We start from the raw sequence: 144,179 nt of genomic DNA, 5'->3' as shown, positions 1-144,179 counted from the left end.
TCTGGTGGGCACAGGGCACCCGCTCATGCCTGGGACATCCACTGAGCACCTACAATACACCCAGTACTGTCCCAGGCTCCGGAATGCAGCTATGAATGAGGTCATGCCTTCCTTGGGGTTCTGCTCTAGTAGAGCAATCCAAACGTTACCTCATGAGGGCTGAAGATTAAACTAGGGGTGAGGGTGGCGGTGAGGTCTGGAAGGTGAACTAGGATGTTCTCCTTTTCTCCCCAAATCTAATTTCTCCTCTGCTCCAGTCTCTGCTCGAGAGGCCTGTATAGCCATCACTTTTATTACTGCAACAGATTGCCTGAGGTTGACTAATTTATAAAGAAAAGATGTTCATTTCATTTTACAGTTGGGGAAGATGAAAGACAAAGACCTGTTGGGTAAGTTGGGTTAGCCACAAGGTCCCCATCACCACCACACTAGCCCTGAACTCATTGCATAGCTCAGACTGGTCTTGACTCACGGCAATCCTCCTGTCTCAGCCTCCCAGGCACTGGGGTTACAGTTACACACAATACCACCCAGCACTTTGTGTTATTTTTGGGCTGCTGTGTGTTGACTGGCTTTGGAGCCGGCATCCGTTCCCTTTCACAGGCCCTATCTCCGCCCACAGGCACACTGGGTGTTAAGATGTGTGCTTCTGGGAGGAGACACAGTTTATCCCACAACTGAGCCAAAGCAGCCACCGCAACCCAGTTCACACATTCCCTGCACTTTCCCACCTCTTTCAAAGAAATCTGTGTCCAAGGCAGAAAGCTGTGGCCCAGCATTTGCCTGGCATGCACGAAGCCTTTGGTTCTGTCCCCAGGACACAAAGACAGAATGCACTTGCAGGAGAATGGGCGGCGATGGCCATCTGGGTCACCCGAGCCTTTTGTTAGTAAGAATAGGCCACTTGAAGGGAAAATCAATCCTGGCAGAGCTGGGGAGCAGTAGCTCCCAGGCAGAGAGGCCCTATGCCTCTCTGCTCCTTTGCGGATGACAGCCAGCGGGAGCTTGCCATTGTTCTGCCAGGTGGCTAAGCCCAGAAGGGCCCTCAATCAGCAGGCATTGTGGCCAGCTGCACCTGTGTCCCGCCCGCTGAAGGAGCCCTGGCAGGCACCTCCAGCCTCGGCGTTCCGGAGACCAGCTCTGCAAGTGGTCATTATCACCCATGGGCCCGCCAGGCACACAGCCTTGCCCAGTGCCTGGGCCAAGAACTTTACATGGCGCCTTCTCCTAGCCCTCTGACTTGAACCTTACTGTGTGCCTCAGTGTCTCTGTGTGTAAAAACAGAGCTTTTGGTATGTCTTAGGTGACCAGTCTCCATTGCCAGGAGATGCTAGTGGCAGGAGCTTCTGTGTCCTCCCAGACGGGAAAAGGAACCACCAATGCTGGATGGCTCCAAGGAGGGACTTGAAGATGAGGTGAAGGGTGACTGAAGAGCTACGGAAGCCGTGAAGACTGGCCACTGTCAGTGGCACCAGGGGCTAGAGTCGTGGCTTGGCAGTTACGAGCATTTACTTGAAGAGGACCTGAGCTGAGTTCCCAACCCCCACATCCAAAGCCTCACAACTGCCTGTAACTGCAGCTCAGGTATACAACTCCTTCTTCTGGCCTCCATGGGTACTGCACTCACATGACATTCCCACACAGACACACACCCATACACATAAAATAAAAACAATCAATCTTTAAAACAAACAAAAAAGTGCTGCCATGCCAAAGTTGGGCAGGGAAAAGATGATATGCTGACTAGTTTTATGTCAACTTGATGCAAGTCAAAGTTATCTGAGAGGAGGGAGCCTCACTTAAGAATGTGTCTTCATAAGATCTGTCTGTAGGTGAGCTGGGTGGTGGTGGTGGCGCACACTTTTAATCCCAGCACTTGGGAGGCAGAGGCAAGAGGATCTCTATGAGTTCAAGGCCAGCCTGGTGTACAGAGCAAGTTCCAGGACAGGCTCCAAAAGCTAAGAGAGAAACCCTGTCTCAAAGGAAAGGGGGATATCTGTCTGTAGGCAACCACTTAATTAGTTATTGATTGGGGCAGGCCCAGCCCACTGTGGCTGGTGCCATCCCTGGGCTGGTGGTGCTGGGTTCAAGAAAGCAGACTGAACAAGCAATAAGAAGCAAGTTAGTGCGCAGCTCTCCTCCATGACCTCTGCATCAGCTCCTGCCTCCAGCTCTTGCCTTGCTTGAGTTTCTGTCCTGACTTCCCATGACGGTGATGTGGAAGTCTAATAAACCCTTTCCTCCCCAGCCTGCTTTGGTCATGGTGCGTTGTCATAGAAATAGTAAACCTAAGATGGTGTAGCCAGAGTCCAAAAGTTTTAGCCACGGTTCAGGACACTGGGAAGTGGGAGACTGCGCTAGAGAGGGAGGAGAGGGCATACAACCCCTCCCAGTTCCCCTGTCCCCAGCCTGCAAACTCCCTCAGCAGCCTTCCCTTGCCAGAAGCAAGCGGAAAGCCAGGGAGCAGGGGCACTTGGGAAATGGTCTACTCTACAGAGCTGCACACGAAAGAGTCTGGCGTGGGCACCAGATACGCAGCCCACACTCCTAACTGACAACCCAGATTCCTGCCCTCCACAGTTGCCCCAAGCAAGTCACCCCCTGTGGGACTTTCACACTTGTTTAGACACCTCAAACAAGATTCAAGACTTGGAAGGAAAGAAGATAATGTTCTATGTTTTTCTTCTTTTGTTTACTGTTGTTTTTGAGACAAAGTCTTTTGGTTTTGTTTTGTTTTTGTGTTTTGTTTTTCAAGACAAGGTTTCTCTGTGTAACAGCCCTGGCTGTCCTGTAACTCACTCTTGTAGACCAGGCTGTCCTCAAACTCACAGAGAACCATCTGCCTCTGCCTCCTGAGTGCTGGGATTAAAAGCATGCGCCATCACTGCCTGACTGAGACAAGGACTTTCTGTGTAGCCCTGGCTGTCCTGGAACTCACTATGTCGATCAGACTGGCCTCAAACTCAGAGATCTGCCTGCCTTTGCCTCCTGACTGCTAGGATTAAAGTTATCTGCCACCACACCCCACAGTTCAATTTTTAAAAAATACTTATTTTCTTTTTACTTATATGTATATGTGTCTGTGTAAGTGTATGTCCCATGAGCACAGGTGCCTATAGAGGTCAGAAGAGGGCATTGGATACATCAGAACTAGAGTTATAGACAGTTGTAGGTGCTGGAAACCAAACTTGGGTCCTAAGCAAGATCAGCAAGCAGTCTTAGCTGTGAACCCATCTCTGCGGGCTCCAGCCTTCTTGTCCATAGTGAAGACCGAAGCTGAAAAGCCACCACCTCTGAGAAGCCCTCCTTAATGGCCTCCTGAAAGCAGACCTTTGAAACAAAGTATTTTATTGTGATTTAATTATAGTTATTTGATTGATTGTCTTGTGCTTGAACATACACACTGCCTCTGGGTGTCACCACACATGCCTGTGGAGATCAGAAGACGATTTACAGACTTGGTTCTCTCCTTCCACCATCTTAGCGGCCCCAGACCTTCTTAGCGTCCTTCTTGCCGGCCCTTGTCATGGTGGAATCTTTATCGTCACACTTGGTGAGTGTGGGAGATGAACCATACTCTAGTTTAGATGTGGCTTCTTCCCCAAAAGTTTCTGGGTTCCCAGTATAGCGACATAAGAGGTGGGGTCCCTTAAGAGATGGGGGATAGTAAGAGGTCACGACCCAGGATATTATGGTAATTCTGGGGAGGGGTGCCCCCTCCTGTTTAGTATCCCTAGAAGGTTCTGGTAAGAGGTGATCTTAGAAGAGGTGGCTCCATGGTGGACATCTGTGTAGATGAGTGTTCACCTCAGAGTCCTCATCCGAGCTCAGCCCATACCCTTGAACTTCTTGCATTGTGACCTTTCTGTTTTATGAAGTCATTCAACCTCAGACATTTCATTACAATCATGAAAGAGTAACACAGTTAATCAGGACGGAAGTAGCTAAGGACAGGAACATCCTGTCCCCGTCACTTCCCCCATGTCTAAAACACCTCTTTAGCACCTGGTAGTGATACATAATTATCTGCACAGTATTTCCAGAAAGGGAGAACCCTGAGGCAGTGCTGATTCCTCCTATGCCAAGTGGCAGTGCACGGGGCTGGGGAACTATAGAGAGGCTGGGCTCTGCTTGCTGCCCTCCTCCCATCTAGCCTGAAACCCTCCTAGTGCACAGAACCCTTCCAAGTAAAAACGTCAGCACCTCCAGGAGCCCCCTCTCATTTCCGAGGACAGATGAGGGCATTCACCCGACTAGCTGACCATACCTGTCCAGGAATTCTACTGCCTCTACCACACCTCTGTACAAGAGCCCTCGGATTGCAGGTGTTTGTTAGTGCATTGATCTTTACGTGAGTCCAGGGATCTGAAGTCAGGACCTCCCGGCTGCGCCGCCAGTCTTCCCTTCCCCACTGAGCCACCTCTTTGCCTTGCCTTCCCACTTCCTCTCAGCCTTCATGATCTCTCCCTACCTTCTTTTATTCCTTCTCTCCTTTCTCCATCCCTCCGTCCTTCCTCACATGCTGGACAGAGCCGGCAGGCCCCAGGAGCACAAAGGAACTGAGGCATGCCTGCTTTCTAAGGTTTTCAGGGACCTTTTCTGCTCTCCTTCCACCAGTCTGTCCTGTTTTGACAACTTACTCTCTCCTCTCAGAGTGGACGCACAAACAACCCCGCCGCTGTGCTTTTTGAGATAGGATCTCACTATTATATAGCTTGGGCTGCCCTCAAACTCTCAGCGAAATGTCTGCTTCAGCCTCTGGAGTATTAAAGGCATGAGTTGCCATGCCCAGTTTTGAAAGGGTGGCTAGCTCTAAGTTAGTGCAACTTAGAAACATAAACCCCAGAGTCAGCTTACTGGAGTTCAGAACCTGGCTTCTCCACTTTCTGCTGTGTGACTTTGGGCAAGTGATTTAACCTCTCTGGGCCACACTTTTCCCACCTCCAAAGCAAGAGCAGTGGCGATGCCTCCCACTAGGGGCGAGAGAACTGACAGAGCTCTCCTTGGCTTTGTTCAAGGTGTCTCTTCCTCGAGGCTCCCCTTTGAAATCCCCAGGCAGATCAGGGAGGCAGAAGTCATCTCCTGCAGTGAGTTAATGAATCCAAAAGGGCCCCCGGCTGTGTCATGAGACTCTCAGAGCAAGTTGGCCTGATTTTCAGCCCCAGGGAACTGAGAACGGGGACTAGTGTCAGGCAACCATGCTGGGGCTGCACAAATGCTTACTGGCCCTATGACTCTCCTTGGTAGGGCCCAGGAAGTTAGGAGCTGTTCTTGGGTTTCTGCCTGAACCCCACACAGCTGTGACCTCTATATCCATGGCCTCGACTTGGGGAGCATCACTCTGGAGACGACTGGAAGACACCCCCAGCGCCCGGCAGCAGGTGACAGGTGGTCAGTGAGTTCTCACCCTTCCTACCGCTGCGGCCTCATGTTGTGGTGACCCCAAGCATAAAGTTATCTTTGCTACTACTTCATAGCTGTAATTTTGCTGCTATTATGAATTGTTATGCAAATATCTGTTTTTTCTTAGGCCACCCCTGTGAAAGGCTATGAAAAGGTTGATGGAGCAAAGGAGTTACAACCCACAGGTTGAGAACCACTGGTCCAGATGGAGGACCCTGTAATGCAGCTTGTGTTCCGAAGTCCACCCACCCACCCAGTTGTGTGTGTGTGTGTGTGTGTGAGAGAGAGAGAGAGAGAGAAAGAGAGAGAGAGAGAGAGAGAGAGAGAGAGAGAGAGAGAGAGAGAGAGAGAGAGAGACAGCGCTTGTGTGCATGGAGACCAGAGATGACATCAGATATCTTCCTCAATTGCTTCTCGGCCTTAGGATTTTTTTATTTTGAGGCAGGGTCTCTCACAGAACTTGGAGCTTGTCTCTGCCTCCCAGCCCTGGTCCTAGGCTCTAATGGACTCCAGGAGATGAAGCTCACAGGCTGTCATGGAAAGCACTCCCCACCCATGGACTTCATCTTATTCGTTTATTTTGGAACAGGGTCTCAAGAGGACCTCCAACTCTGTGAAGCTAAGACTGACCTCGAGTGTCTGAACCTCTTGCCTCCACCTCTCCTGAGATTACAGGTGTGTAACACCATGCCTTGTTTTTTGTTTCATTGGTAGTGCTAAGGATGAAACTCAGGACCTTGAGCAAAATAGGCCAGAGCTCTACCCCTGAGCCACGTCCCAGCCCCTCACTGGGGGATTCTAGGCAGGGGCTCTACCACTGAGCCACACCCCAGCCCTTCACTGGGGGATTCTAGGCAGGGGCTCTACCCTGAGCCACACCCCAGCCCCTTCACTGGGGGATTCTAGGCAGGGGCTCTACCACTGAGCCACACCCCAGCCCCTCACTGGGGGACTCTAGGCAGGGGCTCTACCACTGAGCCACACTCCAGCCCCTCACTGGGGGATTCTAGGCAAGGCTCTACCACTGAGCCACGTCCCAGACCCTCACTGGGGGATTCTAGGCAGGGGCTCTACCACTGACCCATGTTCCCAGCTTATACTGTACATATTTAAAAAATAACAAAGAGGTTGTGGGGTAGCTGAGCTAAAGACTGTTTACTTAGCGGGCAAGAGGCTCTGGTTTCCTCCCCTCATTACACACTTACACACACACACACACACACACACACACACACCCTCCAAGAACCACCTGTAAGAGATAAGACTCTCAGCATGTCTTATATGCATATGGAAAAAGTGAGGCCCAGAGGAGGGACTCTGGATTTGGGTCGTGAGTCAGGAAGGGGCTCATGAGCTGGGGTGCCTAGGGTGAGTGTGGGTGGCTGCCTTTGCCCATGTGTGAACAGAGGACACAGATTCTGGTTCACTCTCAACAGCTGGGTGTTTACATGAGTGTGTGCAAGGGAGGCAGACTCTGGTGGGCGTGAATGCATGTCTCTTTATTCATCTGAATATGAAAACGTGTATGCCATGAATAGAAGAATGCTAAACTGTGTGTCCAAGGGTCAGGGAGAAGGATCAGAGGATAAGGGCTTTTGCTGTACAAGCATAAGGACCTGAGTTCTAATCCTAAGCACCCCTGTAGAAATTGGGCATGGGTTGCTGTAACTGCAGTGCTGTGGGAAGCAGAGACGGGGGGACCTTGGGTGTACTGACTGCCAGCCTAGCCCCCGTCTCTTTCCAGGAATAGGAAAAAGAGAGTGACCGAAAGGGACCCCCAGTGTTCTTCTCTGGCCTCTGTGTGGATGTGTAAACTCCTATACACGTGTGCATACACCACATACACCTACATGCATACAGAACCGTGTATTCACAGTGGAGCTCTGTATATTTATGTACACGTGTGTTCATGGAGGGGCAGCTCTGGGAGGCGCCACTAGATCTGGTACTGAACTTGACACCCTCAGTGGGTGAGGGAGGTACCCCACCAGCCATGGGCCTGTTATTTATAGATGGATCCAGCTTCATAAATTTCAAATGTTTTTTTTTTTATCTCCCTCACTGCCAGGACCTTATAAAAATTCATGAGTTTCCTGCCTTGGAATATCTGAGTAGTTGGGAGGAGGAGGGAGATGGCAGAGAGAGGGCAAGGAGAGGGTCCCTGGTGGCATCAGGTGGGTGGGTCAGTGGGGAGAACGGGGGCCCCTTTGGGTTTTTTTTCTCGCCTTGAGGCTGTCCTTCCAAGCCACAGCTGGCAAGACCGAGAAAGCTGGTGCCAGGATGGAGTTCTTCCAGCATCTGGCTTTATTCTTCTGTGGTGACTGTGGAAAACTACCGCCCACTCGGGGCAGAGAAGGCATCCACACTGTTTTCTCAACTCGAGCTGAAGCTCCAGGTGGGAATCTTGCTACCCTGGGGTCCCTAGTTACAGACAAGCAAGGATCCACACAGGGAGGCAAATATGACTTCCAGCTTTATCCCAAGGGTGGGAAGGAAGGGGTCATATACTGAGAAGGGGTCTAGCAACATGGCCCAAGATGGGAAAAGGCACTTGGTGGAAGGGGAAAATCAACTCTCCCAAGTCATTCTCTAGCGTCCTAGGCCCTGGCGTGTGCAATCGTGCACGCATGTGCGCGCACACACACCGTGTGTGTGCAGAAACACAGAATGAATAAATAAAGCATGCATGTGGGTGGTGTGTGTAAGTGTGTGACACGAGACTGGGCAGACACCAGACTGTGGACAAACCTTCCAGCCAGCGAGATGGCTCAGGGGAAAAGGTCCCCAAGCCTGAAGACCTACCTTTTCCAGGACCCACATGGAGAAGGGAGAGAACTGACTCCCCCACGCTGTCCTCTGCCTTCCACATGCACCTCCCACGGTATGTTTGCTTCCCACAGAAGTATAAAAATTTCAAAACGAGTTGAACCCCTTTTCTCATGCCTGATAGGATACACTTGCCCACAGTGGCCATGTGCCTTCCCTCAGCCAATGCTGAGCATGTAGAAGTGAGTTGTAGGAGAAAACTTCAAACATTGGTGAGCTGGGGCTGAGTTGACTCAGTGGGTAAGTGCCTGACATGCAAGCATGAGGACCTGAGTTCAAATCCCCAGAACCCACATACAACTGGATACAGTGGTACACATCTGTAATCCCAGAGCTTCTATGATGAGGTGGGAGGTGGAGACAGGAGATCCCAGCCAGCCTGATATATAACATGAACAACCAAAGAGAGACCTTCTCAAACAGGGTGGAGCTACAGCCAATGTCGTCCTGTGCCCTCTGGTGCGCGTGTGCCATGGCCTGCATAAGAATGACAGAGCGCGTGTGCACGCACACACACACAAAGAAAACCAACTAGAGGAGAAAAGATTGTTTCGCTTCATGGCCTCAGAGATTTCAGCCCATTGCTTTGGGTCTGAGATAAGATCAGACATCAAGGCTGTGGGACTGTGTGCCATGGAGAGGTGCTCACTTCACAGCAGCCAGAAATCAGAGAAAGAGAGGAAGGCACCAGAGACAGGAGAGTCACTTCTAGGTACATCCCCAGAGACTGCTTCCTCCAAGCAGGTTCCCCTACTGGTCAGCTGTGAGCATGGCTGGGGGTGGGGAGCATTTTATATCCAAACTACAAGAGCCGGGGTGTGTGTGTTTGCATGCAGCGATGTAAATGTGCTTCCAAGCCAGACCTAGTGGCAAACACCGTCATCTCAGCATTTAGAAGATGGAGGCAGGCCAACCAATGGTGGCACACACCTTTGATCCCAGCACTTGGGAGGCAGAGGCAAATTTCTGTGAGTTCGAGGTTAGCCTGGTGTACAGAGTGAGTTCCAGGACAGCCAGACTGTTATATAGAGAAACCTTGTCTCAGGAAAACCAACAAAAGAAAGAAAGAAAGAAAGAAAGAAAGAAAGAAAGAAAGAAAGAAAGAAAGAAAAAAGGAAAATGGAGGCAGGAGGATATGGAGCTCAAGGCCAGCCTGGGCTACATAGAGAGTTTGAGGATAGACCGGGTGATGTGATTACCCTGCATCAAACAACAGTAAAAAAAAAAATCCAAACGCTCAACAGTTTGTAAGAAATGGGTCAACAAGTAGGTAGGGGAAACATGGGCATCAACTTCCCCACATAAACACATTTTCTGGTCTATCTATACGAGTTCTGCTCTGATCTAGTTTAGGATGTGGGTTAGCCCCGTGTTTTAGCTCCCTCCACTGTCAGCCTGACACAGTCACTGGAGGGGCCTCACCTAGCCTGTGGGAATGCCTGTGGGTGACTCTCTAATTGATGACTGATGTAAAAGGCCCAGCCCACTGTGGACAGTGCTATGCCTGGGCAGGTGGGCCTGAGCACCCAGCCCACTGTGGATGGTGTTGCCCTGGGCAGGTGAACCTGGGCACCCAGCCCACTGTGGGTGGCGCATCCCTGGGCAGGTGGGCCTGGGCAACAGCTTTCCCCATTGGTTTCTACCTCAAATTCCTGCTTGAATCCCTGCCCTAAGGTCTCTCAATGATGAACTGTGACCTACCTGGAAGTGTTAAGTCAAAGAGACACTCACCGCACCCGGTTCATTTGCCCAGAGTTATCACAGTAGCGGATAGGCAGCTAACTAGAAAGCTGGCACTCAGCTCCCACCCGGTCTGTGCCAAACTTACTTCAAACGCGGTCTATCTCAAGCCCCAGGTCCACCCTGGACTATGCCAGCACTCAGTTACATCCTGGTGTATCTCAGGATCTGGGTTGCCTGGTTACAGCACTGCTGTGGTCTGTGGAAACTTGGGTGTGTTTCTGGTCTAAGTTCCAAGGATCTGGGGTCTAGCTTTAGATGCATGCTCAGCCCTTATCTACCTATCCAGGGCTTGTGCTTGATCGGAATCTGGCAAAATCAACTCCGGAGCATCTTAAGACCTGAGGGTTGTAGAGGCCAGAGGTCAGCCTCAGGTGTTGTTCCTTGGGTGCCAACTACCTTGATTTTCAGGGACAGTGTCTCACAAAACAGGCTAGGCTAGTTGGCTAGCAAGCCCCAGGGATCTGCCTTACTTCCCCAGCGTGGGGACTACAAGCACAAGCTACCGCAGCTGACATTTTACATGGGTTGTGGGGACAGAACTCGGGTGCTTGTGCGTATCTGTGAAGCTTCTAGACTAAGTGAGCTATCTCCCCAGCCCAGACTTCAAGATTTTATAATGAATGTCCCCTTCCTTACTTAAGGGATTCACTCTGCTACAGCCATGTTGACCCCACCATGCGAGCTTTAGTCCCTCAAACGTGGAGCCAAAATAAGGCTTTGGGATAGCTCGTGGTCACTGCCAGTGACACAATCTAGAACCTTCTGGAGAAAAGCCTCTGGGCATATCTATGCGGGATCATCTTGATTGCATTAACTGTGGTGGGAAGCCCCCCTCCATCCACTGTGTGGGGTCACTTCCAGGCTGGGATTTGGGTTGTGAGCATGGGGAGAGTAGGAAAAGCAGCAATGCACTTCCTCACGACTCTCTGCCTCTTGACCATGGACACGTGACCAGCTGCTTCCAGCCACTGTTGCCAGGACTCCCCTGTTATGATGGATTGTGTACAGGAACCGTGCATCAAAAGAAACCCTTTCTCCATGAAGTTGCTTTTGTTAGCACATTTTATCACAGAACAGAAAAACAAAATAAGCACCTATTTCCCCAAAATTGCTTTTTTGTCAGGAATGTATTTCCTGCGAGAAGAAAAGTAACTAATGTGTGTGCTGATGTGTCCGGGTGAGGAGAGGGACTTGGGGCACAGAGTCGCGAAGGTTAAAGCTGCAGGCCCAGGGGCAAGTGCTTGCTGTGCAAGTGTGAGGTGCTGAGATCAAATCCCCAGCCCCCATGGGAAAGCCGGATGTGGAAGTGTGCCTTTATAACCTCCGTGACAGCTAGGCAGAAACAGGAGGATCCTGGGGCTCGCTAGCTGCTCAGTCTACTCAAAAGATGATCTCTAAGTTCAGTGAGAGACTGCCTCAAAAAATAAGGTGGGTCTGTCCATGGTGGCACACAACCTTTATCCCAGCACTCAGAAGGCAGAAACAGATGCATTTAAGACCAGCCTGGTCAACACAGTGAGTTCCAGGCCAGCCAGGGCCACATAGCAAAACCTTGTGTCCATGGTGATGATGATGGGGGTGGGGGTGACGATGACGGCATGGCGATGTTGATGATGTAATGATGATGATATGATATGATGGTGGCAGTGGTGGTGGTGGTGGTGATGATGCTGTAATGTGATATGATGGTCACATGATGATGACAGTGGTGTGATGATGATAATATGATATGATGATGATTAGGACGATGTGATATGATGATGACATGATGGTGATATATAGTGATGATAATGGTGTGATGATGGTAATATGATATGATGATGATTAGGACGATGTGATATGATGATGACATGATGATGATATATAATGATGATAATGGTGTGATGATGGTAATATGATATGATGATGATTAGGACGATGTGATATGATGATGACATGATGGTGATATATAATGATGATAATGGTGTGATGATGGTAATATGATATGATGATGATTAGGACGATGTGATATGATGATGACATGATGGTGATATATAGTGATGATAATGGTGTGATGATGGTAATATGATATGATGATGATTAGGACGATGTGATATGATGATGACATGATGGTGATATATAATGATGATATATAGTGATGATAATGGTGTGATGATGATAATATGATGTGATGATGATTAGGACGATGTGATATGATGATGACATGATGGTGGTATATAGTGATGATAATGGTGTGATGATGGTAATATGATATGATGATGATTAGGACGATGTGATATGATGATGACATGATGGTGATATATAGTGATGATATATAGTGATGATAATGGTGTGATGATGGTAATATGATGTGATGATGATTAGGACGATGTGATATGATGATGACATGATGGTGATATATAGTGATGATATATAGTGATGATAATGGTGTGATGATGGTAATATGATGTGATGATGATTAGGACGATGTGATATGATGATGACATGATGGTGATATGTAATGATGATAATGGTGTGATGATGGTAATATGATGTGATGATGATTAGGACGATGTGGAGACTGATAGAGGAAGACACCTGCAGTTGACCTCTGGATTTTACATGTGTGCGCCACATATCCTAGCACACACATGTAAGCTACAGAACTATGAAGCTGAAGAGCCGTATGAATTGGATCTGCAGAAATCCAGAGCTGTGGGCAGGCAACAAAAGAGGCATGAAGATGAGGGACCTGCAGAGGACGGTCGGGGAATGGGACGGGAGGAGCTGCATGGCTCCATACCCCTCCGGCCACAACTTGGATACAGCATGACTCATTCCAGACATATCTACAACAGCTGGACACACGTGTGAACAGTCGTGGGCCTGTGTACAGAGCAGTGTGACTCCACAGTGGATGTGTGTGAGGATCCTTGAAACTGTGTGTAGTTCTCTGTTCATGAGCCTTCTATTCTCAACAGACACTCCTTGACATGTGACGGAGCTGCAGTCAGATACACGCTGTTAATAGAAAATCATTGGGAAAGGGTTGAGACTGGGCCTTGAGTAGCTCCGGCTGGCCTCAAACTCATTACGTAGGAGAAGCTGATCTCGACCCCCTGATCCTCCAACATGCTTCCGTCACAAGCATATGCTGCCGGTCAGTTTATCCCACACTGAGGATGGAACTCAGAGCCACATCACCAGCCCCAGCCTTTGGAACGTGCTGTGTAGCTGAGGCTGGCCTTGAATTTGTTACCTTCCTTCCGCCACCTCCTGATGCTGAGATTACAAGGCCGTGGTGTGTCACACCCCGCTCTCCCTGCCCATGACCAGTGTTAACAAACTGACCAAGCGAACTTGGAGAGAAAGGATTTATTTGATCTATACTTCCAAGTCACAGCCCATCACTGAAAGATGGTTTCCACATCTCACACTGGGAAAATGACATCTGTAGATACGGTGTCACCTGACCTCTTGGGCTGCTAACTAGCTCATTAGCAGTGCAGTAACTCCTGGAACAGGCAGAGCACTCTCTCAGACGTCAGCTCTGCGACCATATGCCTCAGCAGGAGCTGACCGGCAGACATGATATACTACAAGAGCTGTTCAAGAGGAGGCTCAGCTGCTAAAGCCTCAGCAGCAAGTGTTAGGGCTGGAGCCAGAGCCCCAGAACGCACCTAAACACTGCGTGGGTGGCCGCCCACCTGTAATTCCAAACTTGGAAGCTAGAGGTAAGGGATCCCCAAACAGGCTGGCTAGTGAACTCTGAGTTTGATTAAGAGACCCTGCCTCAATAGATACAGTGGAATAGGGATGGAGGATGATTCTGACATCAACTCTAGGCCTGTTCATGCACTTACACCCAGGTGCACTCTCATACATACAACACACACACACGCACGCACACACACACATACACACACGCACACACACACGCACACACACGCACACACGCACACACACACCTACACACACGCGCGCACACGCACACACACATGCACACACGAGAAAAAGAAAATAGGGGTTTAAAAAGGAATGTTTATAGTTCCCAAACTGTCCAGTTACTGTGCTAATTGACACATCTTGGGATCCCTGGTGGCGCCACTGAGGTCCTGGGCCCTGTTTGTTATAGTGATGGCTGAGCGATATCTTTGGTCCTCACATGAAGGATGTGTCATCAGGTCTGACTTACCCGAAGACACAATCATTTCTTTAGTCTAATCCCAAGAGCCCTGGTCCTGAATTGGGTATTCTAAAGGCTTTATAGCTAGAAATTAAAACCAAGAAGGGTATTTACTCTCTGATCTGTTAAGTCTTGTGTGTGCAGTGCAAAGCCACGGGGAGATACTGTGTTAAGAAGTTGCCTAAAGCAGGCCAGCAGGATAAGTCAGTGAGTAAAGACACTGTCTGCCAAGCCTGATGCCCTGCGTTTACTCTACATGGTAGAAGAAGAGAGCCTGACTCCTGCAAGTTGTCCTCTGTCCGCTACATATGCAAGTGTTCGTGAATATGCCACACACACGCACAAACACATGCATATACACCACACACAAGAAACAGGAAAAACAACTGTCTCTCAACTCTCCTGGCTCCCAGTGAGGGGACAGCAGGGCACATGCTGTGGGATTTATCTAATGTGTTTAGTTGGCACCACTTGCTGGATCTTCTGGAAGCTGTCGATGGTGCCATATCTCCGCCTGATGGGAGATACTTTACCTGCAAGCACAGAAATTTGCAGCAAACTGGCGATATACCTCAGTGGAGAGGGAAGTGACCTCGCACACCAGAAGCTCTGGGCTCTACCACCATGGGAAGGTGGACACATGGCCTACTACCCAGCCACTCCAGCGGCAGACGCTGAACTCAAGCGCCTCTTTGGTTGCAGTCGCAGGGCCCCCAGGGTTACATGGGCCTCTTGTCTGAGAACAACACAGGGAACCCACAGAGCACAGCCCACATTCTCGGGGGGCTCTCTACACAGGCTGCATCCCGGCACACTGACACGCCTGGTTACGTAGACATTCCCCAAATGAGTGACAGATTCTGCGCACTCCGGCTTGTCCCAGAGCCTCCCACATAGTACATGACATCACATTTCACTTCTGAATACTCTGTGGGGTGGTGGTCAGGCATCCTCCCATGACCACTTGGCCTTTCTGTTTTGTGTTTCTGTTTTTAATTTTTAGACAGGGTCTCACTGTGTAGCCCTAGCTGACTTAGAACTCACTGTGCAGACCACGCTAGCCTGGAACTCACTGAGATCCCTCCTGCCTCTGCCTTCTGGCTGGGGGACTAAAAGCCTGTGCCTCCATGTCTTTCTGGATTGACTGATGAGGTAGCTAGGAGCAGGCTGTGATAGATCAGACATCTAGGCAGTCAGAGCTGGACTCTCTGCCAAGCCCTCACTGGCTGGTTCCTCCCAGGAGGCTGCAAGGACTGCGGGGTTGGGGAGAGGGCAGGCCAAGTGGCTCGCTTAATTAATTAGTCCTAATTGAGATATCTCTGCAAATATCCCTCTATTGAAGGTCATGGTTCATCGGTTTCCTGGGAAATCGTGCTGTCTATGTGTCTGGAGTGCTGGTGTATGGCAGAAATAAGAAAGAGGCTGCCTTGCACGTTGGCCATGCTTCTGGTTAGGACCGTGGTGTCTAGAACAAGGTGGGGGTCAGGCTCAGAGACAGAGAGAGACAGACAGAGGGGTGGCAGCAGGAAGGTGAGGACCAGTAGGAGACAGATTCCTCTTTGCATCACAGGGAGAGACACAGGCAGAGAAACTGCACAAGAGGGAGGACCAGAAGTGGGGACAGATGGACCAGCGGGCTGGGCAGACAAATGTCCCTCTGCCTTTTCCTGCCTTGCTCGCCTGGCCTCCTCATCTCCTGGGCACACGCCACCCCACCTGCTACCCTCCCTCCTGCAGCGGCAGCGGCAGTGACAATCAAGCCTGATTCCTCTTTGGCCCAGTCACCCTCCCCTCTCCTCTCCCTCCTCCCATCGTTCCCTGCAATCATCTCGCTTGTTCGAAATGAGCCTCAGCGGCTGGATCCCGACAGCTGCTCCATCCTGGAACTTGTGCTGGGCGGCACTGGAAACAATGCAGTCAAGGGTGAGGGACACAGGGTGGAGAGGAAATTGGAGGCTCAGCTTCCACCAGGCCGAGCTACCATTGCCACGGTCCTCAGGGGTCTGGACACCCTGAACCCTCGCTAGTCTTTCTTGGCTCAGGTCTGACTTCTGCTGCAGTCTTTCCCAGGGCCACATTCCATCTGCTTCTTAGGAGGCCTGGAGGCTGTGAGTTCTAATCTAATCCCACATCCTCCATTGCTATCAAGGTCCTATGGCCCTAGGGAGACACAGTCACAGACAGACAGACAGACAGACAGACAGACAGACAGACAGACAGATGGCCGCTAAAGAGATACAGAGGGACTAAGGAGGTAGAAACAGGTGGATACCTGGGGCTCACTAGCCAGCCAGGTTAGTCAAATCAGTAAGTTCAAGGTAAAAAGTGGGAGACCCTGTCTCAAAAAAAAAAAAAAATAAGCCATCAAGATGACTCAGTGGGTAGAGGCCCTTGTCATCAAGCCTAAAAACCTGAGTTTGATCCCTGGTCCCTCACAGTAGAAAGAGAGAACCATCTCCTACAAGTTGTCCTCCGACTTTCTCGTGTGTGCATTGTAGCATGAGCCCACCCTACTCCCCAATAAATAAATAAATATCGTTTTTCAAAAAGCAAACCTGAATGTTGCTCTGTGGAATGATAGTGGAGATTGAACTCAGGCCTAACACACACACACACACACACACACACACACACACACACACACAAAGAGAGGTAATATCCAGAGACAGGAATGAGAGACAGAAACCAAAGGCAGACATAAAGACAAGACAGGGACACAAACAGGACACAACAGAATTGGAGACACAGGGGAAAAGATGACAGACACAAAGAGACAAATACAAACACATGTTAGTCAACAAACACAACATACTTACAGTGGGTAGTGGGCACACAGAGTATTTACAGTGGGTAGTGGGCACACAGAGTATTTACAGTGGGTAATGGGCACACAGAGTATTTACAGTGGGGTAATGGGTACACATGGAAGACAAGGAGAAAGACAACCAAGGAGCCAGGCTTAGTGGCATGTGTAGATAGTCCCTATTTGGGAAGCCAAGGCAAGAGAATTGCTTAAGTTCAAGAGTCCAGGGCCAGAATAAGCAACACACAGACCCCTGGGGATGAAGGGAGGGAAAGAGGAAAAGAAAGACCTAAGAAAAGAGCATTTTGTGCAGTTTTAAATGCACAAGCAAGATGATTCAGTGTGGGAGAGTGCTTGCTGCTTAAACCTGATGGCTTCAGTCTGCAGGATCCACAGTAAGCAAACAAGACACTAAAAAGAAGGCTCAGAGGTGAAGAGCACTGGCTTCTCTTCTGGAGGACCCAGGTTCAATTCCCAGCACCTGCTTGGCAGCTCACAACTGTCTGTAACTCAAGTTCCAGAGGATCTGACACCCTCACACCAGGGCACATAAGATAAATAAATTATTTTTTTAAAAAAAAGCAAGCAAAACAAAACAAAACAAAAAAAACAGAAATAGAGGTGAGCAGTTTCACCTCTCCTACAGCAAGGTGAGGGGTGGGGACCGGAATCCAGGAGTTCTAGGGCCAATTGGCCTGGAATACGAAGTGCAGGAAACAAAACTCAGACTTTGCCTTAAGGCGAGGGGGAGCGGTGCAAAATTGGAGCAATGTGAAGAGCTCTGTCACTCTTTCTGGGTGTTTGTCTGTTTGGTTTCCTGAGACAGGGTCTCACTGTGTAGCCCCGACTGGCCCAGAACTCACAGAGGGCCTGCCTCTGTCTCCAAGGGCTGGCATTAAGTGGTGCACTGCCACACCTGCCTGCACATCTCTGGCAGAGGACCAGGGTTTGGTTCCAATTACCCTACCTGGCAGCCCACAATCATCTGTGATTCAGTTCCAGGGTACCCGACACCCTCTTGTGGCCTCCATGGACACTGCACATGGGTGCTGAACAAACTCATTCAGGCAAAACACCCATACTCATAAAATAATAAATGAATAAACAATCGAAAAATTTAAAACAAACAAATAAAAAACGTATTCTTTAAGAAGGAGTATGGGCAGAGAGATGCCTCCTGAAATGTCCTGGGACCACATGTGGATCATCATGGAACATGTGTGCACTCCCTCGTTTCCCACCTCAAACCATTTTTTTCGTTCTCTATTTTATGTTAAGGATTCTCACAGGTCCCAGAGTCTCTGTTTGTGATTCTCTCGGTGCACATCAGGAAGCAGGTGGCCCTCACGTCTAAGCCTTCCTTCTTGGTACCCCTTCACTCAGATAATTTCTTCCAGATTTCAAGTTTCAATTAATGGGTTAGGGATATGGATCAAGATGTTCGGTGTACAAGCATGAAGACATGAGTTCAAATCCCCAGAACACATGTAAACTTGGACATGGTAATGTCCGTTTATTTTTTGTTTTGTTTCAGTGTGTGTGTGTGCACGCGCGCTTTTACTTGTTTGCTTTTCAAAACAGGGTTGCTCTGTGTAACCCTGGCTGTCCTAGAAATCTCTCTCTCTCTCTCTCTCTCTCTCTCTCTCTCTCTCTCTCTCTCTGTCTGTCTCTCAATCTCTGTAGACCAAGCTGTCCTCAAATTCACAGAGATCTGCCTGCCTCTGGGATTAAAGGTGCAAAGTGCTCACGACTACCAACAAGCAGTAGTGCCCCTTTGTAATCTGAGTGCTCCTGTGGTGAGGGTAAAGATGGAAGAATCCCCAGAAGCCTGTGGAGCAGCCCTCTCTCTCTCTCTCTCTCTCTCTCTCTCTCTCTCTCTCTCTCGCTCTCTCGCTCTCTCGCTCTCTCTCCCTCCCTCTCTCTCTCTCTCTCTCTCTCTCTCTCTCTCTCTCTCTCTCTCACACACACACACACACACACACACACACACACACACACGCGGCTCATTTGGGGGCTGAAGCAGGAAGTTCATGGTGTAGCATTTGCCCAGCATGGAAATCAGCAAGGCAAGAACAAGAAAAACTTAATTTAGGCATTGCCACCTCCAGAAAACCCCTGTCACTCCAGGGCTGGTTTCATTACCTCTCCTCTGCCACACAACATTCCAGAAATAGTTCTGTCAGCACACATGCCTTGTCATGTCATGAGGACTGCAGATCTAATTGATAGTAGAGCCCCAGGGGAATGTGCAAACCTGCCCTCCCCTTTCCCTTCCTTTCTTTCTTTCCTCCTTCCTTCCTCTCTTGAGACAGGGTCTTGCTGTGTAGCCAGGCTGAGTCTAAACTTGCTATGCTCCACTCTCAGCTTCTCAAGAGCTAGAATTACAGAGGTGCATCATCATATGTTCATCATATGTGAAAATATATATATATTTGGGACTGGAACCCAGGCCCTCCAGCAACCTGTTCCTTTGCTCTGCTGCTGAGCCACCCCCATAGCCCTTCCCTGGGGGATTATAGCCAGGAGCTCTACCACTGAGTCATGGCCTAGCTCCTCACTGGGTGTGCTGGTTTGAATAACAAGTCCCCCAATAGGCTCATATGTTTGAATAATTGGTCCCCAGTTGATAGAACTGCTGGGGAAGGATTAGGAGGGCTTGTTCTCTCTGCCCGCAACTTGGGGATCAGATGTGAGTTCTGAACTATTGCTCCAGCGTCAGGCCTGCCGCCCCCAAGCTTCTCATCATGATGCTCACGGACTAACTCTCTGAAGCTGTAAGTAAGTCCCTAGTTAAAGGTTTTCTCTTAAAAGTTGCTTTGGTTCTAGTGTCTCTTCACAGTACCAGTATAGTTGACTAAGACACAGAGGGATTCTAGTCAGGGGCTCTATCACTGAGCCACGCCCCAGCTCCTCACTGAGGGAATCAGGCAGGGCTCTACCACTGAGCCTTGCTCTTTGCTCTTCCTCATCTTCTCTCTGGCATCCCAGCCCTTTCTGCAAAGCCTCTGGTCCCCATACCCTCTCACATTTCAGGCATCTGAGCAGACTCAAGCAGCCCAGAACCAACCTATGCTTAAAGTAGATCAACTCCACCATTTCCCTGTCTCTCCACCTCTTTGGTATTTACATTGGCTCAGCTCCCATCATCCCCCACTAGGACGGTGTAATCCCCTTTGTCCCATTCTCATGATTCCCAGCCTTGTGTCCGCAAAAGCCTCAAGAGGACACCACTCACCCTGGGTAAAGTCTCATTCCTCCCCTGCTCAGAACCCTCCACAGCCCCTCCCCAAATTCCGTCACCCATGTAGTCGCCTATCGAGTGTTTATTGAACACTTTACTATGTACTGCTAGGTTAGTCCCGGGGCTACACAGTCAACAAACAATCGTTTAAATGCCAAAAGGGTCCAGCAATGAAAAACACTTGCCACCAAGCCTGACAACTTGAGTTTAATCCTCAGGACCCACATGGTAGAGGAGAGAACCAACTCTCAAGTTATCATCCAACTCTATAGACAAAGTGCGGCACACACATACACTCAAACACAATAAATAAACTGTTTAAGAGATGGGATTTAGCTCCTGCCCCCCCCCCATGCTCACTTCCTCTCACCCTGCCCCCCACCATCCACTTTGCTCAAGTCACATTGGCCTGCTCAGTGTCTTTCTGCCTCAGGACCTTCTTGCTGCTCCTACCCTATTACCCTTTTCCTCTCAATATTCTGCCTCCAGTCCCTCTAGATTTCTGCACAATGTCATCTAATCAGAGAGGCTCCTCAAACCAAAAATTTTTTGTGCATGTCATCGTGCTCGTGTGGAGGTCAAAGGACAACTTACAGGAATAGGTTCCCTACTTCTACCATGAGGTCCTGGGGGTCATCAGGCTTGGTGGCAAACGCCTTTATTCATTGAGCTATCTCATTGGCTATGCTCTATGTTTCTTTATATATCACTTCCAGCCACCTACCACAGAGTTATCAAAATATCTTTTACCGCTCTGTTCAGGATGTCAGTCTGGCATAGGAAGAGTACATTGTCGTGTGTGAGTGTGTGTCTGTGTTGTAATACTGGGGATGGAATCGGATGTTTTCTGCATGCTAAGAAAGTGCTCTACCATTGAACCACATCCTCAGCCCAAAAACTGAGGGACTAAGTGGAGAATTTCTCCCTCCCTTCCTCCCTCCCTCATCCATCCTCCTTCCTGAGCCTGAGATGCTCAGAACTATAGTGCTGGGCTCTCTTGCAGCTATGCTCCTCTCTACTTGACTTTCTCTTCATCTCCTTTCTTCTTTTCTTCCCTCCTTCCTTTTGAACAAGGTCTCATGTAGGTCAGGCTAGTCTTAAACTTGATATATAGTGCCGGGTGGTGGTGGTGCACATCTTTAATCCCAGCACTCAGGAGGTAGAGGCAGGTGAATCTCTGTAAGTTCAATGCCAGCCTGGTCTACAAAGTGAGTTCCAGGATAGCCGGGACTGTTTCATAGAGAAACCTTGTCTCAAAAAAGAAAAAAAAATCAAAACAAAAAAATTGCTGTATAGCTGAGGGTGATCTTGAACTTCTGATCCTCTTGCCTCCACCTCTGGGTGCTGAGATTCCAGTCATGTGCTATCATGCCCATTTTAATCAGTGTGGGAGATGAAACCTGGAGTTTTGTGTGGATGAGGCAAGCATGCTACCCTAAGTCCCAGGTCCAACTGCAGCCTAAGTACTCCTAAGTACTCTCATTGGGTTGAGGGAGTGAGTCCGTAGCCGAGCCTGCATACCCCTTTGCTTCTCCCAGTCACGAGCCCTGAGACTCCCTTGGACCAGGGGACTGTGAGCAATAGCATTCTATGCCATATGAGGAAAATGCTTTAGGAGCTGTTGGGAGTCTTGCTGTGTCCCCTCTGAGTCCTGCTTCCATGGTGGTGTGACTGGAGAGCCTCCATCATTTTGGGTTCCAGGAGAACACCTGGGACAGAGACCTCCCATCACAACCAGCATAAGATGGAGACATCTCAGAAGCAAGAAATAAACCTGGTCTGTGTTCAATGGCTAAGCGCTGGGAATGCTAGTTACCATGGCATTACAGGACTTCCCTAGACTGGTTTTTGGGACTTCTTCCTCCTGTGAAACTGTCAAAAAAAAAAAACATAGGCACTGGGCATGTGCATCATTAGTACTCAAAGAACCTTCTGCTGGCCCCTGCCTAGACCCTCCCTTTTCTTAGTGAGGGTAAAGGGTCCTAACCAAATAGAACTCTTTTTTTTAAAAAAAATTATTTATTTATTTATTATGTATACAATATTCTGTCTGTGTGTATGTCTGCAGGCCAGAAGAGGGCACCAGACCTCATTCCAGATGGTTGTGAGCCACCATGTGGTTGCCGGGAATTGAACTCAGGACCCTTGGAAGAGCAAGCAATGCTCTTAACCTCTGAGCCATCTCTCCAGTTCCCCCAAATAGAACTCTTTCACTGATGCTCCTCTGTCCTTCAGCTCTTCCAAAGGGGGAACGGGACAGTGAAATGCCAGGCAAGTCTGACAAACTGAGTCCAATCCTTAGGACCCACATGGTGGAAGGAGGAAGCTGACTGCTGCAAGTTGTTCTGTGACCTCAACACATACATCATTAACATAGACAAAACAAATTAAAATGTAATAAATCAACACAACAAGGTTCATTGCACCTGAGGAATAACATCTAAGGATGACTACCCGCTTACACACACACACATGCACACACATGCATGCACGCAAGTACACACACATGCATTCACACATGCACACACTCATGCAACTCACACATACATGCATACATTCATACACAAACACTCACATATACATGCACATACACTCACATGCATGCACACTCATACACTCATGAATGCACATATGCACACACATGCATGCACGCAAGCACACACACACATGCACACACAGGGGAGGCAGGCTAGAGCAGAACATACAAGATGCAGGTAGTTCACTCCAGGTCCTTCGTGATGCCAGCCATTGACAGCAGAGATGTCAGCTTTTAGTCTGAGTCTGGATTTATGGTCCCTAGGTGAGGAGCCATTCGACTCAAGGCTCCCATCTCCTGGGGATGCTTCATGGCTGGAAGCCAGCCAGAGGAAGGAGGAGAGGCAGCTTCCCTCACAGAGGTGGTTTGTGAACACAAGGCTATGCTGCTTCTGTGCATCATGGAGAGGCGGAGCGGGGGGTAGACTCAGAGACAAGCCCATCCCGCATCACGGTTCACTGTCAACACCACGGAGGCTCTTTACTAAGGCAGGCATAGCACCCAAACTTCTGAGTCATTGCTTAGGAATTTCCACAGTGTATGATTTTACCCTCTTAACCTCCCCCTCTTTGGGGTTCTACCCCTTTCCCACAACTCATTATTGAGCACCTACTGGGAGTTTTCAGTATGTTTTCCACAACCTTTGGGGTCAATGGATGGAAAGATGACAGGATGGATAAACAGAAGAGACAAAGAATGGATAGATGGAAGGAGGAAAGACAGAGGTGTAGTGGAGGAAAAGGTAATGGTTATAAAGATGCATGGATGGATGGATGGATGGTGTATGTATGTATGTATGGGTGGGTGATGTATGTATGTATGTATGTATGTATGTATGTATGTATGTATGGGTGATGTGTGTATGTATGTATGTATGTATGTATGGATGGATGGATGGATGGATGGAGGAATGGGGGTCAGACCTCCATTGTCCACACAGTTCTGTGGGGGTAAGAATGACCTGAGCTGGCGAGAGGGCTCAGTGGGTAAAGGCACTTGCTGTCAAGCCTGACAATCTGAGCTCTTTCTCCAGAATCCACATAGTGGAAGAAGAGAACTGGTTTTGTTTTCTGACCTCCACATGTGCCCTATAGCACACAGATACCCATTCCACACGCATACAGGAACTAAATAAATGTAATTTTAAAATGTTATTCATATTTTATAGATAAAATTAACTTAAAATTTTGAAAATATATTTCCTCTTGATGTGGTTTTGTGTGTGAGTGTAAGAATGTGCATGTATGTATACTCGTGTGTGAGTAGAATGTGCATGTATGTATACTCGTGTGTGAGTAGAAGCATGCATGTCATGTTGTACGTGTGGAGTCACACCTCAAATGTCTGTTCTTACACTTCAACTTGTTTGAAACAGTTTCTCATTCACCACTGTACATGCCAGACTAGCTGGCCCCTGAGTCTTCAGGAATTTTCCAGTCTCCGTCTCTCCATAGGAGTGCTTGTACTACAGACATGTGTGGTTGCATCCAACTTTACTGGGTTTAGGAGATTCAAATTCAGGTCCTCACATTTGTAAAGCAAATGTTGTACCCACTCATCCACCTCCTCAGCCCCCAAAACATGAAAAACACTCATTCTAGATTCACTATGTGCTTGGATGTAATAGAGGCCCAAGAATATTTCGGATGTGTTTACAGATTCGGCTGCATGGCAAATATTGTGAACTGCTGCATCAGGCCACAGGAGGCAGCAATGAGCAAAACCAGTGCTTCCTTGTAGGTACTAGTAGCAGCCTTTGTGGTGTCGGGACTGAACACAAGGCTGAGCACTAGGCAAGCACTGTAGCACTGAACCTCAACACCAGTCCTTCATGGGAATTATCATCTAGTAGAGACTCTGAATTCTCCTTACCTAATAAGGAAACTGGTGTTCAGAAAGATTCAGTCAGTTCCCCCAAAGTCACATGGTTCGGTAAGTTGCAGGGCCAGAATTAAAACTTACACACATCCAACTCAAGATCCTAGCACTGACAGAGCATCTGTTCTGAAAGATCCAGGGCAGGAAGGTTTGTTTCAGTGTATACATATTTGGCATAGAAGGGGTAGTGGGTAGTTTTGCTAAGTAAATTAAATGTCTAGGAGACAAATTAATGGATGAGAATAGAGATAGAGATGTTTAAAGTACAGATTTGTGAATAGTGGACTGACAGATGGTGGGGTGGTGGATAATGGACAGAAAGAGGGATTGGTGTGTGCATGTATATATGTATGCATGGAAGGAAGGGTGAATCCATGCCAGGATGATGGATGGGTGGATGGATGGATGGGTGGGTGGGATGGATGGATGGGTAGATGGATGGGTGGATGGATGGATGGATGGATGAATGGATGGATGGGTGGATGGATGGATGGATGGGTAGATGGATGGGTGGATGGATGGATGGATGGATGGATGGGTGGATGGATGGATGGATGGGTGGGTGGATGGATGGGTGAATGGATGGATGGGTGGATGGATGGATGGATGGGTAGATGGATGGGTGGATGGATGGATGGATGGATGGATGGATGGATGGGTGGATGGATGGATGGATGGATGGGTGGATGGATGAATGGATGGATGGGTAGATGGATGGGTGGATGGATGGATGGATGGATGAATGGATGGATGGGTGGATGGATGGATGGATGAATGGATGGATGGGTGGATGGATGGATGGGTAGATGGATGGGTGGATGGATGGATGGATGGGTGGATGGATGGATGGATGGATGGATGGGTGGGTGGATGGATGGGTGAATGGATGGATGGGTGGATGGATGGATGGATGGATGGATGGATGGATGGATGGATGGGTGGATGGATGGATGGATGGGTGGATGGATGGATGGATGGGTGGATGGATGGATGGATGGATGGGTGGATGGATGGATGGATGGGTGGGTGAATGGATGGATGGGTGGATGGATGGATGGATGGGTGGATGGATGGATGGATGGATGGGTGGATGGATGGATGGATGGGTGGGTGGATGGGTGGATGGAGGCAGGTGTAAGGGTGAAGGAATGGATGGAGAAATGAAAGGATGGGTGGATGAAAAGATGAGTGAATGGACACATGGATGAAAGAAAGGAAAAGTGGGTGGATGGACAGATGGCTGTCTGAGTGAATGGAAGGAAAGATGGCAGGCTGTAGGAAAGACAGATGGAGGGATAGGAGAGTAGATGAGTGGCTAGAATAATGGGTGGGTGGATGGATGATGGATGGGGCTCTGAAGAGGGCTCTGTCGCCCATAATTCCGAGATAGGATTTATCACTGACTTTCTCAGGGGCATTAGCTTGGGATGCTGTTGCCATTGGCCAGAGTTGGAGAACAAGTTGGAGTAATCTAGATTCTACACAGACCTAAAAAAGCCCTTGTTTTTCTTCTTTCATTTTTGTATGTGTATGGACTTTTGCCTACATGTATGTCTGTGTACCACATATCTAGTGACTTCAGGGACCAGAAGCAGCCATCGGTGGTCCTGGAATTGGAATTACAGATGTGAGCCCCATGATGGGTGCTGGGAACTGGGGTCCTTTGCAAGAGCAGCCAGGGTTCTTAATGCTAAGTTAACCCTCTAACTCCTCCTTTTTTGAGGCCTGGCTGACCTGAAACTTGTGGCTACTCTCCTGCCTCACTCTCCCAGTTGCTAGGATTACAGCAGTCAGTCCCCCAGCTCCAAGACCCTTGCTGAGCATCCTCATGTCACAGCCACCTCCCAGGTGTCACCCTAACACCTTCAGCCACTCCCCCTGCAGAGCACTTTGGGAAGTCATGGGAAGACTGCAGGACAGGTGGAGAAAGGGCTGGGTGAGGATGAGAGAACTGGGGGGCCTCCGCAGATAGGCATGGGGGAACTCTACACCACGGTACTGTTAGCTACAAGGGGCCAGGTCTGTCTGGGTTCACAAACACATTCCCCCACACTTAGAGAAACATAATACACAAAAAGCAACACATGTGTATACCAGCCAGGCATCCATAAACATAAGTATATATAAACATACAAAAATTTAATGTATGAACACACAAAATCATAATTCATAATTCAAGGCTGGGTTAAGTCACTTGCCACCAAACCTGGTGACCTTAGTTTGATCCTAGGACCCAGATGGTGGAAGGAGAGAAGTGACTCCTGCAAGTTGTCCTCTGATCGTCACATGTGTACTATGGCATGCATGCATGTACAAGCACACACACTAAATGTACTAAGCATAAGCAAAAATCATAGCTCAAAGACATGGTTACACACCCTGCACATGTGCTTGTATACACACACTTTCACACAGCACACAGGCACTCACGCAGACTCCCACTCGGATGGATAGGTGAATTTGACTTATGATTTCAATGACTCCATCACTCTGATGACAACAGTCAGAAGGCTGTGTCACACCTGTGCATACAGACTCACTTCATATACACACCCACACCCATAGTCAGGGACATACAACCGCAGATGCAATGTCGGACACATGTCCATCTGAAAGCAACCACACAGGGACACACCCACCCTTGGGAGAATACATCTGCACCAGTATGTCAGAGAGACACTTAAGTTTCTCTTCACTGCCCATCCAAACCACAGGCGCAGACAGACACACCAAGATATACCCAAATAATAACACTCGATGTCACAGACAAAGAAGAAGACACCATGTTGCAAAGGACTCCGAGTCCCATGATGTCCCCTGACCCGGGGTTGGCCATGCCCTGGGCTGGGGGAACTGGTGTCCTCCCTTACATCCCACAGCTGCAGCTTTTGGGAGCAAAGTTCTTTTTTGGTGGGGAGGGGAGGAGTTATTGTGGATGCAAAAGGGACTGGCAACGACGTTGTAACAACATGAAGGGAAGAAGAGGGAGATGGGTGGGTGAAATTAAGGGGAGTCCCACAGACTAAAGATCAGAGGGGCTCCCATGGGAACAGTGAACGGGGCACGAGGGACGTTGCAATGCAAAAGCATCCTTCACTGTCAACAGGACAGAGCAACGGGGATGAACAGAACTGAGTGTACCCCTCCCCCCTAGGAAGCTACCAGGAGAAGGAAGCAGGGGGATAAAACAGAAGGGAGGCGGAGGAGTTCTACCCCAGTCTGAGCCCCCTCTTAACTCCCAGGATGAGGAGTTAGAGAGATCAATATTCAGTCCTCCGGGAAACAGATCATAGGAAGGAAGAAACTGGTGCCATGTGCAGGGGACAGAGAGCCAGACCGAGAGAGAGAGAGAGAGAGAGAGAGAGAGAGAGAGAGAGAGAGAGAGAGAGAGAGAGAGAGAGAGACTAAGTCAGAAGAAAGACAGAAATAGAAGATAGAAGGGGGAGACTCAGGAAAGGAGACAGAGAGAGAGCACTCCTCAGTGACACTTAGACACAACCAAGCAAAGTCCCAGAGGCTGAATATATATATGAAGACTCGGAGGTGTCCCCTACCCACTCCAACATAGCAGAACACCCTTCTGGCTCCCCCAAAACCGCCCAGCTCCGCCCCACTCTGCCGGGATCTGGTTCAATTCCGCAGCCCTGCCGCCTCCGCCTGGGGCTTGAGCCAGCTTGTACCCCGGTGGCACTCGTGGGTCCCTCAGAGAGGACGCTAGCCCAGCAAATGCAATCATCAAACCCAGGGCTATGCGGGGCGCGAGGTTCTCTTGTGCTTCGGGGTCCAGCTCGGGACCCCCAAGAGATCAAGTCCCCCAGAGAAGAAATCCCTGCTTTTACCCGAGATTCTGTCACTTTGGAACTGTGGGGGTCCTTTTCCCAGGAGCTGCAGTGGGGGCTACGGGCACCACGCCCCCCCTCCGGAGCGCCCCCCAGCCCGAGTAGCCACTCACGATTTTCTCCGAGGAACCCGCGCGGGACACTGTGTTGTTGAGTCCCACGAGTGAGGGCAGCGTCTGCGACATCCAGTTAGTGACCATGGCCATGGTGCTCAGCACCGCCCCGATCTTGAGCAGCGGCACCGACATCGCGCCCCTCGCCTCATGCCCCGCGCCAGCGCCTCAAAAAGCAGGTGTTCTGTCCCTTTTGCTCGGCACTCAAGCTGTCGCTTACCCACCCCAGTGGGGTGGGGGGGATGGAGGGCCGCGATGGCCGAGATGACCAGGTCCAAGGGGGCGGTGGCCGGCGGGATGGGGATGGGGTGACACTGGGGACGCGCGGCTGCGGCTCTGCGCGCCTCGCGGGCTCAGCTTTATAAGGCGCCGGCTCGGCCACCCCCTCCCGCGCCACCGCCGGGCACTTCCAGCCGCCGTGACGTCACGGCTCCGGCCCTGGAGCCAACGGGGTTGGGGAAATGATGGGGGGGTGCACCCACCCGGTCCCCCACTTCCCCAAAGAACCTCTGGGGGACCTTCCCCCATCTGCAGAAGTGTGGACATCCCCTTCCAGTGACATCCTCGCCCCTCCCCCGCCGCCGCGGCATCCCCAGCCCCGCCCCCCAGCTATACCCCCCCCCCATCCTCACTCTAGTCCCCTCTGTACCCTAGTGGCGATCCCCGGGCTCCCATGCAAGCAACACCCCTTCTCCAAAACCCCTACGTTGCAGCAGAAAGAATCCACCCCACACCTCCCTCCCAAAGCTGGCAGGGGGTGGAAGTCGGGTGTCTCCACCCACCTGCTTGGTCAGGAGCGGGGGGGGGGGGGGGGTCCGCTCCCGAGCCCGCGACGCCGTACAGAGAGCGGTGCGGGCTGGACTTCGGTGCTCTCCCGAGTGCCGGGACTCTTTTTCTCCTTGCTTTCCTGGTCCCAGATCGTTCTGAAGAGGATTCCCCTGTGGATTCGGGACCAGGGAAGCCCGGGGTGACGGGTACAGACTCTGTAGTGCGGGTCACTTGGGCAGTAGCAGGGTTTCCCTGAGCATCCGAGTTGCCACTCGGGACTGCCGCCGACCCAGACAGTTCTTTTCACAGTCGAGTCCCAGTGCAAGGTTTGACTCACAACTTGAACTTGGGGTGGAGGTGGGGAACTTATACATCGAGTCTCTTCCAGCACCTAGGGACCTGCTCTGGGCTGGTTCCCTGGTGAGGGAGGTTGGAAAGCGCAGCAGGCGGCAGGGTGGGGCGAGGAGGGCCCGCGCGGTCGCCTTTCTTCGGTTTTGCACTCACGCCCCCTCCTGGCGTCCCCGCATCACCTCCCGCAGTCGCCGCCGTCGCCCTCGGCCGGCTGCCGCCGCCGTCTGGAGGCGGCGATGACTCAGGCCTTTACCGCGCCGGCCGCTAGTGGAGCCGGAAGAGCCCAACCTCGGGGAGCTAGGGGGTCCTGAACTGTCTGACCCCTCTGAGACGCAGGGTCTGCCCCGATGTGGCATCCAGCGAGGGCTATTCCCGTTTGTCTCAGTTCCACATCTGTAAAGTGATTCTGAGACCTGATGGGTCAGGTGTGTGCTGGAGGTGGCAAGGAGCTCAACTATAGACCAAAGCCCTTGAGCATTGCATTAGGGAGACAGACAAGGACTTGAGGAAGGACTGGGGATGTGGCTCGGCGTCAGAGGCTTTCCTAACATGTCTAAAGTCCCGGACTCCATCCCCACCTCCACCAGAAAGGGTGTGGGGGTGCGTAGTTCAGTGGGTAAAACTGCTTACCATAAAGCCTGGCAACCTGAGTTGGATCTCTAAGATCCAAGTGGTGCTCCGAGGTGTTCTTCGACCTCTACTTATTCCACCCCATCAGCACATTAAATAAGTGGCATAAGAAATAAAGGAAGAAAATGAAGTACAAATAGGTATCAAAGGGAAGGGGTGGAGATGTGTGTGCAGAGGCTAGACGTATACTGGGTATGTCTTCCTCAGTGCCTCTCTCCTTGTTTTATCTGTCATCTATGTATCTATCTATCTATGTATCTATCTATCATCTATCTATCTATCATCTATCTATCTATGTATCTATGTATCTATCTATCTATCTATCTATCTATCCATCTATCTAACCTATTTAATTTGGTCTTTTTTTTTTAATCGGTTTTGGGACATAGTCTCACTGTGTAGCCCTGGCTGGCTTAGAACTCACAGAGTTCCCACTGTCTCTCAAATGCTGACAAGGTTTCTCACTGCACTTGAAAGTCCCTGATTAAGCTAAGCTGGTCAGTCTAGGAGCCCCAGAGCCACTCTGTCCCAGGATCCCCTGCAGCGGAGGGCAGGCACGGCCACATCGGACTTTTGAGTTAAGTGTCGTGATCTGTACTTGCTCTTGGATGGCATGTATTCTACTGAGCCATGTCCCCAACCCATGGGTACGCCTTTGAACACAGTGGAAGGCGAAGGAGGGAGCCATTTCAGTACCAGGAGAAGATTTGTAAACGGTGGGGAAACAGCGGTGCAAAGGACCTGGGGCAGCCTGAGCCGACTTGGGTGGGAAGGGACTGTTTAGTCAAGAAGAGAGGACCCTAAGATCCCGCAGCTCACCTTGAGTGCTAGGAAACAGACCTAGCTCACACAGCCAGGCTGTAAGGATTGAGAACACTTACAACCACGCCTCTTCTCCATGCCTTCCAAACTCCCCACTAAAGGTATTGATAGCATTCCTGGGCTGGCAAGATTGCCCAGTGGGTACAGACAGTTGCCACCAAGCCTGAAATCCCGAGTTTGATTAACAGTGCCCATATGGCGGGAGGAGAAAATCGACATCCTCAAATTATCACTAGCTCGGGTCCACACACAAAAACACGAATGTAATAACCTTCCTTTCTCCATACTCACTCCCTTCTTGAGACAACATATCCCTTCCTCATTCTATCCCTGCCCCTTCCGCCATCTCTATTCCTAAATGTCTAGATCTTTCCGCCTTCTCCTACTCCCGGTTTCTGCACACTTATTTGGTTCATCGAAACTTTTTCCTGTCTCAGGACCTTCCTAGCTGACAACATTTTACCACAGAAATCTCGGAGGCCCATTCAGGTCCTTCACTTAAGTCTCTGCCGTGGTGGGGGTAAGCAACGTGTCTTGTCCTGCAGAAAATAGTATTTCCTAGGACTTTTCCCACTGACTTCCTGTCGGACACAAACATTGGGCAGGAGTGGGTGGAGACTGGGAAGTGGAAAGGGGGGAGAAGGGAGCTATCGCTTCCCTTTCTTTCTGCTTGGAGTAGGGTGGGGCTTTCTTCTCTTTTTCAAAATTTCCAGTTACATTTTCCTATTTGATTGCAGATATGGTGGGACCCTGAGGTCAGAAGACAACTTGGGGGAATTCGTTCTCTCTTCTACCACGTGGGACCTAGTGCATGTGTGAAAACCAGGAGAGGGCTTTAACTTCTGACTCTCCATCTCTTCCTTTGAGGCAGTCTCTACCTGAACCTGGGGCTCAAGAATGGCTAACTGGAAGCCAGAAAGCCTCAGTGTTCCTTCTGCTTCTGTCCTCTCAGAGGTACAGTCCCAGGCATGTGTGGGACTCTGCATGACTTGTTACAGGAATGCTGGGATCTGAACACCATCCTCGAGGTTGTTCAGCAAAGCCTTTAACTGCCGAGCCATCTCAGGGCCAGTGGGGGAGGGGCGTTTCTTATGGGGAATGCCGTCTTCTCACATCAGAGCCCGTCCACTTCACATGCCCTTCTGCTGGGACGTGCTGCCAGGTTTCCTGAGTATCCCATCTGAACGTTCAGTTACTGCTTCCACCCGAGGAAACACGCAGATCAAACTCTGTCCCACTAGGACACCTAATGTTACTTGCTTCCCTGACTGGACCCTGACTGCCTGGGGCATCATTTTCTGTGCATGCATATGCATATGTGTGCTTGCATGTGGGAGAGAGTATGTGGGGTGGGGTGCACCTCTGTGATGTAGGGTGCACCTGCACGGTGTGTGGTGCACCTGTATGGTGTAGGATACACCTGCACATGTGGGGTATACCTGCACAATTTGGGGTGTACCTGCATGGTGTGGGGTTGTACTTGCGTGGTGTGGGGTAAACCTGCATGATGTGGGGTATAGTTGCATGGTGTGGGGTGAACCTGCGTGGTGTGGGATGCACCTGTGTAGTGTGGGGTGAACCTGCGTGGTGTGGGATGCACCTGTGTGGTGTCGGGTGTACCTGCATGGTGTGGGGTGTACTTGTGTAGTGTGGGGGTGTGGGGTGCACCTGTGTAGTGTGGGATGCACCTGTGTGGTGTCAGGTGTACCTGCATGGTGTGGGGTGTACTTGTGTAGTGTGAGGGTGTAGGGTGCACCTGCGTGGTGTGGGGTGAACCTGTGTAGTGGGTGTGGGGTGAACCTGCATGGTGTGGGGTGCACCTGCGTGGTGTGGGGTGTACCTGCGTGGTGTGGGGTGAACCTGTGTAGTGTGGGGGTGTGGGGTGAACCTGCATGGTGTGGGGTGTACCTGCGTGGTGTGGGGTGTATCTTGTGTGGTGTGGGGATGTGAGGTGCACCTGCGTGGTGTGGGGTGCACCTGCGTGGTGTGGGGTGCACCTGCCCAGATGTATGTACCTGAAGCCAGTATCAGGTATCTTCTTCCATCACTCTCCATCTTGTTTATTTAGTCAGGGTCTCTCAGTCAAACCAAGAATTTTCCAGTCTGCTAGTCTAGACACCCAGCCAGCTCCTTGTCTCTGCCTCCCAGATGTTTGGGCCACCTGCCCAGCATTAAAATGGACCCTGTGCATCTCAACTCAGGTCTTCATGCTCATGTGGCAAGCCATTTTCCCAGCCCTGAATGCCATTTTTGTTTTATTTATTTTTAGTTTTGTTTATTTTATTAATATAATTTATTTTTAGTTGTGCTTGCTTGTTTTCTATGCTGGGAATGGAACTTGGGCCTCATACATGCGAAGCACACATTCTGTCTCGAAAGTCAGAGCCCTCAGCACCATCTGCCTTTACCTTGTTTAAGTATTTCTTTATCAGATATTTTTCTTCAGTGCTGGGATCAAATCCAAAGTCTCATGCATGCTAGGCAAACACCCTACCACTGAGCCCCCAGCCCCTTTGGGATGACGGGATCTAATGTAGCCCAGGCTGGCCTGTGTAGCCAAGGATGACCCTGAACTCCTGCTTCTACCTCCCAGACCGGGAATGGCGGGCGCATGCCACCAGTAAGAAATTGCTCTTAATTGGTTGACTCTCTCACCAAGGCCTATATCTAGTCCAAATCTAAAAAGTGCCCCACAGGGCTGGAGTGCTGGCTCGGCAGAGCACTGGCTGCTCTTCCAGAGGACCTCGGTTCAGTTCCAGAACCCACATGCCGGCTCTCAACAGCCTGTAGCTCCAGTACCACAGGATCCGGTGCCTTTTTTTGGACTTCCGGGGTTCCTGCACATATGTGGTATACTTCTGAACAATCCGGCACACACACAAAAATAAACCATTTAAAAAAGAGTATCCAAGAGGCTGGGGAGATGACTCAGTCCATAAGATGCTTGTCACATGAAGTCCTGAGTTCAGATTCCCAGAACCCATGTTAAAACTCAGTGTGGTGGTAATCTCTGTAATCTCTGCCCTGGGGGTGGGGTATAGAGACAGGAAGACCCTGGGTCTCACTCCCCAGGCAGCCTAGCTGATCAATGAGTTTCAGGTTTAGTGAGAGACTGTATCAAAAAATAGAAATGAAATAGAGAAGCATTGAGGGCACCCAAAACCAACCTGTGCTCTCCACATACATGTGCACCCATGCACACTCACGCACACTCACGCACACACTCACACACTAAGAAAGATGCCCAAAATCAACCTGTGCCCTTCACATACACACTCACCCACACACACATACACACACTCACACACTAAGGAAGATGCCCAAAATCAACCTGTGCCCTTCATATACATGTGTACCCATGCACACTCACACACACTCACGCACACTCATGCACACACTCACACACACTCATACACACATACACACACTAAGGAAGAAACCCAAAATCAACCTGTGCCCTTCACATACATGCGTACCCATGCACACTCACACACTCACATACACTCACATGCACACACTCACACACGAGTATCAGGGCTGGGCTGTCTGTGGGTAGGGTGCATTCCTGTATGCTTGAAGCCCTGGGTTACATGCCCAGCACTGCATAAACCAGGTATGGAACATACCTATAATCCTAGCACTCGGGAGATAGAGGCAGGAGGATCACGAGGTCAAGACCAGCCTCACCACATAGTGCAGATCTGAGCTCTATGGTGAGCTGGAGACCCTGACTGGAAAGAGAACGCTCAGCACTAGGGAGGTTCCCACATCTGGACCCCAACTCTGCTACTAGGAATGTACAATGTTGCCACTGCTTGCCTTTAGTAACTTCTGAGAAAGCTAAGCAGGAGTTTGCCAGAAAACCCAGGGATCCATCTACTGCAGAGGAATCCAAGGATGAGTTCACAGAAAGACACAATGTGACATTCATGGCAGTAGGTTTTCCAGTCATGAATAAACCAGCTGTCTATTACCTGGCGAGCGTGCAATCAGAGGGGATCACCCATCTAACAGACTCCCAGCCTACAGAGGACCAGCTATCAATGCCTTGAACCCCAGAAGTATTTTTCTAAGGAAAATAATCTGGAGAGAAGGACCACAAAGTTTATGATCTCGTTTATATAAAATGTCCAGAAAAGGGCAATAAAGGTAGGGAAGGTTAGACTAGGAATCTCTGGAACTGATGGACAGCCAGCAAGGAGGGGGAAGGGAGTATTGCCAGAAGGCGGCAGACCTATTGGGCAGGATGGGGGCTATGTTAGGGTTTGTCACCCGCGATTGTATAAAACTGCTTTGTTTGTATTTTATTTTTTAGAGACAGTCTCACAACCCAGGCTGACCTTGAAGTCACCATGTAGCCAAGAAAGGTTAACCTGGCACTCCTGATCTCCCTGCCTCTGCCTCCTGAATAGTGGGATAACAGGCCTGCACACCATCATCCCAGCCCCCCATTTATTTAGTGCTGGGGATGGAGCCCAGGGCTCTGAGCTACTCCAGCCTGATCTTACAGGGTTTCACTGCAAAGTTTTGCCCCTCCAGAGCTGCTTAGGAAGCCCTCACTGGCTTTGAACTTGCAACAATCCTACTGCCTCTACATCTGAATGCTAGAGAGGACCCTCATGTCTGAACTAAAATTTCACAAATATTTCCCGCCCTTACACACGATGACGGCTGTCCTTGGTTGTCAACTTGACCACACCTGGAATTAACGAAAATCCAAGAGGCTGGGTATACCTGTGACAGATTCTTTTTTCATAATTCATTTTAAATCCAGATCTTTTGAGGTGGGAAGATCCACCTTTAATCTGGGCCACACCTTCTGCTGGCAGCCTCTATACAGGACACAAGAAGGGAGATTTTGCTCCTTGCCCGTTGGCCCTCACTCTCCCTGGCAAGCCCATTCCTTCACTAGCATTAGAGCCTACTTCTCTGGGATTCCAGCACACACTGAAGACCAACTGAGACATCCAGCCTTGCGTACTGAAGAGCGACCAGATTCTTGTGCTTTCCCTTGGTAGACAGCCATCATTGGCCTAGATGGACCACAGCATGTAAGCCACTATGATAAATCTCCAATATTTCTAAATAAATATAAGAATATATATATATATGTATACACGCACGTATACACACATCTATTCATTCTATCAGTTCTGTTCCTCTAGAGAACCCAAAGACATACACTCCACAGAATTCTGGCTTCACCCCACCCCTAGGCTCAGCCCTGATGAACTCACAAAAACTCAAGCTTATGACTCAAGGCTTCATCCTTCCCCCACAGTCCTTTTCTTCACGCCACCAGAGCCAGCTCTCGTGTGTGCATGTTCGTGTCTGTACATTTGTGAGTGCAGGTACACTTGCTCAAGTAGGAAGGCCAGGTGTCTTCCTCTATGGGTGCCCAACTGACGGGTTTTTTTGTTTTGGTTCGGTTTTTTGAGACAGGGTTTTTCCGTGCAGTCCTGGCTGTCCTGGACCTCACTCTGTAGACCAGGCTGGCCTCGAACTCAAAGATCCACCTGCCTCTGCCTCCCAAGTTCTGGAATTAAAGGCGTGCACCGCTACTGCTAGGCTCCACTTATGATTTAACAGAGGGTTCTTTACTGAATGTAGAGCTCACCAATTTGGCTATGCTGTCTGCCAGAGGCCCCTTGGAACCTTCTGTCTCTGTATCTCCTAGGATACAATGCCCACAGTGGCACCCGGCTTTTTATGTGTGTTCTCAGAATCCAAACGCAGGTCTTCATGCTTGCATAACAAGGGTTTCATTGCTGGGCAGTTATATGCATGAGGCTCTATGTTCAATTCCCAGAAGAGCAAATTAAATTAATGAGAAAAATGAGGAGCACAGAAGCACCTTGCATTCAGCCTCAGCGTCTATCTGGGACTGGCTCATAGTGGGAAGAGAGGAAGTGGACCCGACCTCCATGATACACAGATCAGATCTGTGATCTGAGAAGATAGCTTAGTGGGCAAGCATTAGGACCTGAGTTAGATCCCCAGAACCCACTTTAAAAAAAGCACTGAGGGTCTTACTCAATGCTGAATCCCACCAACCTGCCAGGCAAGATGTGGCCCCCGGTGCAATGGGGGAATGATGGTTGTGGGAGTGACCAACCCTATATGCTGGCTTTGAGGCCTACTCCACAGAAGAAAAGCCCTGCCTGATTGTGTAAATGTGGTCAGAGGTGCATGGCTTGGGAGGTCACAGTCTCTACAGGGCAACCTACCACTATTGTGTTACCAAATTGACAAGTTGTCAAACTCCCTTCTAAGTACGTCCCTTCTACCCATGGGTCATTGCTGCACTCACCCTGCCCCAGAGAAGCATCTCTCTGCAGTGTGCAGCAGTAAATGCAGAGACTCTTAACTGTGCAAGGTGCTGGGCATAGTGACTGTTGAGTGCTCTGAATCAAAGCGCCCCATCCAGCCCCCACACCAAAGGCTCTTCACAGGACAGGAGGCATAACGACCATAGAAGCCAGAGGTTGGGGAAGAATGCCATGACGTGCTGGCCTCAGGAGATGACATGGCCATCACATGTCATGAACTTACTATAGATATGGTTACCTACACAAGACCCAGACATGATCAACAGGAAGAATTGACTGGTGTCTATGGGCTTAAAACTTTAGGAGAGAACATAAAGGCAGAAAGAAATGTGTTGGGGGTGTTGAGAGGAGAAAGGGCAGGGGAGTTGGGAGTGGGTATGAACAAGAAGTGTTGCATACACGTATGAAATTGTCAAAGAATAAATAAAAGATAGTTTCTAAAGAAGCAAAAGCTAAGCACTGCTGGTACATGCCTGTATCCCAGGCAGGAGCTCCAGGTCAGTGAGAGACAAAGAATAAAGTAGCTGACTCCTGAGAGGTGACAGTCAAGGCCGACTTCTGTCGGGGTGTTCTGTGTTGGTTGAAGAAAGAGGTCACAGCAAGGTGAAATGTTAAGGCCTGTGTGGTAGCAGGAAGGCCCAGCCTCTGATGGACTGAACACTGAACAGCCGTACAAAGGCACATTCATTGGTTGCTACACAAAGTTGTTTTCTTGGGTAAAGTATTTCCTCCTCCCAAGATCCCCGATCTAACTGAACGTCTCTCTAGAGGAAGGCATCACATGCCTTCATGACTTTAGTCCTTTATGTAACGTTATTTGCAATACACGATAATCCAAGAGCCTCGGGTGTGCCAGAGATGTCTTTTGACCAAAGTCGTGGGAAGGCTGCAATTCCACAAATCATGGAAAACAACCTCTGTTTTCCATATCCTTTGCTGTTTTCTGCAATGATTCTTCAGTGTCAACGCCCTTCTAGGGAACAGCTGCTCACTTTCACGTGTGCCCCAGGTACAGGGGAAACTGTTCGTTCTAATGTCTACTCCAGACTCTGCTAAATTCGTACAACCTCTGACCACACACAGATGTGCACATACACCCCACACATGTGCATCCACACTAAAACACACACACAACCAACCGATTCTGGATGGATCATCCATCTAACAGTAAAGTTTTGGAAGAAGACACAGAAGAGTTATCTTCATTTCCATGCTCACTGTCGATTGAGAACTTGGTACAGTCTAGTTCACCCAGGAAGCAAATCTCAACGAGGGATTGTCTAGATCAGGCTGGCCCGTTGTTATGTCTGTGGGAGACTGTCCTGACTATATTAACTAGGATGGGAAGACCCAACCCACTGTGGGCAGCACCATTCCCTAGGAGGCACCGTTCCCTGAAATGCCCGAGGTGGAGGAAGCCAGCTGAGCACTAGGTTGCATTCCTCATTCTCTGTCCCTGACTTGGGTTCACTGTAACCAGCTCCTAAACTCTGGCCACACAGGCTCCCTGTGCTACCATGAGGGACCCCACCCTGAAACTGAGTGAGACAAACGCTTTCTCCCCAGCTACTTTTGTCACAAGAGTTCAGTACAAGGCAGGCACTGGAAAAGGCAGAATTTTCTCAAACATACAGTGATACAGGTCTGTGACTTCAGCTGCTTTGGAGGCCGAGGCAAGAAGATTAAGAATGAGAACCTGTCCCAAAATAAAAGTAAAAAGAGGGCTGGGAGCCGGGCGGTGGTGGCGCACGCCTTTAATCCCAGCACTTGGGAGGCAGAGGCAGGCGGATCTCTGTGAGTTCGAGACCAGCCTAGTTCCAGGACAAGCTCCAAAACCACAGAGAAACCCTGTCTCGAAAAACCAAAAAAAAAAAAAAAAAAAAAAAAAAAAGAGGGCTGGGGATTTGACTCTGTGGTTAGAGAGCATCCCTAGCGCGAAACTCTAGGTCATCCCCCAGCACCACACAAACCAGGTGTGGTAGTTCATACTTCTCATCCCAGCACCAGGAATCCAAAGGCCGTGAAACATCTGGAAGCTGACTGGTAGAGGGATAATTTGCATATCTGCCAGAAACTTTATTTGATGTGTGCCACAGTGGGGATATGGGTTCAGTTTACAGCAGCCTGTTCTCACCCACTTTTTTTTAATTGTTTGTTTGTTTTTTTAAGACAGGGTCTCTCTATGTAGTCCTGGCTGTTGTGGAACTCATTTTGTAGACCAGACTGGCCTTCGGTACAGAAAGTTCCGCCTGCCTCTATCTCCTAAGTGCTAGGATTGTACACCACTATGCCTGGTCTTGCCAAAAATTTCTTCAATATTGGGAAACTTCTGATCATATATAGCAGAGTGTCACAATTAATAGATTCTATCTGTCTATCTATCTATCTATCTATCTATCTATCTATCTATCTATCTATCTATCTATTTATTTTTGAGGCAGGGTTTCTCTCTGGAACAGCCCAGAACTGTCCTGGAACTTACACTGTAGACCATGCTGGCCTTGAACTCATAGAAAACTGCCTGTCTCCGCCTCCCGAGTGCTGGGATTTAAAGGCATGAACATGTGTGTGGGGGGGGGGGGGCACAAGAGACTGTAATGCCCACAGGGGCCAGAAGGGGATGTCAGATGCCCTAGAGCTATATAGGTGGTTGTGAGCTGCCCCATGTGGACGCTGGAAACCAAACTTGAGTCCCCTGAAAGAGGAACAAACACTCTTAACTGCTGAGTCATCTCCTAGTTCCATGAGTCCCAAACTCCCCATGGCAAATTCATCTACTCCGTAGGACTTATTCATATCTTCAAGGCCAGTCTGCAGTGGCCTCTGTAGTCACAATACTGAGTAAGAGGATGTGCGAGTTCCCAGCAGGGATTAAACCAGACTGTCCTGGGATTTCTAATTTCATACTAGAAATGATGAACTTTTGCTGTAATTAGAATCAAGTTTTGACACATTTTGTTGGTTCCTTCTATTTACTTTTTTTCCCCTTTTGGTTGGAGTTTTTTGTTTTTTCAAGACATAATTTCTCTGTAGCTTTGGAGCCTGTCCTAGAACTCGCTCTGTAGACCAGGCTGGCCTTGAACTCACAGAGATCCGCCTGTCTCTGCCTCCTGAGTGCTGGGATTACAGGCGTGTGCATTACCACCACCCAGCTTTACTTTTTAAAAGATTTGTTTTTTTATTATATATAGTGTTCCGCCTGCACGTATGCTTGAATGCCAGAAGAGGGCACCAGATCTCATTTCAGATGGCTGTAAGCCACCATGTGGTTGCTGGGAATTGAATTCAGGACTTTGGAAGAGCAGCCAGTGCTCTTAACCTTTTAAAAACATTGTTTCATGTAGCCCAGGACAGCCTCAAACTTGCTATATAGCTAAATATGACTTTGACCTCCTCATCCTCCTGTTTCCACCTCTCCAGGCTGAATTCATAGGAATGCTACATCATACCGTTTCTGTGGTGCTGGGGATGGAACATGGGGCTTTGTGTGTGCTGGGCCAGCACTCTACCAACTGAGCCAGGTCCACAACCCAAGGATAACTTATCCTTGTGTGTGCATGTGTGTGTGTGTGTGTGTAAGTCTGCATGCATGAATTATTTATTTTATGTGTGTGGGTGTTTTGCCTGAATATATGTCTGTTCACCTCATGAGTGCCTGGTGCCTGAGGAGGTCAGGAAAGGGCACCAATGTCACTGGGGCTGTAGTTATGGATGGGTTTTAGCTGCCATGTGGGTAATGGGAAGCAAACCTGGATTCTGTGGAAGAACAGCCAGGGCTCTTAACCACTGAGTTCTCTCTCCAGACCCTGTGACTGTTTACAAACAACTCAATAAATTCTCAAATCCTTAACTTAGAATTCACAGTCTTTCTAGCCAGATCACCACTATCCTTCCTGCATCCGCCTCTAACCTCACCTCTTGTAGACACCATCCACACCCACTCAACCTGAGCTCCCATCCCCAGAACCCTGGCTTCCACTCACTCCAGCTTGGGAAATGATCCTCTGTATACAGTGCTTGTGTACTGTATATAATACGCTGCATACAGGCACTGAGCCATGTCCCCAGCTCCTCCATGGGGGATTCTAGGCAGGGGCTCTACAGCTGAGTCTCAACCCCTTTTTATTATATCTTCAAGCAAAAGCTTGCTAAGTTGCCCGTGCCAACTTTCAACTTCCTCCCAAGGGCTAAGATGAAGACATGCACCACCATGCCCAGCTCGTGTCTCTCTCTTTGACTTGTGGACTTCCCAACACTCCATAGCAAGCTGTGTCTCATCTCTGTTCCTTCAGTGACTTTCTTCAGAATGACCAGAGGAACAAGGAAAGTGTCTGTCTCTTGGTGTATTTACTGTGTTTTCTTTCTTTCTTTTTTCAAGATTTTATTTATTTATTATGTATACAGTATTCTACCTGCATGCCAGAAGAGGGCACCAGATCTCATCATAGATAGCTGTGAGTCACTATGTGGTTACTGGGAATTGAACTCAGGACCTCTGGAAGAGCAGTCTGAGCCATCTCTCCAGCCCCTACTGTTTTTTCTTGAGAATAATTAGAACTCTCTGGGCTTCAGGGATAAGGACTTGCATGGCCTCGACTGACTTTAATTTGGGGTTTCTTTATTTTTGTGCAGAGATATTTTATAGTTCTGTCTTCAGGGAAGGACTGAGCAGCCAGTAGTATAGATTGTTGTAAAGGAGCTGACAAGGTGGCTTAGCAGATGAGGGTGATTGCTGCCAAGACTGAAGACCTGAGTTCTATCCCTGACACGTGATGGAAAAAAGGAAAGGACTCCTGCACACTGTCTTCTGACCTCCATGATCAGACGTGTGCCCACACGAAAATAAACAAACAGAAGACTTTTTAAAATAAAGAAAACAAAATAGGAGCTGGGGAAATGGCTCAGCGGGCAAAGTGCTTGCCACACAAGCAGGGGGACCTGAGTTCAGATCCCCAGAGCCCATGTAGATGTCACGTGGGCATGGACCTCAGCACTCTGGAAGTGGAATCTTCGAGAATTAGCTGGCCTGCTAGACTAACCGAATCAACATGCTCCAGGTTCACGAAGAGATCGTGATGCAATATAAAACAGACGGCGGCCTAGGAAGAGCACAGATGCCACCTCTGACCTTCACATGCGCGTGCAGCCACACACACATGCAAACATGTACAAGCATACACACGGGCAGAGGGGTGAAGGGTTGGTTACACTTTCCAAACACACCTCGTCAAATCTGTTCGCACCGCTCTGTGCTACTGCCTCTGCTCAGATTGGCCTGAGGCGTGGACGGATGAAGTGTGACCCCTGGGGTTCGCTGGCCAGCCAGTCTGTACTTGGCAAGCTCCAGGCCCCTGAAAGATCCTCTCTCAAAAACCAAAGTGACGCCGGCGAGGTTCAGAGACTAGAGCGGATCGCCACCAAACCGAAAGTTCCGAGCTCCATCCCTGGAACCCAAACAGTGAGGAAGCTGACTCCCGGAAATCGTCCTCTGACCTCCACATGCTCTGATTTCCACGTGGGCACCAGGCCAAGAACTCTCCCCTCCCCAAATAAATGTGATTAAAATTTAAAAACAATCGGGGTGCTTCTAAGGAGGTCCAGTTGAGGTACGTCTATTCTTTGTGTGTACATCTGCGTACACACACACACACACACACACACACACACAATTTTAAAAAAAAACAACTCACGTCCTGCACAAACCTCATTCCACACTAGGTGTCGCCCCAGCTCCTTAGTTTTGGGTCCGGCCCCAGAAGGCTCTTCCCGCAGTTTGTTGGGATTTCCCACCCACCGTCAGCCGGGATGTTAACTAACACCTTAGGAAAAAATGAGCAAATTCAGCGCCCCTGAGCTAAGTAGCGGCATCCTTCCATGGGATTTCAGCCTCGGCTTGGCATCTATGACCTCAGGCACCTTCCTTGGCACAGGGGTCCCCAATTCTCCAGGGTTTGCTTTTTGAAGTTCCAATTAACAGCAACCAGGAAACAGTCTATGGAAAATTCCAGAACTATGTGAAACAGACATACCCTTGTTTTGTTTTGTTGTGACAGGGTCTCATTTTGTAACCTAGGCTGGCCTGGTATTGGTATCAGTCTCCTGTCTGTGTCTTCTGAGAGTTGGGATTATGGGTATGCACCACCACACCTATTTTATGTAGTTCTGGGATGAAATCCAAAGGCTTTGGGAGCTTTGCTACACCCCAGCCTGATCTGCTTTTGTTTTTAGACTGGTGATAGGGATCTCCTGTAGCCCAAGTTGTGTTATATAGTAGTGGATGACCTTGAACTCCTAATCCCCCTGCCTCCATCTCCCAAGTGCTAGGATTATAAGCATTTGCCACCACCACCAGTTGTATGTGATGCTGAGAACTTGGACCTTAATATAAAATGGGCAAATGTTTTGCCAACTGGTTACACACTTCCAGCCTCAAGTGTTCAATTGTCCACTTTCCATAGCAGGTGAGGAAATGTCTTCTGAGGCAGGAACCATCCACTTGTGCAGCGTCTCCACTCTCTATATGCTACCCTCCTTCTAGTTACTCAGTAGCTCCCCCCACTTTCAGATTGGCTGCTGTGGTACTGCAGTGTTTACGTGTGTTCAAGTAGCTTGTTTCACTTCATAATGGTCTCAAATAAATGATTTTAGATGGATGGTCAGGGAAGCCTGGTTTTGGTGGTGGTGGTGGGAATTCGAAACTGTTTCTGTCCTGGAACTCACTCTGTAGACCAGGCTGGCCTCAGACTCACAAAGTTCCTCCTGCCTCTGTTACCCAAGTGCTGGTGTTAGAGGCGTGCACCACCACTGCCCGGTTCAGAGCATCCTTCTTAGAGGAAGTGATTTAAGCAGAAAAAAGAGGAGAGGGCACTGAAATGACTGTTCCTGGGGGATCTATATTCAGGTATATGGAACGGAATGGAAAATGCAAAGGCCCTGGGGCATATGGTTAAACTGAACTAATTATTCCCATCCTGTGGGGACCCCAGAAAAGCATTGGCCCCTAAGCTCAGATAACACTAAGAGAGAGGGAGCTTGCTAAGTGAGTGATGTGTTTGTGGTACAAGCAGGGGGACCAGAATTCAGATCCCAGCACCATATAAATGGCAAGCATACTCCACAGGCCTGTCACCCTGACTGGAAAGGTGGCGACGGAAGGACCCCTGAAGCTCAGTGATAGCTGGCCAGGCATTGGCGCTGGGGCCAGTGAGAGACTGACTCGGAAACTGAGGCAGAAGCAGGTGGATCTCTGTGAGTTCAAGGCCAGCCTGGTCTACAGAGCAAGTTCCAGGATAGCCAGGGCTACACAGTGAAACCCTGTCTCATTAAAAAAAATCCTAAAATTTGGGGCTAGAGAGATGGTTCAGTGGTTAAGAGCACTGACTGCTCTGCCAGAGGACCCAGGTTCAATTCCCAGCACCTACACAATAGCTCACAACTGTCCGTAACTCCAGTCCCAAAGGATCTGATGCCCTCACACGGACATACATGCAGACAAAACACCAATGCATAAATAAATAAATCTTTTAAAAAGAAAGAAAAAGGCACTCGGCCCTGAGTCTGATCAAGATGAACAGACTCCCCTCCACACACACACACCTTAGTCCCCACCACACAGTCACAGACATGTGTCCAAAAGATAACTAAAACATAAAAAATAAAATCTAAAAAATATTTTTAAAATAAGGTAGAGAACAAATAACAAAGACACCCAGGTTTGCTTCTGGCCTACACACACACACACACACACACACAGAGAGAGAGAGAGAGAGAGAGAGAGAGAGAGAGAGAGAGAGAGAGAGAGAGAGAGAGAACCACACCACAGTGGCCAAGACCCAGAACAAGAGATCAGTCCTGGACAGGCGGAAATAAAATGCCTCTGACAGGTGCCAATTTCTCCTTGACTGACAAATCCCCAACCACTCAGTCACAACTTCTTCATGGTTCTGCCTTGCTGGCCTCCTTTGGCCTCACCCAACCTCAAATTCATCTTTCCTCCCTCGACTAGGTCCACGGCAGACTCCACACCGCTGGGTCCGCAGCAGATTCCACACCGCTGGGCCCACAGCAGACTCCACACCGCTGGGCCCGCAGCAGACTCCACACCGCTGGGCCCGCGGCAGACTCCACACCGCTGGGTCCACGGCAGGTGCCATACCGCTGGGTATACAGCAGGCTCCACACCGCTGGGCCCGCGGCAGGCTCCACACTGCTCCCTGGACCTCATGGTCTTTGCACACCTTGGCTGTTCCTCCTGCCTTAGATGCCCCTCACCTGAGAGCCTTTCTCACTCACCCCCTTCAGGTGTTTTCCTCCAGCTCCACTTCTTAGAGACGCCTCCCAGACCACACCAGCTCAGACTCCCTACCTGTCCCCATCCCCAGTCTCTAGTTTAAGATGTAGTTTTATGTACCAGACATGGGAGAGCACACCTTTAAACCCAGCACTTGGGAGGCAGAGGCAGATAGATTGCTGTGAGTTCGAGGCCACCCTGGTCTACAGAGTTCCAGGACAGCCAGGGCTACACAGAGAAACCCTGTCTTGCGGGGGGAGGGGGTACTTTTTTAATTCCTGACGTATTTCTGGGGTCAGACAGTAGGTTGGATCCCCTGGACTGGACTATCTGGTGATTGTGGGTGCTGAAGTCAGACTCCAGTCCTCCGCAAGAGCAGCACCCTGGTTGTATTCTATTGTCAACTTGGGGACAGGGACCCTCAGGTGAGGGATTGGTCAGATCAGCTCAGTCTGTGGCCATGCCTCTGAATGTCATGTCATGTCTTGACTGACAGGAAGGCCCAGCCCTGTGGGCAGTGCCATCTCTAGGCAGGTGGGCCTGGGCTGTGTAAGAAAGCTGGCTCAGGGTGAGGCAGGGAGTGAGCCCCTACCTGAGCGCCTGGCTCACCTCAGTGATGGACTGCCACCTGGAAGTGCAGGTCCAAGAAACCCTGTCCTCCTCAGAGTGCCCTATCACAGCTCAGAAACCGAACAAACACCAAGCGCTTCCTATGGCTGAGCCATCTCTCCAGATCCTCTCTAATCTCCTTTTTTTTTTGGGGGGGGGGGGCGGGGAGGCCAGGCTGGCCTTGAACTCGCGATGTAATGGAGAAGGAATGACCTTGAATTCTGATTCTCCGCACCCCGGGATACAGGTGTAACCTCTTTGAGATTTTCCCTGTTTGCATAGGATTATATATGGATTCAGTTCTTGGCGCTGTTTTATACATTTCTGTGGTTTCATCTGTCTGCTGCGCCTGAAGGTCAGCTCCGGGAGGGCAGGGCTTCAGTGTTTAATCAAATCTGGTGATTGAACGGCTGAGGAAATGATTTCCAAGAAAGGACTCCGCTGGGACTGGGGAGGGGTGTCTGGGGCTAGACGGAGAAATAAGGGAAGAAGGGCAAGGCCGCCTCCCTCGGAGCCCCACCTCTCCCTCTTCTCTTCTCCTACCCTCTCCTCCCTTCCTCCGCGGAGCCTGGCGGTGTTAACCACTGGCTATTTTTTTAGCCGTCACGTGGTGCCTCCTAGTGGCCACCTGGAGCACTGCAGCCAGTGACTGATGCGCCTCACAACGGGACTCAAATTTCCCCTCTTCAGCCCCAGCGTGCTCTGACATGTGTCCCCGCCCTCGCTCTCTGAGTAGCCCCACCCCAGTCTGCCCCGCCCCAAGTCCCTCCCTCCAGTCTTGAAGTCTCTCAGCAAACTGGCCGTGGAATTAGGAACCTAGGGGTGACTGGATCACCCTCAGGAACTAAAGCTTTCCCTCCTGGTTCATTTTTTTTCCCAGCCATTTTTCAAGTGGATGTGGTTTTTTTCTTTTTGTCTTTCTCACATGGGTGTACCTAGTTTCTTTTGAGCTCAAATCCTGAGTGCCTACTGTGTGCAACCTTCCCCACCCTGCGTGTTTGCGCTGACAACCTCTTCTTGTGGAAATCCTCCATGGACCCTAGCCTCCATCTCCTCCAGCGCCCCGCAGTGGGGTGTACCTGCCGCTCATTCCCCTCCTGTCTAAGTCAGAAGTGATGACCAGATCCTTGTTATCCTGAGTTCCCACCTGGAAACTCCGCCTAGTCATGTCTCCCCGGCAGCGCAGACCGGTGGGGTGGATTATTTCACAAACGGTAAATGTGTAGGTTCAGGAGAGACTTGCCTCAGCTCATATCCTCTCTGTGCTGCTCCTGAACTGTCTGGACTCAAGCAAGTGACTTAACTTTGCTTTGCCTCAGTTTCCCTATCTCTTAAATGAGGATACCCTGCCAGGGTACCATCCACAAAGAGGGCACTCAGAGGATTAAGCCGCTTAGTTCTGGCCATTTGTGATCTAACACTGAGCAACAGACTTTCTCCAGCGTTTGCTGATATGTGACTGTTTTATGGATACCAGCTTCCTCCTGACTCCCCCCCAACACACACACATGAGACCTTGGGGTATTCCCACCCCCAAGATGGAGGAGGAATGATATTTCTTAACAGTAAAAGAAAGCTTGGACCCTCCCTGTTTTGTAAAGCTCTCCAAGCTTGCCCAAAAGATGGGGTACCACAGGGAGCCACCTGCTCCTGCCATACCAGGAATGGGATATGCATAGAGCCAACACACACAGGGCCTGAATGTCACGCCTGCACACACAGCCCGTCACCCTGAACACCCCGTTTTAGAGTGATGTATTCAACCAAAGGCACAGAGTGCCCTCACATGGCCACACACCTGACTGTCACTTGAGTTTTGGACAACCCAGACATCTGGGCACAGCCATGAGGACAACTGTCACAGCCGTTATTGACACACAGCAGGAGTGACGCCCAAGGAGATTCACAAGTCCTCATGCCGGGTCACACGGCCAGTCACAGATCCACAACTCCCACCTATCACCCCACCCTCGGGTCACCCCGCCCCCACTCCACTCGCATCCGCTACCACGCGTACATTCACCCTCTACCAGTCACACTCCAGTTCACTCACATTTGGACACACACACAAACTCCCCTGGGTCACACCCAGCCACAACACAAAGACACACGTTTCCCCAGCACCCGGGAGCAGCAAGCACCTGGAGCACATCCCTGTCAGTCATTCACACGTGAGTCCCGCCCCCTTCCCCACTATAGGGGTGCAGGCAATGGATGGGGGGATCTTTAGAAGCTAAGCCACCCTAGGCATAACGGGCAAGTGACAGGCGACACCCCAAAGCCCCCCTGAAGTTTCCCTCCCCAATCCCACAGCCCGATGGTGGGATGTGAGCTGTGGTTCATCGAAGGGGTTGGAACCCCAAAACTAGAGTCCCCCCAGTCTCCCCGCCTTGAGGTTGCATTGGGTGTCCCCAGGGTTTCCCCAAACGAGGGTGGATGTTCCAACCCCTCCTTTGCTGCGACCTTCCCCATAAGCCCCTCTCCATCCTGCAGCTTTTGGAAGGGGAGACTGGTGGGACCCCAAAGCTCGTGTTTGCGGGACCCCTCCGAGCCTACGTCCCCTCTAGGGCTCCCCTGCTTCTGCACCTGCCCGCGGGGCCCCTACCTGTCCGGCGAGGCCTGGGCAGAGCAGCCACAGCAGCAGCGACAGCCGCGGGACCGTGAGCGGCCACATGACGCGCCCCCCGCCCGATAGGCGCCTGGGTAATGGGGACCCGCCGCCTGGCGCGACCCCGCCCGCCCGCCCGGGCGACCCGAGCGCCTCCACCCCGCCTCGCCCGCGGCCGGGATTCCACCCCACCCCCGCCCCGCGCCCAGCCTTTGTCGCGGGCTCCGCCCCCAGCCCCGCCCCCAGCCCGGCTTCGGGCGACAGCCCCGCAGAGTGGGGCCCCTGCCAGCAGGTGGGGAGCTGTCACGGGTGAGCGAGGGAAGCCGGGCTCCAGACCAAGCAACCCTCAACTCATCATCCCCCCCCTTAAACCTAGATGTAAAAGGTCAGGAGATGGGGGAGGGGGGCTGCTATCACGTTCTTGTCGATTTCACCGTCCTAGGATTTTCCCACGATGAAGATGGGCTGGAAGAGGGATGGGGGACAAAGCGGGAGACCTAGTAGGAAAAGATATTTAATAATCAACAGGGAAACTGAGGCACAGACTGGGAAATTAGGAGTTGGGGAAGAGGTGAATGACAGGAGGGAAGGTGGGGCAAAGGTGGGCACTGGGAGTCATGGGTTGCAAAGTCGAAGAGCAAAGCCGGTGACCGTGGTGCACACCTGTTACCCAGTACGAGGGAAGCAGAGGAACAGGGACTGGAAGTTTGAGGCCCCCTGGGCTGTATGGTGAGTCTCCACCCAACCAAGACTGCAGAGTAAGAACCTGTTTCAAAACACACACACACACACACACACACACACAGCCCAGTCCTGGTGGCACACATCTATCATCTCAGCATTTGGAAGTTGGGAGGTAAAGGCAGGCTCTGGAGTCGGAGGTCATCTGGGCATGGTGGCACACACCTTTAATGCCAGCACTAAGGGACCTGAGGGATCTCTGTGTGTACAAGCCCAGCAAGTTCTGCCTAGCCAGTTCCAAGTGATGGTTCTCAACCTTCCTAATTTTTCAATCATATGATACTATACCTCATGTTGGGGTGACCCCCAACCATAAAACTATTTTCTTTGCTATTTCATAATTGTAATTTGGTTACTGTTATGAATTGTAATGCAAATATCTATATTATCGACCCTCATTGAGATGGCTCAGTGGGTAAAGGTGCTTGCCACCAACCCTGATGACCTGAGCTCAATCCCCAGGACCCACATGGACGCTGTCCTTTGACCTCCACACACACATACGCACGTAAGTAAAAATATAAGAAAAAAATGAAAACGAAGAGATTCCCATGGGGGGAGGGTGAGCAGAAGAGACACTGAGACAAGTCAGTAGGTGAGCAGTTAGTGACCAGTCCTTCAGCAAGAGGCATCCCACTTCCCCACAGGTCCTCAGGGTGGAAGCTCTCTCCCTCCCTAAACGGTCCTGCCTCTTTCCTGCTTTAATGGTGCAAGATGACAGGCTGGATGCTCAAGAGAACCAAAATATTAGCAAGGCCTCGTGTCTCATTTGTGTATGAATAGCATCCCTGTCCCGCCTACTTCTGGGAGACTCTGCAGTCTTTGTCTGCTTCTCAGTGCTAGCCAGGAGTGTCCCCAGTCCCCTTCCTTCCTGAAGCCTCTCAGTGGCATCTATCAATCTATCTTTCTTTCTGTATCTTTTTTTTTCTGTGTGTGTGTGTGTGTGTGTGTGTGTGCAGGGCGGTGTTGAGGTAGAACAAGAGATGTAGTTAGATTACAGGGAAATTGGCCATAAAGAAGGAGGGAGAACAGATCAGGCAGACCCTGAGGGCTCACTGGTCGGCCAGCCTCGCTGAAAACCAGTCTTGGCTTCCATGAGACCGCGTCTTAGGCAATCAGACAGAAAGAGACAGAGGAAGGAACCAACCGTGTCCTGCTCTGGTGTCTGCATGCACACCCACCAATATACTTAGGTCCATGCACCACGCTAGAAGGTGGAGAAGGGTTGAGGAACACGCATGTGCATACACAAACACATACATAACACATGCACCACACACGAATCCGCAAAAAGCATGCTAGGTGAAGAAGGCCCCCATCTTGCACATCCTACTGGGTTGCAGTAAACACACGGGTGACCGTTCTGCACAGGTGAGGAAGCCAGCAGTGCTGGTGCCAATACCTCTTCAGGAGAACTAGCCACACAGGTTTCCTGTTAACACACCTTTTTTCCTGGGCAGGGGAGATGATTTGGAGGATAGGAGTATTTGTCATATAAGCACGAGGACCTGAGTTTAAATTCTAAGTACCCACGTGGAAACCAAGCCTGGCTTCGTGTGCCTGTAACCCGAGAGCTGAAGGCAGAGACAAGTAGATGCTGAGAGCTTGCTGGCCAGCTAACCTAGTGGACATGGTGAGCCTTGGGATCACTAAGCCACCCTGTCCCCAGGCGGTAAGCTGGCAAGTGATAAAGATCTGCTGTCCTCCTCTGCCCTGCCCCCCTTGTGTGCACCCCAGCATCACCATACACACAGACACCCCTTTCTTCACCCATAGGTAGATGATTGGTTCTCAGACCCCAGAGCCTGTTACCAGAGAACTCTAGAGACAGGATCTGGTCTCCAGGCAGAATCTTAGCTTCAGAAGGCATCTCCATCAATCCTGTAGCCCCTTACTCCCAAAAGGGGACAGTCCTCTGAGGGTCCTTTAGGCTGGGAGGGCAGTTGCTATACTGTAAATGGGGATGGACGTGGTCTGGGAGGGGAGGCCTTTGTTCAGTTTGGATTTCAGGACTACGACCCCTGCCGGGTGTTCTCATCAGTAGGAGAAAGTACCAAAAGCAGCGAGGAAGTTTGTCTCAGCTCACTAACCCTGGAGCTCACTAACTCCATGAGACTAGGCTGGCCAGTACCCTGCAGGGGCCCTTCTGTCTGCTTCCCTGGCACTGAGATGTGGACTCACGCCGTTTGATCTAGTTTGCTGCTGCTGCTGTACTAAACACTGACCAAAACCAACATGCGCGAAGAAAGGTTTATTGGCTTGCAGGTTACAGCCCATCCCTGAAGGAAGCCAAGGCAGAAACTCAAGGCAGGAGGCTATGGAGAAGTGCTGTTCACACGCTTGCTTTCCGTGACTTCCTTAGACATCGCAGGATGACCCGCATACGGATGGCTGGCGCAGCTCACAGCCAACTGGGTCCTCCCTCCCATATCAACCAACAATAAGGAAAACGTCCTAGAGAAATGAGGAAGGCAATTCCTTAAGTGAAATTTCTTCTTACCAGGCAAGCTAGGTTTGTGTCAAGTAGGCAAAAACTACCAAGCACATCATTGTGCCTGCTTTTGTTTAGTGAGACAGGCTCAGTATGGAGCCCTGGCTGGCCCAGAATTCTCTATAAAGAACAGGATGGCCTCAGACTCACAGAGATCTACTTGTCTCTGTTCACCCTGGGATAAAGGCATGGCTGTGTATGTGTGTGTGTGTGTGTGTGTGTGTGTGTGTGTGTGTGTGTGTGTGTATACATGTCTGTGTGTGTATATGTGTTCCCATGAAAGCTAGGCAAGAGGGTGACAGAGCTGGAGTCACAGGGAGTTGCTGGGAATGGAACTCCTGCCTTCTGAAAGAATAGTCAGTGTTCTTAACTGCTGAGCCATCTCCCTGGCCCTGTACCTGGCGATTTATGTGGGTACTGAGAACCCAAACTCAAGTCCCGAGGTGTGCTTAGCAAGCGCCTGGGCCATCTGTCCAGCCCACTGGCTTACAGTTACATCACACGCCATCATGGTGGGAACGCATGGCAGCCAGAGTGTGATAGAGGCTCTTGGCATTTTTCAAATGAGGAAGAGGTCAAGCAGATACCAGTTTCTAGGTCCAGCCCCAGCCATCCAGTTCTACTATATAGTTGTCAGTTTTTCTTAAAGCACCACCAGGTAAAGGGCCAAAGCACTCAAACATACCAGCCATTTTATCCAGATCATAATAACTGTCCTCTCTAAACAGTGCCAGGGAAGTGGTCACTACCACAGACAATCTATGGCTTCTGTGGCACGGTTAACCTTTGGTCCTCAAGTCCTCAGTTTCCTTCTCTCTGACTTGTTCTGCAAGCAAATCCTGTAAACTACATTTCCCAGGCACCTTTTGCACCCTATAAACTACATCTCCCAGATTCCCTTGCTTGCAGCCAGAACCAGATGCTTGGAGATGGAAGGGCAGGAAGGACGGCAAAGCCAGATTATCTCTATCCCTCTCCCCCACCCCCACCCCCGGTTTCTTCCCCACTCCCTGTCTCTTCCTGTTTCTTCTTCTCTCTCCTCCTCCCCCCCTTTCCATTCCCCCTCCTGCAGATGTGTCAGGATGTGGTTGTCACCTGCTGTGGCTCAGCTCCTACCCTTGGAACTTTGAAGGCTAGTTGTTCCCTGGTTCCTGTCTTTAGGAAGGTGGAGACTTGACTCTCCAGAGCCCACTGGTCTCTCAAAGCACTCCTCAAACCTGCCTCATACCCGTGAACGTCCCTGTAGCACACGGCCGTAGATCTGTTTTATCTACTTTTTACAAGCTGTAGCCCAGGTTGGCCTCAACTCCATATGTAACCAAGGATGACACTGAGCTCCTGATCGAGTAGTGGGATGCCAGGCGTGTGTCCTTGGACCCCGTTCAGAGCTGGGACAGTACCCAAAGCTTTGGGCATGCTAGACTAGCATCCTACCATCTGAGACATGCTCAGCCCTGGGCTTCTGCTGTTGGTCACGGAGCCAAGCCGGATATATTCAATGTCATAGCTGTGATCAGTGCTGATGTCAGGGTCCCCATCACACGGTGGCTAGTATCCTGCTTAACAGGTGGCCTGTGCTCCACCAGTACACTCGCTAGCCTGAGGCCAGCACTATGCTCTTTGCTGTCCTTCTTGGTTGTGTAAAGGTTCTCATAGTCAAATTTTGTTTTATTTTGCTTGAGACAGTCTTGATGTGTAGCCCAGGCTGACCTTGCCTTAGCTTCCTGAGCTCTGGGATTGAGACAGAACAGAAAGAGAGGGAAACTTTATTGAAGCTTGTCTGGCAGAGCAATGAGAATTCCAGCACAGTCTCCAGTCCTAAACCTGCAATCTTTTAGGAATCTCACCAGAAACCCCATTTACAGGGAAGGACAGACAGGTCCTAAGCCCTTCTGGTTGGTAGGTATCTCTGGTTCCCCATAGTGGGTTTCATTGCCAACACAACAAGCCAAACCAAGCCGAATTAAAAGTCAGGTTTAATGAGTAAAGCACTCTTGGGCGACTCTCAAGCCCCCCCATACGTGAGGCGGGAAGGGGGAGAGGAGATCACATGGCAGGTCTAGAGACCAGAGCTCAAATACGTGCGGTCTTGAACTTTGGGGGAGGAGCCTGGACTTTTGGTGGTCTTTCTGAGGGGTTCAGGGTTTGGAGAGGGAGGATTGGGATTGAGGCAGAGCTTCCAACTGAACACTGGTCTTACCCTATCCAATTATAATTTCACTTAAGGCATCTCCTGAACTACCCATAATCTCAGGTATATGAGAGAAAGGGGGAGGAGTGTCTTGGTGACCTTTCGAGATGCAATTTGAGGCACTAAAATATGGCTAGCACTGGACCATTCATTGTGCCCTCTCGAGGAGTCCGCCTGCTTACTTGGGAGAGTTTCTCTATGTGATTCTTCTTTGTGGAGCCCACAATCAAACTTCCAGGCATATCTTCCTTTCCCTGCATGCCTCTTAGCCTCTTAAACCTTGTGCTTTGGGCTATATGAAAATATCTTGAGGCTACTGGAGAGATGGCTTGGCGGTTAGAGCAAGGGCTGCTCTTTCAGAGGACCCAGGTTAAATTCCCCAGAACCCACATGGTGGCTCACAACCATTTATAGATGACCTGTAGAACTCCAGTTCTAAGAACAAGATGACCTCTTCTGGCCTCCACAGGCACCAGGCACACACATGGTGCACAGACATGCAATACAGGCAGGCAAAACCATACACACACAGAGTAATAAAATAATAATAAAATTTTTCAAAAAATATATTGAGACAGGCGGTGGTGGCTCACACCTTTAATCCCAGATCTTGGAAGGCAGAGGTGGGTGGATCCCCAGAAGACCGGAAGATAGGATCCCCTGGGACTGGGGCTACAACTCCCAGTGCAGCGTTTTGGAAAAGTTTTTGTGCCCCAATAAACCTCTCTGTCGATGCAGTAATCCAAATCAAACCAGGTTAAACTGAATTAGAAAAAGCCCAGGTTTAATAAATATCAACACTCCCGAGTGGCCTCCAGCCCCCCAGAGAAGAGTCCAGGATGGAAGACCAGAAAACCACACGTTTGTTCTCTGTGATACTGTTTAAATACCATGTGGGAGTGGTCTTGAGCGTCTCTGGGGAGGGGTCACCATTTGGCGGGCTTTCTCTGAGGTGGAGTCTGGACTGAGGCAACTCCCAGGGAAGGGAGCTTGGGATGGAACTTCCACCCAAACATTCCAGACTCTTTGGATATATGGATGCCAGGGGCTGGGGTGACACTTCCACCCAGTTTCTACCTCCCTGGAGGCAGAACAAAAAGGGCAACATCTCATTGGCAAGACATCAAGACAGCCACCATATCTGGTCCCATCCTCCCAGTCTTCTAGCAATTTGTACTATCAAGTTCCCTGGGGGCCACTCCACTTTATGCCGCTGTAATACAAAGCCCAAGGCTGTCCTTCGCCAGCCATTACAGAGATGCAAATCAAAACTGTGCAGGTGTCCCACCTCACCCAGTCAGAACGGCAGCCATTAGAGAAAGAAATAAGAAGCCAGCGTGCTGGCACACACCTTAATCCCAACACTCGCAAGGCAGAAGCAAGCAGATCTCTGTGAGTTCAAGGCCAGCCTTGTCTACAAAGTGAGTTCTAGAATAGCCACAGCTGTTAAAAAAAGAAACCCTGCCTTGAAAACAAAATTTAAAAAAAAATTAATTTAAAATAAAAAAAAGAAATAAGAGCAATTGAGGACTTGCTGCCAATCCTGACAATTTAAGTTTGACCCACATGGTGGAAAGAGAGAACCAACTCTACAAGTTGTCCTCCAACCTCTACATGTGTGCATGACATGTGTAAACACACACACACACATACGCACACATACCCACACACATACACACACATACACACACACATACGCACACATACCCACACACATACACACATACACACACACATACACACACACATACACACACACACATACACACACACATACACACACACACATACACACACACATACACACACACACATACACACACACATACACACACACATACACACACACATACACACACACATACACACACACATACACACACATACACACACACATACACACACACATACACACACATACACACACACATACACACACATACACACACATACACACACACACATACACACACATACACACACACATACACACACATACACACACATACACACACATACACACACATACACACACATACACACACACATACACACACATACACACACATACACACACATACACACACACACATACACACACACATACACACACACACATACACACACACATACACACACACATACACACACACACATACACACACATACACACACACATACACACACACATACACACACACACATACACACACACACACATACACACACACACACACTATTTCTAAAGCTTTAAAGTGCAAAGCCAGCGTGGTGGCACACAGCTTCAATCCCAGCCCATGGGCAGCAGAGGCGTGAGGATCTCTTTGAGTCCAAAGCCAGCCTGGTCTACAAAATGGGTTCCAGGACATCCAGGACTGTTATATAGAGAAACCTTGTCTCAAAAAAAAAAATTGAGGTAGAGAAAAGAGGTCTATTTGTCTCAGATCTGGAGGCTAAATGGCATAGCACCTGCATCTGTTAGACTCTAGTCAGACCCTCATGGTGGTGACTGCAGGAGTGGGCGCTTGAAGTGGGCATGTGGGGAACAGAGCTCAGGGTAAGTTAGGGAGTCCCAGGATGCAGAAGGCATACCTGCTCTTTACATAACATGCTTGCAGGGTGAGATGGTGCAGGCTTTTAGTCCCCGTACTCCAGAGGCAGAGGCTAGCAGAATTCTTGTGTGTTCAGGACCAGCCTGGTCTACATAGTAAGCTCTAGGCTAGCTGGGGGTACATGTAAGAGCCTGTCTCAAAATAAAGTGTGTGTGTGTGCGCACACACACACACACACACACACTCACACTCACTTAGAACAACAATAAACCTAACCATACCCTCGTGGGAAGTAAGCAGGATCCCATAACTTCTCTCCTGCTAGTCCTCTGCAGGAGTAGCAGGTGCTCTTTACTGAGCTTCCTCTCAGCATGCACTAAGCCCTGCCCTTTAAAGGTTCCACTACCTCTTGACCAAGCTTCCAACATTTAAACTTTGGTTAGGGGAGCAGGGAAAGATACATCAAATTTAGATCCTGGTGTGGTTTTTGCTTCCCAGAGCAAACCCTGAAGATGTGTTTCTGGGAGGCTAGTGGGGGGCTAGTGAGATGCTTCACTTGATGAAGAGCCTGCTTCTTAAACATGAGGACCTGAATTCAGATCCCAGCACCACAATAAAGCCTGAGCGTGGTGGAGACGGGCAGATTCCCTAGCCAAACTGAGCCTCCAATCCCTGCACTTGGTTGATTTGGTTTTTGAGCACAGTGAGAGACACTGCCTCAAACACAGTGAAAACACTCAGGATCAGCCTCTGTCAACACGCATGTTGACATGTGCACACACCTACACTAACAAGTATTCACAACACACAACATACCATGCACCACACACACAACACAACACACACACAATACAACACAGAACAGACAGCACAGCACTACACAAAGCACATCGCATGTACCACAGCACTGAGCATAGCACACACAATAGAATACACGGCACACATCACACAAAACACACCACGAACAGGACACGACCCAACATACCACTCACAAAAACTCACCACACATGCAAAGCCCCACGTGCACACAGCTTTTTTAACCTGCACTTTTGTTGTTTGGTTTCAAGACAGGGTAGCCTATAGCCCAGACTGGACTGAGGCTTGCTTTGTAATCAAATATGGCCTTAAACTCCAGATCCTTCTGCTTCTGCCTCCCAGAAAATATTTAGGATACTTCCTGCTGACAAGAGCCTCCTCCATTGTGCAGCCTGTGATCCACCTGCCCCTGCCTCACACCAGAAACACCCTTTAATTTAATACCTTCTGGCTGGAGCTCTGGGTAAACTCAGCACTGAGCTAAGTTCTCTGACACCTTTCTTCCTTGAATGCTGTCTTCTCTCTCTCTCTCTCTCTCTCTCTCTCTCTCTCTCTCTCTCTCTCTCTCTCTCTCTCACACACACACACACACACACACACACACATTGGCATTTAAAATGTTTTAATAACTTAGGACTTTTCATGACAATGAGACAACCTGCTCCTGGCAGGACCAATCTACCTCAAGAGGAAGATGGGCACTAAAGAGGCTCCTTATGGAGTTGGTTAGCCATCTGGGCAAGAAACTGCTCTTGCCTGGACTGCTTCACTGGACATAAAGAACCAGCAAAGAAATGACTGCTGAACTTGTCTAAAGGTGAGACCATCCTTCAGGGTTCCTGCTTCATGAAAGAGTCTCCCAGACATTCTGCAGGACACATAAGAAAGTGACTGACAAACTGTCAATATAGGTGAAACTGTCTTTAAAATTTCCTGCTTCATGAAAAAGTCTGCTGGATACTATGGGCCTGTAGGCTAAAGATGGATACCCCTATGGTACAGAAGAACTTGGGATGACTGTTCAGGCAGGGAGATGTCTCTGTCAATTCTAAAGTTTTGGAAGTTGCTTACAATGAACTTATTGTTTACTTAGGTAAATTGTATCTTTCTGGAGTCTTTGATGGAGTTGAGAAATTTATAGTTATAGTTATAATTTTTCTTAGATATGATAATATGTAATTTTACTATGTTAAAGTTAAAACCTTCTTTTTATTTAAACAGAAACAAGGAGGTGATGTGGGATTCCCCTCTGTATGCTGTGAATATCATTGGTTAATAAAGGAACTGCTTTGGGCCTATAGCAGAGCTATAGCAGAAAAGAGCTAGGCAGGGAAAACTAAACTTAATGCTGGGAGAAAGGAGGCAGAGTCAGGGAGAAGCCATGTAACCCTGCCAGAGCCAGATGGGACTTACGTGGCAATACACAGATTACTCGAAATGGGTTAAATTAAAATGTAAGAGCTAGCCGATAAGAAATTAGAGCTAATAGGCCAAGCAGTAATTTAATTAATACAGTTTCGTGTGATTATTTCGGGGGTCTGGGCACCAGGAACCAACAAGCGGCTCCTTACTACACTCAGTCAGTAGACTTTACTGCAGAACCACGAAAATCCGAGTTCAGTCCTCAGCACTCACATAAAAAACTGTGTGTGCCCGACACTCTCCTGTTATGTCAGCACTGGGGAAGCATAGACAGGGGTCCCCAGGTCTCAGTCTAAAGACAGCCTAGCTGTGGGAACTCCAGGTTCACAGAGGGACCCCATCTAAAAAAAAAAAAGAAAAGTCTTGTCTTGCTAGGAACAAGGGGTTCAGCAGAAGAGGGAGAAGGTAAAAGGGGCGCACATGATAAAATATGCTATATGCATAAATGAAACTGTCAAAGAAAAGCTACAAAATAAATGAAGCGACCATCTCTATGTTTGTGCTCACACCTTCACAGCCCAGCCCTACGTGTGTGCACCTAAAAATTCAAGAACAAACAAGCTCTAAGAGGGTCTAGGAGATGGCTTGGTGGACAGGGCTTGCTGTACATGCACAAGGACTCTGGGCTCCAATCCACAGCACCCCAGTAAAAAACTGGGCCTGTGGCCCTAGCATGTAGGGGCTGAGACGGGCAGATCCTGAGAGTCCACTGGCCAGGCAGCCTCTCGCAGTCTAGTGATTGGTCTTGTCTCGAGGAAATAAGCTGGGGAGCAAGAGAGGAGGCCACCTCATGTCTTAGGTGCAGCAGGCAGGTGCATGCATTGCACACGCACACACCGTACATATGCACAAAATACACATCACATGCACACAAGCCAGGACAGGCAAGATGGCTCACTGAGTAAACAGACTCTCCTCAAAACCCAGTCACCTGAATCTGATCCCCAAGACCCTCACGGTAGAAAGAGAACAGATCCTGCAAGTTGTTCCCTGACGGCTACATGCCATGGACATGAATGAGCCGCCAGTCACAAAATAAATAAAATAAAATGTAAAAAATAAACAAAATTTAGGGTCTGGCACGATGGGGCATGACTTAATCCCTGCACTGGGAGCACAGACAGGTGGATCTCTGTGAGTTCAAGCTCAGCCTGGTCTGCACAGAGAGATCCAGGTTAGTCTCAATAATAATAATAATAATAATAATAATAATAATAAAAGTAAGGAAGAAAAAGAAGACTTAAATCTAAGATCCGTGATTAACAAGAGCACACGTGCACAGGCAGTTTACACAGATCGTGCACTGGCAGGGAGTACACACACACACACACACACACACACACACACACTAACACCCTCTGACACACAAGCAGCCGCCCCAGAGGCGTGGGAATGAGCTTGGGAGAAGGGGCAGCCAGGATGACTCAGGAGGCCTCAGCGGGGGCAGAGGAGGAAAGGAGGGTGGGCGGGAGGCCAGAGCATGTGCTTCCCATCACAGGCCTGGGAATTGAGGTCCGAGCTGGCGGGACAAGCAGACCCAGTAAAGCTTCCTGGCTCTGCCAAGACAGGAAACAGAGCCCTCATCTGTGGTCACATGGAACTCGGAACTAGGCTTAGAAACGGAGCAGTTCCCACCCTTGAGGAGCCAGACTTCTGCCCCTCCTCACGCTCATTTCCACTCCTGCAGTCATTCAGAATGGGCTTGCCAGAGACGAAAGTGCAGTTCAGTTCGGAGAGGCTAAACTGCCTGCCCAAGGTCACACAGCTATAGAGGGCTGGAGTTGGGATCCCACCTCACGCGAGGATGCAATCCGGGCTCCACCCACAAGGTGCCACACCTGGTGGCAAGGCTTAGCCCCAGCTCTGCCTGCGCTGCTGGTCTGTGGTCAGCTGGGTGTGGTGCTGCAGGGTGTCATCCCAGCGCAAGCAGAAGCATGAAGATCTTGAGGCCCTGTGTAGCGCCCCCCTGGTCTACACAGCCAGACCCTGCCTCAACTACAGCAGCGCGGGGCCTGTAGTTTAGTGGCTAGAGCACTTCCCTAAGACACACGAAACCCTGGGTTCTGGTCCCAGCACCATGGGAAGCAGTGTGGCGAGCCTTGCCGGCCCTTCTCACACCTGGGAGGTGCCACCTGGGACTTGGGGAGTTAACCAGCATCCTTTTATTTTATTTGGGGGTTGGAGTTTAGACCAAGTTTCACAGATAGCTCAGGCTAGCCTTAAATTTGTTGTTGAAGTCACGTGTTACATGAGATTTTGTTAAAAACTCAAGAAAGGAAGGGGGAGGGAAGCAAGAACAAAATAAGACCGAGAACCAGAAAGGGAAGAAAGGAAGACCGGGTGCGGGTAGTGGCTCTGTGGACAAGAATATTTTAGGTGCTATCAGTTCTGAGTTCAGAGCTCCAGGAACCACACTTAAAAACAAGCCAAGTGTGATCCGATGCACTTGTAATTCCAGCACCGTAGGGGATGAAGATGGGGAATCACTGGAGCTTGCTGTGTTAGCTCCAAATTCAATGAGACCCTGTCTGATGTGTAGAGGGTGAAGAGAGGGCCCTTGACGTCCATCCTCCTCCGGTCTTCCTGCATGAACAAGGGCACACACACATTCACGGTCCACATAAAATTGTAGAAAGCAAGCAGGAAAGTGAGGGGGTACGGGGAGAGGAGGAATGATAGGAAGAAAGAAATAGCAAAACGTAATTTCAATAAATAAATAATATAAAAGCACAGGTCTGGGCTGCTGCGACAGCAAGCATGAGCTGAAGGTGTCTAGTTCTGCATCAATGTGTGCGTCCTGCTCTGATGCAGCCCTGCGAGCCCACGTGCACAATCCCCCACTGGGCATCTCCGCAAGTGGCTCCCGGTGGCAGCCCAGGTAGCCCCTTGCTGGCCTCGGCACCCTCAACTGGGAACAAGTGCTATCCACACTTGCTGAGGAAATGAAGTGATTAGAGCTACTGAATATGCAAATCAGCTGGGGGCTTTCCCAGTAGCCACCTGAGTGCTGGCCATGATGCTGGGTAAACTGAGCTGAGCCCAGACTGGAATTCCCTTCTTACACCTTTGTCAATTAACCTGAAATTTACAGGGTCGAGTTGCTCATTCATTAACAAGCTCCTGGCTAATTAAAGCATCCTCATTAAGCTATATCCTAATCATCCCTTCTCTCCAAAAGGCAAGCCTAGGGGTATGGAGAGTGGAACAGCAAAACCAAGGAAGATCTGTACCCAGACCCTGAACCATGGGAATGGAGATCTGGCTTAATGGGTAGAGAGCTTGTCTAGCACACACAAGACTCAGTCCTGTCTCTGGCTCTGTATAAACCTAGACCTGGAGGCTTCCGAATGTAACCCAGCCCCCGGGAAGTAGAAACAGGAAGATCAAGAGTTCAAAGATATCCTTAGCTACATAGTGAGTTTGAGATCAACCTGGGCTATATAGAACTCTATCTAGAAAGAGAGTGTGTACACGGGGCATGGCAACTTCTCATCTTTGACTCAGTTTCCTTCCCTGATTTTTTGTGGACTATACGAATTAAAGAGAGAATGTGGGCTAGGACTGTAGCTCACTGGGTAGAGAACTTGTGTAGCCTGTAAAACCCAGGGAGTACATCCCCAGCACTGTATAACACCACGGGGAGACAGGAGTGTGGGAGCTCCTTCTGCTCCTTCAGCCAATAGCCTTTAAGATTCCAGCCCACTTGGGTGTGGTCTCTTATACTATAAATGTAGCTGTAAGGCCTGTGCTCGCTCTCTTGCTTCTGGCTCTCATTTCCAGCTGCTAGACTCTGTTCCTCTTCCCCATTTGTGCAGAGGACTGTGATCTAGGACAGTGATCTGTGAGTCTCCCCTAAATAAATAACCCTTTATTATACGTAATTCTGAACTTGTGTGAGATTATTTTGTATCCTCCGCCATCATTTGGCACCCAAATATGGGGAACATCACACTTTTGGGATCAGCCCACCAGCCACATGGCATGTTGGGCACTGACTGTCCCACCCATGGCTTTAGTGGGCCCTTGGATTCAGCAGGCTGCTCAGCGCTCCCTGACACACACTACTGCCTGTGACCCCTGTGGTGCACACAGTCTGCAACTCGTACTGATGGAAAACTTTGGGTTTTCTCTTTATCCTGGGCACCAACTCTCGGAATAGTTTGATCGCCTTAATAACTGCTCTTAGTTTGTTAAACAAAACATATTTTTCAGTACCTAAGTAAGCAACGCATGCTGTTTGCTGCTGCTAGCATCTCTTGGCCACGTGGCTGCAACTGTCACACCTGCAGGCCGATAATAATTATTACACCTACTCCAATTCATTGTAATTGCCTTACGGCAGGTAAGATCTGAAAAACTGATCTGGAAAAATCACTGATAACATCCAGGAGTTCAATAATTATTTTGCTTATTATGGAAGGTATTGTACAAGACTTACGCTTTTTTCCTTCCTTTTATTTGATTCTAGGAATTAGCTTTGTTTTCAATATTATCTCATTAAAAAATGGTTCAATACTATGGAGAAGGATAGCATCAATTTGACAAAATTATATGAAAGAATTTGTGCTGTTGAATTTAACTATTGGAATCTGTTGAAAAGTTATGATATATCCAAGGATGAAACATTATCTTTACTGAATAAGTTGGAATCCTCAGTAAGGACATTAGAAAAGAACTAGACAGGAGATTCAGACTTTTAAAAAGGCAGTAGTAAAAATATTTGAAAAGATGGAGAAATTTATTGAAACTGATGAGCAGGGACAGAAGGTACAAGGACAGGATTTAGCCTCATCAGCACATGCCAGACCCCGGGATGACTTACACAGAGTTTCAACTGCATATCCAGTAATTTCCTCAGAAAGACCATCCATCTGGCACAAAGTACTCTAAGGTAGTCAAAGAATATGCATAGGAACCAATACGTATGAGCAATCTAAAAGAAATATAAACAAGCAATAGTTTCTTATGGGCTACACTCACTGTTTGTCAGGGAAATGGTGAAAATGTGGGCTTCAAGCACTAAGGCAACCCCACATGGTTGGCTTCAATTAATATCAGCAGTCCTAGAAAATGGGTGTCAGCTGCTTTGGAAGTGTTATTGGAGAGAAGAGGCAAACATTTTCAAGCAACAGGGGAAAACAAAAGACTTCTCAAGATCAAACTCTTGGCAAGGGTCATTACTCTGATCCTCAGGAACATTGGATGATAGAGAAAACTTCTGAATTAAATCAGCCAGTATATTTCAAAGATGTGCTGACCTCACAATGGAAACAGGAGATGTGCTACATTGGGGAAGGGGTTCACTCTTGTTTCCACAGGAGTGGATACCATCAAAATTGATATATTCAGTTTGAAAGAGAGAAACCTCTTAAGAATGAGAAATGACAGCTCATCCGCAGAGGTGACAACCATACAGGTGGTAAGAAAACCTCATAAGGGTTGGGGCAGGGTTCTGTTCTTGTCTTTGCAGGAAAACATTCATCTTCAAAAAGTGGAGAAACCTTGGACATCTAGATGCCTAAAGATAAAAAGATGGCTATCCAGAAAGAATCAACAAGCAAAGAGAAATCTGCCTTATGATGCCATATTATCTGCATGGTAAAATTTGATTATTTGGAGTTGAGCAATGGCTATCCTTCTCTAAATCAAAGCATGTTGTTAAAAGAAAAATTCAGGATTTCTGTCTCATGTCAGGAACCATCTCGTATGGGACAGAAAGAAGACCGATTTTTAAGGAAATATTTTACTTTTCTTCATGCTCATTTTGTTTATATCGTATCTTTCATTGAATATATGTCTATATGAATAATTCTAAGTTTTCCACAACGAACAATAGATTTTCCTTTAGTAATCTTTGAAGCTTCCAGGAAGAAGATGGGGCCCCACAACAACTCCACCTGGTTGATATGACGTCATGATGCTGATAGCGCTACTATGAGACTGGTTTTTGGGTACCAGCTGCAGAAATGGTGCACCTTCTTACAACGTTCTGGCTAGAACTCCAAATAAGAACTTCAAACAAACAAAAAGACCCTGTCGACTACTCAGACCATTTGTGATTATGCAAGATAGCAATCTTGAAACTTAACCATCATTTTACTTTTACAGGATCACATAGGAAAAACATCACCCCATGACAGCAAGAAGAATTCTAGAAAGTGACGTCCCCTCTCCCAACAAAGTTTGTCTTCACAGTTAGAGATACCATTCGGGGACTGATTAGTACTCTCATAGGGTTGAGGTTTGGGTGGAAATTATGTAGGCCTAGAGATCTCAAAAAAAGGAAGATTGAATGGGATGATAGGTAATCTAGTGTAAACTTATTCACACTAATAATAGTGAATAACAGAGTGAATACTCATGAGCTATTATTTATGGACAATTTACACTGGTATAGTTTCTTGTGTATTGGTACAAGTTCAAATTATATTTGTTATTTCTGTTTACAATATTTGTACACCTATGCAAAGTTATTTTGTCATAATGTATGCATGCATGTTTCTACCTCTGTTTAAGACATTTTGTATACTGATACAATTTTAGGACATATTTATCATATTGCATTCTACATTTCTACCTCTGATTAAGATTTATGCATTGTTTATATTTTGATGTCATTGTCTTCCTTTACTGCACAGTTGTTTAAAGATTGTTTAATACTCTGATATGAAGTCTTAATCTTTTTTAATATTTATTTATTATGTATACAAAGTTCTGTCAGTGTGTATGCTTGCAGGCCAGAAGAGGGCACCAGACCTCATTACAGATGGTTGTGAGCCTCCATGTGGTTACTGGGAATTGAACTCAGGACCTTTGGAAGAGCAGGCAATGCTCTTAACCACTGAGCCATCTCTCCAGCCCTGAAGTCTTAATCTTTAAGTTATATAGGTATTAAGTATTATAGGTCAATAGTCATTCGTGTTTGTTATACTTTTAGTCAGACTAACTAGGTTCTTTAGACACATAGAGATTGTATTTTGCATAGATAGGTAACCTTCAACCACTTCAAAGATCTGTAGAACATGGCATTTAAATAACTTAATATTCTGTTGATGTAACACACAATTGCTCCTGGCAGCATGGTTCTTTTCCCGAGAGAGTATTGAGCAAAGACACTCCACTTGGAGTTTGTCTTCTTGGCACAACTGGCTTTTGGGCAAGAAACTGCCCAAGCCTCAACCACTGACAAAGTGCACAATGGCTGGACCAGACAAACAGAATACAAGAAAAAAGACTGCCAAATCTTGCCAAGACAGGGTAAGATGGTTTTGAAATTTTTCCTGCCTCTGAAAATAATCTGTCAGTCACTCTAGGACTTGGCCAAAGTTGGTTGCTTCAACACTGCAAATGAGACTTTGGGTGATTGCTCAGGCAGCCAGTTGTCTCTGTCATCTACTGCACATTTTGGAAGCTCCTTGATTGCACTTTTTGCCTACTCAAGTAATATTATCTCCCTTCTCAGGCCTTTGATGGGGTTGAAGATTAGATAGTCATAGTTACCGTTCTCTTATGATCTAACCAAGCCATTTCCAATACAAAACTTAGACTCCATAGGATAGAATGTTTATTAAAACATTTAGCATACATTCTTTGCTTAATATTGTTTATGCTGGTTGTAATTCTAATCTTATACTTGATATCTGTTCCTAGTGTATATAGTTTTGTGTTGGGTTTGGAACTCCCTTATTTAAACAAAAGGGGGAGGTGCTGTAGGAGATCCTTCTGCTTCTTCAGCCAATAGCCTTTAAGACACCAGCCCACTTGGGCATGGTCTCTTATACTATAAATGCAGCTGTAAAGCCTGAACTTGCTCTCTTGCTTCCGGCTCTCACTTCTGGCTGCTAGACTCTATTTCTGTTCCCCATTTGTGCAGAGGACTCTGATCTAGGACAGTGATCTGTGAGTCTCCCCTAAATAAATAACCCTTTATTATACGTAATTCTGAACTAGCATGGAATTATTTTGTGTCCTCTGCCATCAGGGGTGGAACTCCAAAACCAAGGATGATCATAAAATCATGGTAACGTGTAGCTTTAACCCAGTGCTTGGGAGGTTGAGGCAGGAGAATCAGCAGTGCAAGATCATCATCCTCAGCAAGTATGAGGCTAGCCTGGGCTATATGAGATTCTGCCTTAAATAGAATAGAATATGCTGGGTGAGTGTGGTGGTGCACAGCTTTAATCCCAGCACTCAGAGTCAGAGGCAAGTGGGTCTCTGTGAGTTCTAGGTCAGCCTGGCCTAAAGAATGAGTCTAGGTAAACCGAGGCTACACAGAGAACCCCCATCTCAAAAAATAAGAAAATAAAGGCAACAACAATAAAAACCCCAAAGAGTATGTGTGATATGTCGAGGCCAGCTGAGGTATTTAGTTTTGCTTCTTGTTTATGTGTTGGCAGGTTTAAGTGTGTATTCATGCACAGTATGAAGTCCAGAGGACATTCACTGTCATTCCTCAGTTCCTCATCTTGCTTTCTGCGACTGGGTCTCTCATTGTACTAGAGACTGACAAGCAGGGTAAGCTGGCTGGCCATCAAGTCCCAGGGATCCATCTGTCTCTACCTCCTGGGCTCTGAGGTTACAAGCACATGTCACCATGTCTGGCTGCTTCTCACCTGACTTCTGGAAATCCAGTGGAGTTCCTCATGCTTGTAATCCAAGCACTGTACTGACTAAGCTAGGACTTGAACTGCTTTTTGTTTTATTGAGATAGGATCTCATGGAGCTAGGGCTGGCCCCAAACCAAATATGCAGCTGAGAATTATATTGGAGTCCTGATCTTCCTGCTTCCATCACCCAGGTGCTGGGGTAACAAGCAAGTTCCAGGACATCTGGTTCATCCCATGCTGAGAACGGAACCAGTCTTCATGCGTGCTAGGCAAGTTCTTTGCCAGCTGAGTCCTGGCTCCAGAAAATTTCCTTATCATTATTCCCTAAACAATGACTACTCAAACAACATTTACACTGTCTCGGGTATTAGAGGCATGATTTATTCATCTGCATTTATTTATTTGTGGGGCAGGGAATGAAACCCAGAGTCTTACATATGGCAGGCAGGTAAGTGCTCTACCGTGGAGCCACGCCCCCCACCCCTCATTGTAGGGTGGGGAATTCAAGATAGAGGCTCTGTCCATGAGTCTGTGCCTAACCCTTAAAAAAAGTATTTCTTTTTTAGGATTGAAGAGATGACTCAGCAGTTAAGAGCACCGACTTTTCTTCCAATGGACCTGGGTTCATTTCTCAACACCCACATGGTGGCTTACAACCATCTCCAGCTCCAGTCCCAGGGGATCAATCACCCTCTTCTGGCCTGCTGTGGGCACTGCATGAACATGGTATACAGATACACAAGCAGTTTAAACACCCCCAGCACGCACATGCACGCACACACACACACACACAAACACACAACTATTGTTTTTTGAGACAGAATCTCATTGTGTATCTCTGTTAGCCTGGAACTCACTAGAATGACTAGACCAGCTTTTAACTCAGAGGTCCACCTGCCTCTACCTCCCAAGTGCTGGAATTAAAGGCATGAACCACCACCGCCTGGCTGCCAACAAAAGTTTTAACTGCACCTACTCAATTGTGGTATGCGTGGGTTTACAGAAGTGAGGAGGGCCAAGGACAACTTGCAGGAACTGCTTCTCTCCTTCCACCAAGTGTGCTCCAGAGACTGAGCTCAGGTCATCGAGCTCAGCAGCAAGCCTTTACCCACAGTCACTCCGGCCCTTTAACTGATGGATGTAAAACGTCCAGCAGAGGTGGGTCTTTGACCACAGAGCATAGCGAGTCTTTCTAGGGATGGAGATTTTTTTCTGGGGTGATGTGAATACCCTAAAATTGTGGTGATGGGAGGACAAGTCTGGTTTTACTAAAAACCACTTGATTGTATACCTTAAACAAGTAAATTACATGCTATGTAAATTACAACTCCAAAAGGCTGGTTTTTTTTTTTTAAAAAAAAAACAGACCAATATCTATCCCTTAAGTCCCTCCAAACCCACCTTTGTCTCAGCAGGGTCTATATTGAGTCCCGAGCTGCCCACACTAGCCCAAGTCCCTGCAGCCTCCACAGAGGCACATCCCTACAGGGAGATCAGTCTCTGACACTGAGATAGTACGTGCTATGTGGCCCAGACTGATATCAAAATTGTAATCCTCCTGCCTTGGTCTCTTTAGCAAGCCCTCAGACCTCAGCACAACTAATGACATGTTACAGGCATCATTCTGACCTTAAAACCCAGCATGTACACTTGACAAGATAGGACAAAGACCTAACCCATAAAAGACCTGGACCACAGTCCCAGGAACCTAAATGCACTAACCTTGCTTTCTGGCTGTCATAGCTCTGCTCTTGCTAACTGTACTTGATAGCTCACGTGTGTCAAACAGGATGTGGATTTTGTGTGTAGAAAAGCAACAACAACAAGAACCCAGAACTGTGAGGATCCGGGGAATGTGATATTGGCAAATTACCAGTGCAACTGCCTCCGGGACTGTGTGGCTTGGTTGTGAATTCCACTCGTGTGATGTGTGTGTGTGCGCAAAGGACAACCCTGTGGAGTCAGTTCTCTCTTCCCACCTCTGTATGGGTCCCAGGAATCAGGCTCAGGTTCTGAGCTTGCAGTACGTTAAGTGCCTTGGCCAGCTGATTCGTCTCCCGATTCTACCTTTTCCCACCTGCCACTCCCCCTACAACTCAAACCCCCTCCTCAATCCACAGCCTCGGGCTCACTCAATATAGAGGAAGTCAATTTCCAACTCCGAGCATCTCTCGTTTGCACTTTTGTTTGGTTTTTTTTTTTTTTTGGTTTTTGAGACTGGGCTTCTCTGTGTTGCTCTGGCTGTCCTGGAACTAACTCTGTAGACCAGGCTGGCCTCACACTCAGAGATCCCCCTGCCTCTGCCTCCTGAGTGCTTGGATTAAAGGCATGAGCACCACTGCCTGGCACACTTTTTTTTTTTGATGTAATAGACTTGAAACCCAGAACCTTCCACATGCCAGGTAAGCTGCAGCCTTGCCCTCGGTTTCAGGTGAATTCACCCAGCTGCTGGTTTCTAACCTCAACTCATAGCAAACTTCAACTCCTCATTCAATTCTTTCCGCTCCAGGCTCTCCCCGAACTGTCACTCAAATCATACACTGTTCCTTTCGCCTCCGGCTGTCACCATCTCCGATGGGAAGCTCTGGATCGTCCTCCCAGGCAAGCTGAAGGCCTACTGTCAACACGGGGACCGAGGCTGTTGCAGTGCTGGCCCAGCACGCGTGAGGGTCCATTCCCAGCAGGGTGTTACCCTGCCATGTGTGATCCCAGCCCTGGGGAGGTGGAGACAGATCAGGGTTCAAGGTCATCCTTGGCTGTATTAATGATTTCAAGGCAGTCTAGGCTACAGGACTGTCTTTGAAGAAAAAAAGAGAGGACATTTTTAACTTCTACAGTTGGTCCCTGGATGTTTGGATCTTTTTTGTTTTGTTTTTGGCTCTTTGAGAGGGTCTCTCTATGTAGCCCTCCTGGAACTTGCTACGTAGACCAGGCAGACCTCACACTCAGAGATCCTCCTGCCTCTGCCTCCCAAGAACAGGGATTAAAGGAATGCATCACCATCCCTGGCCTGGTTTAAATCTTACAGTTTTATTTTTACATTTATTATTAGGAGGAAAGAGATACATGCCCATGGAGGTGAGAGGGCAACTTGCAGGAGTTGGTTCTCTGTCCACATGTGATTTCTGGGGACTGAACTCAGGTACCAGCTCAAGGCAGCACTTCTAGCTGCTAACCCATCCTGCCAGCCCCATGGCTTGAATCTTAAATATCCCCGGAAGCAAGCCAGGCATGGTGGCCCAGGCCTCTAATCCCAGCACTCAGAAGGTGGATGTCTGTGAGTGCAAGGCCAGCCTGGTCTACAGACTGAGTTCCAGGACAGCCAGGACTGTTATACAGAGAAAGTCTATCCCGTAACACCCCCCCCCACACACACACACACAAAAGAAAGGTCTCCCAAAGCCTCATACGTTGACGGTGATATCAGAAAAAGTCCAGGTGGGGCTAGTGAAGGAATTGGGTCTTTGGGGGAACTCTTGAAAGGGTCCCAAAGATCTGTCTTCTTCCTTCCCCTCATGATCTCTGATTCCTGTGAGGTGAACAGCTGTACCCCACTGTGCTCCCATCATGTGCTCCCCACCATGCTCCCCATGTGCTCCACATGTGCTCCCACCGTGTGCTCCATATGTGCTCTCACCGTGTGCTCCACCATGCTCCCCGTGTGCTCCACATGTGCTCCACATGTGCTCCCACCGTGTGCTCTACATGTGCTCCCACCGTGTGCTCCACCATGCTCCCCGTGTGCTCCACATGTGCTCCACCATGCTCCCCGTGTGCTCCACATGTGCTCCCACCATGTGCTCCACATGTGCTCCCACCGTGTGCTCCACATGTGCTCCCACCGTGTGCTCCACATGTGCTCCCACCGTGTGCTCCACATGTGCTCCCACCGTGTGCTCCACATGTGCTCCCACCATGTGCTCCCCGTGTGCTCCACATGTGCTCCACCATGCTCCCCGTGTGCTCCACATGTGCTCCACCATGTGCTCCACATGTGCTCCCACTGTGTGCTCCACATGTGCTCCCACCGTGTGCTCCACATGTGCTCCCATCGTGTGCTCCACCATGCTCCCCGTGTGCTCCACATGTGCTCCACCATGCTCCCCGTGTGCTCCACATGTGCTCCCACCATGTGCTCCACATGTGCTCCCACCGTGTGCTCCACATGTGCTCCCACCGTGTGCTCCACATGTGCTCCCACCGTGTGCTCCACATGTGCTCCCACCATGTGCTCCACATGTGCTCCACATGTGCTCCACCATGCTCCCCGTGTGCTCCACATGTGCTCCACCATGCTCCCCGTGTGCTCCACATGTGCTCCCACCATGTGCTCCACATGTGCTCCCACCGTGTGCTCTACATGTGCTCCCACCGTGTGCTCCACCATGCTCCCCGTGTGCTCCACATGTGCTCCACCATGCTCCCCGTGTGCTCCACATGTGCTCCCACCATGTGCTCCACATGTGCTCCCACCGTGTGCTCCACATGTGCTCCCACCGTGTGCTCCACATGTGCTCCCACCGTGTGCTCCACATGTGCTCCCACCATGTGCTCCACATGTGCTCCACATGTGCTCCACCATGCTCCCCGTGTGCTCCACATGTGCTCCACCATGCTCCCCGTGTGCTCCACATGTGCTCCACCATGCTCCCCGTGTGCTCCACATGTGCTCCCACCGTGTGCTCCACATGTGCTCCCACCGTGTGCTCCACATGTGCTCCACATGTGCTCCACATGTGCTCCACCATGCTCCCCGTGTGCTCCACATGTGCTCCACCATGCTCCCCGTGTGCTCCACATGTGCTCCACCATGCTCCCCGTGTGCTCCACATGTGCTCCCACCGTGTGCTCCACATGTGCTCCCACCGTGTGCTCCACATGTGCTCCACATGTGCTCCACCATGCTCCCCGTGTGCTCCACATGTGCTCCACCATGCTCCCACCGTGTGCTCCACATGTGCTCCACCATGCTCCCACCGCGTGCTCCACATGTGCTCCACCATGCTCCCACCGTGTGCTCCACATGTGCTCCCACCGTGTGCTCCACATGTGCTCCACCATGCTCCCCGTGTGCTCCACCATGCTCCCCGTGTGCTCCACCATGCTCCCCGTGTGCTCCACATGTGCTCCCACCGTGTGCTCCACATGTGCTCCACCATGCTCCCCGTGTGCTCCACCATGCTCCCCGTGTGCTCCACCATGCTCCCCGTGTGCTCCACATGTGCTCCCACCGTGTGCTCCACATGTGCTCCACCATGCTCCCCGTGTGCTCCACCATGCTCCCCGTGTGCTCCACCATGCTCCCCGTGTGCTCCACATGTGTTCCCATCGTGTGCTCCACCATGCTCCCGTGGTGTGCTCCACTGTGTGCTCCATCATGTTCCCACCATGTGCTCCACCATGTGCTCCCTCGTGTGCTCCACCATGCTCCTGTGGCGTGCTCCCCTATGTGCTCCCCCATGTGCTCCTCCGTGTGCTCCCCCTGTGTGCTCCACAATGTGCTCCACCGTGTGCTTCATCATGTTCCCACCATGTGCTCCTCCGTGTGCTGCATTGTGTGCTCCCCCATGTGCTCCCCCGTGTGCTCCTCTGTGTGCTGCATTGTGTGCTCCCCCATGTGCTCCCCCGTGTGCTCCTCTGTGTGCTGCATTGTGTGCTCCCCCATGTGCTCCCCCGTGTGCTCCTCTGTGTGCTGCACTGTGTGCTCCCCCATGTGCTCCACCGTGTGCTCCCCCGTGTGCTCCTCCGTGTGCTGCACTGTGTGCTCCCCTATGTGCTCCTCCGTGTGCCCCCTACTGTGTCTCTCTGCCTCACTTCAGCTCCAAAGTGCTGGGGCCATCCGCACACACCAAGAAGCTCCCAAAGCACAGGCTTAAACCCACCTCCTCCGTTTGTCCTCCTCAGACTGAAAGCTGACTAGCCCAGGTCCATGGTTAACAGGCCCATGGCTTCTATGATGCATGACATTCAGAAGACCTTCCTAAATAATTAAGACGGGTGGCCAAGGACAGGGGGGATTGCTTGGTAAAGTGCTTGTTTCACGAGTACGCAGACCTCGGCTCAGAACCAGAACCAAGGTGAAAAGGCCAAGTGTGGTGGCGTGTGTTTGTAATACTAGTGACAGGAGCAGACACAGGCCAGCCAGGCTAAGCTGCTCGGCAAATGTTAGGCCAATAAGGGACTTTGTCTTAGAAACTGAGGGGGTGGAGGGAGAGACAAGGGGGGAGATGGGAAAGAGAAAGAGAGAGGAAGGAAGGAGGGAGGGAGGGAGGGAGTGAGGGAGGCAGAAAGGGGAAGGAAGGAAGGAAGGAAGGAAGGAAGGAAGGAAGGAAGGAAGGAAGGAAGGAAGGAAGGAAGGAAGGAAGGAAGGAAGGAAGGAAGGAAGGAAGGAAGGAAAGGGGAAGTTAGTTAAGCCAGAGATGGCTTAGCAGGTATGGTGTTTGCACCAAGTCTCAGGACCCAAATTCAATCTCTGGAACCCATTTGGTGGAAAGGAGAGAACTCATGCAAGTTGTCCTCTGTCCTCCACACACGCAAACATGCTCTGTCCTCCACATGCACACACACACGTGCTCTGTCCTCCACATGCACACACACACGTGCTCTGTCCTCCACACACACACACACACACGTGCTCTGTCCTCCACATGCACACACACACGTGCTCTGTCCTCCACACACACACACGTGCTCTGTCCTCCACATGCACACACACACGTGCTCTGTCCTCCACACACACACACGTGCTCTGTCCTCCACATGCACACACACACGTGCTCTGTCCTCCACACACACACACACACGTGCTCTGTCCTCCACACACACACACACGTGCTCTGTCCTCCACACACGAACACACGTGCTCTGTCCTACACACACACGTGCTCTGTCCTCCACACACGCAAACATGCTCTGTCCTACACACACACACGTGCTCTGTCCTCCACACACAAACGTGCTCTGTCCTCCACACACACACACACACACACACACACGTGCTCTGTCCTCCACACAGACACACACACACGTGTTCTGTCCTCCACACACACACGTGCTCTGTCCTACACCCACACACACACACACGTGCTCTGTCCTCCACACACACACGTGCTCTGTCCTCCACACACGCAAACATGCTCTGTCCTACACACACACACACACACACACGTGCTCTGTCCTCCACACACACACGTGCTCTGTCCTACACACATACACGTGCTCTGTCCTCCACACACACACGTGCTCTGTCCTCCACACACACACGTGCTCTGTCCTCCACACACACCCATACACGTGCTCTGTCCTCCACACACACACACGTGCTCTGTCCTCCACACACACACACATGCTCTGTCCTCCACACACACACACACGTGCTCTGTCCTCCACAAACACACACACACGTGCTCTGTCCTCCACACACACACACGTGCTCTGTCCTCCACACACACACACGTGCTCTGTCCTCCACACACACACACGCACGTGCTCTGTCCTCCACACACACACGTGTTCTGTCCTCCACACACACACACGCACGTGCTCTGTCCTCCACACACACACGTGCTCTGTCCTCCACACACACACGTGTTCTGTCCTCCACACACACACACACGTGCTCTGTCCTCCACACACACACACGTGCTCTGTCCTCCACACACACACACGTGCTCTGTCCTCCACACACACACACGCACGTGCTCTGTCCTCCACACACACACGTGCTCTGTCCTCCACACACACACACGCACGTGCTCTGTCCTCCACTCACACACGTGTTCTGTCCTCCACACACACACACACGTGCTCTGTCCTCCACACACACACACGTGCTCTGTCCTCCACACACACACACGTGCTCTGTCCTCCACACACACACACACGTGCTCTGTCCTCCACACACACACGTGCTCTGTCCTCCACACACACACACACGTGCTCTGTCCTCCACACACACACGTGCTCTGTCCTCCACACACACACACACACACGTGCTCTGTCCTCCACACACGCAAACATGCTCTGTCCTACACACACACACACGTGCTCTGTCCTCCACACACACACGTGCTCTGTCCTCCACACACACACACACACACGTGCTCTGTCCTCCACACACACACACGTGCTCTGTCCTCCACACACACACACACACACACACGTGCTCTGTCCTCCACACACACACACACACGTGCTCTGTCCTCCACACACGCAAACATGCTCTGTCCTACACACACACACACACACACACACGTGCTCTGTCCTCCACACACACACGTGCTCTGTCCTCCACACACACACACACACACACGTGCTCTGTCCTCCACACACACACACACACGTGTTCTGTCCTCCACACACACACGTGCTCTGTCCTCCACACACACACGTGTTCTGTCCTCCACACACACACACACACACACACGTGCTCTGTCCTCCACACACACACACACACACGTGCTCTGTCCTCCACACACACACGTGTTCTGTCCTCCACACACACACACACACACACACACGTGCTCTGTCCTCCACACACACACACACACACGCGTGCTCTGTCCTCCACACACACACACACACACACACACACACACGTGCTCTGTCCTCCACACACACACACACGTGCTCTGTCCTCCACACACACACACGTGCTCTGTCCTCCACACACACACACGTGCTCTGTCCTCCACACACACACACACGTGCTCTGTCCTCCACACACACACGTGCTCTGTCCTCCACACACACACACACGTGCTCTGTCCTCCACACACACACGTGCTCTGTCCTCCACACACACACACACACACGTGCTCTGTCCTCCACACACGCAAACATGCTCTGTCCTACACACACACACACGTGCTCTGTCCTCCACACACACATGTGCTCTGTCCTCCACACACACACACACACACACGTGCTCTGTCCTCCACACACACACACGTGCTCTGTCCTCCACACACACACACACACACACACGTGCTCTGTCCTCCACACAAACACACACACGTGCTCTGTCCTCCACACACGCAAACATGCTCTGTCCTACACACACACACACACACACACACGTGCTCTGTCCTCCACACACACACGTGCTCTGTCCTCCACACACACACACACACACACGTGCTCTGTCCTCCACACACACACACACACGTGTTCTGTCCTCCACACACACACGTGCTCTGTCCTCCACACACACACGTGTTCTGTCCTCCACACACACACACACACACACACGTGCTCTGTCCTCCACACACACACACACACACGTGCTCTGTCCTCCACACACACACGTGTTCTGTCCTCCACACACACACACACACACACACACGTGCTCTGTCCTCCACACACACACACACACACGCGTGCTCTGTCCTCCACACACACACACACATGTGCTCTGTCCTCCACACACACACACATGTGTTCTGTCCTCCACACACACACACACACACACACACACGTGCTCTGTCCTCCACACACACACACACACACGCGTGCTCTGTCCTCCACACACACACACATGTGCTCTGTCCTCCACACACACACACACGTGTTCTGTCCTCCACACACACACACACACACACACGCGTGCTCTGTCCTCCACATACACACACACGTGCTCTGTCCTCCACACACACACACACGTGCTCTGTCCTACACACACACACACACGGCTCTGTCCTACACACACACACGTGCTCTGTCCTACACACACACACACACACACACACACGTGCTCTGTCCTCCACACACACACACACACGTGCTCTGTCCTCCACACACACACACACACACACACGTGCTCTGTCCTCCACACACACACACGGCTCTGTCCTCCACACACACACACGTGCTCTGTCCTACACATACACGTGCTCTGTCCTACACACACACACACACACGTGCTCTGTCCTCCACACACACACACACACACACACACACACACACACGTGCTCTGTCCTACACACACACACACACACGTGCTCTGTCCTCCACACACACACACACACGTGCTCTGTCCTCCACACACACACGTGCTCTGTCCTCCACACACACACACACACGTGCTCTGTCCTCCACACACGCACACACACACGTGCTCTGTCCTCCACACACACACACGTGCTCTGTCCTCCACACACACACACACGTGCTCTGTCCTCCACACACACACACACACACACACACGTGCTCTGTCCTCCACACACACACGTGTTCTGTCCTCCACACACACACGTGTTCTGTCCTCCACACACACACGTGCTCTGTCCTCCACACACACACGTGCTCTGTCCACACACACACGTGCTCTGTCCTCCACACACACACGTGCTCTGTCCTCCACACACACACGTGCTCTGTCCTCCACACACACACGTGCTCTGTCCTCCACACACACACGTGCTCTGTACTCCACACACACACACACACACACACGTGTTCTGTCCTCCACACACACACGTGCTCTGTCCTCCACACACACACGTGCTCTGTCCTACACACACACACGTGCTCTGTCCTCCACACACACACGTGCTCTGTCCTCCACACACACACACACACGTGCTCTGTCCTCCACACACACACGTGTTCTGTCCTCCACACACACACGTGCTCTGTCCTCCACACACACACGTGCTCTGTCCTCCACACACACACGTGTTCTGTCCTCCACACACACACGTGCTCTGTCCTACACACACACACACACACACACACACACGTGCTCTGTCCTCCACACACACACGTGCTCTGTCCTCCACACACACACACACGTGCTCTGTCCTCCACACACACACGTGCTCTGTCCTCCACACACACACGTGTTCTGTCCTCCACACACACACGTGCTCTGTCCTACACACACACACACACACACACACACACGTGCTCTGTCCTCCACACACACACGTGCTCTGTCCTCCACACACACACACACACACACGTGCTCTGTCCTCCACACACACACGTGCTCTGTCCTCCACACACACACACACACACACACACGTGCTCTGTCCTCCACACACACACGTGTTCTGTCCTCCACACACACACACACACACACACGTGCTCTGTCCTCCACACACACACGTGCTCTGTCCTCCACACACACACACACACACACACGTGCTCTGTCCTCCACACACACACGTGCTCTGTCCTACACACACACACACACACACACGTGCTCTGTCCTCCACACACACACGTGCTCTGTCCTCCACACACACACGTGCTCTGTCCTACACACACACACGTGCTCTGTCCTACACACACACACGTGCTCTGTCCTACACACACACACACACACACACACACACACGCTCTGTCCTCCACACACACACGTGCTCTGTCCTCCACACACACACACACACACACATGTGCTCTGTCCTCCACACACACACGTGCTCTGTCCTCCACACACACACACACACACACACGTGCTCTGTCCTCCACACACACACACGTGCTCTGTCCTCCACACACACACACACACGTGCTCTGTCCTCCACACACACACGTGCTCTGTCCTCCACACACACACACACACACACACATGTGCTCTGTCCTCCACACACACACGTGCTCTGTCCTCCACACACACACACACACACACACGTGCTCTGTCCTCCACACACACACACGTGCTCTGTCCTCCACACACACACGTGTTCTGTCCTCCACACACACACGTGCTCTGTCCTCCACACACACACACACACACACACACACACATGTGCTCTGTCCTCCACACACACACGTGCTCTGTCCTCCACACACACACACACACACACGTGCTCTGTCCTCCACACACACACACATGCTCTGTCCTCCACACACACACACACACGTGCTCTGTCCTACACACACACACACACACACACACACACACACACACACGTGCTCTGTCCTCCACACACACACGTGCTCTGTCCTCCACACACACACGTGCTCTGTCCTCCACACACACACGTGCTCTGTCCTACACACACACGCGTGCTCTGTCCTCCACACACACACACGTGCTCTGTCCTCCACACACACACGTGTTCTGTCCTCCACACACACACGTGCTCTGTCCTCCACACACACACGTGTTCTGTCCTCCACACACACACGTGCTCTGTCCTCCACACACACACGTGCTCTGTCCTCCACACACACACGTGCTCTGTCCTCCACACACACACGTGTTCTGTCCTCCACACACACACGTGCTCTGTCCTCCACACACACACGTGTTCTGTCCTCCACACACACACGTGCTCTGTCCTCCACACACACACGTGTTCTGTCCTCCACACACACACGTGCTCTGTCCTCCACACACACACGTGCTCTGTCCTCCACACACACACACACACACACATGTGCTCTGTCCTCCACACACACACGTGCTCTGTCCTCCACACACACACACACACACACACGTGCTCTGTCCTCCACACACACACACGTGCTCTGTCCTCCACACACACACACACACGTGCTCTGTCCTCCACACACACACGTGCTCTGTCCTCCACACACACACACACACACACACATGTGCTCTGTCCTCCACACACACACGTGCTCTGTCCTCCACACACACACACACACACACACGTGCTCTGTCCTCCACACACACACACGTGCTCTGTCCTCCACACACACACGTGCTCTGTCCTCCACACACACACGTGCTCTGTCCTCCACACACACACACACACACACACATGTGCTCTGTCCTCCACACACACACGTGCTCTGTCCTCCACACACACACACACACGTGCTCTGTCCTCCACACACACACACATGCTCTGTCCTCCACACACACACACACACGTGCTCTGTCCTACACACACACACACACACACACACACACGTGCTCTGTCCTCCACACACACACGTGCTCTGTCCTCCACACACACACACGTGCTCTGTCCTCCACACACACACGTGCTCTGTCCTACACACACACGCGTGCTCTGTCCTCCACACACACACACGTGCTCTGTCCTCCACACAGACACGTGTTCTGTCCTCCACACACACACGTGTTCTGTCCTCCACACACACACGTGTTCTGTCCTCCACACACACACGTGCTCTGTCCTCCACACACACACGTGTTCTGTCCTCCACACACACACGTGCTCTGTCCTCCACACACACACGTGTTCTGTCCTCCACACACACACGTGCTCTGTCCTCCACACACACACGTGTTCTGTCCTCCACACACACACGTGCTCTGTCCTCCACACACACACGTGTTCTGTCCTCCACACACACACGTGCTCTGTCCTCCACACACACACGTGTTCTGTCCTCCACACACACACGTGCTCTGTCCTCCACACACACACGTGTTCTGTCCTCCACACACACACGTGCTCTGTCCTCCACACACACACACGTGCTCTGTCCTCCACACACACACGTGTTCTGTCCTCCACACACACACGTGCTCTGTCCTCCACACACACACGTGTTCTGTCCTCCACACACACACGTGCTCTGTCCTCCACACACACACGTGTTCTGTCCTCCACACACACACGTGCTCTGTCCTACACACACACACACGTGCTCTGTCCTCCACACACACACACACGTGCTCTGTCCTCCACACACACACGTGTTCTGTCCTCCACACACACACGTGCTCTGTCCTCCACACACACACACACACACACGTGCTCTGTCCTCCACACACACACACACGTTCTCTGTCCTCCACACACACACACACACACACACACGTGCTCTGTCCTCCACACACACACACACACACACATGTGCTCTGTCCTACACACACATGTTGTCCCATGCTACCACCACCCCCAACAAGTGAAACTTTTTAAAGCGGAAAGAAAACAAAAAGAGCACAGTTTCTTGGTTTATTCTCGAGATGCCGATCTGCCCTGTGACCTGGGGAGGAGTGCTGCATGATGGGTGAGGGAGGGTAGAGTCCTTCTGGAATCTCATTGTATCCCAGACTTCCTTCACAAGGAAGCAGATTAAATAGACCACAAACCATTCATTCCCTTTTCATACAGTTCCCAGTTATGAACAGGCCAGCACCATATAGGATCCTGATTTGTGCCCAACATCTCGGTCCCCAGAATGCTTGGGGGCATAGGAGTGGGGCGGGGTGGGGAGAGGAGAGTGTGCAGAGCTTCATCAAGGGAGCAGAAGGCAGGCACATCTCAGGGGAGGGAAGTCCCACTCTGATCTTGCTTTACCTCCCTCTCCAGAAAGAATGGGAATGAAAGGGAAGGGTCCCAGCCAAGGATCGGGAGGTAGCCAGTGCTTCACTGTGGGAAGGGATAGCACCAAGAGGTATGGTGGGCACGGATGAGGGGCGGGGTGGAGAGGCGGGGGCGGGGCTTCATCAGCTCTGAGTTAAAGCTCACTGCACAAAAGTCTGGGGAGGCAGTGGGCGGGTAGATGGAGGGGGAAAGAACCAGCATACAGTTGGTTATGCCACCTGGATGAATAGAAGGGCGCTGGGCTCGCCACCCTCACCTCTCCCCCCAAAAGGGAGAAAGACCAGGCAGAGACCCTGGACCCAGAGTCCCTGGTGATAAATAGAATGAATGGCCTCAAAGCCTCAGCACCAAGGAGCCCCACGTGGGCTCCCTTCAGCTTCCTTCCCGCCTCCAAAGCTCAGCTCCCAAAGCAGATGGGGCCAAGTTCAAACCCAAACTTCTGGTTCGTCTGGCCAAAGTCAATGGCAGCCACATCCCACAGAGGCAGAAAACCCGCACGAGAAGAGCTGAATTCAAAGAGCGTCTTCGCCTGTCCCTTCCGAAGCTGGCCACGAGAGGGCATGGAGGGTGAGTTAGAGCAAGAGTGAGCGGAGATTTCCCCACTCCACCCTAGTCCCCCTACCCCGGCTCCATGGCCTTACCCGGCAGCCATCATGGGAGACCTTGACCGTAGCTGCTTGTGTCTGGTTGAAGGACAATTCTTCCCAGTTGGTCCCTTGGAAGCGGATGGAGCGCCCGTAGTCACCAGCAGCTTCGTCCAGCCAGGCCACTGAGTTCTGACAGGAGTAAGTGAACCTCTGGTGGGCGGCGGCACTCAGCAGCTTCAGGAAGGTCAACTGAACCACATTCACCGGGGAGCCATCGGCATCCACGTAGGAGAACTGTGTGGGGCAAGGTAGGGTGAAGGGCTCCTTCAGTGCACACTCCTGCTGAGGGACGCACCTCCCAGACCAGTCCACTGGGGCACCGCACTTCTATCAAGTCTCAAGTAGCCCAAACTGGTCTTGAATTCCTGATGAAGCTGAAGATGACCTTGAACTCCTGAAGTTCTGGTTCATGTAGTACTAGCAATGGAGTCCAGGGCTTTGTAGGTAAGTGCATGCCCTTATCCATCTACCCTCTTTATCTCACCTCCCACCTCAAATTCCCACACCAGTTTCCCCAAATTCTCATGTCTCCCTTCAAGTCAGGCTTTGGCCACCCACCTTCTTGCCCCGGCGGAAGGTGCTGTACCAGTCCCCAGGCTTCTCTCTGGACCAGGAGGCCAGTTTCACCTGAGAGAGGACGGAAAGGTCATTGGGCACCCCCTCTGCTTCCTCACACTGGACATCGTGGATCACAGAGGCCATAGGCAGTGCCCACAATAAGGACACAGCAAGGGAGCTGGGGGATGGCTCCACAGCACCCTCACTACCCACACATTCTCTGTGGGCAGAACCCAGGCCCTGCCCATGCTCAAGTAGAGGGGACAGAAGGCTTGGTACTGCTGGGGAGTGGAGCCTGGGCCTGAGCATGCTCTTTAAGCTTCGGGGATGAAACCGACCCACCCCACCCCACCCCTGTGCACGCTTGGCAAGCATTGGGGCTGGAACCCACAGCTCATGATGCTGGCCAAGTACTCTAACGCTGAAGAGCTCCCTTGCCTTGAGGTTTGGATTTAGGGCCTCTACTGCAGATATTATTTGACAGAGTCAGGGGAACATGCGACATTTGAAGGCAGGATAAGGTCCCACAAGTGGCCAAGGGTGGAGGAGGTGAGAGAGAGACAGGATGGTTTCCGTCACTCACCGTCTCAAACTTCTTGTCTGGATAGAGACAGGTCTCACCTCCCGCAGTGAAGTTACAGAAAACCTTGAAGGCATCCTGTGAGCAGCCCTGATTGGGGTCAATCCAGTAGTCTCCTACCGCAGAGCCAGACCCCATGCGTCAGTGGATATGGATGTTGAAACGCTTGCCCTTCCCAGGGGGTGGGGGAGGGGGGACCTAGACCTCACCATCTGGCAGGTGTGGGTGGTTGCGTTGAAGCTCATGGCATATGAGGCCTGGGTGCTCAGCAGTGCCAGGAGGTCGCTGCAGCTGCTCCAGCTCCAAACTCAGTGAATTGAGAGAGGCCACCACCTCCTCCAGGCCACCTTCCGGGGTATCCGGGGTATCCGACACTGAGCGGCGCCTTCTCAGGCCGTGTAGCTCCGCAGGGGGACCCTGGACCCAGGAGGGAGTGGGAATGGAGGAGAGTAAGACTCAGATAGATGGGCAGAGAAGAAGATAGACACGGGAGGCAGAGAGATTCAGAAGAGGAAAGGGGGGGCAAGAAGAGGGGAAGATGAGGGGAGGATGGGGGAGGAGCCGCAGAGAATGAAAGAAGTGAAATAGATGTTGAGACAGAGATGGGTAAAAAAAAAATGGAGGTGCAGGGAGGGAGAGGTGGGATGGAGCAGACCCAAGGGAGAAAAGCCCAGGTCAAAGCCCCACAAATGGCCCCACCAGGACTGCCTCAAACCCCAAGCCCAGACTGGGTATATGTTTGTTTTGAGACAGGGTCTCGTGGACCCCAGGCTGGCCTCAAACCCACTATAGTTGAGGATAACAGTGAACTCCTGATCCTCCTGTCTCCACCCCAGTGCTGGGCCGACAGGTGTGCACGCCGCCCACCACTCTTCCCAAGACTTTCAAGGAACGCTGGGCTGGGGCACCCATTAGGAACACCCCAAGCCCAATTTCTCTTTCAGATTCTGGGAACTCACCGGGGGGCCAGGAGGACCCGCTGGTCCAGTGTCTCCACGAGGACCAATGGAGCCCTATGGGAGAGACCACTTTGGAATGAATCCTGTCTATGGAGACCTGGTTCTGTTAACATGAATACATGCATGGGCAACATGCACACACATATATACATGCGCACATACACAGAGAAACACATGCACACATATACATCTGAACACATGGGTTCATTTGCACACTAGTGTATGCAAACACACCCACACATATGCACCTACATACACATGCATGCATATACAACTGTGCATGCACCCATGTAGATATGTAGACGTGCATATACATTCTCTAGAAGACCCCCCCAAGCCCATAGACATAGCCTCCCACATTAAACTCCCCGTTACAGTCCCCCCCAGTTTCCCCAACACAGTCCCCCTCAGTCTTGACCCACAACCCCCCCCCCTGCTTTTTTTTTTTCCTGAGACAGGGTTTCTCAGTAGCTATGAAGCCTGTCCTGGAACTCGCTCTGTAGCCCAGGATGGTCTCGAATTCACAGAGTTCTGCCTGACTCTGCCTCCCGAGTGCTGGGATTAAAGGCGTCACCACACATTCTCCCTTTAAACCAGGCCCCTTGAACGTTTTTCTCCCCGTCTAGGGCAAAGTACACACATGTACACATGTGTGCATACATTTGCATATATGCATACATACAAGGCCCAGGAGAGGTTCCCGGTGTCCTGCACTAAACCTAAGCTGTGTGTTCCCTTCCCTTGTCTCTGAAATCAACACACAGCATCTCCTGCAAGCCGCAAGTCAGCAGAACTCCTTCCTTTTACAGCACCTCAGACTCCCAGAATGCAACAGTAGGGGCTGAAGACAAGATGATTGAACCAGTGAACAGAGGAAGGGGGCTGGGAGGGTGAGGTGGAGGGGGGTGGGGAGCTGGGACGTGGAGACCCAGAGGAGCAGTGTCACTCACCGGGGACCCTTTGGAGCCCTTCTGTCCAGGAGGGCCCTGTGGGAAGAGGTAAGGAATGCTGAGGTGCCAACCCCGTCCATCACGGTGACCCCTCCATCCCACCAACACCCCACACTCACCACCACACCTGGGGAACCAGGATGTCCTAATGAGCCAACCGGACCAGGAAGACCCTGGAGAAGGGATACTGGGGTCAGCCTTATTACCCGGATATCTTTCTATCCCCTCAAAAGAATGCCTGAAGTCATACACAGACCCCCAACTCTTCTAAAAGGTCCTCCAGTACCCAGACATCGCTTCCTACATGACAGTCCCAGTTAGAGGCTCCCAACCCCCCAAACACAGCTCCCCATTCCATGTCCCCCACCCTTCAAACCACTCCCTTTGAACATTTTGTCTCTGCCCAGGACAGGGCACACACTCACGGTGTCTCCCTGAGGGCCTGGAGGGCCCTGCACTCCTGGCAACCCCTGATCGCCTTTCTCACCGGCCTCCCCTGAAGGACCAACAAGGCCTATGAGCCCAATGTGGCCCTGAAAGAAAAAAGTACACCATGCGGACATGTTAGGAAATTTTTTCTCCTGGAGCCTTGGAAGGGATGAGTTGGGGGGGCAGTAAATGCCCAGTTCTCCCAGCCCTCTGGCCAGAGCAGGAGGTAAAGGTGAGGGAGATGTGGGGGACAGCAGAGAGAGCCAGGCTTACCTTTTCCCCCTTGAGGCCAGCATCTCCCTTCAGCCCTGGGAGGCCAGGGGGGCCCTGGGAAAAGATGAGGTTCAGCTTGAGAGTCCTTGAAAACTTGGGAAGGGAAGGTACGCCAGGGAGCCACCTGGTTCTCAAATGCAAGTGATCAGGGCGGCAACCACGGGACAGTCAGAAGACGGGAGGGGCGGTGAGAAAAATGGGGGTGGAGGGAGGGTGGCTGGGGATGCCAGGGGTCAAGATCAGCAGGAGCAGTCAGTGGAGGACATCAAGGAGGGGTCGGTGGAGGACACTAGGGGGGTCAGTGGAGAGCACCAAGGGGGGTCAGTGGAGAGCACCAAGGGGGGGTCAGTGGAGGACACCAGGGGGGTCAGTGGAGGACACCAGGGGGGTCAGTGGAGAGTACCAAGGGGGGTCAGTGGAGAGCACCAAGGGCGGTCAGTGGAGAACACCAGGGGGGTCAGTGGAGGACACCAGGGGGGTCAGTGGAGAGCACCAAGGGCGGTCAGTGGAGAGCACCAAGGGGGGTCAGTGGAGGACACCAGGGGGGTCAGTGGAGGACACCAGGGGGGTCAGTGGAGGACACCAGGGGGGTCAGTGGAGAGTACCAAGTGGGGTCAGTGGAGAGTACCAAGGGGGGTCAGTGGAGGACACCAGGGGGGTCAGTGGAGGACACCAGGGGGGTCAGTGGAGAGCACCAAGGGCGGTCAGTGGAGGACACCAAGGGGAGGGGTCAGTGGAGGACACCAGGGGGAGGTCAGTGGAGGGCACCGAGGGGAGGGGTCAGTGGAGGGCACCAAGGGGAGGTCAGTGGAGGGCACCAAGGGGGGGTTGATGTAAGGGGTGAGTACAGAGCAGCGGGGTGAAGGCTTGGTGTGTGCGGTCAGTTAGAACGGTAGTCAGTATGGGCAGACGGAGGCAGTGAGGGGTTCGCCTGTACCATCAGCACTACTGACCACTCAGTGTCTCTCGATGACAAGTGTGGCTTTCAGGGCTGTGGTCAAGAGGAACAAGGATAGAGAAGACTCTTACCAGGGGCCCTGGAGGGCCTATCAGCCCAGGAGGTCCCAGGAGGCCTGGTTCACCCTGAGGAGGAGACAGAACAGGGTGTCCAGTGTGAACATTTCATCATCCCCAGGGTTGGCTCCTCAGCTGGGATGAAGCCCTAAGCCACAAGCCCTGTCCCTGCTGTCCCCTCCCCATTTTTACACTGCTTACCACAGGACCAGGGATCCCTGGAAGACCGTCAGGCCCAAGCCGTCCAGGGGGCCCTCGAGCCCCAGTGGGGCCTGTCTTGCCTGGGGGCCCATCAGGACCAGCATCTCCCTGAAATGGACAGGGTGCGGAAGGCAGTCTCAGGAGACTGCCTGCTGCCAGCTGGAGCCTCACAGGGGAGTGCTCTGGTCAGGCAACACGAGGACCCTTCCCAAGGGGGTACTCACTTTGGCTCCTTTCTCTCCCTCTTTGCCCTCTGGACCCATGCGGCCGGGGGAACCCTGAGGAAGGAAAGTGTGAGGGTCGGTGTGGAACCCCAGGTTTATATTAAGAGTGGGTGTGTGGGCTGGCTAGTTGGCAAGGCAGGTCAGATATTGCCCGAGATTCACATGGTAGAAGGAGAGAATGGACTCCCATAAACTGTCCTCAGACTCCACATATATCTCTGTGGCACATTCACACACACACACACACACACACACACACACACACACACACTAAATAGCAAATAAGTAAGCAAATTAATTAATATAGCTCCAAAAATTATAAGCGTGGGGGGTATGTATGGAGAGGGGGTTCTCGCAGGCCTAACATGAGGTTGATGTGAGACCCGTGGGCAGTAGATCATTGCTTACCCTCTTACCAGGGAGCCCACGGGCCCCAGGCTCCCCTGAAGCTCCAGGTGGCCCCTGTCCAGTCAAGAGAAGGCACAGCATCAACTCACAGCTGACAGCAGTCCCACAGACACCATTCAGCACCACCCACCTCCCTGCCCTAACCACTCACAATCATGGGGTCCACAGATGCCATAGGCACCCCACTCTCCCATCACCAGATCTATACCATCCTAAATCCCCACTCACCGGTGCCCCAACATCACCAGCATCTCCCTTCTCCCCTGGGGGGCCATCGATTCCCTAGGGAGGGGAGACAGTGGGAGAGTCTTGGGTAGATGTAGTCGAGGTGGGACTGGAGAGGCAGTTGGTCATTCGTGCCTCTAAGCTTGTCCAGGTTTATGGGGGATGGGGAAGATGGAGACACATTTAGGGAACATATTGGGCTGCAGGGAGAACTTTCACCCACCGGAACGCCAGGATCTCCTGGGGGTCCTAGATCTCCAGGGAGTCCTGTGGGACCCTAGAAGAGAAAATGCTTACTGATCACATCTCAGAATGAGCAAGGAGTCATTCCTTCACCCACCTCCAGGTGATGTCCCCAGAGCAGCTGCAGGGGACATGCTACAAACAAACCACGAAATGAAGGCAGTAAAGTGTTTGCTGCATGCATAAGAGACGAGGCGTGGGGCCAGCAGAAGGGCTCTGCTTCTCCATTATATTTCCATGTTTTGTTCATTCATTCATTCATTTATTCATTGTTTTATCTATTCATTCAGCCTTTATCTGGGTGGCTCAGAGAATTAGAAAACAGGCAGAGGAGGGGCTGCCGAGACGGCTCAGTGTTTGACAGCATCAGCTGCTCTCCAGAGGAACAGGATTCCATTCCCAGCACCCACAGGTTGGCTCACACCCAGCAACAACCTCTTCTGACCTGTGCACACATGGTGCACAGACAGACGTGTAGGCAAAACTCCCATACACATAAATGTTTTGAAAAAGAAAACTAAAAACGAGTAGGAGAAGGGACGCCGGCCTATCTTTGGGATAAGGCTTTAACATGCTAAGGCCTCACAGCCTCTGTTCTGTCTCCTCCAGGACTTACCATGCTCCCCTTAGCGCCGTCCTCTCCAGGGGGTCCCTTCTTGCCTGGAGGTCCAGCAGCCCCTGATGGACCCGAGTCCCCCTTTTCGCCTATTTCACCTTTGGGCCCCTTTGTAGAAGCACAAGTCAGAAGTGAAAGGTCAGAGTGGCATGGTCTCCTCAGGGAGCAATGAGGAGGGCATCTTGGAGAAGAACAACCGCCTTGGAAGCCCAGTGACCTGGGTTCAGTCCCCAGAACCCACAGTAGAAGAGAACTGACCTCCACATATGTGCTACACTCTAACACAGTAATAACTATAATATAGACATTTTTAAAGATTAGCAGGGCCGGAAAGTGTCCCAGTGATTAAGAGCACATACTACTGTTGCAGAGGATCCAAAATTAGCTCCTAGCACCCACGTCCGGGAGATCACAACCACCTATCACTCCAGCTGCAGGGGAATCTGATGCCAGAGAACTAGAACTATCTGAGTCAGGGACGATGACCAGGTCAGCCATTGGTCTACCCTAGTCCCTGTGCTGCCCCTGGGTGCATTAGATAATGGTCCCCCTTTGGGCAACTCTTCCCCCAATTCAAGGCTTGTCACTTGGGTTTAAGCCCCTAGCTGTCTCCTCAGACCTGCACCCTTGCACAGTGGGCAAGTTATGGGACAGTACATAGACTCCCTGAGATCTTCTGGGAGTGTGGGGCGTCTTTCATCAAGATAACCAGAGATGTCTGGGGCCGGGGTGCTCTAAGAATCGCCTGGAGGTCATGGTAGCCTGACATGCTTGCTCAAGGTCAGCAGTTCCCCGTGTACACGGCAATGTTCTATAGAGACTCACAGGGATGCCAGGAACTCCTGGGGGTCCTGCGTCTCCAGTATCCCCTGGTTCACCCTGTGAAAGGCAAAGAAAACAGGAAGCGATTGTCCCACTGACAGGCAGGGAGGAGGATCCCCATGCAGCCTTGTCCCCACCATCCCAGGCAGGCTCAAGCTCTTCTCTTACCTTCTCACCCACAGCACCAGGCTGCCCCACTCCTCCAGGCAGCCCTGGGGAGCCCTGGAGATACAAAGGGAGTGTGAGCCCCCAGAAGTGTGGCCAACCCATAGAGACATTCTGCCCATCCCAGAATTCTCCTCACCTCTGATCCACTGGGCCCAGGCGGACCCCGAGGACCTGGAGCTCCATGGGGACCCTGTCAAAGAACCAAACGGTGTGCAGTGAACCCCATGATTCCACCAGAAAGGTTACAGTAGCCACAAACAACCTATACGATGTGTATAACCCTTAAGATGACAGTGCACCATGCTGAGCTTCCAGATGGGTCAGTGCTCACTCCCGTCCCTCCCCGTCTTCCATACCCCCCAGGAAGTCCATACCATGGATCCCACATCTCCAACCTCGCCCTTCTCCCCAGGAGGGCCCGGCAGTCCCTGTGAAACAAAGAGTCAAACAAACTGTAGTACAGACAACTGGTGGGATGGCCTATTTGGTCAAGCACCCCCTGAACAAGTGAGCGGGCCTGAGTCATGATCCCAGGTCAGACACAGCAGAGCTTGCCTGTAACCCCAGGGCAGAGACAGGAGGACCCCTGGAGCTTGTTGGTGACCAGTGGCCAAATCAAGAAGCTCCAGATTCAATGAAAGGCATAGTCTCAAAAATAAGGTAAGGAGGGCCGTTAAAAGGGCTCAGTAGATAAAGGTCTTGACACCAAGCCTGATGCCTGCGTTTGATCCCTGAGACCCACATGGTGGAAGGAGAACTAACTCCTGCAAGTTGTCCTCTGACCACCACACACATGTGCCAGAGCATGAATAAGCATGTGAGCACACACACACACAATGCTAAAACAAACGGAGAACAGTAAAGGAAACACAAAGGGTCAGCCTCCTCCCCCACGCGTACATGTGAGCACACACACACACAATGCTAAAACAAACGGAGAACAGTAAAGGAAACACACAGGGTCAGCCTCATCCCCCATGCGTACATGTGAGCACACACACACACACACACAATGCTAAAACAAACGGAGAACAGTAGAGGAAACACACAGGGCCAGCCTCCTCCCCCACGCGTACATGTGAGCACACACACACACACACACAATGCTAAAACAAACGGAGAACAGTAGAGGAAACACACAGGGTCAGCTTCCTCCCCCACACGTACATGCACTTTTTTGTTGTTGTTGTTTTGTTTTGTTTTTGAGACAGGGTTTCTCTGTAGTTTTGGAGCTTGCCCTGGAACTAGCTCTTGTAGACCAGGCTGGCCTTGAACTCACAGAGATCTGCCTGTCTCTGCCTCCTGAGTTCTGGGGTTAAAGGCGTGCACCATTACATCCAGTCCTCTTGAGCTCTTCATCTTTATAAATCACCAAGACTCAGAGATATCACACACAAACACACCACACACAAACACACCACACACAAACACACCACACACAAACACACCACACACAAAGACTCTGGGACAGTACACACAAACACACAACACATAAAGACTCAGGGACAGCACACATAAACACACCACACACAAAGACTCAGGGACAGCACACACAAACACACTACACACAAACACACCACACACAAACACACCACACACAAACACACCACACACAAAGACTCAGGGACAGTACACACAAACACACAACACATAAAGACTCAGGGACAGCACACATAAACACACCACACACAAAGACTCAGGGATAGCACAGACAAACATACCACACACAAAGACTCAGGGATAGCACACACAAACACACCACACACAAAGACTCAGGGACAGCACACATAAACACACCACACACAAAGACTGGAGCCCAGGGTGAGGGATCAAACACCTACCTGCAGACCCGGAGGACCAATTACACCTACAAAGCCTCGAACTCCATCGTCTCCCTTTTGCCCAAAGAGGCCAGGGGGTCCCCGGCGACCCTGAGCCCCATCAGCACCCTGTAAAGAAGATGGGGACAAACATGTTGGTGTTCAGATCAAAGGTTGCAGACAGGGTCAAAGGTTAGGACAGAGGCTAGGGTTTGGAGTCAAGTTTGGTGAGTCAGGTTTTAGTTTGATGTGGAGCTCAGACTCAGGCTCAAACTGGAGGAATGAAGTACCAGGTGACATTTTAAGTTAGTGACATGCTATATCAGAACTGTGGTTCGGGTACAGTTATGATCAAGGTTCATAGGAGGTTGGGATGAACTTTAGGCATAGATGGAAGTTGTGACCTATAAGTTTGGTGACACTCTGACCTGAGCCAACAGGTCGTTCTTCAGTGACAGGGTTCCTAAGGGGGAGGTGGCCAGGCGATGAGAAGATACAGAAGACAGAGAACTGGAATCGGGGTCTTGCACAAGCTGTCTTATGCTAAGCATGCTTATTAGGAAGTACAGCTTCGAGCAGGAAGTGGTGGTACACTTTAACCCCAGCATTAAGGAGGTAAAGGTAGGCCGATCTCTGTAAGTTCAAGGCCAGCCTGGTCTACAGAGAGTTTCAGGACAGTCAGGGCTGTTACATAGAGAAACCCTATCGCGAAAAACCAAAAAGGACAAAAAAGGGGGGGGGGGCTGTGGTCATGTCTCTTCACAGTAATAGAAATCTTGACTAGGACATATGCTGGAGATAGGGTCCTGTGAAAGTATGCAGAACAGATGCAGTCACGAGGGTGGTGCGTCACAATGCCTCACTAGTGGCTGTATAAGAAGACCCAAGTTCACAAACTTGCTAATAACACACTATGTCACTATGTTGCGATGAAGCAGGAAGACGCTGGCCAGATGTCAGCATCACTGTTAGGGATTTCCCAGCCTCCAGTACCATGAGTCACCCACAAACATCATTTAGCCTCTGTGATTTGTAACAGTATCGGAAAATTAACTATAGCAAGGCTAGAGTCTAACTCAAAGTTCAAGTTCCCATCTGAGGCCGGCATTGGAGTGAGGAGACCAGGGCTAAGCTAGGATTTGCATGATTTGGGTTTTTGATTTGGATGAAGAACAGAACAGAAAACAGAGAGTATTGGGCTGAGATCGGATTCAAGGTCAGAGTTGAGTTCACCCTGGGTGTTGGCATTGAGAGGAGACCAAGATTGGGCAAGGGTGCTGGGATTTTATTCAGAAGAATGGTACACTGTCTTCACTCAAGGACCCAGGGTATAGTTGCCAAGCTGGGAGCACTCACCGGAGGCCCTGGATGGCCTGCTGGACCCCTTATCCCTATTGGTCCGGGTGGGCCCTGAAGTGGGAAACAAAATCAAAAATTCTATCAGAGCTGAGCCTGTGACCCCAGTACTCAGGAGAATCAGGAGTCAAGTTTGAAGCTAGCCTGGGTTACACATGAACTCTTTTATTAAAAAAAAAAAAAAGCAAATTAAAACAAACCTCGCCCTGGGATGGAGTGGAACCAGTTGGTGCTGGGAGTGGGGAAAGTGGCTGGCTACAGGCCATGGTAGATTCTCACCATGGAGGGATAGGAGATTTTGAGGCCCAGAGTGCCTTTCTCTAAATTTTTATTTTATTTATGTATTTTTTATGTGTGTGTGCATGTGTGCACCAGCTTCTGAGAGTCAATTCTTTTCTCCCACCACGAAGGCCCTGGGGATGGAACGCAGATCCTCGGGCTTAGCAGCAGCTTTATCCACTGAGCCTTGTCACCATCCCTAGAGAGGTCTTTCTCAGTCTCCTGTGCTCTCGGGGCTCAAACATTGCTCAGATGGGGACCTTTGCACTTTCAGCCTTAGTGAGATAGGTACCAAAACTCAGCTGAGGGAAGCAGAGAGTCAAGGCCACCCCATATCTCCTCCTATGAGCACACCCTCCCTGGGGACCCCCACTTACCGCATCTCCTTTATCCCCTTTGCTTCCCTTGTGACCAGGCATCCCTACTTCTCCCTGCAAGATAAATATATTAGGAATTGTCCAGCGCCATCAGACCCACCCCTCTCTGTACTGTCCCTCTCCCTGGTCCCCTCACCTTGTCTCCTTCCTCTCCAGAAGGCCCTGCAGCTCCAGGGGGTCCTTGAAGCCCTGGCAGCCCTGGGATACCATCTTTGCCAGTAGGACCAGGGGCACCCCGTTCTCCCTGATGGAAGGAAAGGAAAGAGAGAAGTTAGGAGCAGGCGACCCAGGGGAGGATATCTGTATAGAAAGTTCTTTAAAATTGAAACTATCCATCCTGAAGAGAGCTCCTTAAGTCTCAGGATACAAACAACACACAAGTCTCAGAAAGTTCCTAAAACTTACAAGATTTACCAGGTCCCCTCCTCAAAGCGATAGAAGCAGTTAACAACTGCCAGAGAGAGTCTTTGGCCTGTCACACTGCTTGAAAGTTATACAGGGATTTAAAAAAAAAGTTATACAGGGAGCTTCAGGAATATAGTTTTTCTGAGCCATGAGCCAGGCTGGGATGGTCATTCAGTGATACAGCTACCTTTGAGTCAGCCATGTTTTGTAAGTCACTCCTCACCCATGGTCCTGTTAGTAATCCCAATAAACTCACAGCTTCATTAAGCTGGACTTGGGAAAGATCATTTTAAGAATTAATTTTTTTAAGATTTACTTTATCTTTAATTATGTATATATGTATGTGGATGTGAATGGGTAGGTATGTGCATATGAGCACAATTGCCCATAGAGGCCAGAAGAGGGTGACAGACAGATCACCTGGAGTTGGAGTTACAGGCAGCTGTGAGCCCACCAATATGGATACTGGGAATGGATCTCAGGTACTCTGCAAAAGCAGTAAGTACTCTTACTCAGTGAGTCATCCTTTCTCCAGCCCACAGAAATAGAAATTCATTGGTCAGCTGTTGATGTCTTATCTAGAGTGAGTAGATGCTTGCTCACATCTCCCCAGAAAAAGTCACCCAACAGACACTTACTGGAGACCCCTTCTCACCAGCAGGACCAATAGGGCCTTGCCCACCACTCTGGCCAGGAAGTCCAATGCCACCAGAAGGGCCCACAGGACCACGCTCACCCGGGGAGCCCTGGAGAAAGAGCGGAGGGCCGGGAATGGCTACAACGACAGGGCTCTTGACACCAGTGTTACATCTTATACACAGGCAGAGGGCATCCTTGAGCACCTAAGGGATGACCCTCTCCATGAACCTCAACGGCTCTCACCTTCCTCAGCTGAGGACCACAAAGCCCAGCATGAATTGCCCACCTGCTTGTCCCCATCTTGTCTTCACTCACTCAGGCTGAGCTACACAGACCTCGCTGTTCCTCACACCCCAGGGCCTTTGCACATGCTGTTGTTTCTGCCTAGAAACCTTCCTCCGGGTATCACAGGGCTCCATGCTCATCTCCTCCCGGTCTTGGCCCCTCAGGGATGCCTCCCCCAGCCAGCCTGCTAAAGATGCTCTTCCCAACACTCCATGTACTCTGTTCCTTCTCATGTTTGTTCGTTTTCTGTTTCTCTTCCCTTTCCTTTCTCTCTCCTTCCTCCTTCCTTTCCTTCCCTTTAGCATGGCCTTAGTAAGTAGACCAGGCTAGCCTCAAACTCCCATTGCCTCAGCCTCACATGCCAGGGGACATTCTGCACCACCACATGCAGTCCATAGGATATTTTTCTCTTTCCGCCTGCGCGCGCATGTGTGTGTGTGCATATGGACACATGTGTGGGGGCATCTGAACATGTGTGCATATGGAGACCTGAGGTTGGTCTCAGGGCTCATCCTCGATCTTCCACCATGTCCACTGAGGCAGGGTCTCTCAGTCAAACCCAGAGCTCGCTAACAAGGCTAGTCCTGCTAACAAGGCTAGTCCAGCTAAAACTCTGGCTTCTCAGGATGGAATTACAGGTGGGCCACCCTGCCCACCGTCATTCCCTCAGGCACTAAGGCTCTAAACTCAGGTCCTCAAGCTTGTGTGACAAGGCCTTTACCCAGTGAGCCCTATGACAGCTGCTTCAGAGGAGGAAACCTCAGCTCTAAAGATGCAGCCCTCTCTAGCCCTCTCCCCGTCCAGCCAGTGCACTTATACTTACATTGGCCCCAACAGGGCCCGGGGGACCCTTGTCACCCTTCAAACCAACGGGTCCCTGGGGAAAGAAATGACCAGTCAGAAAAATCTCCCAGGCACCCCAAGGGCTTGCCTTCACTTTGGGGAACTCTCATTATCCCTAGACCTATCACAGATGGGCCCTGAGTTCTATAGATCTGTCCACTACCATATCTTTATGTGTGTGTGTGTTGTGTGTGCTTACACATGCCTGGACACACTTGTCAAGATCAGAGGACAAGCAGCAAGAGTGAGTTCTCTCCTTCTGTAACGTGGGTCCTGGGAGCAAGCTCAGTTCATCAGCCCTGGCAGCCTTGTCACCTGCTGAGTCATCTCACCAGCCACCACTAACACTCTATCCAGGCCCCCTCCAGTGTGCCACCCCGGTAGCCACTCTTGGAGAAGGCTCCTTTCCTCTACCCCTCAGCACCACACTCCAGTGGACTCTCCAAAGATACTCACTGGGTCACCGGGAGCTCCTTGGGAGCCAGGAAAGCCCATGGGCCCAGGTGGGCCCTCCTTCCCAGGGGACCCCAGGGGTCCTAGCTCACCCTGCAGACAGCCAAAGAAGAGAAGTTAGCCTCAGAAATGGGATGTCTCTCCAGACTCTGGGCCCCTCCCCAAGTAACTAATTTCCAGCCACTCCTCCCACATGAGGCCCAGGGTTTGGGTGATGACTTTGGGGCAGTTTATCCAAGATCTTACCTTGGCCCCTTCTCTGCCTTCTATGCCTGGAATACCTTGTTCACCAGGAGGTCCAGGGGGACCTGGAGGGCCCCTCTCGCCGAGAGGACCCACGTCCCCTACCTTTCCCTGGAAACAAGCAAGGGACATCTTGAGCAGCCTGGGGGTGGGGCGTACATCAGACCTCCAGCTCCATGGGTTCCTTGGGTGATACAAAATGGGGAAAGGCTGGTGGGGTCCATTCTGACCTGAGGACCAAGGACTCCGGCTGGTCCAGGGGGCCCTGTATGACCTTGGAAGCCCTAAGGAGAGAAACGGAAAAGGGTATCATGTGGGAGGAAGAAAAGGAGAGTCAAGGCCCTGGGGAGACAGCTCAGTGTGTAAAATGCCCCATGGAGCAGAAGACAGTTCAGCTTCCCAGCGTCCATGCAGGGAGTCATGCGTGCTGCGACACACGCCTCATCCCAGTGCCAGCAAAGTGGAGACCAGTGGCTTCCTGGGGCTCACTGGAAAGCCAGTCTACCCTAACCAGAGAGCCCCACGTGCCAGTGAGAGGTCCTTCCTCAAAAACTACGACGGGAGCCAGGGAGATGGCCGACTGAGTGATCTCTTGCTAGTCAAGCAAGAGAACCCAGCACCCATGTCAGAGCCACGCATAGCTCTCACGCCAGTAACCCCAGCACTGTAGCGTGGAGGCGGGTAGGTCTTGGAAATTGTTAGTCAGCCAGCCTAGCCAAAACGGCAAGCTTCAGGCTCAGTGCTGAAAGGTGAGATGGAGAGGGATGGAGGAAGATACCGGGCGTCCTTTTCTGGTCTCTATGTGTTCACGCGCATGCACCGCCCCCTCCATACGCAAGAGCCCAACACAGTTGGAAGTCAGAGATCGATGGCCACTTACCAATTCTCCTCTTTGCCCAGGGTGTCCAGGTACCCCATCTTTCCCCTGAGGGCCCTGGGGAACAAAGTAAGAGGAAATAAAGATCTAGAACTGGAGCCAAGCCACCCTGCACCCTTCCCCACTGACTCCGAGTCAGGGTGACATCACTCACTGGGGGGCCCTTTGGTCCAGGGAATCCTGGGGGACCTTGCAGACCGGGGAGACCCTGAAATGGAACCAAAAATCATTACGCCATCTCTCCTGAGTGTCTTGCATCTAAATAACCTTAAAAGTCAGTATAGTGCTGGCAAGGTGGCTCAGTGGGTCAAGGTGCATTTACTCAGATAAAGCTATGACCTGCGCTCCATCCCAGATCCCGCAGGTGGATGGAGGGAACCAACTCCATTGAGTTGCCCTCTGACCTCCACAGTCACACAGAGGGAGAGTTTTGTTCGTTTTTTTCCTTTAAAGTCAGCAATACTGAGCAGCTGCAGCATGCCAGGAATGGTGCTGAGTACTCGCTGGTGGTATACCATCTCAGTCAGCACCGCAGCCCACCAAGGCGGGACCACAGTAACTGCATTTTATAAAAAAGGAAACTGAAGCAAAGAGAAGTTAGGCAAGTTTCCCAAGGTCACACAGCAAGCAAGTGGGACAGCTGGGAATAGAACTCATAGATGTCTGGCCTTGGAGGAGGCTGACCTCCTTCATAGATACACACGCTGCTCAGAATCACACTCACAATGCTCGGAATCACACACACACTCACCTTTTCTCCAGGGGCCCCAGGAGACCCGTTTTGACCCACATCACCCTAAAACAGAATAAATAATCTTCAAGACCAGAACACACTCAACTGGGAGGATTTGGCAGGGAGTTAGCCTGAGATAGACCAAAAGCCCTTAATCGCTCCCATACCTTGGGGCCAGGCTGGCCTGTGGCCCCTGGTTGTCCCCGGTCTCCTCGAGGGCCCTGAATAAAAAGAAATTTTTAAAAGGAAAAACAAAAAAAGAAGAGAAGTGAGAAGATGGGTAGGTCTGAGAGAAGATACCACACAGGGGCCCCTTCCTCCAGAATCCATCCGAGTCCACCAGCAACAGGGACAGCACCCAACCTTTTCCCAACCCTCTCATGACTTCGCTACCCCATCTCCCCTCAGACCTGCTCCCCTGTGTAGAGCAGGCATCGCTTCCTTACCGGCACACCGCGCTCTCCTTCCTCCCCTGGCTGCCCTGCTTTGCCCTGGAAAGTAAGCCAAATCAAAAAGCCTTGAGCTTTGGGAGATGGGAACAGGCACACGTGTGTTCACGGGTGGGAACAGGCACACGTGTGTCCACGGGTGGGAACGGGCACACGTGTGTCCACGGGTGAGAACGGGCATACGTGTGTCCACGGGTGGGACGGGCACACGTGTGTTCACGGGTGGGAACGGGCACACGTGTGTTCATGGGTGGGAACAGGCACACGTGTGTCCACGGGTGGGAACACACACACGTGTGTTCACGGGTGAGAACAGGCACACGTGTGTTCATGGGTGGGAACAGGCACACGTGTGTTCACGGGTGGGAACACACACACGTGTGTTCACGGGTGAGAACAGGCACACGTGTGTCCACGGGTGGGAACGGGCACACGTGTGTTCACGGGTGGAACGGGCACACGTGTGTTCATGGGTGGGAACAGGCACACGTGTGTCCACGGGTGGGATGTACGTATACAAGGATCTCTGCAAAGGAAAACTGCACACGGGGAGTGAAGCCAGCCCAAAGGAGAAACATATGCTGTAGGCAGCAATGCTGGAGGGGCGGAGCCATCTAAGCCCTTTAAAACAGAAGCCCAGGTACCAAACACAGAGCCACAGAATTCGGTGCTTGCCCTACTGGACCACAGCATTTCCTGACCGTGCTCCCATTCCTCCCTGTGGAATGAGAATTCTTTCCATGGCTTGTAATATGCTTTTGTATTTGACTTTTTGGTTTGGGTTTTTTTGTTTGTTTGTTTTTGGAAGGGTGGGTTCAAGACAGGGTTTTTCTTGTTACAGCTCTGACTGTCCTGGAACTCACTTTGTAGATCAGGTTGGCCTCAAACTCACAGAGATCCACCTGCCTCTATCTCCTGAGTGCTGGGATTAAAGGAGTGCACCACCACCACCTGGCTTGTATTTGGCTTTGAAGACATTATCAGTTTGAAAGACCAGGAAGTTTTCCAAGTTTATTATATTTTACATTCAGAAATAAGCATGAGACTCTGGGAACAGGAAGTGGGAAGTTACGGTTTTAAATTGATGTGTTAGTGCGTCCAGTTGACAATGGGTGTAGCTATGCCAGTTAGGTTTTCTTTTTGTAAAATGTAGGGGTGGGGTGGGGGGGTAGGTGTGTATGGTGTGTATGGGTGTGTGTGTGCTGTGTGTGGGTGTGGGGGGTGCATATGTGTGATGTGGGGGCGTGAGGGGTGGTACGTGGGTGTGGTATGTGTGTATGGGTGTATGTGTGTGTGCTGTGAGGGGGGGTGTATGGGTAGGGGGGTGCATGAAAGTGCAGGTGTTCCCAGAGCCCAGAAGAGGACATCAGATGCCCAGGAGCCAGAGCTACAGATGAATGGGAACCACTTGAAGGGACGCTGAGAACCAAACTCCAGTCCTCTTAACTGAGCCATCTCTCCAGCCTTGTGGTGGCTAGTGTGAACTGTCAGCTTGGGGCACTCTAGAACCAGCCTGGGAAAGAGTCTCAGTGAGGAAGTGTCTAGATCAGGCTAGCCCGTGGGAGTGCCTTGAATACCTTGAATGACAGAGGAAGGCTTACCCTACCAAGCAGAAACTGTACAGACACCCACCTTCCCATACCCTCTGGATCACAACTCACCCTTTTGCCCTTCTCCCCCAGTGGTCCCAGGGGTCCAGGAAATCCAACAGATCCCTAAAGAGAGAGAATTCGACATGAGACTCTAGGATTAGTGAGCATCGGCAGAATTGGCCTGACTCCATCCTTTGCTTTCTTGCATGGCCTCCAACCCCAGCCTCCCCAGAGGGGCCTCTGCCTCTTCCCCACCTCAGCAGCCACACTGCTCCCCTCCAAATTCCCCAGCTGTGCTAGCATGTTCCCGCCCAGATCCTTTGCACACGTCCCTTCTTCCACCTTAAATGCTCTTCTCTTGGGTCTACACAAAGCCAGTCACTTACCATTTATAGTTTCTGTGTACATGTGTGTGTGATGTGTGTGTATGCGTGTGTGCAGGTGCACATATAGAAGTCACACAAGAGTGTAAGGTGTGTGTGTATGGGTGTGTGCAGGTGCACATATAGAAGTCACACAAGAGTGTCAGGTGTGTGTGTGATGTGTGTATGAGTGTGTGCAGGTGCACATATAGAAGTCACACAAGAGTGTCAGGTGTGTGTGTATGGGTGTGTGCAGGTGCACATATAGAAGTCACACAAGAGTGTCAGGTGTGTGTGTGATGTGTGTATGGGTGTGTGCAGGTGCACATATAGAAGTCACACAAGAGTGTCAGGTGTGTGTGTGATGTGTGTATGAGTGTGTGCAGGTGCACATATAGAAGTCACACAAGAGTGTCAGGTGTGTGTGTATGAGTGTGTGCAGGTGCACATGTAGAAGTCACACAAGAGTGTCAGGTGTGTGTGTGATGTGTGTATGAGTGTGTGCAGGTGCACATATAGAAGTCACACAAGAGTGTCAGGTGTGTGTGTGATGTGTGTATGAGTGTGTGCAGGTGCACATATAGAAGTCACACAAGAGTGTCAGGTGTGTGTGTGATGTGTGTATGAGTGTGTGCAGGTGCACATATAGAAGTCACACAAGAGTGTCAGGTGTGTGATATGTGTGTATGAGTGTGTGCAGGTGTACATATAGAAGTTACACAAGAGTGTCAGGTGTGTGTGTGTATGAGTGTGTGCAGGTGCACATATAGAAGTCACACAAGAGTGTCAGGTGTGTGTGTATGGGTGTGTGCAGGTGCACATATAGAAGTCACACAAGAGTGTCAGGTGTGTGTGTGATGTGTGTATGAGTGTGTGCAGGTGCACATATAGAAGTCACACAAGAGTGTCAGGTGTGTGATATGTGTGTATGAGTGTGTGCAGGTGCACATATAGAAGTCACACAAGAGTGTCAGGTGTGTGTGTGATGTGTGTATGGGTGTGTGCAGGTGCACATATAGAAGTCACACAAGAGTGTCAGGTGTGTGTGTGATGTGTGTATGAGTGTGTGCAGGTGCACATATAGAAGTCACACAAGAGTGTCAGGTGTGTGTGTGATGTGTGTATGCATGTGTGCAGGTGTACATATAGAAGTCACACAAGAGTGTCAGGTGTGTGATATGTGTGTATGGGTGTGTGCAGGTGCACATATAGAAGTCACACAAGAGTGTCAGGTGTGTGTGTATGGGTGTGTGCAGGTGCACATATAGAAGTCACACAAGAGTGTCAGGTGTGTGTGTATGGGTGTGTGCAGGTGCACATATAGAAGTCACACAAGAGTGTCAGGTGTGTGTGTATGGGTGTGTGCAGGTGCACATATAGAAGTCACACAAGAGTGTCAGGTGTGTGTGTGATGTGTGTATGAGTGTGTGCAGGTGCACATATAGAAGTCACACAAGAATGTCAGGTGTGTGTGTGATGTGTGTATGAGTGTGTGCAGGTGCACATATAGAAGTCACACAAGAGTGTCAGGTGTGTGTGTGATGTGTGTATGAGTGTGTGCAGGTGCACATATAGAAGTCACACAAGAATGTCAGGTGTGTGTGTGATGTGTGTATGGGTGTGTGCAGGTGCACATATAGAAGTCACACAAGAGTGTCAGGTGTGTGTGTGATGTGTGTATGAGTGTGTGCAGGTGCACATATAGAAGTCACACAAGAGTGTCAGGTGTGTGTGTGATGTGTGTATGCATGTGTGCAGGTGTACATATAGAAGTCACACAAGAGTGTCAGGTGTGTGATATGTGTGTATGGGTGTGTGCAGGTGCACATATAGAAGTCACACAAGAGTGTCAGGTGTGTGTGTATGGGTGTGTGCAGGTGCACATATAGAAGTCACACAAGAGTGTCAGGTGTGTGTGTGATGTGTGTATGAGTGTGTGCAGGTGCACATATAGAAGTCACACAAGAGTGTCAGGTGTGTGTGTGATGTGTGTATGAGTGTGTGCAGGTGCACATATAGAAGTCACACAAGAGTGTCAGGTGTGTATGTGATGTGTGTGTATGAGTGTGTGCAGGTGCACATATAGAATTCACACAAGAGTGTCAGGTATGTGTGTGTATGAGTGTGTGCAGGTGCACATGTAGAAGTCACACAAGAGTGTCAGGTGTGTGTGTGTGGGTGTGTGCAGGTGCACATATAGAAGTCACACAAGAGTGTCACGTGCCTCCTCTATCATCTTGTAAAACACCCGCCTAGCATGCAGGAACTCCTGAACTCCACCAGCAGCACCACGTAACACAAGTGTGGTGGCATCTGCCTGTGGTCACAGCATTCAAGGTGAAACAGGAGGATCAGGAGTTCAAGGTCAGCCTCCATGCCAAGGGTGAGGCTAGCCTGAGCTATATGAGACCCTGTCTCAACAAAAACCAAGAGGGGCTCGTGGGTGGGTGTGGCAGCCCACCTGCAAACCCAGCACTCAAGAGGCAGAGACGGAGCCCCCAAAGGAGCAAGCTGGCTAGCTAGACAACTGGCATTGATGAGCTCTGAGTTCAAGGGAGAGACCCTGCTTCCATATATAAGGTGGAAGTGATGGAGGAAGATACTAGCCATCACCTCAGCTTCCACGCTCAGGTATACCTGCACACACGGAGGCCAAGACACGTCTGAACATGAATACACAAATCAAGCAAGCAACTCAAAGGGCAACAAAAGTAGGGTAAGAATTTGTGGGTGGGCATTAGGTTATTGGGGATGTGTCTTGGAATGGGATTGTGTGCCTTGCTCTCTGTCGTTCTCTCTCTTTCTCCTCTCCCTCCCCCTCTCTTTTTCCTTTCTTCCTTTTCTCTCTCCCCTTTTCTTTCTCTCCCTCTCTCTTTCTTTCCTATCTTCTCTCACCACCTCTCTTCTCTGTCCTTACTCTCCTGGTTCGTGATGTGAGTGACTCCTGCCTGCTACCCTCATCCTGTCACCAGAAGCCAAAAATTGCAGGGCCATTCAAGACCATAGTCTCCAAAGCCAGGCAGGGGTGGTGCACGCCTTTAATCCCAGCACTTGGGAGGCAAAGGCAGGCGGATCTCTGTTCTAGGCCAGCCTGATCTACAGAACAAGTTCCAAGATAGCTAGGGCTACACAGAGAAACCCTGTCTTGAAAATAAAAAATAAAAGTCTCCAGTGAGGTGTGGGCAAGGCAACCATGGCAACTCCAAACAGCAAAAATATGGAACTCAGGGAGAGTTCTGGTTCCAGTGAGATGGCTCCGTGGGCAAAGGTGCTTGCTACCAACCCTAATGGTCTGAGTTTGGTCCACAGCACCCACAGGGTGGAAGACCACAAGTTGTCTTTCAGTGTGCCTGTGTGTCACGGGGAACAAAAAAACACACTGGATCCCCTGGAGCTAGAATTACCCACCATGTGGGTGCTGGGAACTGAACCCAGGTTCTAGAGAGCAACAAGAGCCCTTAACCTCTGCGCGTCTCTCCAGCACATAAATGTAATTTTTTTTTCCAGACAGGGTTTCTCTGTGTAACCACCCTGGCTGTCCAGGAACTCACTCTGTAGACCAGGCTGGCCTCAGATTCAGATCCACCCACTTTTGCCTCCCAAGTGCTGGGATCAAGGTGTGCACCACCAGCCAGCTCATGAATGCAGTTTTAGAAAGAGAATGCTGCACTCAGATTTGTTCCCACACATCTTCAAGTTCCCAAGTGACTTTCCATAAACAGACATGCTCAGTCACCCATGATGCAGTCTGGAGTGTGGCTCAGACAGAGAGCACAACCTCTCCCACACTCTTGCCCTCAGAACAGTGGTACACATGTTTCTACAGGACCACATTTCTGTATAATCTGGGTTAGATTATAATGAATTCAAGACTGGACAGATCTCATTTCTGTGAATTTCCTCTGGTAGCACATCAATGTCTTTGTGCCCCTGACCCCCTGGCAGCTTGATCCTTAGTGTGGGAATACAGACAGTACCTGGTAAGGGGCAGAGTGTAGTGTGTGTGGGGGTCTTTTCTGTTAGGATTAATAGAGTTCTCATGGGACTCAGTTAGAGCCTATAAGATTTTTAAAGAAGGCTGGAGAGATGGTTCAGCAGGTATGAGCACTGGCTGCTCTTCCAGAGGACCTGGGTTTGCTTCCCAGCACCCACATGTCAGGCTCACAACATCCAGTAACTCCAGTTCCAGGAGATCTAACGCCCTCTTCTGGCCTCTGCAGACACTGCATGCATCTACAGTGCAGACATAAATGCAGGCAAAACACATACACATAAAAGAAACATAAATAAAATCTCAAAATCATTTAAAAACATTATTAAAAAAACATTTTGGGGCTGGAGAGATGGCTCAGAGGTTAAGAGAACTGACTGCTGTTCTGGAGGTCCTGAGTTCAATTCCCAGCAACCACATGATGGTTCATACCCATCTGTAATGAGATCTGATGCCCACAACACTATATACATAATAAATAAATTAAAAAAAAACATTTTGATGACAACCACTCAAGAGGGTAAGGCAGATGGATCTCTGTGTGTTAAAAGACCGGTTTGGGCCATGTGGTGGTGGCGCACACCTTTACTCCCAGCACCTGGGAGGCAGAGGCAGGTGGATCTCTGTGACTTAAAGACCAGTTTTGGTCTATACACAGTGAGACTCTGTCCCAGTAAAACTAAGACACTTTTATTACATTTACTTCTTTTCTGGGCACATGTGTGTCACAGCACTCATGTGAGGACCGAAGACAACTTGCAGGAGCTCGTCCTCTCCCTTCCCCCAAGCGGGTGCTGGGATCAAACTCAGACCACAGGGTTTGGAGGCAAGCATCTTGCTCATCCGAGAGGATTTTTGTCTGGTGTGTTCCTGTGTGTGCACATGCCTGTGGAAGCTGGGAGTCAGTTCTGGGTTCCACTTTAGCGTGTGTGGGTGCACACGTGAGAGCGTGTGAGAGCGTGCACGCGTGGGTGTACATGTGAGAGCGTGTGAGAGCGTGCACGCGTGGGTGTACACATGAGAGCGTGTGAGAGCGTGCACGCGTGGGTGCACACGTGAGAGCGTGTGAGAGCGTGCACGCGTGGGTGCACACGTGAGAGCGTGTGAGAGCGTGCACGCGTGGGTGTACACGTGAGAGCGTGTGAGAGCGTGCACGTGTGGGTGTACATGTGAGAGCGTGTGAGAGCGTGCACGCGTGGGTGCACACGTGAGAGCGTGCACGCGTGGGTGCACACGTGAGAGCGTGTGAGAGCGTGCACGTGTGGGTGTACATGTGAGAGCGTGTGAGAGCGTGCATGCGTGGGTGTACATGTGAGAGCGTGCACGCGTGGGTGCACACGTGAGAGCGTGCACGCGTGGGTGCACATGTGAGAGCGTGTGAGAGCGTGCACGCGTGGGTGTACACGTGAGAGCGTGTGAGAGCGTGCACGCGTGGGTTTACACGTGAGAGCGTGTGAGAGCGTGCACGCGTGGGTGCACACGTGAGAGCGTGTGAGAGCGTGCACGCGTGGGTGTACACGTGAGAGCGTGTGAGAGCGTGCACGCGTGGGTGTACACGTGAGAGCGTGTGAGAGCGTGCACGCGTGGGTGTACACGTGAGAGCGTGTGAGAGCGTGCACGCGTGGGTGCACACGTGAGAGCGTGTGAGAGCGTGCACGCGTGGGTGCACACGTGAGAGCGTGTGAGAGCGTGCACGCGTGGGTGCACACATGAGAGCGTGTGAGAGCGTGCACGCGTGGGTGCACACGTGAGAGCGTGTGAGAGCGTGCACGCGTGGGTGCACACATGAGAGCGTGTGAGAGCGTGCACGCGTGGGTGCACACGTGAGAGCATGTGAGAGCGTGTGAGAGCGTGCACGCGTGGGTGCACACGTGAGAGCGTGTGAGAGCGTGCACGCGTGGGTGCACACGTGAGAGCATGTGAGAGCGTGCACGCGTGGGTGCACACATGAGAGCGTGTGAGAGCGTGCACGCGTGGGTGCACACGTGAGAGCGTGTGAGAGCGTGTGAGAGCGTGCACGCGTGGGTGCACACGTGAGAGCATGTGAGAGCGTGCACGCGTGGGTGTACACATGAGAGCGTGTGAGAGCGTGCACGCGTGGGTGCACACGTGAGAGCGTGTGAGAGCGTGCACGCGTGGGTGCACACGTGAGAGCATGTGAGAGCGTGCACGCGTGGGTGCACACGTGAGAGCGTGTGAGAGCGTGCACGCGTGGGTGCACACGTGAGAGCGTGTGAGAGCGTGCACGCGTGGGTGTACACGTGAGAGCGTGTGAGAGCGTGCACGCGTGGGTGTACACGTGAGAGCGTGTGAGAGCGTGCACGCGTGGGTGTACACGTGAGAGCGTGTGAGAGCGTGCACGCGTGGGTGCACACGTGAGAGCGTGTGAGAGCGTGCACGCGTGGGTGTACACGTGAGAGCGTGTGAGAGCGTGCACGCGTGGGTGCACACGTGAGAGCGTGTGAGAGCGTGCACGCGTGGGTGCACACATGAGAGCGTGTGAGAGCGTGCACGTGTGGGTGCACATGTGAGAGCGTGTGAGAGTGTGCACGCGTGGCATATGGGGCAGACTGAAAGAAAATGGCTCCCAAATGGAGTGGCACTATTAGGGCGCGTAGCCTTGTTGAATGAATTGCGTGTCACTGTGGGGACGAGCTGTGAGGTCTCTTCTGCTCAAGCTTCCCTCAGTGTGACTTTCAGTCAACTTCCTGCTGCCTGCCTGCAAGTCAAGATAGAGCCAGGACCACATCTGTCTGCACGCTGCCACGCTCCCCACCATGATGACAATGAACTGAACCTCTGAAACTCTAAGTGAGCCACCTCAATTAAATCTTCTATTTATAAGAGATGCCATAGTCATGGCATCTCTTCACAGCAATAAAAACCCACACCAAGACAGTACACAGACATGTGTCCAAGCAGAGGCCAGAGCAGGATACCTGACACCCTTCTCTATTGTTCTCCATCATAGTCCTTAGAGGGAGGGTCTCTCACTGAAGGAGTTAGCTGTGGGCAGCGAGCCCCAGTGATCCTCATGTTTCAGCCCCCAAAACCTGGGGTTACAGGTGCACACAAACAGCCTTGTTTGAATTTCTTTTCTTTCTTTTTTTCTTTCTTTCTTTCTTTCTTTGTTTTTTTTTTTGTTTGTTTGTTTTTCGAGACAGGGTTTCTCTGTGGCTTTGGAGCCTGTCCTGGAACTTTCTCTGTAGACCAGGCTGGTCTCGAACACACAGAGATCTGCCTGCCTCTGCCTCCCGAGTGCTGGGATTAAAGGCGTGTGCCACCATCGCCCGGCCTTCTTTTCTTTCTTATTTAACGTTTTGTTATAGTGGGGGGGGCAATGCTGGCAGAGGACAGACTATGTCAGATCTCTGAGGTCATAGGCAGTTGGGAGCTGGCAATGTGGATGTGGAGAACTGAGCTCTAGAAGGGCAGCCATGGTTCTCAACTGCTGAGCCATTTCTCCATCCTGGATGCAGACGTGGGTGACACCAATCTGAACTCAGAAGCCTGTCGCAGCAAGCTCTCTCCACTGATCCATCTCCTTAGCCCCGCCCCCCACCTTAATTCTTTGCTACAAAGTCTCTCACTGAACCGGGAGCTTACTCTTGGCTAGACTGGCTGGGCATTGGTCCCCAGGGACCCTCCTCTCCATCTCCCCTGTGCTGAGGATGCTCGCCACCACATTTAGCTCTTCACATGGGGGCTGGGACTTACATTCAGGGTTTTGTGTCGGCGCGGCACGCACTTTACTGACAGCCATCTCCTAGTCTCCAGAGGGTGGTTATTAAGGAATAAGCGTGGCCAGCCTGTCTCTGGATCACTCTAACTCATACCTGATTCCACCATGACATCATTCTCTAATAAAGTAACTCAGACAAGAAGGGATTTACCTAGGCTGAATCAGCGGAGCCCTCCAATTTTGAATTATTTAAAACCAAAACTATTTTGAAGTCTTTAAAACTATAATAACCTAAGATATCTTTTTTTTTTCACAAAATATCCAGCTTCAAATGTTTTTGTTATAGCAACAGAAAACAGTCTAACACACTGGTTGATGAACCAAACAACCACAGTAAAAAACCATCAAGTGAACAAGGCAGACATCACAGGCACCTCTTTTCAGCAGCTGAGAACTGGGTTGAAGAAGCTCACTCAAGGTCATGTAGGTCATAAGCAGTGGCCATCTGAGAACAAGTCCGCGATGCCCAGGTCCTACTCTACCCTCTCACTGACCCACCACCCCTCAGACCACAGCCTGGACCCCGAAGTGTCCGTCTCCTGCCCACCTCCTGTTCCAAGGCCTCTTACCTTAGGTCCTGGGCGTCCTGGGTAACCTGGGAGACCTGGCACCCCAAGCTTGCCCTATAGGAAGAAGGATTATAGGACACAGGTCAGGCATGTCACGCTAGAGCTAGAAGGGAAAGGTCAAGATGGCTGCACAACAGAGTGAGACACTGAGCTCCTGGGGGCTGTGCTTGTGAGGAGCTCGCTAGCCCATGCAAACCAGCGTCCTCATCTGTAAGGGGGGGGGAGTTGATTACAGGGCTGGATTACAGTGGTTTGGTTCCTAGCGCCCACATCCGGGAACTCACAGTCACCTGTGACCTTAGCTCAGGGAATGGCCTCACCTATGAATGACTCATGCAGAAAGACACAATTAAAAATAAAAATAATTTTTCCCTTTTTTGCTGGGCTGTGGTGGCACACACCTTTAATCCCAGCACTCAGGAGACAGAGACAGGAGGATCTCTGTCAGTTCAAACCAGCCTGGTCAACAGAATGTGTTCCAGGACAGCCAGGGATACACAGTGAAACCTGTCTCACAAGACTATATATATATATATTCCCTTTTAAAGACAGTGTCTCACTGTGTAGCTCTAGCTGTCCTAGAACTTGCTATGTAGATGTGGCTGGTCTCAACTCCATACAGATCTACCTGCCTTTGTCCCCACTCCACCCCCAGCCCACCAGAGCTGAGATTAAAGGGATACAGCTAAAGACAAAATAAATCTTTAAAATGCCTATTACACAAAGCTGTAGAGAAGAACACAGTTAAGTGCAAGAAACTGTTCTATAATGCTCAGCAAAGAAATTAAGTATGGCAGGGGCTTAGACCAGCCTTATACCCTTGCCTAGAATTCCCCAGTGAGGGGCTGGGGTGTGGCTCAGGGTAGAGCCCCTGCCTAGAATCCCCAGTGAGGGGTTGGGGCATGGCTCTACACAGCACAACTGCTTTCTAACATTGAAAATCTCTGGTTCCACCTCCATATTGGGTGGTGGGGCAGCAACAGGGTGCAGAGATGGGCAGGGAACAATTTAAGTAAACCCTGTCTAATCACCTTCTCCCCTGCTGCTCCTGGGGGACCCTCATCCCCAGGCAGTCCCTCGGGTCCCTTTTGTCCTTCTGGACCATCCTCTCCTCTGGGACCTGGGAGTCCTGGGTTTCCCTGAAATTAAAAAGGAAAGATTGAAATAGTCATTCGTCCTTCCTACCCTGTCCATCCTCTACTTAACCCCAGCTCATTCACCCTGTGTCTTTCCCAAGCCACCCTAGACCCTCACCACCCCTCAACTGGGAGCTGGTCTTACCCGGTCACCTTTTGGTCCCCCATCACCCTTGAAGCCAGGAAAGCCATCCTCTCCCTGGGGGAGAGATAGAAATTGAGATGGAGAAGGAGAAGAGAGGAAAAGGGAGAAACAGGTAGTAGAAGAGAAAAAGGCTTTGGGGTAAGAGAAGTCAGGGCTTTAGGGAAGGGCCACAGCCAGGGCCTCTTTATGGGAGCTCCCTCTCCCCCCCCCATGAACCCCTTCCTTCTCACCCTTTCTCCTTTCTCTCCTTGGAGACCTCGGTTGCCAGAGGTACCCTAAAAAATTTTAAAAGAGGTCTGTCTCCTTCCCTGCTTAAGGAAGGTTCTAGACATCCTCCCGTAACCTAAAATTGCTAAAACAGTTGCAAGACGTCTAGTGTGTGAGGAGCCATGGAGGAAATGGGCCTGTCTCCCCAGAGCCCCCCAGTGTGCTTGCTCAGCCTCCCCTACCCACTGCATGCCTGACAGCCACCACCCGCCCCAAGTTCATGTGCGTAGGGGGAACAAGGAAAGCTGAATCTCCATGCCATTCGTTTCTACTTCCTGAGGACACAGTGTCCACACAGTTCCTTCTGGCAGCAGAAAGAACATTCCAGAGTCCAGCCTTGTTCCGAAGGCAGGGGAGAGTTTCCCCATTGTGCTGGCCACAAGGAGACTCTGTGCCTGGTGACAGCACTATGCCGTGCATGCCCTGGACTGACTTCCTGCCTGCACCACACTGACAAACTGCTCTTGGCTCAGACGGGACTGGGCTCAGCTGAAGAATGAACTAGCGCTTGGAGCTGATGCAACTATGCGCCTGGAAACCGCAGGGCTTTCTGCAGCCCCACACTAATTCACTGGACCACAGCAAAGAAATCTGTTGGCTGCCACTGGCCCCTCCCTTGGTTACAAAGTAACTAGATTCAGATACAACACAGGCTGCAGCCACAGTCCTCCACTTATCTACAAAATAAACTAGGAAACCTCCAGGGATTGCTCCAAGGCCATAAGACCCAGCTCTTATCAGTGTTGCCTCCTCTACGCACGCGGCAAACTATGATAAAATCCAATTTATAAACTAGGCAAAGAAAAAGATGAGCAAAAGAAACTAGCAAAAAAACAGAACCATCAGTATGCTATTTTTTCATTTGTTTATTTACTTTGTGGGTTCTTTGTGGGATTTTGTTTTGTTTTGAGAGAGGAACTCTTGTTTTGGGGACAGTAGTGTGCCCCCCCCCCAGGCTGAACTGTAATTCGCTGTGTAGACCAGGGTAGCCTAGAAAGCACAAAGATCTTCCTGTTTCTGTCTCCCAAGTGCTGGTGTGTTTTGTTTGTTTTTTCATTGTTTTCGAATCAGAGTCTCATTTAGACCGGGCTGGTTTCAAACTCACTGATAGCTAAGAGGGTGACACTGAACCCCCAAATCTTCTGTCTCCACTGCCTCAACACTAAGACAACAGGCATGCACCACCGCACTGAGTCGAGGGTGCTGGGAATGGAACTTGGGGCTCCACACACTGCTAAGCATGCATTCTACCACCAACTGAGCTACAGCCCCAACTGTAATTTGTATTTTGAGGCAGAATGGCTTCAAACTTGTACAGCTGAGACTGATTTTAAAATCCTGATCCTTACCAGGAGGTGATGGCGCACGTCTTTATCCCAGCACTCGGGAGGCAGAGGTAAGTGGATCTCTGTGCGTTCAAGGCCAGCCTGGTCTACAAAAATGAGTTCCAGGACAACCAGAGCAGAATAGTGAAACCCTGACTCAAAAAACAAAACAAAACAAAACAAAAACCTTATCCTCCTCCCTCAAGTACTGCAATTACAAGGTGTGTGTGAGAGAGAGTGTGTGTGTATGTGAGAGAGAGTGTGCGTGTGTGTGTGTGTGTGTGTGAGTGTGTGTATCTTTTGTTAGTGTTTGGTTTGTGAGATAAGGTCTCAAAATACAACAATGCAATTCAGCCCTGGCTGGCCTAGAACTCGCCAAATAGCCCAGGCTAGCCTCAGTCTTGTAGCAATCTTCTTGCCTCTTCCTCCCAAATACTGGGTCCCCTGACAGGCGCTACCACAGCTGGCACTAAATCGGTTTCTGACACCCATGCTAACAAGCTATCTATCCTACCCTCACGTCCTCCAGCGTTACCTACCTTCACACCCCGAGGTCCAGGATAGCCCAGAGGGCCTGCTGACCCTGGTGGACCCTGAAAGGAAAAGAAGGCCAATGCTATCCAGTTCCACATCATCCCTGTTCCAGTATCCTCTGTCTCCTCACTGGCCCATGGCTACTTACTACTCCTCTTCCCCAGCCCAGCCACCCTCCTGGTCACTCACCTGAGCCCCCTTTTCTCCTGTGGGACCCTCAGGGCCTGGGTGACCCTGGTAGAAAAACACACCAACTCATCAAAGGCCAAAATTTGCCATACAAATTTCCGAACCTTCCCCTTGTCCCAGCTCCTGGTTCTTACCGGGGGGCCCTCAGCTCCTGGGACACCTGGAATTCCGGGATTTCCAGGGGGACCCTGAAAGAGAAGGAACAGGAAGTGTAACCTGAGCGTCTCCGAGCCTGGACCCGAGGGCTCTACCTCACAACTCAGAGTGTGTCCGCAACACAGGCATCTGTCCCAGCTCTGCTCATGCTACTCATGACTCCAGTAAATCAGCTCGTCCTCCCTGAGCTGCTGCTATCAAACTATGAGAAGGCTGGAGGTGTGGCTCAGGGGCAGGTCTCCGTCATCCCCGCCCCCATTGAGGAGCTGGGAAACAGCTCCACTGTAGAGAGCTTGCCTCTCACGCACAAGGCCCAGGTCCCGAGCCTAGAACCATAAAGGGATAAAGTGTAAGATATGCTAGGGTCAGCCAGGAGCTTCTCATCTACAACCTTTTGTTTGTTCCTTTGCTTTATTTTATTTTATTCACTTTTTAAAACTTATTTACTGAGGCAAAGTTCTGTAGCCTTGCCCAGGCTAGTTTGCACCCTAAATTGCTGGGACTGCAGGGATCTACACCTTTAAGATGCCTTTCTTTGAAAGAAAGTACATCCTGATGGGTGTGGCGGGAATGCCTTTAATCCCAGCACTCTGGAAGCAGAGGCAGGAGGGTCTCCAGGTTCAAGACCAGCCTAGTCCACAGAGTGAGTTCTAGGACAGCCAGGGGCTACAGAGAAATTTGTCTTGAAAGGCCAAAAAAAAAAAAAAAGGAAAAGAGAGAGAAAGAAAAAAAGAAACAAGAGGCTTCTGGGTATCACCCTGAGCAGGCATCCTGGGTTGCATAAGAAAGGAGGCTGAGCAGAGCTAATAAGCAGTTCTCCCCTCTGTGGCCTCTGCTTCAGTTCCTGTCTCCCAATTCCTGCCTTGACTTCCCGCAATCCCATGGGAGCGTAAGTCAAATGAGCCCGGTGCTCCTCAAGTCATTGCTTCAGTGCAGCAATAGAGAAGCAAAGTAGGACGGACACACACACACATACATACACACACATACATCACACATACACACACACATCACACATACATACATACACACATATACACACATACATCACACATACATACATACACATATACACACATACACCACACATACATACACACACACATACACCACACATACATACACACACATCACACATACATACATACACACATACATCACACATACATACACACATATACACACATACATCACACATGCATACACACATATACACACATACATCACACATACATACATACACATATACACACATACACCACACATACATACATACACACATACACCACACATACATACACACACAGAGGTACACTCACGCACATGTGTGAGCATGCACACACTAACACAGACACACACTTATACACACAAGTGTATCTGCCAGGGGAGCAAGCCTCAGATGTGCAGAGAGACAAAGACAGAGCACTCTGGTCCCTGGGAAGGGCTGTCCTGCCTTGGCATCTTGGGAGTCCCTTCTGTGAAGGCTTCTGTGCTAACAGTGGCTCCTCTGTCTGCCAGCCTTGGAGGGATTTTCCTGGAAACCCTCCCCCAACAATGTCACTCTGTCACTCTGGGCTGGCTTCTGGAATGTGACTATTCACCAGCAGGAAGTCCCTCAAAGGGGCCCTTGAGAGAAGCTTCTCCTGACGACATGAGAAAAGCCACTTACCTTTTCCCCGGGAATGCCAATGGGCCCCTGAGGGCCTGGAATCCCCTGGGATAAAAAGAGGGTGAGGAAATCATGAGAAGAGAGATGGGCAGCAAAACTGGGCAGAGGAGGACTGTGGCTTAACCGACCACCACACCCCCATTGTCAGGACAGAGGTCTTGAACCTGGGAGCCATGGTTTCCTTGCTGTCCTGGGGGACCTGGTTCTCCAGGAGGACCCTGTGGGGAGAGGGGTGGGTTCAGTGAAGCCAGGAGGGGTCAGGGTGTGGAGGATCACACAAAAGAGCGAGGGACGCTTACCACATTGCCTTTAGCACCTGGTGCACCATCACTTCCGGTCACACCCTGTGAGGTTGGAGAATACCAGGACAGATCAGGGTCTGGGTACAAGCAACTAAGAAACATGTCAGAAAGGAAACAGCAGGCAACAGAAAGACTGTTCTGGCTAAGGAGATGGCTCAGTGGGTAAAGGCACTTGCTGTACGAGCGAGAGGGTCTGAGTTCAAATTCCCAGCATTAGCTTTTGTAATCCCCTGCAGGGAGATGAGAAACTTGCAGGCCAGCTAGCCCCAAGGACACAGTAGAAAAACCACAGAAAAGCCCTCAGACAGGTGAAAAAACACCAGCTCCTAACCATCCTCGGACTTCACACTTCATCTGCATTGTGGTGCAGGCAATCACACTCACGCACAGGACTGTGCGCATCGTACACAGAAAGGAAAAGAGGGAGAGAGGGAAAGAGATCATCAGTGACCCAGGTAGAGGCACTGCTGTCAAGTCTGATGACCTGGGTTCCAGGGACCCACACGGTGAAGGGAGAGGACCTGACCTCCACATGTGGGCCATGCGAACACACACGCGCACACACTCACACACACCACAAATATGGGCAAAGGGAAGATGGGTAAGTAAAAAACAGACAGGGAGCAGAGAGCCAGCAAGATTCTCACCGGGCGTCCCAGGGGTCCAGGGAGGCCTCTGGGGCCAATCAGACCTCGGGGACCCTGCAAGGAAGGGGTCACATAATCCCAGCATCAGAGGTATATACTCTTAAAACTTTCATGGCCCAAAGGAATTCCTCCCATCCCCTCCACAGGCAAAGGAGTCTGGGGTCTCCCAATACTCACCGGCTCTCCAGCCTGGCCGGTGGGCCCTGGAGGTCCTTGCAGGCCCTGTGGAAAGTGTCATCATTATTCGGAGTGGGTAAGTACAGCCCCTTTCAGAGTCAGTCTGATGTCTCCATATTTCTGCAGACTTAACTCACAGACGCGAGGCCTCAACTTACCATCCCACATCCTAACCCTAAAGCTAGCTCTCAGCGCCAAAGCTGACCTGCAGAGGTCGCTGCGGCTCCCTGCTCCTCCAACAGGCCCCAGTCAGTCCCCAGATATTTAGTCTGTTTCTGTTTAATTCGTTTTTTTTAATGATAATAATAGCAACCAGGGCTTCATATACAGTAGGCAGGCAAATGCTCCACCACTGAGCCATGGCCCCAGCCCCTCACTGGAGGACTCTAGGCAGCGGCTCCACCACTGAGCCACACCCCAGGCCCTCACTGGGGAATTCTAGGCAGGTGCTCCACCACTGAGCCACACACTCCAGCATCTCACCAAAGAATTCTATCCTAGGGTTCTACCAATGAGCCATTTTCCCAGTATGCTGAGGGATTCTAGGCAAGAGCTCTCCTGCTGAGCCATCACCCAAGCCCTTGTTCCTCAGGTTTCTGAACCTCCAAACCAGCCTTATTCCTAAACCTTCCTCCAACTTTACCTTCTCACCGTCCTCTCCTGGGGGACCAGGTTGCCCTACATGTCCAAAGTCACCCTAGAGCAGAGGAGGGGGAGGACATTGGAATGGATTAGCACATGCAGGAACCACTCACTCCAGTGTGGGAACAGAGTGTGAGGCTCCAGTGTGGGACAAGGGCATGGATATGGGAGGGGCCCCTCACATACTCACCCTCTGGCCCTTCTCACCAGGCAGCCCTGGAAGGCCATCGAAGCCCCGGTCACCCTGTGGGAAGAGACAGCGGCTGCATTGAACCCTTGATCCTGACACCCTCCACCCCCAACCTGGCCCCATCACCCACCTTAGGTCCTGTGTCTCCTGGGAGACCCCGAGCCCCATCTGCTCCAGCTCGGCCCTATGAAGAAAGTGAGGCCAAAGTCAAGGACAAATGGCAGGTGTGTACTGCCTTTCACTGACCCCTTTCCCAGGGGGACTTTCCCTTTCTGGTTTTGTTTTGTTTTTGTTGAGGTAGGCTCTCGCTGTGTCGCCCCGGTTGACCTGGTACTCACTGTGCTGGGGTAAAGTCATGTGCCACCACACCGGGCTAGTGTTTTCATTTAAAAGCACTTATTATTTGTTTGTGTTTGTTACAGTCTGTGTGTGAGCGAGCACACACTCACAAGTGGCTCACATGTGGAGGTCAGAGGACAACTTTCAGAAGTCGGTTCTCTCCTCCCACCAGGTGAATCTCGGGATTGAGCTCTGGTCACTAGACCTGGCAGTAAGCACCTCACCTTCTGTAGAAGTTAAAGGATGACCTTGAACTTCTGACTCTCCTGCCTCGTATCCCCAGTCCTGGGGTTACAGGTGTCTTTTTATATGCTGTGCTCCTCAAGCTGATCCCGCATACACCTCAGACCCCAGACCAAGCATTTCGCCTGTTCTCAGGTCCGCTAGAAGCTATAACGTGCCAAATCCTTCTCCACGCACTGCCTGCCTTCAACGCTCGGGTCCCTCTGATAACAGGGGAAGACTCAGAGGGTGAGAAAGCATAATTTAAGAACTGAGAAGGTACTCACTGTCTTGCCTTCCCGGCCAGGCGGCCCAGGAGGGCCCTGTAATCCTCGGGGACCCTATGATGGGAAATAAGAAGAAAGGATTAAAAAGGAAGGCTTATGATTTTTTTTTTGAGACAGTGTTTCACACCATGTGACTTTGGTGGACCTAGAACTCACTATGTAGACCAGGCTGGCCTTGAATTCACAGAGATTTGCCTGCTTCTGCCTACTGAATACTGGGATTAAAGGTATATACGACCACACCCAGTTTGTTTTATTTATTCTTGAGACAGGGTCTCAGAAAGCCCAGTCTGGCCTCCAACTGTCTAAGTAACTGAGGTTGACCTTGAGCACCTGATCCTCTGAATCTTCACCCCCCACCCCGGGGCTGGGATGAGAGCTGCACACCCATTCCTGGTTTACGTGGTGTTGAGGCTGTAACCCAGGGTTTCATGTATGCTAGACAAGTGCTTTCCCAGCTGAGCCCCAACCTCTAGCTCAGGACCTATTTTAAATCATTCACTAGGAGGGGCAATAATTTCAAAGGTATATTTTTATTCGTTTTGTTATTTTCTTCAACCAGCATTTTATCCTATATCCTTAGGAGGAAGTTTTTCTGTCTAACCCATCCCCCACCCCTCACATCCCTCCAATCTCACCTGTGGCCCTACTTCTCCTGATTCACCTTTCAGACCTGGATATCCAGGAAGGCCCTTGGGGGACAAGAGATGGAGGAACACGGCTTGAGCAAGGTGGCTGTCTGGCATGGGTGCATCCCTCTTCCCAATGCAGACCCCTTACTCACCACAGGGCCTGGGCGCCCAGTGAGTCCCACTGGACCAGGGGGTCCTTTCATGGAGATCTGGAAAGACAGACAGAGCAAGAGTCCCCCACGAGACCACAGAATCATTGCTATAGTTAGAGTGAGCCTCCCCCAGTCACAGGTTGCAAATTTGTCCCCCAGTTCATATGTTGATAACACTTTGAGGAAGTTTGAAATTGGATGAAATCAGAGGGGTGGGGTCCCCATAGTGGCAATCAGTCTCATCCTAGAACATTTACAATGCACTCAATCAAGAGGCAGAGTTCTGCTCTGGGAACCATAAGCCTGAATCAGCTGTTCTTCATAAACCACCCAGGCTCAGGATTTCACCATAACAACAGAAACTCACAACAAGCATCTTCGGGAGGGAGGTCCTCTGTATCCCGAGCAGGCCTGCATGAACCTTTATTTCTGCCATCCCTCACACGGCACACTCACCTGAGCCTGCTGCAGTATCGCCTGCGCCTGGGCCTGCTGGAAGGACACTGGGGGGCCTTTCGATGAGCTGCTCGCCAAATGGAACTGAGGAGCAACCAGCAATAGTGAGTAGAGGTCCAGAGAAAGGCACCCGGCCAGAACTCCACTCCCCAAGCACGGGGCACCCCTCCTTACCGGCATCATAATTACGGTGCCAGGTAGACCCCGGATTCCATCAACACCTGGAATTCCTGGGAGGCCAGCAGGACCCTGAGAGAGGGAGGGAGACAGAGGGATGAACGGAACTGAGGTGGGGGTGGGAGACAGAAAAGGAGAGGGGAGAGAGAGGGAGAGACCCAAAGAAGACAGGGAGAGGGGAACAGTGAGAGAGAGAGAGAGAATCTGAGGAGAAAGAGAGAAGGGGGCAGAGAGAGGGAGACAGCGACAAAGGTGACATGAGAGAGATGGGGGGAGAACGGCAGAAATGGATGAACAAGGGAGACAGACATGGATGTAGGAGACAGGTGTGCACTCATGACTCAGCAGTTAGGAGCCCTTGATGTATGATCGTAAGGACTGGAGTTTGGATCCTAGCACCCAAGTGACAAGCCAAGCATCCCACAAAGGAATGCAACACAGTTTTCAGAGATCCAACGCCCCCTCCGGTCTCTGGACATGCACAGGTATGGGTACACGCATATTCATAGACACTCACTCACTTGCACGTGCACACACACGCACGCACACATACAGACATAAATAAGGAGAGCTTCACCAAGACAGCTCAGCAGGCCAGGGCCCATGCCGTGCCGCCTGGTGGCCTGATTTGATCCCTGGGATCCACATGGTGGAAGGAGAGAGCTGACTTCTGCAAGGCGTCCTCTGACCTCCATCAAGTGCCGGGGTAACTGCCACCACCCGACTTGTGCGCACACACACACAGAGAAAACGATAAATTAAGACATCATAAAATATTTAAAGACACACAAAACAGACATGAGGAGAAAAGTGGGATGGTTCCCAGTAACCAGTAGAAGGTGAGAGAGAAGGTTCACAGATGGGGTCAGAGTCACTTCAGGGACGGTGCTCCTGATTCCAGCCCCCACACCCACACATTCAAGTCTTCACACTCCCAACCTGAAGCCCCACCCCTGCAAAGGGGTGCACTCAGTGGGGAGTTTCTTACCGGTAGACCTCGGTCCCCAGGGAATCCTGGAGGGCCAGGAGGACCTGAAGGACCAGATATTCCCTGTGAAGACAGAAAAAAGAAGTCTCAGGAGATATAAAATTTGAGCTTGGTTGGCTTCTTACCCACCTTGTAACTTTGACTTCAGGCAGACTTCCCTGCACTCTCTGCCTTTTAGCCAGCTCCCCCATGGTCTGTGACCTGGACCACCCTCAACTTCACACCCTAGGTGTCTTTTTGACATATCGTTTGGTGCTGACTATCCAATGACCTCCAGACAACACTATAATCTAAGTGCTCTCTGTGCACACCTTTAATCCCAGCACAGGAGGCTGAGGCAGGAAGATCAAGAGACGGATTACAGTCAGGCAGTGGTGGCACACAACTTTAATCCCAGCACTCAGGAGGCAGGGGCAGGAGGATCTCTGTGAGTTTGAGGCCAGCCTGGTCTACAGAGTGAGTTCCAGGACAGGCTCCAAAGCTACAAAGAAACCCTGTCTTGAAAACCCAAAAGGTGGGGGCGGGAATGCAGTCTGGGCTACATAGTGAGATTGAGCTCAGCCTGGGCTTTATAAAGAGTAAGACAGAAGAGAGTGAGAGCAGCTACTTAGCGTCTAGCCACACAGCTGATTTGTACATGGACTCTAGAAGAAAGGGGGTGGGATGAGGACCAGTACTCACCCGGGGTCCTGGGGCTCCTGCAGGTCCCTCGAACTGCTGTCCCTGGAGGGAAAAATAAGTGTGAACCCTGTTCTCATGAGGCCCCCCAACCTCCTCCTACTCCCATTCTCTTACCCGCTCTATTCTCGCAGGCTCTCCTTTCTCTCCCTTTTCTCCAGCACCCTGGGGACAGTGGGCAGAAAGGAGATGTGAATCCAACCCCTGACTCCAATGTGGAAGGAGACAACTGTCTTCTGAAAGTCGCCCAGGTGAAGGGCGTCAAAGATCCTTATCACATGGCTTGGCCTCTTCCCCAGTGAGGCTGGCACCTTGCTCAACCCTGTGGCCACCCACAGGTAACTCATGGAGTCAGTGAGTGTGTGACACCCGTATGGCAAGTGAGTTACAACACTTGACACACGTGATGACTTATCTTCATTGCGTTTGGCAGGGCTTCTCTGTATAGCCCTGGCTGTCGTGGATCTCACTCTGTAGACCAGGCTGGCCTCGAACTCAGAGATCTGCCTGCCTCTGCCTCCCGAGTGCTGGGATTAAAGGTGTGCACCACCAAAGGCAACAGGATTTGAAACTGCCTCAGAGAGGCCAGGTGTGGTGGCAAACGCTTTAATCCCAGCACTTGCTGCTGGAGGTGGATGTGATGGGGAACATTGTCACCTCAACAGGCTCTAGACCCATCTAAAACAAGTCGCTTGGCATGCCTGTGGCCGAGGCAGGTGGCTCTCTGGACGTTTGAGGGCATCTGGGTCTACATAGGACATTGCAGGATAACCAGAGCTATATAATAAGACCCTTCTCAAAAATAAAATTAAATTAAAAAAAAGCCAGGCGGTGGTGGTGCACATCTTTAGTCGCAGCACTCAGGAGGCAGAGACAGGTGGATCTCTGTGAGTTTGAGGCCAGCCTGGTCTACAGAATGAATTCTAGGACAAGGTCCAAAGCTACAGAGAAACCCTGTCTCAAAAATAATAAAAACAAAATAATAAAATAATTAAAAACAACATCAAACTGAAACCACCTAGGAGATTGGTGAGATACCACTGTGGGTGTGCTCAGGTGTTTCCAGACAGAATACACTGAAGGAGGCATCCAGGGGGAAGAAGAAAGCCAGCAGAGAATCAGCACTCCCCAGTTACTGCATCCCCTTCTCCAGGAACTGAACCCCTCCACCATATCCTCCCATCTCTGTGATGGTCCCCTCCACCACATCCTCCCATCTCTATGATGGTCCCTCCACCACATCCTACATCTCTATTAAGGCCCCCTCCACCACATCCTCCCATCTCTATGATGCTCCCTCCACCACATCCTCCATCTCTATGATGCTCCCTCCACCACATCCTCCCATCTCTATGATGCTCCCTCCACCACATCCTCCCATCTCTATGATGCTCCCTCCATCACATCCTCCATCTCTATGATGGTCCCTCCACCACATCCTCCATCTCTATGATGCTCCCTCCACCACATCCTCCATCTCTATGATGCTCCCTCCATCACATCCTCCATCTCTATGATGCTCCCTCCACCACATCCTCCATCTCTATGATGCTCCCTCCACCACATCCTCCATCTCTATGATGGTCCCTCCATCACATCCTCCATCTCTATGATGCTCCCTCCACCACATCCTCCATCTCTATGATGCTCCCTCCATCACATCCTCCATCTCTATGATGGTCCCTCCACCACATCCTCCATCTCTATGATGCTCCCTCCACCACATCCTCCATCTCTATGATGCCCCCCTCCATCACATCCTCCATCTCTATGATGCCCCCCTCCATCACATCCTCCATCTCTATGATGCTCCCTCCACCACATCCTCCATCTCTATGATGCTCCCTCCATCACATCCTCCATCTCTATGATGGTCCCTCCATCACATCCTCCATCTCTATGATGGTCCCTCCACCACATCCTCCATCTCTATGATGCTCCCTCCACCACATCCTCCATCTCTATGATGCCCCCCTCCACCACATCCTCCATCTCTATGATGCTCCCTCCACCACATCCTCCATCTCTATGATGGTCCCTCCATCACATCCTCCATCTCTATGATGGTCCCTCCATCACATCCTCCATCTCTATGATGGTCCCTCCACCACATCCTCCATCTCTATGATGGTCCCTCCACCATATCCTCCCATCTCTGTGATGGTCCCTCCACCGCATCCTCCCATCTCTATGATGTCCCCTCCACCATATCCTCCCATCTCTGTGATGGTCCCTCCACCATATCCTCCCATCTCTGTGATGGTCCCTCCACCACATCCTCCATCTCTATGATGGTCCCTCCACCATATCCTCCCATCTCTGTGATGGTCCCTCCACTGCATCCTCCCATCTCTATGATGCTCTCCTCAAATGCATGAGACCTGGCAACTGTGGACTGATCCCTCTGAAATGTGAGCCAAACAGTCCTCTCCTCCCACCAGTTGTTTCTATCAAGTATTTTGTCACTGCGCCAAGCAGAGTAACAAACAGGACAAGAAGTCAAGAAGTCAGCGTTGGTCTCAGCTCCAACTCCTACTCCGCCAGCACCAAGGAGAACCAGACTGCCCCTCTAGACACTTCCACCCAAAGCTTTGACTTAGACACTATCTCTGTGCTCAGGAGACATCCCAAGCCTTTCTCCCCAACCTAGATGGGCTCCCCTGAGCTCTAGAATCTTCTAGTCATCCCTGGTTTGAAATCTTACTTGAATGTCAAACATTACAAATTCAAGACCCCCAGAGGTACTCGGCTTTCTACTTTGTCCTGACGCTCACTTGATGCCCTGCCACACAGCTGCCTTTCTCTGCTTCCTGCACTACTTTCCTTGCTGAGTCAAAAAAAAAAAAAAAAAAAAAAAAACTAGACAAGAAGCAGTCTAATGGTGGAAGAGCTTGCTTCAGCTTACCCTTTGAAGGGAAACATCATCACAGCATGGAAGGCGTCATGAGGCAGCTGGTCATGTTGTAGCCACAGCCATGAAGCAAGGCAAGAGCCTGAGTACTGGTACTCGCTCCCTTCCTCCTTTCAATTCAGTAGGAGACCCAGAGCTGGCGCCACCCACATTTATGGTGGGTCATCCCTCATTTAATCTAGTCTAGATAATGCCTCACAGACCTTCCCAGAGGCTTGTGTCTTCCATGAGCCTGTTGAGGTGACGAAGTTAACCAACACAAGCCCTCCAGCAACAAGAGCCAAGTATTCTTGCTAACACTGTTTCCCCGCTGACTCTCTGGCTCCCTCTACTGTCCACTCAGCAGTCAGGGCGCTCAGGGAGCTAGAAGCAGGGTTCCACTGGAAGTCAAGTGGCTTCTCATCCTGTTTAGACTAAAAGAGCCAGTTGCATCACTGGTCTCTGTCACACAGTTGAGTGCTTGGTAAACATTTTCAATTGCAACTGCACCAGGGTCACACAAAAGCAGCTGACACAAGGCAGACACAGTCAAGAGAAAGCGGGTATTCACATCCATCTCCTGATCCAACCCCTCTAGACTCACAGGAAAGATCTGGAACTCAGTCTGTAAAGACTGCTCTGCTGCCCGGAACTGGGGGCCCATGGTGGGGTCACCCCCTTCTTCATCCTCCTCAGTAGCCTCAATCTCTGGAGTCCACAGCTCAGTTTCAGCATCAGAGTCAAACTCCTGCTAAGGATATTGAGAACTGTCATCACCTTCACCACCCCGCGCCCTGGCCCAGCACCATCAACTCCCCCACCAACCTGCAAGACAGTGGCATTTTGTCCAGTAGTCACAGTGGTGGTGATGGCCAAGGGAGTGGGAGTCGGAGGCCAGTGGGGAACCGGCTCCTCTGTCTCAGGAGTATGGAGGAGAGTCTGCAGCAGGCATGGAAGGAGTGTCAGATGTGGAGCAAGGACAATCACGACAAAAAGGAGACAAAAGAAGAGCCAAGTCTCTCCCTCAGTGTTGCTTCCCACCGATGGTGGAGGGGGAGGGGAGAAGGGCAAGTGCCCTGCACAACTGGTCCAAGGCAGCCAGAGGCAGAACCAGCTACAGAGGAACAGAACAGGGCCAAGTCTCTCAGGCCTGGGAGCAGAACTGGATTGGCTCCAGGGCCCAGTGATTAAAGTCAAGAGCCAGCACTCAGGGCCAGACTCCCGGAAGCCCAACCTCACATGTCCTCTCTCAGGACAGCTCAGCAGTCAGCCAGCCAGGCTGCAGCTCCTCCAGCCTGGACAGCTGCAGAAGAACTGGGTCAAGGCAGAGAAGGAAAGCCATGGGGTGTAGGTCAGAATCAGGGGCTGACGAGGGCATGTTACTCTTGGAATTCATGTGGAATAGAAAGATCTGGAACCAACATGTAGCTAACAGTCAGTGACCAACCCCTCCAACCAAGGACTTCAAGCAGTGACCCAACCAATGACTTTGGACCCACCTGTCAATAACCTACAAAATCAACCCAAATTATTCCAAGGATCAGTGACTGTTAAGTGAGCCCCACCTTCACGATTCCCACCAAAGGCTCCAAACAGATACCCTCCCATCCAGGGATCCGACTGTGACCCCAACCAGTGGAATCATCCAACAAAAATCACTATTTAGTGATCCCCGAAATAATGAGCCTTCTCTGGGGTCCCCAATCAATTATTCCACTAACAGTGACCTCATCATGTCTTCCAGTAATCTCCTTAACAAATAACCCTTCACCTTTAATTTTTAACTAGTGTGTTGATTCCTTCTAAGTCAACTTGAGCCAACCTAAAACCCCCTGGCAAAGAGCTTCTGTGAGTGATTGTCTAGATCAGGCGGGCGGGTGGCGTGTCCCTGGGAAATTGCCTTGATTGTTAACTGATGTGGAAAGACCCAGCCCACTAGGGCTGGCACCTCCTAGGCAAGGGTTCTGAACAGTATAAGAAAAGCAAAAGCTAGCTGAGAGCAAGCAAGCAGGCAAGAATCCATGGGTTTATTCTCTCTCTGCTGCCACTGTGGATGCAACACTTGAAGCTGCTGCTCCGACTTCCCAAAAATAACAGACTGAGACTGTAAGATGAAATAAGCCCCTCTTTCCGCCAAGTTGCTTTGGGCCGGGATAGATGTGGGGCTTCTGCTTTTGTTTTCAAGTGTGTGTGTGTGTGTGTGTGTGTGTGCGCGCGCGCGCACTCACTGGAGCACCGCAAGTGCAGATCACTGGCAGGGGCATCAGATCCCTTGGAACTGGAGCTACAGGCTGTCAGGATCCAGGTAAACGGGTGCTTGGAACTGAACCCAGTCTCCAATGCAAGAGCAGCAAGAGCTCCTGACTGCTGCACCCTCTCCCCCGCCCCTTGCTCAGGATATTTGAGCTCCTAACTGCTGCACCATCTCTCCAGCCCCTTGCTCAGGATATTTTAGCGCAGCAATAGGAATGGGGCTGCATAGAATGCTGTCCTCCAGGGCTATCCTTAATAGCTATTGCCATCTTCATGGAAAGCAACTATGACTATGAAAGACCCTCAAGACCCAGCCTGTGGCCACTCTCTTACAGAGGGAGGTGGTGAGGAGGCCACTGGCCCCTCATCAGAGATTCCAACCACTCTCCCCCATATCCCTCTCCCCGCTGTCTGTAACTCTGCCCAGGCTGCACATGGTCTCCTGATCTCTGGAAAGCAAAGAGTACTGAGGTGTAAGGAAGAGGATCCAGCTGTGCAGCTAAGGGGAAAGTAAGCATTCACACTTAGGGTGACTGCTCAAGGGTGTGTACCCTCACCTTAGCTCTGTAAGTACACCCCACCAACTCACTGGTTCCCCAAACTAGATCCGAGTGAAATCGTGCCTTAGTTGGTCCTTAGTTCCCTATCTGTCTTCCCAGGAAAGTTCACCAACAAAGACCACCAAAACACCAACAGCCTCCTAGTGAGACCTCCAGCTAGGAGCTCCCTACTGTTACCTCAGTGAACACTTCCTCAACCAGCAATACTAAACAGCACCCTCAGGAAGTGAGGGTGATCAGGATGTGACATCTGTCACCATGGACCTCCAGGCTGACTGGGCTGTTCTAGTTGGTGAGGCAGGTGTCCCCTTCTTCCCTCCCTGCTCTATGTGTGTATCTCCTGAAATTAAAGTTCAAAGTGGATGACCTTCCCTGATGGGGTATGGGAGTGTCTCAGGATGAGTTCCCAGATGGAGCCCTCACCAATGACCCTCAGCAGTGAACCCCACACACTGGCACAATAACCATGCAGCTGTAACCAGTTACCCCACCTGATGAACACCCTACTGTTAAGAACACATCATGAACCTCATCGTCATCAGGTCCTCTTGTGTTCAGAGGTGTCTCCTCCAGCTCCTCCCGACTGGAATAGACATGGGGGAGCCCCTGATGCAGGACCTGGCATCACCCTTGGCTGAGAGAACCAAACCTCAGGTGTCGGGCCCTGGGAACCAACACAAAGATGAGGGGCCAGAGATGGGTGATCAGGAAGCAAAGAGAGAGAGGTCTCAGATTCTTACCTGGTTCTCGGGGGCACCAGGGGTTGGGCTCAGCCTTGAGGCCTCCTTGTTCTTTTTCTTTCTTCCCTTCCCCTTTCGACCCCGCCCCTTCTTTCCTTTGCCCTTGCGACGTGGGGTGGTTGTTTCAGGTTCATCCTTGGGGACCTGAGGAAAGGGTTCTAGTCAGGACTAAAGACTCTCCCCCCTTTGGAAATGCTATCGCCTGACTCCCTGAGGGCCACGACACGGTTCATAGTTGTCATTCAACTACGCGTGTGTGTATGTGTGTAGAGTGTGTTCAAGTGTGAGCACATGCACACAGAGGCCAGAGGTCAGCTTTGGGTGTTATTCCTCAGGCACCAGCACCTTTGTTATTGCTGTGGAAACAGTTTTTCACTGGCCTGGAGCTCACCAGTTAAGCCAGGCTGACAGGCCAGCGAGCCCCAGGGGTCTTCCTGCCTTTGCCTTCCCAGCACGAGGGTTACAAGTGCCATCACGTTCAGCTTTTCCACGCAGACTCTAAGGACCAAACAGGTCCTGGTGCTCGAAAGTGAGCCAGGTTTCCTGACTGAACCATCTTCCCCATCCCCGGACTGATTTTCTGTTGTTGTTGTTGTTGTTGTTGTTGTTGTTGTTGTTGTTGTTGTTGTTGTTGTTGTTGTTGTTGGAGATAGGGTTCTACTACCTAGCCTAGGTTGCCCTCCATGTCCTCTGGCATCAGCCTCCTGAGTACCGAGGCGACGTGTGTGCCTCACTACACCTGGCTTACGGTTAAAGTCATCTTCTGGAATTAGTCCTGCGTTCAGGGTCTAAAGTTGCTCAGCTCTTTGTTTCTGGGTCATAGTCCACTCTTTCTTGATACCTAGAGCCAGGGATGACTCGCCTGCCACCTGGAGCCCCTCACTCACCTCTGTGGCTGGGGAACCTGGGGTTTCACAGTCAGGGAGGTAGTGTTCACAGGCCCGGAAGGCAGCCTGAGGGTCTGCAATTAACAGCAGCTCCTGGATGTCTCCCTGTGCAGGAGGAAAAGGAGCCATAGGATGATCCTGGCCCATGCTCCCCAGCATTTCTCTGCCCCTTCCTGCCATAGAGCCTCAGCTTCCCACCCAGGGCACCCTAAGGAGGGGAAACCTGTAGCCCCTCCACCTGTAACTCACCAAATCCATGACACCACAGGACAAAACACACCCAGTGTGACAGTTAAGCTTGCCAACTTTTAAAATTACACTGATTTATTTAAAGTATGTATGCATACATGCACAAGTGTGCCAGGAAGCTCGCATGTGGAGGTGAGAGGACAGCCTTCAGGATTGAATTCTCTCCTTCCACCACACAAATTTCGGGTTTGAACTCAGGCCCACGGGCTTGGTGGCAAGCACCTTTACTGACTGAGCCATGCCCTGGATGCTGGATCCCTGGATCCATGGGCCCCTGCATCATGTGGTGGTCTCAGCGACCTGTCCCAGCGCTTACTCAAGCAGGGACCAAGTATACGTCACATGGTGACCTGATCGCTTGTTGATTTACTAATGGTCTAGTGTATGGTGCTGCCTTCCCTCAGCTCTGTGGGGCTAGGTGGAAGCTGGGCTCTCTCCTTCTCTGCTCTCTTCTAGTTTAGGCTGAAGACAAAGCTCCCCAGCCTCTGCCTCAGTTTCCCCTGCCACTGAACTCCACACCTCAAAAGTCTCCTCCCTGCTGTCCTGGGTTCCCATCATGGTAAGTCCATCTGTGCGGATAAGCCGAGGTCCCTGACCAGACACGGGCGGCTGAGGTTCACAGTCAGTCACCAGGGTCAGTTTGTCACCGCTCAAGCTGACCGCCACACGGTGCCACCTGCAAGGGGAATGAGTCTCAGTGCACAGATTTCCGCAGGGTACCCTTTCCCCTTTCCCATACTCACCTGCCATCCATGAGGGTGACCTGCTCGGGGAAGGGCCTGAAGGAGTCGCCAAGGAGACCCAGAGCTGGCCCCAGTGTCAGCCCCAGCTGCCGGATGCCCTTCTCATCGTAAATGGACAGAAGGACAGACTGATTGGCTGGCTGGCCCCGCACAGTGAACAGCACCGAAAAGTCCTCGGGAAATTGCCCATCTTTGCCGGCAGAGGAGAAGGGGGCAGTTAGACCACCAGGGAGACTTCACCCTTCCAGGATGGCCCCACCCCAGCCTTCCTGCCCTGACTCACCTGGAAAGAGCTGCCACGTGGGGACACTGAGCAGGCTGGACTTGTCCACCCGGAATGCTCGGTCACCATGTGGAGTTCTCTGGGGACACATGCCAGGCCCCTCAGCAACCCCAGCTTGGTTCCTGTGCACCCCCAAGGCTTCCAGAACATCCACAGGCTCCACTATAGAGAGATGGCAGGGTGAGGAGGCGTGGTCAGAACTGGCTCAGGAGTCAGACCCGACCGCATGGCCCCCAGTCCTGAGAGCTACTCAGAAAGCTGAGGCAGGAGGACCTCCACCTGGTCTGCCAGAGTGTTCAAGGTCACACTGAGCAACTTAACAAGACTTTGTCTGAAAGTTGGGATGGAAACAAACAAAACTCTCAACTCCAAAAGACTTAGTCAGAGTTTGGGGGCTCCCCCCTCCCCCAAGTCCAGGGAGCAGCAGGCAGCCTGGGACCAGCAGCCCTTCCCCCACAATCCCACAGATGTCACCGCTACATCAGTCTATTGACTCTGGTTTGTTTTTTTTTTTCTCCTAAGTTTTTGGTGAGAAAAAAAAAAAAAGCTGACCTAGTTCTATGATGAATCAAAGGTTCCTGGCCAGATCCCCAGAACCAAGCCTTCCCCTTCTCTCTTCGCCCCCACACTGGCTCCTTGGGCAGTTTCCCGGCATGGAGCCCCCTTGCTAGGGAAAACCCACAAGAGGAAAAAGGATGTGTTTGTGGGGGTGCACTCTTCTTAGACTCTCTAACCTCCTACCTTGGATCCCCAGCCCATGGCCCTCTCCCTCCTATTCTCCCATCTAACTCCCCCTGGCATCCTCCATCCGGGTCCCTCATCTAACTTCTGCTCTGACCTCTTCCTTTATCTTTCCCTGTTCCTCCGTCTCACCTGGGACCAGTCTTATCATCTTCCCATCTCCTCCTTCTGACTTCTATTTCTGATAACCCTCCCCCTCTCTCATCCCAGAAAAGAAAGAATTGGTCTGGCCCAAAAGGCCCCTAATCCAAGCCATCCTCGCAGCCCCGCCCAGGCAGCTTGAACACTCTTAACTGGATCCACATGGCTTGGGTAGGGCGGGTAAGGACTTCCCCTGGGCCCAAAGCCCCTGGCCTGTCCCCTCCCCTAGCAAACTGTCCCACTAACCCCCTGACCCAGACTCTTGGCAGGATCCAGGTTCTGAGGAATCTGCCATGACCTCACTCCAGGGTGGCTCAGCTGACTTCATCACTGAAAACTGGGTTGGGGGACCAGACTTGGGGAGGAAGGGACCTGGATGAAGCCCTCCATCCCAACCCCCCCGCCTTTGCCTCCCAAACTCTGCGGAGTTCTGTTCCCATCCCTTCATCCTTGTCCCTGCCCGTTCTACCTTCTCTTTGTCCCACTATCCATGGCTCAATTCTGAACCAATCAACAATCAATCTTGCTTTCTTGGTATTCTGTCCTCTCTCTTTCTCTCTCTCTCCCTCTCCCATCTGTAATTGTCTCTTCAGTGGCCAGGCTGTCATTAAGAGGTATTTGGATTATAGCCCCCCTGGGGCTCAATTTGGGCTCTCAGGCTCTGCTAACCACAAGGGTCATTCCCCAGTGGACCATTCCAGCTGTCCCCTCTAGACTGGGAGCCCCTGGGAAGATTTAGATCCACAACATCCTCCAGTAGAGCACTCTGCCCAGCTCAGTTTGTTTTTGTTTTCGTGATCCTACCTTAAACCAGGCTGGCCTTGAACTCCCGACCCTCTGTTGCTCACCTCCACAGCGCTAAGATGACAGACACACACTGCCATACCCATTTATACAGTGCAGGGATGGAACACAGGGATTTGTGCATGCTAGATGAATACTCTACCAGCTGAGCTGTATCCTAGCACAAACTCCAATTCCTATGCAGTAGGATAAGAGGATCTCCCCTTGGTCACTGCGAACTCCCATTTCAAAAGTCCTTACGGCCATCTAACCGGAATCACTCTTGCTTCGATTTCCAGTCCTCGCTGCAATGACCTTTCAGCAGCTAACTGCCCTTTCCCTCGCATGGCTCCGTGACAAGGAGGCACACAAGAGCCATTGAGTCCTCCCCCACATACACACCCCTCTCCCTGCCTTGGTCAAGGCGTCTAGGGAGGCCTGGTAGAGTGTAAGATGTGGAGGGAAGCAGAGAGGGAGCAGGCTGGATCGTGGATGGAATTCCCCAAAAATTCATGCATGAAAATTTTTGCAAGCATGGGACTTGCCACTGGTTGAGGTATAAGCAGTTAATTAGATAAAAAGGTTTAAGGACTTGACGAGATGGCTTAGCAGGGGAAGGTACTTGCTGCCAGGCCTGATGACCTGAATTTGATCCCAGGAACCCACAAGGTGGAAGGAGAGACAGCTCTCTCCTTCAAGTTGTCTGACCTCCACATGTGTACTGTGGCATGCACGTACATACACACACACACGAAATTAATGTAAAAAAGAAAGTTCTAAACCTGATGCCATTGTTCAGCATGAGTGGGGGCCCTGGCAGCAAGATTTCCACACCATATACCCCACAAGCCAGACTTGCCACAGGAGATGGAGCCATTAACCCCAAGGAGATGTCTCCCACGCCATGCAGGGGAAAATCTGACCAAATTACTGAGTGGGCGGCTGGCTATGGAAGATGACAGCATTCGCCTGTGGACCGTGGGGAAGCATGTGTGAGAATCTGAAAACACAGGAGTGATCTTCTGTCCGGGTGGCAGATGGGGTTGCCTGGGTGTGGCCTGCGTTGCACATTCCTGGAGTCCCAGGGGTCTTGTATTCTGAGGTCACATGACCCCGAGGTTGTGAGAGCGTGAGAATGGGGCATAGGCCAGCACGGGGTTCTCCACGTGGGCAGGAACCTCCTAATACTGAGCAGAAATTAGGAACGTGGGGTCTGTGTATGCCGGTGGCCTCTGAGGGACAGAATGCATCCTCCTTTACTTCTGGAAGATGATCTAGATCATAGAAGCCCTGGTCATCCATCACTTGGAGAATCATCGTGTCCTCTGACCATTGCCACACGCAGAACCCTAAGAGGCAGAACCCTAAGAGGCGTGGTTGGGGCTCCAGGCCAGATGCTCACAGCTGGGCATGCGTCAGCGATGACTCACCCGTCCCTTAGCCCTGGGGACCCTCTTGGGGACCCTGAGAAATTCTTCAGCAAAAATCACCCCAGGATCTTGCAGCTGGGGTGCGATGCAACTTCCACTTGACCACCCCTGCAGGCACTCAGCCCCACTTCGTCCCTCGCCTCACCCGCCTCGCCCCTCGCTGCCGCCCTCCCGAGGGCCCTGTCCATGGTGCTGATGTTGTGGCTCTAGGGAGAAGGGTGGGGGAGGGGATGTGGGGGAGGGGAACCAATTTCGGGCAAAGACGTGCAAAAGGGTCAGAGAGATGGCTAAGGTGGGGTGCTTGCCGCCAAGCCTAATGACCTGAGTTCAATACCAGGGACCCACACGGTGGAAGGAGACCTGACCCTCGAAAGTATCATCTCAGCTACACACACTCTGTGGCACAAGTGTACGTACACACATACACACACAGAGATAGATGATAGATAGATAGATAGATAGATAGATAGATAGATAGATAGATAGATAGATAGATAGATAGATAGATAGATAGATAGACAAAGATAATTTTAAATAGAGTTCCTGATATGCCAGCCTCAGAATCAGTCACTCATGTTCCCACATGCAATCATATAAACCCCCAAATCCCAACGACAGCCAACCAAAGACAAATAAACACATCGGTAACACACACGATTGCTCTAAAATTCATCCCCATGGTTTAGGGGTGAAACTTGGTAGAGACAGTGCTTCCCTAGCATGCTGGTGGTCCTGGAGTCCAGCACTGCAGAACCTGGCATCCAGCATCTGGAGGATAGAGGCAGAAGGATTGGAAGTTCAAGGCTACAGCCTGGCTACATGAGACCCTATTTCTTTCATGTAACAGACCGGGGGGTGGGGGAGGACGGGGACGGGACGGTTACAGCGCCAGGGCCACGCTGAACTCTCACATCTGATTGCACACTCTTCCAGGGACTGCCCTGTCACCCACATTTACACAATCCCAGTCAACCCTCACCCCCAAGTGCACACAAACCTCTGTAAACTACAGGTTGTTTTTTTAAGGCAAGCTCTCATATAGCTCAACCTCATATAGCCTCAACTTCCTAGTCCTGGGGTACATATGTACCATTATGCTGGATTTTATTGGTACCGAGGATGGACCCCAGAACTTAGTACATGCTAGAAAAGCTGTCTACCAACTGAGCTACAGCCCTATGCTCCACCGACCCACCCCGTTCCTCTTTAGAGACTGGGTCTGCTTCTGCAGCCAAAGATGCCCTTGAATTCAGGTAGCCCAGACTAGTCTTGAACCAGCAATCCATCTGACTTTTCCTCTGGAGTGTTGGGATTGCACCACGCCCGCAGCATTCATCTTCACACGCCAGCTCGTAAACACAGACACACGTTTCCTGGCAACAGCCCCCTCCCCAGAGTCACATAACACACACCAGCTAGAACTAGACCCTAGGGTCTCCATATCACCATGACACCCGTTACGAATGATCTCTCCCTTGCACACACGTCTTGGGGTCTCCCTTGCACCCCCAAATGCCATTCCAGCCCTTCGTCCCGCCTCACCAGCCAGCGTCCAGGACACGAGCTGCAGGGAGGCCAGGAGCAGGCAGAGGCCGGCCCGAAGCTGGTTCAGTCTCCGGCCGTCTCTCATCCCAGCGGGGCCCCAGTGCGCCTAGGCCAAGGGGGAAGTGGACTGGGCTGCGGAGGAGCAGCCACTCTGGGCACCCCGAGGCTGTGAGGATCTGCAGGAGACTGCCTGAGACCCCGCCCTGGCCGCGCCCTGCACTCTAGCGCCCTGGCCGGGCGGGGCCTGGGCAGCAGGCGGGGGAGACCCACAGCCGCACGGAAAAAGTTTGCGAAGTGGGCGCCACACGCTGATTGGCTGGCTGAGATCTGTGGCCCTTCTTGCCGGACTCCACTACTTGGAAGATGGGTCACACCCACCAGCCCTAGACTCCCGGAGTGGGGGCGGGGGAGTCCCAGAGTAATGCTAAATCTTCGCCTTTGGCGGGCTCTTTGCCTAGTTCTCTCAAAGGCTGTTTCAGCGCGATCAAACCTTCAACCTCAGAGCTAGCGAGTTAGCTCAGTAGGGAGCAGCACTTGCCACTAAGACTAATAATGATCTCTGTCCCGGAATCCACATAACGGAGAGAACTGACTCTCAAGAGCTGTCCTCTGACTTCCACAGTCTCCACCCTGGACACAAAAAAATTAAAGCACCTAAACTAAAGACGTAGTGGCGCACACCTTCAATCCCAGCACTTGGGAGGTAGAAGGCAGGTGGAATTCTGTGAGTTCGAGGTCAGCCTGGTCTACAGAGTGAGTACCAAGACAGCCAGAGGTGCCTCAGAAAATATATAAATAAAAGCAAGCCTTCAGCCTCCCCTCAGACATGGAATTGATACTCTTTCTGTCTCAAGACCCGCAAAGGAAGGGGGACCTCCCAGCATCACCCAAAGCCTGCTCTTCGGGACCCCAGTTCTTCCATAATCCTCACCTCAGATCCCCAAACTGTCCTAGCTACTCTCTACCCCTCCACTAGTCCACATGCACCTTGGAATTTGGAATTGGATGCCTGGTACCATCCTTAAACTCTCACCGTGGATTCCAAACACGTCTAGCCTTCCATCCAACTTCCGTGTACATCCATGTGTTTGTGTGTGCATGGGGTGGGGGTGTGCACACGTATACACAGTATCTGGAGATCGGACGGACGCTGGCCGTCTTTCTCTGACATCTTCCATCTTTACCTTTTGTGGCAAGGTCTCTCATCAAACCTGGAGTTCTCCAGTTTGGCTAGGCTAGGCTGGCCACTGACCCCCGTGGGTCCTCTGTCTCTCTCTCCACAGGGATTGCTCCAGGCTGATGCACTACGGTTTTTCTATGGGTGCTGGGGATCTGAACTCAGATCCCTGGATTCAGGTCCTCACGCTTATGCAGCAAACACTTGAGACTGAGCCATCTCTCCCTCTCAAACTCTATTTTTCTTTCCACTTTATGGAGTGGGGATGGAACCCAATGCTTCTTCTTATTAAATGAACAGTCTGCCACTGAGCCACACCCCAGGCTGTCCCGCAAGCTTTTAATCCCCAAAGAAAGAAATTGGCTTCCAGCCCTCCATTCCTTCTGCCTCACCCTGAGATCATTCAAGAGAGACGCCCCAGTTCTAAACCTTCATCAAATGAGACTTCCCAGGGTGCCCAACCCCATCCTGCTCTCAGCTGACTGGCACAGACAGGCAGGAGTCAGGGGAATTCGCCCAGGGAAAAACCTAAGAGATGAGGCTGTTTCCAAGTGCCACTCACAGGGAACTGGGAGGTGCCAGACCAGAGAGCTCACTCCCAGCCTGGGTTCCTCAGACAAAGAGTCTCTGTCCCTGGGGAGAGGGGGTGGGGCCCTGTGTGGCTGGAAGAGATGGGGTTCCCTACTGTGGAGGGAGAAGAGAGAATCTCCTCTCCCCAGAGACAGCCTTTTCCAAATAAAAGGTCATCACAAGTCCCTAGCCCTGGCCACCTTGCTAGGAAGTTCTTCCAGGAGTCTAACTTTTTTCAGCATTTATTTATTCTTCGTGTGTGCACGTGCATGCACGTTCTATGTCACAACTCTCCAGGATAGTTAAAAGACAGTTTGGGGGAGTCAGTTGTCCCTTCTTCTACCATGCAAGTCCCTGGAATTGAACTCAGGCCACTGGGCTTAGCAGCAGAAACCTTTATCCACTGAGACACCCGGCTATCCCTTGTCTCACTTCTTGACATCCAACTGGGAGGAGATGCTGGGACAAAAGCCAGGCCTTGTGAACAAGTTGTGTCTGCACTTGCTCTGACTGACTCCTGTCAGTGAAGACTTCCGGGAACTCTCTTTCTCTTCCCCGGCAACTAGACCTTTGCTGTGCAGCGATAGTGAGAGAGAGAGAGCAGTCACTCACTCTGTAAACTCACTGACACACCATAAGAAAGCTTCTAGACTCACTTATAAGCCAAGCCGCGGGGGTATGAACTGTGATCCTAGCACCTGAGAGGCCAAGAGTCTCAATTTCAAATCACCTGGGCTACAGAGGGGGACCATGTCTCCAAAACCACAAAAAGTTGGGGGGCTGGTGAGAGGGCCACAGGGAGAAGATGCTTGTTGTCAGGAACCCACAAGGTAAAGGAAGAGCGCCCCCACACCTGCCCACTGACCTCCAAGTGCCTGCCATGGCATGTGGGCACTCACACTCACAAATAGATAAATGTAGATTTTAAAAAGAAAAATGACCAGGTGTGGTGACTGAAGAATGAATGCGTGCATTAGAGTACTACTCAGCGGTAAAAAATAATGACATTTTGAATTTTGCATGCAAATGAATGGAAATAGAGAACACTATCCTGAGTGAGGTAACCCAGACCCAAATAAATGAATATGGTATGTACTCACCCATTAGTGGACTCTAGCCATAAACAAAGGACATTGAGCCTATAGTTCACAAGCCTAGAGAAGCCAAATAACAAGGTGAACCCAAAGAAAAACATATATAGGTCCTCCTGGAAATTGGAAGCAAAGAAGATTTCTGGGCAAAAGTTGGGAGCATGGGAGTGGGGGTAGGGATGAGGGTGGGGTTGGGGGAAGGGGAGGGGGGAGAGAGAAGGGAGAAAGGAAAGACTGAAGAGAGTTTGGGGGAGTGGGAGGGTGGAGATGGAGGAAGGGCGGATATAGGAGCAGGGAAGAAGATATCTACATTAAGGGAGCCATTTTAGGGTTGGCAAGAGACTTGGCTCTAGAGGGGTTCCCAGGTGTCCATGGGGTTGTACACAGCTAGGTCCCTGGGCAGCAGAACAGAGGGTACCTGAACTGGCCTTGCCCCACTATCACACTGATGATTATCTCAAATATTACCACAGAATCTTTGTCCAGCCACGGATGGAGATAGAGACAGAGACCCTCATCAGAGCAACGGACTGAGCCCCCAAGGTCCAGTTGAAGAGCAGAAGGAAGGAGAAGATAAGCAAGGAAGTCTGGACCGCGAGGGGTTGGTCCACCCACTGAGGCAGTGTGCCTGATCTAATGGGAGCTCACCAAATCCAGCTGGACTGGGACTGAATGAGCATGCAATCAAACCGGACTCTCGGAACGTGGCTGCAAATGGGGGCTGACTGAGAAGCCATTGATAAAGGCACTGGGACTTGTTTCTACTACATGTTCTGGCTTTTTTGGGACCCTAGTCTATTTGGATGCAAAGCTTCCTAGGCCTGGATGTAGGGGGGGAGGGCCTTGGACTTCCCACAGTGCAGGGTTCCCTGCCCTCACTTAAGGAGGGAGGGGAAGGGAGGAGGGGAGTGGGGGAGCAGGAGGGGAATGGGAGGAGGGGAGAAAGTGTAAATTTTTGAATGGAAAAAAAATTTTGAATGGAAAAATAAAATTAAATAAATAATAAAATAAATGAGTGTGTGTGCACTATTAGGGCTGGGCCTTGAGCTGATTCTCCATTTATGTATGTATGTTTGTATGTACGTATGTAAGCATTTGTAGTTGAGACAGGTTTGGACTAAACCACCCAGCCTAAAGGAAAACAACCATTGAACATAGTGATTAAAGGCGCACACCTTTAATTCCAGGACACAAGAGACAGAGGCTGGTGGATCTCTGAGAGTTTGGGACCAGTCTAATATCAATTCCAGGACAACCAGGGCTACATAGACCCTGTCTCAAAGAAAAAGAAAAAGAAGGAAGGAGCGAGGAAGGGAGGGAGGAAGGGAGGGAGGGAGAGAAAAAAGGAAGGAAGGAAGGAAGGAAGGAAGGAAGGAAGGAAGGAAGGAAGGAAAGAAGGAAGGAAGGAAGAAAGGAAGGAAGGAAGGAAGGAAGGAAGGAAAAAAAGGAAGGAAGGAAAAGAAAACAACCAGTCTATACTCTATGTCTTAAGAAATTTCCTTTCGCCGGGCAGTGGTGGCACACACCTTTAATGCTAGCACTCAGGAGGCAGAGGCTTGCGAATCTCTGAGTTCAATGTAGTTCTGGTCTACAGCGTGAGTTCCAGGACAGGTAAGACTACACACAGAAATCCTGTTTTGAACAACAAATTTTTTTTTTTTTTGGTTTTTCGAGACAGGGTTTCTCTGTGGCTTTGGAGCCTGTCCTGGAACTAGCTCTGTAGACCAAGCTAGTCTCGAACTCACAGAGATCTGGGATTAAAGGCATGCGCCACCATCGCCCCGCTAACAACAATTTTTTTAAAAAAAATTAAAAAACAAACAAATAAATAAGCAAAAAATCCCAGACTGTCCATCCTCTTGCCTCAGTTTCCCAAGCCAGTGCTGGAATTACAGGCCCTTTAAGAGGAAGCATTTGCTTAAATGAGAGTTAGAGCTGCTGAGTTTGACAGAGGCTGCAGCTGCTGTCCAGGGCCAGCCTCTGCCAGGTCCTCCCTGGACCTCTGGGCTCTGCAGGGGATCCGGCGACTGGGGCTTAGGAAAGAGAGGTTAGCTGAAGCTGTAGGTCCTGTGGGGTGGGGGAGGGGCCTGCAAGTGACGTCACAGGTTCCGGAGAGGATCAGCATGGCCTCCCAGCCTCGGACTGTGCTCATCTCTGGCTGTTCTTCGGGGATTGGCCTTGAACTCGCTGTTCAGCTGGCTCACGACCCCAGACAACGTTACCAGGGTAAGTACTAGCTCCCTAGGGTCACAGTTTCTAGTACTATCTCTATTATCCCACCCTCCTGAGTGTAGGAAAGACCCTGGACACAGAGGGAAGCCCTCTATTACACTCACTTACATAACTCTGTCATCTCATATATGTGTCTTCTCTTTAAGATTTATTTATTTGTATTTTATACGTATGGGTGTTTTGCCTGCATGTGTATCTGTGCACCACATGTGCACCTGGTGCCCAAGGAGGCCAGAGAGGGTGTTAAATATCCTGGAACTGGAGTTAGACACAGCTATGAGCCACCCTGTGGGTGCTGAGAACTGAACCCGGGTCCTCTGGAAGAGCAGCCAGAGCTCATAACCTCTGAGCCATCTCCCCAGCCCCTCACATGTATTTCTTGAGTACTGGATGACAGATAGGAAATGTTATGAAGAAACTGTGTGTGTGTGCGTGCGCGTGTGTGTGCATGTGTGTGCATGTGTGTGTGCATGTGTGTGTGCATGTGTGTATGTGTGTACATGTATTTGTGTGTGCATGTGTGTGCACATGTGTGTGTGCATATGTGTGTACATGTATTTGTATGTGCATGTGTGTGTGCATGTGTGTGTGCGTAAGACGTAGACCAATTGGTAGTGTGTTTGCCAAGAATGCACAAAGCCCTGGGTTCTATGCCCAGCTGTGGTAACACATACCCGCCCGTAGTCACATTACCCAAGAAGTGAACAGGAGGATCAGGAGTTCAAGGTCAGCCTCAGAAATACAGCAAATTTAAGACTAGCCTGAGTTTACAGGAGACCCTGTCTTGAAAGGAGAAATTAAAAAAAAAAAAAAACAAGAAAACAACTCAACCCCCAGCCAGGCCCATGACAGGGCACACCTGAAATTCTACTACTCAAGGAGCTGAGAGTGGAGGATTCTGAATTCAAGGTCAGCCTCGTTCACTAGTGATACCTATCTCCAAATAAAATAAGTGTGCAAACAAAAACCCTCAACTCTAGATAATGTGCATTAGGAGAGGGGAGAGGAGAGCGGCAATAAGATTTTAAGAAGGAAGGAAGGAGGGAGGGAGGGAGGGAGGGAGGGAGGGAGGGAGGAAGGAAGGAAGGAAGGAAGGAAGGAAGGAAGGAAGGAAGAAATGCAGCAGGCTGGGAATGGCGTGCAGGTCTGTAATCTTAACATTCCGGAGCAGAGGCAGGAGGATTGTGGTAAATTCAAGGCCAGACTAAACCATATAACAAGAGCTTGCCAGAGAGAGAGGAGAGAGAGAGAGAGAGAGAGAGAGAGAGAGAGAGAGAGAGAGAGAGAGAGAGAGAGAGAGACTGCAGCCTGCCCAGTGGTAATAGAGCCAGGTACGGTGGCAGCACAAGCCTGCAATTCCAGCACTCAGGAAGCAGAAACAGGGATCTACGATTCTGAGGCCAGCCAGGGTACAGAGCAAGAACTGACTGCTCTTGCAGGGTATCCAAGTTCTACTCCCAGCACTGACATGGGGCTATCAACCATCCAGGACCCCAGTTTCAGAGCATCCATCAGGCACAATACAGACAAAAATATTTATACACATAAAGTAAATAAATAAATCTTTGGGGGGCTGTTGGGGAGAAGCTGTCCCAGAAGACATCTCAAAGGAAGCAAGCTTCAGCAACCAAGGATGGTCACGGACAGTGTCCCCACTAAGCCGGATTACAGTTCCAGGATGAAACTCTTACCGTCTTACAGTAAACCTGACCTTGGGGCCTTAAAGGAGCCTTTAACTAGTGCAGCTGTGCAGTTCACGACTGCGCCGTGCAGTTCACGACCAAGCCGTGCAGACCACCCCTGGATCCTCCAGCCCACAGTATGTGGGAGAGGAAGCTGGCAGACATCATCACTTTAGAGCCAGCTGCCAGGGTGAGGACATCACCCCAGTTGGCAGAGTTGATTCTCCCAGCCTTCTGGGTTAGAGGTGGGCACAGTGTGAGACATGAATTTTCCCTGTGAGCAAAGCTGCATCCCTGTGGGTGGGTAGACGTCTCCTAAGGGGCCTATGACGGGGCTCAGCAGGTGAAAAGGTGCTTGCCACAGAGCCAACGATCTGAGCTCAATCCCTGGGACTGAACGTGTACGGTGAAAGAAGAAAACCAATTACTAAAATTGTCCTTTGAACTATGCGCACACACAAATAATATACAAAAATAAAACTTTTTTTCTGGTTTCTTGAGGACAGGATTTCTCTGTGTAGTTCTGGCTGTCCTGAAACTCACTGTGTAGACCAGGCTGGCCTCAAACTCACAGAGATCCACCTGCCTCTGCCTTGCTGAGTGCTGGGGTTAAAGGCATGCGTCACCACCACCCAGCTGAGTACATTTTTTTTTTAAGAATAATATTGCTAAAGAGGGTTCAGTTTGTTTTGATGTTAGTTGCATCCTCTGTGTGTGTGCACGCGTGTGTGTACATGTGTGTGTGTATATGCTGGAGACAGAACACAGGGCCAGTTGCTTGCTAGACAATTGCACTACCCTCAGCTGCATCCCTAGTCTTTTGTTGTTTTGGAGACACCACCTCACTGTGCAGTCCATGTTGACCTTGAACTCAAGACCCTCCTAACTCAGCCTTCTGAGTGTTGGGAGGCAGGCATGTGCCCAGCTACAGGGAGTGCTAACCACCTAAGACCATTCTAAGTGTCTAGTCTGTCATGTACTCCTACCCAGGGGGCAACTCACTCACTCTCTTCCTCCTCATTTTAGAGATAAGACACTAAGGCTCTGAGGCTGGGTCCAGTTGGCAGAGGAATGCTTAGCACAAAAGTCCTAGAGATAGCCTGACAGTTGGGGCTCACACCCTTAATCCCTGCACTCAGGAGGCAGAGGCAGGTAGATCTCTGAGTTCCAGGACAGCCAAGACTACACAGAGAAACCCTGTCTTAAAAACAAAAATTAATCAATAAATAAAATAAAATAAATCCAACAACAATAGGTCTGAGAGACAGCTCACGCAACAAAGTGCTTTCCGCACACGCGTGAAGACCTGAGTTCTATCCCCACACCCGGGTAAAAAGGCCAGGCTCAGCATTGGAAAGGCAGAAGGAGGTGGAGCCCCTGCGGCTCAGCGGATAATGCAGCTAGCCTATTTGATGAGTTCCAATTCAGGAAGAGACTGAGATGGCAAGATGGCTTACAGGTAAAAGCATCTGCCTCCCTTCACTCTCCAGAACCCACAGCGTAAGGAGAAAACTGATCCTCAGCTGTCCTCTGGTGTCTATGCATGTGTGATGGCCCATCCACGCGCACACACACGCATACACACACATACACACATATACACATTTAATTTGGGGAGGGGGTAGTTGTCTTCTAAGGAATGACACCCAGGATTATCCTGTGCCTGTACAGACACATGAACAGACGCTCACACGGACACACACATCCTACATAAACACACAGGGTAAAGAAGCGCAGCACGTGTCCAGTTCTGCTCTCTGCCTCCAGTGGTGGCCACCATGAGGGACCTGGGGAAGAAGGAGCCGTTGGAGGCAGCTGCTGGAGAGGCACTCGGGAAGACACTCAGCGTGGCCCAGCTGGACGTGTGCAGTGACGACTCGGTGGCCAACTGTCTGAGCCACATTGACGGAGGACGAGTGGACGTGCTGGGTGAGGCTTGGAGGGTCCTGGAGTCACCCACAAACACTTACCACTCAAGCATTCACCCCCAGCATGATGACAGCTTCTAGCCCTGGATAAGGAGTAGACCAGCTGGCCACGCGTCAGGAGTACCAATCTGTTCATTAGAGATGCCAGACTTTGGGGGAGGGCCTCCGTGGGAGAGACATCCTCACACAAAGAGAAAACCATATGTGGTTGGGAAAATTACTTCAGTGAGTCACTCAGAGACAGGAGGATGATGAAGCGGCCACTCATGTCCCTATGGAGCCTGCTAAGGCGGGTGGGTCTGGCCATCTTGGTGCAATTTTGGAGCAGACGGGAATTGCTCATGGATGGTATGACAAAGATTTGGTTTCCAGTAGATCTACCCACTCTCTCAGACCCAGAGGCCTGTATAAAAACCAAACTGCTTGCAGGGCAGTGGTGGTGCACGCCTTTAATCCCAGCACTCGGGAGGCAGAAGCAGGCGAATCTCTGTGGGTTCGAGGCCAGCATGGTCTACAAGAGCTAGTTCCAGGACAGGCTCCAAAGCTACAGAGAAACCCTGTCTCAAAAACAAACAAACAAAACAAAACAAAAAACTAAACGGCTTAATACCACCTAGTTCCACATGTCTCCTCCTAGACTTGTTCTGACGACTCAGGTCCTGGGGGTGACCCGAGCAACACTCTGTGCACCCCTTTAGTGAACAACGCAGGAGTAGGCCTTGTGGGGCCCCTGGAGGAACTCAGCCTAGCTGCTATGCAGAACGTGTTCAACACCAATTTTTTTGGGGCTGTCCGTCTGGTCAAAGCTGTGCTTCCAGGAATGAAAAGGCGGCGACAAGGCCACATCGTGGTGGTCAGCAGTGTTATGGGGCTCCAAGGTGAGTCTGGGGCCTCCCCATCCAGGATTTCATGGTCCAAACAAACTTGTCTTTCTTCCTTCCTTTCTTCCTTCCTTCCTTTCTTTCTTTCTTTCTTTCTTTCTTTCTTTTTTGTTTGTTTCGAGACAGGGTTTCTCAGTACCTATGGAGTCAGTCCTGGAACTCGCTCTGTAGACCAGGCTGGCCTCAAACTCACAGAGATCCACCTGCCTCTGCCTTCAGAGTGCTGGGATTAAGGGTGTGTGCCACCACTGCCCCACTTGAGAAGGATTCTGAAGCCCAGGAAGGAAATGTTCTGGGATTGATTTACTTTGTCTGTCCTGGGGTCAGAGTAGGCAGTGATGGTACACATGTCACAGTCAGTCACATGCTAGAATCAACTCCACTTCTAGACATACCTGACACATCCTTCCAGTCAAACCCCTGAAATCCAAAAGACAGAAAGCCCCCATCAGGCCCTAGGGATGTATATAGTGTTGGAATTCGGAGACTCAGCAGAAAAGACAGAGATCGATTTGTGATGTCTGCCACCTACTTGCCATCTGTGCTCCTGGGATCTTCTGCTTCCTCAAATCCTTCTTGACTCTCTCCCTTCCTCATCTTGACACACTCTGTGATATGACTCCTTCCCCAGCCATGCTCTAACTGCACTGCAATGGAGAAGCAGTAACAAGTCACTGTGCCC

The 144,179-nt window shown here is 50.8% G+C and overlaps 3 protein-coding genes across 6 annotated transcripts in view; 1 reads left to right on the top strand and 2 right to left on the bottom strand.

The window, feature by feature from the left end:
- Nucleotides 1-49,135, bottom strand: part of Olfm2 (olfactomedin 2) — a 79,078-nt gene extending 29,943 nt beyond the window's left edge. For 2 of the 3 annotated variants that reach the window (XM_075966701.1, XM_075966703.1), the window contains exon 1: nucleotides 48,952-49,135. In XM_075966701.1, coding sequence (XP_075822816.1) covers nucleotides 48,952-49,020 — 69 coding nt within the window. In that variant the 5' untranslated portion in view covers nucleotides 49,021-49,135. Of the gene's footprint in view, nucleotides 1-28,547; nucleotides 28,966-48,951 lie in introns of those variants that run through there. The other variant, XM_075966702.1, reaches the window with a different exon arrangement.
- A 32,528-nt stretch (nucleotides 49,136-81,663) lies between these two features.
- Col5a3 (collagen type V alpha 3 chain) lies at nucleotides 81,664-134,124 on the bottom strand. 2 transcript variants are annotated; one of them, XM_075966693.1, is made up of 67 exons: nucleotides 133,934-134,124; nucleotides 129,297-129,458; nucleotides 129,014-129,203; nucleotides 128,790-128,946; nucleotides 128,022-128,126; nucleotides 127,135-127,278; nucleotides 124,407-124,520; nucleotides 124,186-124,332; nucleotides 120,809-120,856; nucleotides 120,695-120,736; nucleotides 120,014-120,076; nucleotides 119,023-119,097; nucleotides 118,849-118,932; nucleotides 118,393-118,449; nucleotides 118,247-118,300; nucleotides 117,609-117,662; nucleotides 116,891-116,944; nucleotides 116,761-116,814; nucleotides 116,572-116,625; nucleotides 115,929-115,973; nucleotides 115,752-115,805; nucleotides 115,102-115,146; nucleotides 114,967-115,020; nucleotides 114,803-114,847; nucleotides 113,112-113,165; nucleotides 112,978-113,022; nucleotides 112,794-112,847; nucleotides 110,893-110,937; nucleotides 110,663-110,716; nucleotides 110,413-110,520; nucleotides 109,382-109,435; nucleotides 100,787-100,840; nucleotides 99,123-99,167; nucleotides 98,844-98,897; nucleotides 98,695-98,739; nucleotides 98,098-98,151; nucleotides 97,947-98,000; nucleotides 97,297-97,350; nucleotides 97,070-97,177; nucleotides 96,827-96,916; nucleotides 96,351-96,404; nucleotides 95,242-95,349; nucleotides 94,335-94,442; nucleotides 94,199-94,252; nucleotides 93,543-93,596; nucleotides 92,208-92,315; nucleotides 90,741-90,794; nucleotides 90,503-90,556; nucleotides 90,367-90,420; nucleotides 90,202-90,255; nucleotides 89,377-89,484; nucleotides 88,741-88,794; nucleotides 88,521-88,574; nucleotides 88,293-88,346; nucleotides 87,885-87,938; nucleotides 87,661-87,768; nucleotides 87,475-87,528; nucleotides 86,446-86,499; nucleotides 86,169-86,276; nucleotides 85,863-85,916; nucleotides 85,744-85,779; nucleotides 84,794-84,847; nucleotides 84,044-84,251; nucleotides 83,838-83,950; nucleotides 83,255-83,323; nucleotides 82,691-82,930; nucleotides 81,664-82,593 (listed from the first exon to the last, which is right to left on the bottom strand). In XM_075966693.1, the coding sequence occupies exons 1-67, from the start codon at nucleotides 134,019-134,021 to the stop codon at nucleotides 82,447-82,449; spliced, it is 5,232 nt and encodes a 1,743-aa protein (XP_075822808.1). In that variant the 5' UTR covers nucleotides 134,022-134,124; the 3' UTR covers nucleotides 81,664-82,446. The 2 variants fall into 2 exon arrangements, with proteins under 2 accessions (XP_075822808.1, XP_075822809.1); XM_075966694.1 differs by having other exon boundaries at nucleotides 124,186-124,329.
- Nucleotides 134,125-138,897: 4,773 nt separating this feature from the next.
- Rdh8 (retinol dehydrogenase 8) overlaps nucleotides 138,898-144,179 on the top strand; it is a 7,438-nt gene continuing 2,156 nt past the window's right edge. The window contains exons 1-3 of the mRNA XM_075967615.1: nucleotides 138,898-139,000; nucleotides 142,456-142,617; nucleotides 143,315-143,494. Coding sequence (XP_075823730.1) covers nucleotides 138,898-139,000; nucleotides 142,456-142,617; nucleotides 143,315-143,494 — 445 coding nt within the window. The remainder of the gene's footprint in view (nucleotides 139,001-142,455; nucleotides 142,618-143,314; nucleotides 143,495-144,179) is intronic.

Source organism: Microtus pennsylvanicus, chromosome 3 (genome assembly GCF_037038515.1).
Source record: "Microtus pennsylvanicus isolate mMicPen1 chromosome 3, mMicPen1.hap1, whole genome shotgun sequence".
Classification (NCBI taxonomy): Eukaryota; Metazoa; Chordata; class Mammalia; order Rodentia; family Cricetidae; genus Microtus; species Microtus pennsylvanicus.
Note: the sequence above shows the minus strand (reverse complement) of the source record. Positions and strands in the feature narration are given on the sequence as shown.

Excerpts from the sequence above, each read along its gene's own strand:
- Col5a3 (XM_075966693.1), bottom strand. The coding sequence starts at position 134,021 with ATGAGAGACGGCCGGAGACTGAACCAGCTTCGGGCCGGCCTCTGCCTG. Across the intron at positions 118,450-118,848 it reads CGATACTGCAGCAGGCTCAG|ATCTCCATGAAAGGACCCCC; the intron begins GTGAGTGTGCCG and ends CTGTCTTTCCAG. Across the intron at positions 100,841-109,381 it reads CAGGACGCCCAGGACCTAAG|GGATCTGTTGGATTTCCTGG; the intron begins GTAAGAGGCCTT and ends CTCTCTCTTTAG.